Source organism: Siphateles boraxobius, unplaced genomic scaffold (assembly GCF_051911475.1).
Source record: "Siphateles boraxobius isolate OS27281-9 unplaced genomic scaffold, OSU_SipBor_1 46, whole genome shotgun sequence".
NCBI classification, from domain to species: Eukaryota; Metazoa; Chordata; class Actinopteri; order Cypriniformes; family Leuciscidae; genus Siphateles; species Siphateles boraxobius.
Window position 1 is genome coordinate 19,404,098 of NW_027509097.1, and position 144,179 is coordinate 19,548,276.

Below are 144,179 nucleotides of genomic sequence, written 5' to 3' on the forward strand. Positions count from 1 at the left end.
ACAAGTGAATGACCAATTTACTTGTTCGAACGACAAGCACATGAAAAGCCTTAATGTTGAGCCCTGAGTTATATTTTAAATAGCCTAGTATAATGTTTATTTGCCGAACCTGAGTATAATTTTACACATCAGCCCTGTCTATTCTGTAAAGTTAGTGATACGCCGGGTCATGTTTTTTTTGCACATTAATCTGACAATAAATGTGGCACACCCAGTTTTTCTTATGCACACCCATACCCCTTTTCCACCAAGCCAGAGCTGGTGCTAGTTCGGAGCCAGAGCCTAGTTTCAATTCGGTTCTTTGGTTTTCCACACGCAAAGCACCAGCTCCGAACCAGGAAAAGTGGTTCTTAAGTAGCACCAAATAATTGCTGGTCTAGAACAGAGCCAAGTAAGAACCACTTGCGTCAGGGGCTGGGGGCGGGGTTACCGTGACCAACAAGACGAATAGAAACTTGTGACCGCCATTTTTAAATAGCAGCTAGTCGAGCTAATAGCAGCTCGATTATAAATATCCGTCTATGTAAGTTACGGCGAGCTGCACAAACGCGTTGGACTCCGATGTATTTTGTAAACCCATGAGCATCCATAGTATTGCAACGTCCGTTATTGTTGATGGCTTGTTCGAGATGCATCGGAGCGGCGCGGACCGATCGGAGCTGCGGGAGTGTTTGGAGAACATACGACTCCTTGTGCTTTTAGATCGCTATCGCAGCGCTTTGATGTCATGCGGAGATCGATCTGCGAGAAGCCGATGCATCTCGAACAAGCCTGGCGTACTGTTTGGCGCTACCGCACTAGCGTTGCTGGGCAACATGAGACGTATACAGTGACGTAAGATTTGGCTCTGTTGTGGCTCTCTAGCCGGTGGAAAGGCAAATCGGTTCTTATTAAGCTCGTCAGTCGAACCCACTCTGAACCAGCTTTGGCTCTGGCTCTGAACCAGCACCCGGTTCTTGTTGGTGGAAAAGGGGTACCAGAGACGCTTTTCTGACTATACGCTAGTGCTTTGGTGTCATACACTGATCGGTCTGCGCAGCGCAGCTTTAAATAGAACACAACTCAAGTTAGTTGACTGAAGATGTTTAAATATTAATATTCAAATATATGCTTAATTACATTTGCAGGGTTTTTAAATAAAGCCCTCTTTACACCTGGTTCACCCAAAAATTCCATCTTTAACTACTCTCATGTATTTATAAACCCATAAGACTTTTGTTCATCATCTTAACAAATTAAAATATTTTTTATGAATTCGGAGTGCTCTCTGACCGCATAGACAGCAATTTAATTACCAGTTTCAAGGCCCAGAAAGGTAGTAGCTAAAGACATTGTTAAAATAGTCGATGTGACTACAGTGGTTCCACCTTAAATTTATGAAGCGACGAGAATACTTTTTGTGCTCAAAATACAAACAAAAATGACGATTTTATTCAACAATTTCTTCTCGTCTGCGTCAATCTCCATACGCACTTTCGGGTTGTAGCCTACATCAGAACAGAAGTTCTGTATTGGCCGACGCTGTTCACTTGAGCAACATGCATGCGTGTGGTGCTGACACAGGAGCTGACCAGTAATGAGGGGCGTTCTGATGTAAGTCCCCGAAAGCGCTGCACTGTATTTACAACGTAAACTGCATTGGAGACCATAATGTTTACGCATCAAGTCAGTAGCAGGCGTTCTTTTGTGGCTGTTCGAACAAAAGAAATGTGTCAAATGAGTTTTCAACTACCTCTAGAAGTGGTCGAAAGTGGAACAAGCTCAAAACATTTTAGACCCCATTTACACCTGTATGTAGCGCCATCAACTTGTGATAGGATCGACGAAAAACGCTTTTTAATACCAGGTGTAAACAGGGCCTAAGCGTAAACAGTACATTATGATTATTGACACATATGAATTCTTTGGAAATAGTAAATTCCAAAGAGATATATGTAGACAAACTATATAAATATCAATTTAACTTTTCTTTATTTAACCAACTGCATCATTGCACTGAATGCATGTACCCACTTAATCAGAATAAACTTAAGATTTTATGGTTTGTTAAACTAAAGTTATAACAACTTGTTAATAGATCAGGCTTATGTCTGTAAAATATTTTGTAACCTAATGATTTGTAAACCTGATTAATTATGGGACCTTTTACACCAAACTTTTGATAAGAAAATTAACAAAGGCTGCTGATGCACAGTGACATTATACCTATAACATATATTAATGGTATGACCACCTTCTATTGAAATATGTTATCACCCAGTGATAAGTACATAAAACTTCCTGCGAAAATCATCATTACTCAAATGTCATAAAACAGTTTGTGACAAACGACTGAATCATAGTCATAAAAGATTAGTCACATAAGCAAGTCTGTTTGTTTATTTTTTTGCAAGTGTTTTATTAATCCAGAGTACCTAACAAACTTTGCCCCTCTTCTGAGATGTAATGTGATAGCACCAGAGATCGGTCCAGCTAAATCACTATTAAAACTGTAACAGACAACTTCATATTTATTATTTAGCCCAACTTTTATATTAATTTATGGTTATGAGAGCTGAATCAGAGAGGCATTATAATGACTAAATATCACTGTTGACGAAACCGTCTGCCATGTAATGAAAGGCTAAAAACATAATGAAATAGACTATTGTAAATTTTGACCAAAGTTCAAAGCATCAAAAGTGAAGTCTGACTTACTGGAAAATGAAATTTTCCTGTTGCTAAGTCACTGACTCGACTTACCTGAAAGTTCAACCCAATCTTTACAGATGGCAAATAAAGAACAAATAAAGTACAGCCATTAAGTGGGTTACAGGTTACATGAGTGATCTGGTTCAGACTGTAATATATACATTTGATAGCTTCACAGAGGAAATGTACACATTAAAAAGAAGAAAAATAATTATGTCCAATCAGTAAACTAAGTAAATTTCCGTTTCCCCACAACATGAAATCTCCTTGTACAAGCTCATAAAACAAAGCTCTTTGTACTGTACTTTATGTTTGATAACCTTTTTCCACTAAGGAATACAATCATGAAAATATGAATAAAGTTTAAAATTTTCTCTAGGAATACATACTCTGTCCATTTTATACCAATAGTGTCATAACAGATAATTTTACAGTTCAAAAAAGATCTCAAAAAAGAGGTGTGTCAATTCACACACTCCTATCAATATTTATGGTCCCCAGTAAAGCCTTACTCAGAAGAACTGATGTTTACTCATGTTAAATATTCATCACATTTGACAACAACCAATAACTGGACATGGTTTTTCCTTGTCAGATAAATAAAGGGTATATCACTTGTTTTGGTCTGATACGCATACCTTCTTGCGGCAAAAAAAAAATTTGTGCCAAGGGGCCTTTATAAAATACCTGCTATTTTGCTGCCTCCCGGTGGTACAGAACAGATAAAGATTCAGTAAATGTCCTTTTGGCAAAGATGTTTAATAGTCCTACCATAGTTTGTTGCATTGACAGCTACCGACAAATTTTTTTTTGTTCTATGTATATTTTGGTAAACTCAAATATTTGTATTTTTATGAAACTGTATGTGAATTGCCATCGAAATTGAGTTGAGTAAATGGTGTATATGAATTAAGAATAAAAGTTTGGCAAATGGTAACGCAACTACATTTTATACTATAATGCAGTATACATTGCTTTAATGAATCAAATTCAAATTATTTGTTTTAATATTTAGATTTTATTTAAAAAAAAATGAACTCTCTTTAGCACTTTTAACAATTTGTCATCAGCTAATTATTATCCTCATTTCTTACCTGGATGTCATTAAATTTTTGGCCAACAGTGGTATACTAAAAAAAATAAAAAAAATAGCAACATTAATATTCACTGTAGCACAAATATCTTTTTTATTGGCCTTATCCTTACACACATTTTACTCTAGCTGCAAATTCCTAAATATTACACTGATTTTCACATATTCTCACATCATTAATAAGCTGAGAAAACATCCCAGCATGAAAACACTCATTCCCATTTCCTGTCTTAACATCAATTGCCCTTAAGTTACTTTACTAACCTTATCTTGACAAATATGTTAAATTGTTTTTTTTTATAACAAAAAGTTTTTATTGGCTTACCTAATCATTTATAAAGTCATCGGACACGTACAGCCCTGTGACAAATGAGACTGAAGTCGGGACATAATATGCTACAAACATTTGGTGCAATAGTGATCAGAAGAAAGCCATAAAACAACTTCATATCATGCATATCAGAAACAAAAAGAAAACAAAAACATTTTTAGTGTTTTTGTACATTATTGTAAACAAAGTCTCTCTAAAAATCATATCAGAACACATGGCAAGTAACAAAAACAAGGGGGAAACGAGAAATTTCATGAAATTCTAGGGATTATTCTACAATGAAACACTGCTTGGCATCACCGCTTAACAGAAGAAAAAAAAAGTACATTTGTATTCCAAGAGTCAGCTTTAACTGTAAACACAGGTGGCATTAAATGATTATACACTACGGTATTTCCACTACATGAAACATGTCCCTGGTTTCTCATTTTTACAATGATATGAGGTATATTAAGGTCAATCCTATTCTTCAAGCCACTCTTTTTTCCTTATTTTTTTCCATTTCATTCTATAAAAACATGGAACGAGTTTGGAGTGCAGCATTCAGACTTTGTTCTTGAAAGCATCGCACCCATGGCATTTCTCTGGGACAGGTTTACATAAAAGGCAGGGAAACACGGCAAGACCACCGAAAGGCCTCACGTGGGACAGTCTTGCTGCATGGGCCAAAAACCAGGAAGACAAAGCAGCCCACCACTCTTTCAAAAGGACATCAAAAATTGCATTGGGAAGAAAACACCTTTGCTCAACATGAAGTCTTTTCCTTATTCACTGCTCATTTAAAAACAAAAACACCACAGGTTTAGGTCCTTTACTTGCGATTAATTAGGTTCTTCTTGGGTTCTCCTTCCTCCAAATATTTAAAAGGGAAGCTTGCAATTATGTCAGGCATTAAATTCAAAACCACACTATAAGAGGTAGAACTCCAAATAATGCTGCTCAGCCCAAGTCAAATAGTCAAGATACCTGAATACCTTCAGCACAAAAATGCTTTGGAGTAGCCCACAACTATAAAAAAAAAAGTGGCATTCATGTCCAATAACAGTGTTTTCAGTTAAAGGAACAAAATATCACCTATACCCTCCAATGAATATTCAAATATCCCCTTTGTCATAGCAAATCTGCTGTTCCCTCCCCCACTTTAAAGAAAATAAAATAAAATCACAGCTTTCTTCATCAAAAATAATAGTTGTATGTGTCCTGAATCTGAATTCTTGCTTTCAGTGGTTTATAAAAGTGCTTATTTGATTCCTAGAGAGATCAAAGTGATGTCAGCAGACACAAAGTAAAGTTTAAAGAAGGGGATAAGAATCACTGCTCACCCTGAGACATTAGTTATGCAAATTCCATGTAGCTAAAAATAAATATCTACATACTCAATGTTTGTATCTGCCTACTTGACTACCAGTATGTTTTTTGTTTTAAACATGGCCCTTAGGGATGAAAGTGTTTTCACATTGATATTAGAAGTACCGTAAACTTTACAAATGCACAAGAAGTGGAAAGAGTCACCAGTGTCATACCACTGAACACTCAATTTCCCGATTGGCTTTGTCTTTTTCTTCAAGGAATTTCGAAAACAAAAAGCTTCACTGTCATTTAAAAAAGTACACCTGTAAAAAAAAGGGCACTAGCACACCCTGTTTAAAAAAAAAGTTACTGCTTTTTCCTGAGTAATACTTTAGATCATTGTAACAGACAATACATTTTTTGCCATTGAATACTGGGCCACTCCCTGACATCTGTTATTATTGTAAAACATCTTCCATTATTAACTTAATCTTATAACTGGACTATGATTGCTAAGACATACAAGGTTTACTGAAAAAGTCCATCGCTAGCCTCTAATATCGCTGGAAATTTCATTTAATTCTAGTCTTGCATCTCCTACACTAATCAAACAAAAAATTCTAAAACACATTAAAAAACATGAAAAATTGCATTTGAGGTCTTGTAGACCTTCCCTGGTAACGTCTTCTATTGACATTTAATGGCAGTGTAATAATTAAAGTTTTACTCAGCGAGGAGAGGGACGCATTAGAGAGAGTCCTCATCCCACATAACAGGGTCAGGTGAGCTCCTTTAACCTTTACCTATAGCTTTGGCTTGTGGGGGTTTTGGATCCTGAGCTAATTGGCTCGTTGACATCTGCTAAGAGACTAGTATACCCTGAAAATTCAGTCCGCTGTATCCTGTGGTCGACCTCTGTGACGCCCACTCGCGGGTCGCCGCCGTAACCTAGTGGGGTTCGGCAACCAGACTTGAACTGAGAGCCGAAGGCTTGGGCGAAGTTCTCTATCTGGTAGGTGGAACGCATGTCCACTTCCTTAGAAGGATCCAGGGCAGAGAGGTCAGGATAGACAGAGCCATTAGATGAGCCACCACCGGTGCTGTTCCCGTTGTTGCTGCCATTGACCGAAGATCTACCGTCCTTGGTCTGCTGGTCTTTCTGACTACCATTGGTCAGCTCCTGAGTTGCGAGTGTGTACGGTGGCGAGTGCTGCTTCTCCAGCTGGTCGGTGAGCTCTTGAGATGGAGTTAGCTGCTGGTGAGGGACTGGCTCCAGACTGCTGAGATAAGAGGCCTGCTGGGAGGATGGTGAGGCATGGGAGGGTGACGGAGAACCTACCAGCATACCAAAATGGGACTTGCTTAGGGAAGTTGAAGAGGAAGGTGCAAGAGGAGAGGAAACGGGCTGTCCAAATCCACAATCCAGTGGCGAGGTGGTGTAGATGTTCTTTTCTGGGAAGAGTGCGCTAACAGGGCTGCTGGTAGATGATAGGAGGTTAGGGAAGGGTCCGGACGGGCCCAAAATGAAACTGCTGCTATGGCTGGTTCTCTCTAGGGTCTGGAGCAAGAACTTTGAGTACTCGTTCATCACCCCACCCTTGTCTCCAGAGCCAGGAGATCCCTCATCCTGGCCCAGTCCAGAAGTGGTGGAGGCGGACTGCAATTCCACATGGTGTGAATCTTGTAGATCAAATGTCACATCGTGGTGAGTGCCATCAGATTTGTGGCTGTAGTGGTCCAGCAGGCTCTGCAGCACCTCATCTGGGATCCCTGATTTGTCATGCTTGTCAACGCTTACCAAAGGCGAGGTGTCAAGCAACGCTAGTGTTGGTTCTCCAATGCCGCCTTGGATGACCGTCGGCTGCGGAAGGTTGACAGAGCTGAAGTCAGCTGTAGCACTGCTGTTTGCAGCATGCAGGTATCGTCTTTTTTTCAAAAACTGCATTGCATCGTCGTAGTTGCTGCTGGTACCTCCTTGTTTAGGGCCACCGGAGGTTTGGAGGAGGCTGAGACCATCCATACTTCCGGCTCCAGACAGGTCCATAGAGCCTTGCTTCTGCGCCAGCAGCTTTTGCTCATGGTTGACCTCCTCCATAGAGACCTGACTATCCATTCCCTTGTGGCCACCTTTCTTAAAGACAAGCTTGGGTGTGCGTCCATGCTGGTGGTCCATGCTCGTCTCAGCCAGAGCCCCTGAAGAAGATGCCCCTGACCCACTGGGCATGTCCAAAGTGTAGTCATGTGGGCCGAGTCCTCGTGCCATCTGCACTCCTCCTCCCGCAGCTGCTCCTTTCTTCCTTCTCCGCTCTCCTCCGTCATTGCCACTTTTGGACTTGCCCCTCTTGCGTGGTGGGGCGCTGGTGTTTCCCTGAGTGAGTAAGTAGCTGCCTTGTCCCACGTCCTCGTCTCCAAGGTCCAGCATCCCTGGGTCCAGACCTTTCTTAATGGCTTCTACACAGGTTCTCTTGTGCTTCAGTAATCGATCCGTCCTTGAGAAATACTATGGAGCAAGACAGAAAAGGTTCCTGATGCTCATTATTTTGTCCAAAACAATTAACTTATTCAAAAGTACCTAAAAAAATGCAATTCATACATAAAATGACTTGAATACATATCTTCGATGATGAGCATGTTAATTCACACTAGGGCTGGGCGATAAAACGGTATCAGTATTTATCGATGGTACACCATTGTCGGTATTCGATCTTGATCAAGCAACACTGTTACTACACAGCGCTAAGAGATCCAGTAAAGAAAGCATTTGAATTCGCCACTTAAGTAATAACAATCGCTGCGAGATCTAGTAAAAAGCATTAAAATTTCTCCATTATTAACGGATCAAAAAATGCTGACGTGGAAACCTGGTGAAACATTGTGCCATGAATGAACTAGTTATAGCCTTTAAGTCCACAGATCAGCTACATTCACCATGGATTTAATGTAGTAACACTAACTGTAAGCATGGAGGTTTGGGAGGAATAGTAAAATGCTTTCAAGTATGTCTCACATCTTTTTCAAGCACTTCAAAACTCAAATTATTATATTTTAATGTTATTTTTAATGTGATGACCAAACCCTTATTTGTTCATCCTACAAAGAAACTAAAAGTTTCAAGATGAAGGGAAAACTCACACTTATTTAAAAATAATTTCTTTTAATAAAATGTTTTTTTTTTTAAATCAAGGACATTTCTCTGGCATTACTTTCTTTTTGGTGTATCGAAAACGTACCGAACCGTGACACCACTGTGTCTTATCAAACCAAACCGTGAATTTTGTGAACCATTACACCCCTACTTACTACAGATGTTTATATACCTCAAAGTTTGCCTTGATTGTTCTACGTTTACACTTTTACATTGCACACATTTTGTAACATTTTATTTAAGTTCAAGAGTTTCTTTAACACTTTCTTTATCTTTATATAAGACAAAGAAGATATCCGTTTACATTTTATTTTTGACTGCTAATGCTAATATAATTTGTTGTTTGCCTTAATAATGTGGATACATAAAAAAACTGGTTTAAAATTCAAACTTATCTACTTGTCTTTAAAAAAAAGTTATAAATAATGTCAATAATTATCGATACCGAACAATATGAAACAGTATATCGTGATAATTTTTTTAGCTATATCACACAGCCTTAATTCACACTTCAGAAATGAAATTCAAATAAGATTTTTCAGACCTGACTTGCAATTATTGAAAATAAAATAAAATAATGAATTACACAATTCATAAAATATATTATGATAAAATATAATCTTATAATTAATTCTTATAAACAAGGGGGGGGTTTGAACATTGTCTTATAAACAATGTTCAAACCTATAGGTTTGAACATTCACAAGAAATAGCTTACTTCTACATTGAAAAATTAGGTGCCCTAAAATAATTTATTTCCTTTCCTTTATTGTGGACATTTTTATTTGTTATTATGTCAAAAAACATTTTCTGTTAGGACTTACCTGTAGACAGGTATCACATTTATATGGCTTTTCTCCACTGTGTGTTCTTTTGTGTCTCTCCATGTGGTACTTCTGAATAAAGCGCATGTTGCACTGGTCACAGCTGAACGGTTTCTCCCCTGTTGAGAAAAAAAAAATCTCAGCACCATCATAATATTTGTTTTTGACAAGTATAAGACAAAAGTAAACTGACTCACCACTGTGGATTTTCTCATGCCGCTGCAGTAGATATTTCTGTATGAAGCTCATATTACACTGACTGCATCTGAAAGGCCTCTCCCCTGTACAACAAAAAAACAAATTTTGTTCACAAAATGTTCACCAAAATATCCCATGAACGCTGTTTGAGTCTGAATCTGAAAAGGGTAGTGAAATTGGGAGTAAAAGCTGCTCACCTGTGTGAATGAGTACATGTCTGCGCAGATGATAAGAACTGCGGAAGGCTGCATTGCAGTGCTCGCATATGTGCGGTTTAGAGTTGGGAGAGTGGGGCCCAGAATCCCCATCCAGCATGAGTGACTAAAACAGCAAGTAGACAAAAAGAAATTAAAACTTCTCTTAACTTTGTGTGTAATAAAATAAACTAAATTTTTTTCAGCCTTTTGTTATACATTCAATATGCATCTTGATATTTATAAATTTCTTCTGAAATATTTATCTACCACGATTTTAATGATATTTAAATCATAGACACTATTAAAAAAAATCTCCACCTTGGCACTTAGGTTAAATTTGTACATAAAATAACATTAAATATATTGTAAAAACTACCCAAAATCACCACTTTATTTTTGAAAGGTCATGATATAGATGCATTTGTTATGTTTTAAGTAAATGTTGAATAAAAAGTTGATACATCTAAACTTCTTCAGTAGTCAATTACATTTCTGCTTTTGGCATACACTAGTATAGACCTTGAAATAGTGATTCATGCACTAATTTCCTCTCGATTGGACTACTGTAATTCTATTACGTTGGCCTACTTCAAACTTCACTGTCTCGGTTACAGATGGTTCAATATTCAGCAGCCAGATTGTTAACAGGAACTAAGAAAAGGGATCATATCTCCCCTATTCTTGCCTCATTGCACTGGCTACCAATAAAATTTAGAGTTGACTTTAAGATCATTTTTTTTGCATAAAAGGCTCTACATAGATAGGCCCCAGATTATATTTGTGATCTTATTAGACCATACACAGCTGCTAGGTCACTAAGATCTTGTGATCAGTCACTTTTATCTGTCCCTCGCTCTCTGTGTAAATCAAAAGATGATCAAGCTTTCTCTGTAGTCGCCCCAAAGCTCTTGAACAATTTAGGCCTACCTTTAAACATCAGGACCTCTCCATCTCTGGTTGCTTTTAAATCCAGCTTAAAAACCTATTTTTACTCTCTTGCATTCGAGTAATGTTGTGTATGTATTTTAAATTAGTCGGTGTTCTACGTCATGTATGTATGTATTCCGGTCAGATTAACCAGCAAAAGAGATAAAAGAACCTCAACGGGCATAGGCCTGGAGATAGATGGCCAAGAGCTTGTGAGAAAACTGCATGGGACACGGTAAACACAGATCTATCCTTTGCATTGGAAAGATTAACTTGTACAGGTAAAAAGAAGCTGGATAAATTTGGGGACATCATTTACACATATGGAAGTGAGAGGTTTGGTGTGGAAAAAAGCAAGGAAAAAGTACAAACTACTCCTGGAATGTCTAGATGGCAGCAGAAAATTGAAGGGTTAGTTATAGAAAGGAGGCAGCTGAGGAAGCAATGGAAAAGAGCAGAACAAGGTCAGAAGGAGGGACTCAATCTCTTACCATAAAGATATAAAGATATAAGGCCATAAAAGATAATCTTGCAACATTACGCAGAGCTGAGCGCCTACGGAAACGCTACAAAAAGAAGGAGCGTGCGAGGGCAAGTAAAGAAGTTATTCACCAGTGAGAAGAATGGCACTTTAAAAGCATCTAGGGTTGAGCTAGAGAGATATTTGGAGGAAACGCATACAGATGCAAAAAGGCATGAGCCTATGTCAATTCCATCAGACATCCCACCTATCAATCCACCAGAATACCAAATGGAGTCTGTGCACCTAAGTGGTAAGAGATAGAGCAGGTTGTGAGAAAGGCAAGGGCTTCATCATCTCCAGGGCCTAATGGAGTTCCGTATAGAGTGTACAAGAGTGCTTCAGGAGTTCTACGAATTCTGTGGAAATTGATAAAAGTGGCATGGGAAAAGCAGGTTGTACCTAGAGCATGGCGCCGAGCAGGTGGAGTCTTTATACCTAAAGAAAAAGATGCTACAAGCATCAGTCAGTTTCGCCCTATTTCACTATTAAACGTCGAAGGTAAGATTTTCTTCAGCATTATTGCTCAGAGATTGTCAACCTACCTATTAAAGAATGGCTTCATTGACACTTCAGTTCAAAAAGCGGCCATTCCAGGTTTCTCAGTATGCTTAGAACACATCAATGTTATTTGGCAAGGAATTCAATCAGCTAAAAAGGAGAGGAAGGAGCTCCATGTGACATTCCTGGATTTGGCTAATGCATATTGTTCAGCGCCACATGAGCTTCTTTGGGCAGCATTTGATTTTTTCAGGGTACCGATGTCGTAACAAATTTAGTGAAAGCCTATTTTGGAGATTTGCAATTTAGTTTCTCAACTCCAGAATTCAGCACTACATGGCAATGCTTAGAGGTTGGAATAATGGCAGGATGCACAATTTCTCCACTGGCTTTTACCATGGCAATGGAAGTAATCATTAGGGCATCAAAATCGGTAGTAGGTGGAGAGCGCTTGGCTTCTGGGATGTGACTACCACCAATCAGAGCATACATGGATGACATGACAACCATGACTACCACAGTAGCCTGCACTAATCGGTTATTGGGTAAGTTAACCAATAACATTGAATTTGAACAAATGCAATTTAAGCCCTCTAAATCAAGGAGCATCTCGATAATTAAAGGCAAGGTGGTAGATAAAACATTCTTCATTAATCGTGAGGCAATACCAACAGTTTCTGAGAAGCCAGTGAAGAGTCTTGGGAGATGGTACGATGGGGATCTAAAGGACACAGTTCGAGTGGGAGAAGTTAGACGACAAGCAGTGGAAGGGTTGAAGAGCATAAACCGCTGCACTTTACCAGGGGAACTAAAACTCTGGTGCTTTCAGTTTGGTCTACTGCCGAGGTTGCTGTGGCCACTGACTGTGTACGAGGTTTCTTTGACAACAGTGGATAAGCTGGAAGGGTTAATAAGTTCATATATCAGGAAATGGTTGGGAGTTCCACGCTGCCTCAGCAGAGTGGGACTTTATAATAAAGGAATATTGCAGCTGCCAGTCTCTGCTTTAACTGAGGAGTTTAAAGGGAGGATGAGGTGTATAAAGGCCATTTATGAGCAGGAGGAGAGAATGAGGTGTATAAAGGCCATTTCCCAGGCCAAGTAGGGAGAGTGGATGAGATGGGAGAGTGTGGAACAACGCAAGATGGGCTGGCAAGACCTTTGGTCAATGGAAGAGAGTGGGATCAGTTTCCTTATCAGGTCAACATATGATGTTCTCCCATCACCACAGAACCTAAACCTCTGGGTAGGAGAGGATCCCAAAGGAGAGGATCCTTTGCAGGGCTCGAGACCAACGGCGTCCTATCGTCCTGGGGACGATAGAAAATGTGTTTAGGACGAACAGAAATATTCTCCAGGACGCCTACAGGACGAAATACATTTTTGTATGTGTGTTTATTTATTACTAGCCTATTAGTCTAACTTACTTTGAAAATGCCAAAATGAACCGACCAAGTGCTGACTACAACGGAGCGCGTCTTCTCATGCTGTTACTATAGTTACTATCACTGGCGGCTACTCACTCACCCGGAGACTTTTCCGCGGTACATCTATCAAATGGCTTAATGACATCGCAAATATGTTGTGCTGGTTAAACAACAGTAAGGTAAAACAGATTGAGCACCAAGACGGCCCTGCATCTCCTCCATCAAACCCGAGTAGGCCTACAATCCCAGAGTTTGATGCGAGTACAATTTAAATTGATTATTTATTTTTTTTTAGTCATTGGATTGAAACAGTCTGCTAACTGCTTGCTAACGCTACCCAGGCTATGTGTGTATATTAGCTAAAGCATACATTTAGATTTCAATATATTTGTGGTCTTTTTTCTTAGTCTAATTTAGGGTGACCAGACTTTCACATTTTCTGGGGACAGTCCCTGTTATTGGTGCAGTGTTAATTGTCATTATTTTCGTCAACGTTGTTTTTTCACAGACGAAAACGAGACGATAACTAAATAAAAACTAGTTTTGAATGACAAAAACTATGACAAAAATCTATTGACATTTTCGTCATTATCTTCGTCATCAATGTTTTTTCACAGACGAAAACGAGACGTTAACTAAATAAAAACTAGTTTTGAATGACAAAAACTAAGACGAAAATCTATTGACATTTTCGTCAACGAATAAAAACTAGTGTTGTGTTTTTGACTTAAGTATAGTGTCTCGGGATGACGCACACTAGCACACCCACGCAAGGTCTCTCGCTCTCAACCTCGCTGCCGTGCACGCTGTTTAAACATACATATTCACGTGGACTTTCGAAAACCGGGACATTTAGTGTCCCGGGAGAGTGTATACATTTCCCAGGACATGTTGTTAAAAAGAAGAACAATCCCGGAAAAACCGTGATGGTGGCAACACTAGGGTTGACGTGCTGCATGTCTCATAAAACGATAGAAAATGTAAACGTCTGGTAGAATGCGTAGAGGAGATATATCTGAATAAGAGTGACGACGCAAATAAACAGCTCTATTTCGGTAAGGTTTTCTGTGCGCACACACCCGATCCGAAGCGTGCAGCCATGGACATGACACACAGCACGCGAGGACTGAATTGAGCTCTCTTTCATGTCTGAATGGACAAATACAAACAACATTATGTCGAAATGTCTGTTTTGGAGAGTAATCACGTAAACTATGTTGGTTATGTCTTAAACAGTTGTGAATGTAGCTACTGTGTATCAGATGTGCATCAGTGCAATTGGATCCGTCATGGACATGATCCAAAGTCTTAAAATGACAGTGGGTAATAAACCTAATGCGGTCTGTGTACTTAATATTGATCAAGCAATAAAAGAAAAAGGGAAAAGCATTCACTGCTCGTTAATAGCTTTAATAAGGATTCATTATATTTAATTCATACAAATAAATATGTCTGCTGCTTGAAAAAATAAAGAATGATGTATGCAAGTAGTTATAAAGAATGCATATATCATTCATTGAAAAGACGACTATTCTACTTTAGGAAAAGTGGTTTTATTTAATTTTAAGATTTTTCTAAGTCACAGTAGTTAAATCTGTATCTGTATTGCATGTTCAAACTTTAAAATCATTAATATTAACAGGTTAGTAGATGTTTCTTCCGGAAGTATGTGGGTTTGGAAATTTGAGAAATTCTAAATTAATGCATTACAATTGCACTAAACCCATTTTAGTCATCTCAATTGTTTTAGTTTTAGTCTAGGTTTAGCTGACTAAATCTACAGTAGATCAACATTTTTATTTTGGGACGGTTGACATTCACTTTAGGACGGTTCAAATTGTTTTTCAGGACGGTTCCAGGACGGAGGTGAAAAAAAAGTTAGTCTGGAGCCCTGGTCCTTTGTGTTCATCACCGGTCACATTAAGGCACATTTTGACAGGATGTAAGGTGGTTCTTAGCCAAGGTCGGTTTACTTGGCGCCATGACCAAGTACTCCGATGTTTGGCTTTAGCATTGGAAGACAAGAGTAACATGACCAATAAGTTACCACCTGTTCTAGCAAAACATTACACACAGAAGACAATATTCCTCCGCCCAGGCGAGCAACCACCAAGAAAAGGTGTTAAAACCAATTCTCGCTCAGGACAACTGGAAGCTGCTAGGGACTGGAAAATGCTGGCTGATCTTGATCAACGGCTTATTTTTCCACCTGAGATTGCCACCACTAACCTCCGACACAATCCGGTTCCTCAGAGACGTCGGATTCAGTGGCCAAGAGTTGCGTCGCACAGTAAAGAACTTATCTGAAGCAGCAGAAAGGAGCAGCAACTGGCTGTGGTTGAGACGGAAAGAATCTGGCTGGCTGTGTACAGGCCGCCATGCTACGGTTTTGAAAATTTGATGAGTCTGTTGGTTTATTTGTATAGTTTGCATAGTAATTACAGTTAATACGTTCCTGTGTATTTTGCGTGAATGAGGATTGGTGTTTGGACAGATATTGTGTTTTGTGGTAGTATGCCATACGGAACCGTTGCCACTGACCGCTTTAACGTCCGCAGTGGGGCTCTACAGCCTTAGTCAAACGTGTTGGCGCGTATGGTCGGGTTGTGGAGAGGTTGTGAGAGATTGTGGTTAGGTCAAAGGAGCAGCCTCAGCAGCAGGAGGGATGTAAAGGTCAGTAAACTGTGCTGAGTTGAGTGGGGGACGGACGGGGGTGACTCTGGGACGCTAGAGTCACTGCCGAGCCCTCTTGAGGTGTCGTGGGCTAGTCGACGAAACACTGAGAACGGAAGGTGCCCACTTGAAGACCCTAGAGATGTCCCCTACTCTGCTCAATCCAGACTGTTGTCATGAGGGGACCGCACTGTGGTTGCAGCCGTTGTGTGTGCAAATACACTGCAGCTATTAACACCAGACAGAAGGAGATTCACATCACCATTTGGAAAGAAGCGTAAATGGATGGAGAAGCATAGGTTACTGTAAAGCTACGTCTTAGTTGGTGCTTATCTTGGCGAAAGCCGAGTACAAATCAGCATGAAGTTTTAACATCTACTCTCATGTAATGGAAATCATGTATATACACTGAATGATTTTGATGATTATTATCTCCTTTTTTTTCTACTAATCTCTTTATTTTTATTTGATTGATTTATTTTATTGTACTGTAAAGCACTTTGGATTAACTACGGTTGTGTTAAACTTGTGCTCTATAAATAAAACTAGACTCACTGTCATACCAAAACATCTAAAAAGAATATGCATGAATAATCCACAATGTTTCCATTTCAGAATCCTACAAACTATTACAGCTTTACACAAAAAATTTAATTCTTTCATAAAATACTCACCATCATGTCGTTCCAAACCCGTGAGTAGAACTTCCGTTCATCTTCGGAACACAAAGGAAGATCTTTTTATAAAATCTGAGAGCTTTCTGTCCCTCAATAGACAGCTACGCAACTGTCGCTTAAAAAATTAATAAAGAGATCGGAAAACGTCTCCGGTTACTTTCGTAACATCGGTTCCCTGAAAGGCAAGGAACGAGACATTACGGATGTCGTATATGGGAACTCCTCTCATCCTTCACTTCTGCTGAAATCTTATAGGCTAACGCCAGCAGAGCTGGCCAATTAACGCAAAATATGCAAATACTGACACCTCGTAGCAGTAATAAACAAGTGCAGCGTCAATTCCTCTTCAGAATCGAACAAAAACGCTAAAACAATAGCGAACACAGCTGCGAGCGTAATGTCTCGTTCCTTGCCTTTCAGGGAACCGAGGTTACGAAAGTAACCGGAGACGTTCCCTATCAAGGCTACGGAACTTCGACATTACGGATGCCGTATATGGGAACTGTGTAGAATCCCGCCGTGGCAGCCAAACAACCACTGACAACAGACCCAATACGAAGACCGCCCCCCCCCCAGTATACAAACATCTGATAGGCCGAGATTGACCAATAGCGAACCTCTAACCTCTGATAGGCCCAAAGGGACCAATCATAAGCTCACAATACACTGCCAGCATTTGCATATCCCGAGCAGTATAACCGGGGGAAATTTGCACTGTCGAAAAACAGGGCAATAACCACAGTAAGAGAAAGCCAACGCATAGCGGTGACAACAGTACAAACACACAATATAGCACACAGAACAACTCATAAGCAACTCAGAGCAGCTCTATACAATGCTGTGTGTGTAATCAACTCACCGAAAGCACTCGAGACGCTACAGAGGGCAAATCCAACTTGTAAAACCTGGCAAACGTGTTCTGAGAAGACCAGCCAGCCGCAAGACATAAATCCTGAATAGACATACCCTTAGTCCAAGCCCACGAGGAGGCAATCGCTCTAGTCGAATGGGCCTTGACGTTAAGGGGGCATTCTTGCCCCAGACAATCATAAGCCAAAACAATAGCGTCCACAATCCAGTGAGCAAGCCTCTGTTTAGAGACCCCCCGTCCCTTGTTGCACCCACCAAAGCACACAAACAGCTGGTCCGATTGTCGAAAAACGGCCGAGCGAGAAATTTATTCTCTGAGCGCTCTGACCAACCGAATCCTGAGAGGTTGGTGGCTCAGTGGACTAGGCAGGGTGAGAAACAATCTGTACTCTGAACGGGGTGTTGAGCAACTTAGGAACGTAACCCGGCCTCGGTCTGAGAATTACATTACAGTTTCCCGGTCCAAAGCGAATACAAGCTTCACTTACAGAGAAAGCCTGTAAATCCCCAACCCGCTTCGCTGAAGCGAGAGCGAGAAGCAGTGCTGTTTTAATTGATAGCTCTTTAATGGCAATCGGAGCTAAGGGCTCGAAAGGCGGTCGTGACAAAGCCTCTAAGACCAGCATTAAATCCCACGGCGGCACCGAAGGCGGCCGTGCAGGGCATAATCTCCTAGCTCCCTTGAGGAACCGTGTCACCGACGCATGTCTACCGATAGGCTGTCCGTCAATAGGGGGGTGAAACGCAGCAACAGCGGCTACATATACCTTCAGAGTGGATGGTAGGCTCCCTTCATCCATCCTGTACTGAAGGAAGCGTAGAATATCCGACACAGAGCTGTTCGCTGGGTCTATACCGACATCCTGACACCATTTTGAGATTACACCCCACTTCAGAGCATTCAGGCGCCTTGTGGACGGGGCTCGCGCCTCCGCGACGGTATTCAAAACTCGCGAGTGCAGCGCTAGCGACCCTGCAGCGGCCACACATGGAGGCTCCACAGCCCGGGGTTGGTATGCCAGAACGTTCCGCTCGCCTTAGACAGAAGGTTCGTCCTGAGCGTAATCTCCCACGGCTGTCCTGCCAGTAACTCTACCAAATCCGCGAACCAGGGCTGATTCGGCCAGTTCGGGGCTATCAGAGTTACCGCCGCCTTCTCCTCCCTGATTTTACACAACACCATGGGCAAAATTTTTACCGGGGGAAAAGCATAGAGACGGACTCTCGGCCATCGCGCAGTCAGCGCGTCCACCTCCCGGGGGGAACGAGACAGTGAGAAGAACATCTGACAATGCGCGTTCTCGCTCGTCGCAAAGAGGTCGACCTCCGCTCTGCCGAAACGATTCCATATCAGCTGAACCGTCCCGGGGTGAAGCCGCCACTCCGCTTGGGGAATCCCGCTTCTCGAGAGCATATCCGCCCCGCGATTCAGAACGCCGGGGATGTGAGCCGCTCTCAGCGAGAGGAAAAACCGGTCCGCCCATAGCAGAAGGGATTCCGCCTGCCTGAATAGGGCTCTGGAATGTACACCGCCTTGGCGATTTATGTACGAGACTACGGAAGTGTTGTCAGTCCGAATCAACACATGCTGTTGCTCCAGCCGAGACCGGAAGGCTTTTAGAGCTAGAGAGACCGCTTCTAGTTCCAGACGATTTATGTGCCACTCCATCTGCTTCCCTGACCTTTGGCTTTCCCAAGCAGACGGCTCCCCATCCGGTGGACGAAGCGTCCGTCAGGACCTCCACGCGCCGCGTCACTATGCCCATAGGGACGCCTGAGCTGAAGAGATCTAGGTTCCTCCACGGGGCCAGGGCGCGGGCGCATCCGCGGGTGACCATAATGCGCTTGTGGCCAGAATACCACTCGCTCGGGAGGACGCGCGTTTTCAGCCAGTGTTGCAGCGGTCTCATATGCAGCAGCCCCAGATGACACACCGAAGAAGCCGCTGCCATCCGTCCCAGTAGCCTCTGAAACTCTTTCAGTGGGACAAGCCTGCCAGGTCTGAAGAGACCGAGAGAAGAACTCAGAGCCTTCGCTCGCTCGGGGGAGAGGCGCGCTCTCATTCTCACCGAATTCAAGCACACTCCCAGGAATGTTGTAGTCTGGCTCGGTGTGAGGACACTTTTCTGGAAGTTCACCCTCAAACCGAGCATTTCCAAGTGTCGAAGGAGGGCTTCCACATGTCTGACCAGCATTTCTCTCGACTGCGCGAGAACCAGCCAGTCGTCCAGATAGTTCAAGACGCGCATCCCGCTCGATCTGAGGGGTGAAAGTGCCGCATCCACACATTTCGAAAATGTTCGGGGAGCTAGGGCTAGTCCAAACGGGAGCACCGTATATTGGTACACCGAATTCTCGAACGCAAACCTCAGGAATCGCCTGTGACGTTTTACTATCTGGATATGAAAGTAAGCGTCCTTTAAATCCACTGAAGCGAACCAATCCCCGGGGCGAATTTGCGCCAGGATTTGCTTCAGAGTAGACATCCTGAAAGCACGCTTGTGAAGCGTTCTGTTGACGGGTCTCAGATCCAGAATGCGGCGGAGACCCCCTCCCTTCTTCGGCACAAGGAAGTAGCGGCTATAGAATCCGCTCTCCCGCTCCCTCGGGGGAACCGGTTCTATAGCCTTCTTTTCGAGCAAGTTGCACACTTCTTGCCTCAGCACATGATCGTTTTGGGGCAAAGTTAATGACTGAATTACGCCGCGGAAGCGGGGTGGTCTGCGTTTGAACTGAAGTGTGTACCCGTGCCGAATTATATTCAACACCCACGGCGAAATGCCCGGAATAGCTTCCCACGCTGCCTGAAAGCGACTCAGCGTGGGCTGATCTAAACCTGCGGTCATCGCCGCTATGCGAGGGCTGGGAATATTTATTGACCGTGACTCTGCGCTGCTCGAAGGCAGAGCGGGTAACACAGTGTGTGGTGCAAGAGGAGAAAAAAGCTCTGTTTGTGAAGTAGTGATCTGCTTTATTTTTAAACAAGAAACAACATTGACAACATTCACAAAACAACTGCACGTGTCGCTCGCGGAACGCTGAGGGACCAAGTGCATTAGAGCGCGCCGCTTGGACGCGGGGCCGACCTGGCGCTCTCTTCTCCTCTTCCCCGAGCGGTCAGGACGACTGCTTGGGCCTCGCAGGGGACGCGGTGGGCTTTCTGCGCGACTCCTCTGCGTCCTCTTGCTACCCGCTCCCTGCCACTGGCCGCTACGGCCTCTACGAGCATCCGGTCCGGGCGGGGCGCTGTCTGTCTTCTAGCCGCGGCCTGAGGTTGGCGGCCCGAGGCGGAAGACGAGCGGGAGCGAGGCTGCGGCTGTGGAGGCGGCGGCGCCCTCCGAGGAATCACGTGGCTCCAAGCCTTCGCCTTCTTCTGCGTCTCGGAGTAACGCTCGGTGACTTTCTCCACGTCGCTCCGAACAGGCCTGCAGGGGAGATCTGTGCGTTCAGCAGCGTCTTCCTATCGGCCTCCTGAAGGTCCGACAGGGTGAGCCACAGATGTCTGTGGAGGACCACCAGGAACCCCATCGGACGTCCAATCGCCTGGGCCGAACGCTTCGTGGCCAGGAGCGCGAGGTCCGTGGCCGAACGGAGATCTCGGATGGCGTCAGTGTCAATAAAGGCGGCGTCATCCAGAGACGTGAGCTGCTTAGCCTGCAGCACTTGGAGAATGGCCATGGCATGCAACGCAGAAACCGCCTCCCCCGCGGCACCGTAGGCCTTGTTAGCCTGGTGGGCCGTAAATCTGCAGGCTCGGCAGGCTGCGGTCCAAGCCCAGGGCGGGAGCCGACGGGCAGAGGTGCGCGGCGACGGTCTCCTCGACGGGGGGGATGCGGAGGTAGCCGTGGTCGCCCGCCTCGTCCACGGGGGCAAACATGGCCAGGGTGGAAGTGAGAGTGCGCGCCGTTGCGGGGCCACCCACGACTTCACCACGTGCTCATGCACGTCCGGAAAAAACGGTGTTCCTCTTTTTGAAGCGGCCTGACGGCGGCTCGATTGAAGGAACCACGTATCCAGCTTGCTCTTAGAAGGTTCATCGGGAGCCTTCCACGAGAGCTCCAGTTCCTCGACGGCCTTCGAGAGGATACGGAAGAGCTCGTCCTGCAGGTCCGCCGGGGTCTCTTGCTCCGCGGCCGCCCGCGTTGCGGCCTGCTCCGAGATGTTCGTGCGAGAACCAATGAGGTTCATTCTCGTTTGTTATGCAGCACGTTTGAGCTTCGCAAAATGGGTCGCGTGTCATGCAGGTTCAGTAGAGCTTCTTGTATATTCGCTGAACAATGTTTATATATGAATCAAAGCCTAAATTCAATCTGCTCATCAGTCTGTCAGTTGCGAAGCTGTCTATGGAGGGATTAGAAAGCTCTCAGATTTCATCAAAAATATCTTCATTTGTGTTCCGAAGATGAACGAAGGTCTTACGGGTTTGGAACGACATGAGAGTTTTTTGGGTGAACTATCCCTTTAAAGTGTCATAAACACCCCTGTTTTAGCACTGGTCGTTCACACCTCAGAATTGAAAAAGACTCAAGAAATGGGAGTGTAAATTGGGAGTGTATAGGGTGGGAAGAGGGTAGACAACAACCAATAAAATACAATAAAATACCTGCAACACACTCATTATACATACAAATGAATAATAAAATGTGTAGAAGAAAAACAGGCTTATGACAACAAACACACAAATCTTTTCTTTAAAGACTACTAAAAACTATCATGAAAAATGAGGAAGAACATTTAAAAGGTCTAATATTTATCACCTTTACGAGCACTACAATCTCTGAACAAATGACACCAATCAGTTTAACAGAAAGAATAAAGGCTTATGTTTTAGACAATTCATCATTGAATTTTCAGTCTGCATCATTGTCTTATGTGTATCAGAATAATTCATTGTGTCATCCCGTTCATGATTAGACATGTAGCTGTACCAGTGTCCTTATTTTCAGATATACATTTCATCTGAAGAAGACATGATGAAATATGTGTGCATAGAATACACAATGCTGGGTCATATTTGGAGCATTAGAGTATATGAAATATGTCCGTAATAAGTTAAATGCGCTGGTGGGTCTGGAAATTAACTGGGATCCGCGCTGCGAGTGTTTGCGAGTGTTGTTAAACTCATCGCAGCATTCCGTGCATAAACTGCTCTCATACATGCGCAGCATGTGTGGTTACATATTAAATATCGTTACAGCCATATTTTCCATGTGGTAGTCAAACTCCGACTCTGACTGCATCATGGGGAAAATGCAAACAACACTTATTTGTTACTGTACTGAGGAAACATACACTTATGACAAGTGTCTAAATGCAACAAAAGAACAGGAAGAAGTGAACTAACAGCGCTGAGACATTTTTTTGTGACATCTGTATTTTTCTCTGTAACGCGATCTCTTTCAAAATACAGCACAGTGATAGCCAATCACCACTCAGAATTAACGCATATACGCACTTTCATGACTTTGGGTCAACTTTACTTTTTAAACCGGAAGAATGAAATGGCCCCAAAAAATGCCCCTTTTTACAAGATGTAAAATAAGTCTCTGATGTCCCAAGAGTGTGTATGTAGAGGTTTAGCTCAAAATAAACCATAGATAATTTTATATAGCATGTTAAAATGGACAGTTTTTGTGTAAATGAGCTGCTGCTCCCAGCCCTCTTTCAAGAAGAGGCAGAGCTTCAAGAGCTCATGCTCCGGTGGTGTCAGGGCTAGAGTTGTCGGAACTTTGGTACTCGGTACTGAAATTTAAAAAATGTGACAATATCAGCATTTCCCTGTATCATTTTGAGCGCTGTTGAACGGTTTCTTAAACGCCTCTGATTGGCCATTGTGTTGACGCGCCCAACATATACAGGTCCTTCTCAAAAAATTAGCATATTGTGATAAAGTTAATTATTTTCCATAATGTAATGATAAAAATGAAACTTTCATATATTTTAGATTCATTGCACACCAACTGAAATATTTCAGGTCTTTTATTGTTTTAATACTGATGATTTTGGCATACAGCTCATGAAAACCCAAAATTCCTATCTCAAAAAATTAGCATATCATGAAAAGGGTCTCTAAACGAGCTATTAACCTAATCATCTGAATCAACTAATTAATTATAAACACCTGCAAAAGATTCCTGAGGCTTTTAAAAACTCCCAGCCTGTTTCATTACTCAAAACCGCAATCATGGGTAAGACTGGCGACCTGACTGCTGTCCAGAAGGCCATCATTGACACCCTCAAGCAAGAGGGTAAGACAGAAAGAAATTTCTGAACAAATAGGCTGTTCCCAGAGTGCTGTATCAAGGCACCTCAGTGGGAAGTCTGTGGGAAGGAAAAAGTGTGGCAAAAAACGCTGCACAACGAGAAGAGGTGACCGGACCCTGAGGAAGATTGTGGAGAAGGACCGATTCCAGACCTTGGGGGACCTGCGGAAGCAGTGGACTGAGCCTGGAGTAGAAACATCCAGAGCCACCGTGCACAGGCGTGTGCAGGAAATGGGCTACAGGTGCCGCATTCCCCAGGTCAAGCCACTTTTGAACTAGAAACAGCGGCAGAAGCGCCTGACCTGGGCTACAGAGAAGCAGCACTGGACTGTTGCTCAGTTTTGCTTGTCATTCGGAAATCAAGGTGCCAGAGTCTGGAGGAAGACTGGGGAGAAGGAAATGCCAAAATGCCTGAAGTCCAGTGTCAAGTACCCACAGTCAGTGATGGTCTGGGGTGCCATGTCAGCCGCTGGTGTTAGTGCACTGTGTTTTATCAAGGGCAGGGCCAATGCAGCTAGCTATCAGGAGATTTTGGAGCACTTCATGCTTCCATCTGCTGAAAAGCTTTATGGAGATTAAGATTTCATTTTTCAGCACGACCTGGCACCTGCTCACAGTGCCAAAACCACTGGTAAATGGTTTACTGACCATGGTATTACTGTGCTCAATTGGCCTGCCAACTCTCCTGACCTGAACCCCATAGAGAATCTGTGGGATATTGTGAAGAGAAAGTTGAGACGCAAGACCCAACACTCTGGATGAGCTTAAGGCCGCTATCGAAGCATCCTGGGCCTCCATAACACCTCAGCAGTGCCACAGGCTGATTGCCTCCATGCCACGCCGCATTGAAGCAGTCATTTCTGCAAAAGGATTCCCGACCAAGTATTGACTATTGTGTGCATAACTGAACATAATTATTTGAAGGTTGACTTTTTTTGTTTGTATTAAAAACACTTCTTTTATTGGTCGGATGAAATATGCTAATTTTTTGAGACAGGAATTTGGGGTTTTCATGAGCTGTATGCCAAAATCATCAGTATTAAAACAATAAAACACCTGAAATATTTCAGTTGGTGTGCAATGAATCTAAAATATATGAAAGTTTAATTTTTATCATTACATTATGGAAAATAATGAACTTTATCACAATATGCTAATTTTTTGAGAAGGACCTGTATGTCTGTGATTGGCTACAATGATCAACGCTTCAAAAACATGTCTTTTAAAACCTCTTTTACGTTTAAAAGCAGGCGTCTATCAGCGGATCTCTAATAAATCAGCTGATAGATGCCTGCTTTTAAACGCTCCCATGTATATATATGTAGGGCTGCAACTAACGATTATTTTGATAATCGATTAATCGGACGATTATTTTTTCGATTAATCGATTAATCGGATAGAAATTAAATTAGATTTTTTTTTTTATTATAACTAAATAAAACCGTAAATCAGGGTATTTATGTGTAAAAGTGTACTTTAAAAAGTGCAAAAGCCACACATTGAGTTTTACTAATATCAATATTTGCATTGTTTTTAATGATAATTGCTGATGGCAAGTTGACAAACATGATTATTGTTAAAAAAATGATATCCAACATATTATGTTTTAACACAATTTTTGTTAAAACAAATTTACACAGACATGTTGTTCAGATGTGAATATCTGAACTAAAAACAAACTAAAAACATCTAAAATATATAATTCATTTAATTTTTATTTAAAATTAATTATATATAAGGAATATAAGGATAAAGAATATAATATATATTATATATAATATATAAAAGAATAATATAAGGATAAATTGATTAAATAAATATAGAAAGACTGAAAACAATTGTGTGAATGTAGAGCCGCAGTAGATCGCGTTTGAAAAACAATTAAAACTTAGTAGACAAATGCTATAAAAAGAGAACGGAATGGAGGTAACGTTACCCAGCAAGCTAACAGGCTTGAGTAAAGGACAGGAGAAATTATGCATTAGTGCACAAGCATTCGCTGAAAACCACTGAGTACAGTGACTAAAAAACAATATTTTACTGCTGCTGTTATTAACTGCCTTTGTATTTAATGCTTCACTTTGTAAACACCGTTTTAATTTAACCTATTTCTGCGGTAGCGCTATTTTAATCCATCACTTACGTTGCGAGCGAACTGATTGCACAACCTGATGCTCGAGACAAAATACAGACATCCCGGAAGTCTCCCGCATATTGATTGCGACCCTATGATTGCGGCTCCCTGATGCCCGCGAATTAGTTCAAACTCCCGCGCATGCGAGACAGAAGAGACTGCTCCAAACCGTGTAGCGCGTGCGCTCGGCAGAGCGCCTGAGGGAGAGAGACCTTGCGTGTGTGTGCGTACCAGTAAACGCTCCCCGTGACGTAAGCAGACCAACTAATCGATAATGACATTCGTTGACAACGATTTTCATAATCGATTATAATCGATTTTATCGATTAGTTGTTGCAGCCCTATATATATGCAAGCGCTCGAGAAGAGCATCAAAGATGTCATTGTTGATTATTGTAGCCAATCACAGACATATGTTGAGCTCGTCAACACAATGGCCAATCAGTTTAAGAATCCATTCAAAAGTGTCAAAATGCTACTATTGTCACATTTTTTAAAATTTCAGTACCGACTTGGTACCGAAAACGGTTTTTGACAACTCTAGTGAGGACACACTGAAAATGTCCGAAACGGCCAGCAGCGGTGTTCAGTTTGAACCGGAGTCGGACATTAAAGCCTACACTACAGAGTCAGAGAATATGCATGAAGATAGAACAGGTATAGTTTAGTTTAATTACGGTTATAACTTATGTTGTCATCTTGCTTTTATCCACTAGTACAAGCCTGTTGTAGCGGACCTCGTCCGAATGATGGCCAAAACTTTACTGATGATTTTTATGAAGTTTATTGTACATCTCACATAGGGCTGGGATAACCGATTATTTTTAAAACGATTAATCTAGCGATTATTTTTTCGATGCATCGATTAATCTAACGATTCATTTTCCCGGTCCGATTTCGATTCGATGATCTCCCCATTAATTGAGTAATAGCAATTTATACATGTTGATTTACATATCTGAATGAAAAAAACATGAATTCCTTAACATTGCAATACTCTTAAAATTCCAAAATAAAAGACTATACAAGTGCAAAGTAATGCATTCTTAGTCAGAGGTAGCATTCAATAAAACCTTGAAGCCTTGAAAAACACATAGGCCTAGCTTACTGGAAAAAAGTGCAATCTGTTACGACACATTGAAGAGCCACAAAATAGTAGGCCTGTTTATGGTTTAATTTTCTTTGACTGACCAAATTTGAAAGTTGAGACTTTATTAAAGGTTACCTTCTTGGTCCTGTCTGTCATAGGGTGACCACCCGTCCCGCTTTGCGTTGTACCGCACAGCATTTTCACCCCTTGTCCCGCAGGTCACATATTGAGAAAATGTCCCGCATTTTCATCAGTCTGTTGGTTTTTAATTATCATATTAAGAAAACGTGCATGCGTTCTTTTGCCTTTTTAAGAAAGCATTTTATTTATTCTTTTTGCGGCATAGTTTTTCAGCTAGCCTATATTTAACAGCGCTTCGTCAGAAGTGCAAATATAACAGCCGTTTTTAAAATCCTATCCAATGGTTGAAAGCAAAGGAGTAAACATGGTCACTAGTGGGTTGTGACGCTGTCAATCAAAATGTGAAGCGGTGATTCGTTCCATGTGTTCCTTGTCAGAAAACAAATGGATAATTCTGTAAATTAAAATTAAAATGTAACAGAATTTATCAACTTGTTGCCTGCTGTGGTTGTTTTAATTCACATCCTTTTTTAAAAAATATGAACGTTTTTGGTTTAATATAGGCTATTCCTAATATATATGACTCTAAATTCATGTTGGTTTATATTTTATTTGTTCATTATTTATTTTGTTGGATTTTAGTTGGACTTGGTCAGAACTGTTTCAAAAATAGTAATCTGCATGATGCCGGCTGCCTTTGGGCTCAGTGATGTTGAATTTAAATGTCATGTAAATTAAATACATGTTATGTTACATTAGGGCTGGGCGATATGGAGCAAAAAATATATCTCGATATATTTTGCTATATCTCGATATACGATATATATCTCGATATCTTTACAGGAAAAATAACCCAACAAAAACTAATGCAAAAACAAATATGCCAAATACCACAGTCTTTTTTTTTTTTATTGGAGTGCAAAGAGGTAGGCAGTTCATGTAGTCCAAAGTGCTTCTGCGACATTTAAAAAAAAAAATCCCTGTATACAAAAATAATAATTGTATACAAAAATAATTGCCACCTGTCCCTTTTTACCGGGATTGTCATCCTTTTTAATAACATGTGCCGGGAAATGTATCGTTTTCGAAAGGCTGTGTGAATGTTCAAACCATGGTTCAAACCGTGTAGCGTGCGCACGGCAGATAGGGAGAGAGCACCGTGTAGCGCGCGCACGCCAGAGAGGGACAGAGAGCGAGAGACCTTGCGTGTGTTTGCTAGTGTGCGTGTGTGCCTCAAGAAGTGCATGTAAGACAGCATTTAAGAAGATCTTTTTAGACGAGTTCTGTAGCCTCCGGGCTAGTTGCGGGCGCCGCCATGTTGAATGAGACAACACGCGAGGGGAGGGGGAACAAAAGCAAGGAGGCGGGGGCGAGCACAGCGCAGAGAAGACAAAGCGGCGAAATCAGAATTAAATATAAACAATATATCGATATATACGATATGTCAAAATCCATATCGTGTTTAAAAAATATATCGATATATTTTAAATATCGAGATATCGCCCACCCCTATGTTACATTGTGATGTAATGGGGTGTTTTCTGGAAGGGACTAAAGAAAAAAAATAATTTTGATCAGCTGAAAGGCAGAATACAATTTTTTTTTATTAAGTTAGATAAACATTATATAACAGTTTCAGGTTATGTTTTGATGTTGGTAACATGTCCCACATTGTCCCACACAAACTTATAATCGTCCCACATTTGGTTTGTTTGATGGTGGTCACCCTAGTCTGTCAGCGCGTTGTCAGTGTCCTCAATGTATTTTTCACGACATTAGCTATAAGCGCATACATACAGCAGTCTCGCACGCGCTTAGAGCTCGTGTGAATTGCATGTATAAAATGAAGTTAAGGAACAACCTCGATCCATTCAGGAAACGCCACATAGGTTGATGCATTTCACTGCGCTTCGTGACATTTTTTCCTTTTACGCGAAGAAACCGTTCGCCGGAGATGTGTTAAAAGATAGCGGAGTGCATTAATGATTATTAGGCTGCTGGTATAACAATCATCCTGGCGCCAGGTCTGAGTGAGTCATTTACTCTTTAGAATATACTTTATTTTAGTCATTTAACCTGTTAACCGTTTCCAGAGCGTCGGCGCACTGAAGCATTTTTTTTTTTATTTAGTTCAAATTTACTATCAGATTTAATGTTATACCTTGACAAACTATACATCATTAAAAAGATATAATACTCAAGATTCAGTATTTGACCACTATTGTATTCTGAGAAACTTATAGTGACAGTTATGTCTTAATTTGTGTCAGGAGTTATGAAATGGAAAAATGAGTCGATACCTTTAATATGAATTATGAGCGTCAGCTGGTCCATTCATAAAAAACACTCCAAGCTGTCGTCATGACAGCGATTCGCAAAACATCGTCCCTCAGGGCTTTAGCTCAAAAATGTGCAGACTTGGAGAAATATTGATATATTCTCATAGATTCACATCATATTTCTATAGACAGGAATAATATTTGTTGAATTTATACCCAAATGCGTCGATGTAATCATTATGATCGCTTCTTACTGAGATGTGCTGTGTTTTCAATTCATACCAATAGCCTGAGGGCGCTATATGCACAATAACAGTCCATATATGGATCACGAAGAAGACCCATAGTCATGTGACATTCCAGGACGTCACTGATACAGAAAGTAGCTGACAGAGATCGCTGTAACATGCAGATAAAGATGTTTTGAAGACAATAAACATGATTGCAATGATATTTGAGTTACCTGTGTTCTTCAAGCCATGCCAGGTATTTCATAATAATAGATTATATTTATAATGCAATGCTAATCGATATAGATTTCATCATCGTGCAGAACACTATAAATAATAAATTTTCTGTCGGATTTTTTTTTATCTGAAGCCAAATTAGATCACAGAAGATTATTTAAAACACTCGACTTGCGTTATAAAGTAAGTTTGGAGCACAAACATGGTTTCAATCTCATAAATGGTCGTGTATTGATGGTGTGCTAAGCTAACATGCTAGCTAGCCCAGGTGCACCTGCCACCAGCAGTTATTGTTTTATGATTTTTTTCTAAATAGGAATGCTTACTGAAATGTTTCAGTGCATTTGATACCAGTTTCAAATATTTAGTGAGAACTTTGATAAAAGAAATTAGGGTTTGAAACCCTATGAATAGCCTGTGAATAGCCAGTCGTTAGTAGCTATAATGCAGACAAAAGAAATGCATATTTAGAGCCATAACCAGTCTGGAGAGGTGTAAATGTGTGCAGGGAGAGACTGACTCTGAATGGGGCTCGTTTGCACCACAAAATAATAGAGACAATAGACTGATTAGATGACTCAGAAGATGACTAAACATCAGTTTGCATTTTAGAGTCTAATCAAAATAAAGTAATTTGACATGATCTTGAAAAACATTTAACTAAATACAGAGTTTTAGACTTATCATTTTCAGATTTTAAATATAAAATGGTCACACATATGGCTTTAGCTGCAGTGCATTTCTAGATTGCTCCAGGGCCAACTTCAATTTTATTTTTATGAAGATGTTTCATGAAAGTACATTTCTAATAACTTTACAAAACTTTGAAGCTATTTAAACATTTTTTTTTTCATTATGACAATAATTATTTCTACATTTACAATAAACTACTAGGTGTCAGCTTTCAAATGAGATCATACTTGTGCTTTTAGTGCAAAGGGTTCATGAACTGTATCTGTTTAAGTTTGGGTATGCCATTTCTGGGGATTTTTCAAAAGTGGCCTTGAAGGTTAACAGGTTAAGACTGCTCTCTTATAAGGACACTCGACAAAACGGACAGTTTGTCATAATGTGTGTGTTATGGTTCGTTCAAGCCCGAAAGAGAACTCAATACTGACACACATTTTTCTGTGGGGTGTGTGTGTGTGTGTGTACAATTTAGAGGAACGAGTGCGTGCCGCCTTGCACTTCTGATAGTCTGAGGAGCCACGCGTGTTGTTACTACTCTCCGGCGCCGTCATCTTTGTTTTGGGTCTGACGAATCGACGCACATATTTTGCGTCAACTTATTTTTTGCATCAATATAATCGATGACGTCGATGCGTTGTCCCAGCCCTAATCTCACAAAAGATGAAGCATCTTTTGTCACTCCAGAAAATCACTGTAAGGCCGCGTGTCCACCAAAGCGTTTTTAGCAAGCTGAAAACGCCTAGCTATGGGCACTTGAGAGCGTTTTGGCAGCGCAGGATTTTTTTTTTTAGTTGAGACACTTTGCTTGTTACAAGTATCTCATTTCACACATATTTTGTTTCTGTGTTGATTCTATATTAAAATGTCCATACAATGTAACGTGTTTTCTCTGGCTCTTGTTTTAAATTATTTTGTAATTTTATCCCAGGTGCGTGAAAAAACGCTTTGGTGGACACACGGCCTTATATACACGCCCCAAGCCTCGTTACGCTCATGGCGTTTAAGGGGTCATGAAACCCTAAACCAAATTTTCTGAGATTTTAACAGAGGTATGTGTGTTGAAAACCATTGAAGACAATGTTAGGATCTGTTAAATTTAACAGTAGGGTGAAAATGGTTAAATTTTAGTTTCCCCCCGCTATTTTCGTCTTCCGGGTTTAAAATCTTCATCGCAGGCTGTGACGTGGCAGAGCACAGTGTAGTGCGTTGATGACTCATCGGTCTCTCATAATTATTAATGAGACTGAGTTTTTATATCCTATGAGAAGACACTGTCTCTTAATTATTCATGACACCACGTGGATCTTTCCACAGAAATGTCAAACTGTGATATCGCGTAGTAAAGGAGAGAGACAATCATGGGAAGCAAGTGTATATTTTCGTGGTGCAAAAGTCAAAGTAGGATTATATTTATATTTCCCCACGATGCTGCCAGGCCTGGACTCTGGCTCCGGGCGGTTGGTTGGCCATAAACCACGGACACATCTAATACGTGTGCCGCAAACATTTTACCCGAGAGAGCTTCGAGAACTGGAGAATGGTGGACTTCGGCCTTGTCGATGACCAGTGCATTACGTCTTGCGAGTAATGCGGTACCAAGTCCTGAGGACTTTTCTATCCCTTCAGAGGTATGTGTGTGTCTAAAATGTAACCCTGGTCATTTTTCTTGCCTTTTGTTATACAAGCGGTCGTTATGAACATTTTAGATATTTCGATAAAATATCAATTGTATGCTTAATGCGGGAGACTTGTGAATGTGTAGTGTTGACGTGCGGGCCGGGCGACACCGTGTGGTGCCTCTGTGTGTGTGTGTGTGTGTGTGTACGTGCTTGCTTGCAGGCAGGTGAGCCTGCGAAATGATTCGGGGTCAGAGAGAGAAGCGGTAGGATGTGTGTTCTGACGAACGACTGAAAAATTCCAAAAAGTAAAATTCCAATTGTTTTTAATGGGAGCACCGCGTTTTTTAAACGCCATGAGCGTAACGAGGCGCTGAGCGTGTATTTAACGCTCAAGCGCTGAGCGCCCCGCATTTTTTACTGGTCGCCGAGAGTTGAAAACTGTTCAACTTTGGGTAAAACGCTGCGCTCATCACTGTCACTTTTTACACAGCCGTCCAATCACAGTGGAGGCGGGCCGGGAAAAATATCACACCGACCAACTGTCATAACATTCTTTCTGTACAACGACATCAACCAGCAGAGCTAACTGAACAAAATGGATCAAAAAAAATAAATTTGTAGTATGAAACAAATTATCTGCGAAATCAGTTACAAGTAAACTGTGCTGCGGATATTCTGTATCATAGCAACGAATCGTCTCAACTGAAAAAATGCAGCTCTGCCAAAACGCTCTCAAGCGCCCACAGCTAGGCATTTTCAGCAGAGCTTCTAGCGTTTTCAGCTGGCTAAAAACGCTTTGGTGGACACACAGCCTAAGAGCTGAATAAATCACAGTACAAGAAGTGCGCATTAAAGTCTTATCCATAAACTCTCTCTCTCCCTTGTATTATCAACATACAAAGCGAATTACACAGAAACACTTGTTACAACTAACAGTAAACTAATATATACAGACCTTGTGACTTTTCGGGGGGGTTAATAAACTGGTAAACTTTATATCCGTAAAACAACTCTGATGAACTGTCATTACATATTCTCTTCCTTTTGTTACTACCGTGACCAGTATCAATCTGGAGACTATAAGCTTGATCAGGAACCGTTGGTACTGATTGATCCATCCCCGAGAAACAACTTTTTAGCTAAGCCTGTTTTTTGTATTGTCCTTTTGCATTGACCCTCGTTCACAAAGCAGTCTGGAGTGAAATGATTCACCTAGACAAACAAATTTCGGTTTATTTTGTGGCGCATTACCTTCAAAAATAAAACAACCGTTAATCAACTGTGTCCTTAGTGGCTCAAATGATGATAGGAGAGAATGAATACTCTTATGTTCACTCTTACATCCAACCACAGAACACCGGGATTGCTTACGAGACATTTTTGAAGCTACAGCTGCTTGGAGCACGAAGAAAATGGTGGATAGAGTCGCTGACGGGCGGACACTATATATACCTATTAGGTAATACCTAACTCCCTCCTACCTAAACTCATTAATTCAGACTTACGTGCCATCCAGAAACTTGTGCTCTAGAAGTGAACGCCGTCGTGTGGTGCTATCTCAAAGAGGCACAAAATATCTTTCTCTGACCTTTTTCTGGTCTGTTCCCTGCTGTTGGAATGACCTGCCCAACTCATCCAGAGCTGCTGAGTCCGTGGCCATTTTACATTTACATTTATTCATTTAGCTGACGCTTTTATCCAAAGTGACTTACAATTGCTATATATGTCAGAGGTTGCACGCCTCTGGAGCAACTAGGGGTTAAGTGTCTTGCTCAGGGACACATTGGTGTCTCACAGTGGATACGAACCCGGGTCTCTCACACCAAAGGCATGTGTCTTATCCACTGCGCCATCACCACCATCTTTTTCGGCAACACTTTATTAATAATAATAAATAATAAATAAAATAAATAAATAATAATAAAAAAAGCACACGTGCTGTGTTAGATTAAACTTGGAAGGGTCATAGCTAGAGGTCGACCGATAGTGGATTTTACCGATACCAATATTTAGGTGCCGACCATAAATAATTTAAACATTAAAATATTACAAGTTTCGTTAGCTATAACCTAGAAACATACGTAAATTTCATAGGTAACACTTTGCAAGTCGCATTTGTTAACAAGTATGTATTAACTAGCTTTCATGAACTATATGCATTATACAACATGCGTTTTTACTGCACGTATTAATATGAGCAATACAACTGAACCTTTATCATTAATGTTAGTTCATAGTACATTAACTAAGGTAATAACAGATAAAATAAGAATTAAAACTACATTTCAAATGCATTAGTAAATGTTGAAATTAAACTAACAATGAATAATACTTCTACAACTTTTATTAACCTTAGTTAATGCTAAAAATGTAATCTTACTGTAAAGTGTTACCATTTCATATAATTCCAAAGAGTCATTCTTAAAGATGGCCATTAAAATTTAATAAAGACCTATATTACGTATAGGTAATATAGCCTATGTATGGTCTCTCACTTTATTTGCTTCTATTTTAGAACACTTGATGACACTTATCTAATCAAAATAACAACAATGTATTGTAGTGATAAAAAAAGAACTTAAATCGAACGCGTTTCTGATTTGTTTATGTTTCTGTCGGCTAACTTACATGAACATATCAATGTTGAGAAAGCAATCACGTCACTAGTTTTAAATATGCAACTTCGTCGCCTAATGAATGCATAAAAGTGACCAGCTGGATATAAAATAATGCAAATAGATGGTAACAATTGCAACATAAAACATTTGGATCAGGTCTGCGTGTGTTTTTGTCACATTGTTTAATTAAACCACTTGACTGAGGAACTAATGTTAGAGTCCTCTCAGCCTCGACACCGACGGCAAACATACTTCTGTTCTTTCTCTGCTGATGCAGCATCTTGTCAACAAATGAATTACTTTATAATGATATGGCAATATACTTTATTGTTATGTATTCATACTGTTTCGCTGTCGGTGTTTTAAATGCGCGTCTGAAGTGTCAGCACTCTCTGTGCTGCGCGCAGCCTCATGTGCTAACGTAAACAACCAGAGATGGGGGACTCGAGTCACATGACTTGACTCGAGTCAGACTCGAGTCGCAAATTTAAGGACTTGAGACTTGCTTGACTAAATTAAGAAAATGACTCGACTTGACTTTGACTTGAGATCCAATGACTTGAGACTTGACTTGACTTGAACTGTATGACTCGAGAATGACTTGATATACATTTATCATCGCAACATCAATTGATGAACAAAATGAAAGCAACGGAACCATTGACGCCAGTCATCAGATTCTGCGCGATTGCGTGACACTGCACAAGCCCGGAAAAAACATACATCGCGGTGAGCGCGCTAAATACAAAAACTTCTCCCAGCATCGTTTCTTTTTGGATATAAACACTAGAAATTGACTATATTCATACAAGAAGATTTGCTGTACGCATAAAAACTGGCAAGGGATATCGGACACGACCATCATAACCTCGAACAGTCGAACTTCATTCACCACGTCTAAAAGTAAGCTATGGCTTGTTTAACCTGTTTGTTATAATTAATTTGACTATCTTTAAATCCAGAGAGAATGTTGGTCAAAACAGCATGCCTCTTTATACGCAATTATGTTTTCAAATGTAGCTTAATGTTGTCAATATTCAAATGATAATTAATGATGTCATATGTTTTGTATAACATTTGCCACATTTCTTTTTAAATCATGCTTTAAAGCCATAAATGTCGTTCTTTCCAATGACAAAAAACAACAAATAAAACTGTTAATGTGTTGTCGTGTTTTATGTTTCTCTTAAACCAGGGTTAGATGTTATCAGGGGTTACATCTATTAGATGTTATCAAAATGCCAGCAGAATTAATATTGCACCCAAAATTGAAAATGTGGTAAAAAAAATGCCCTAGTATGAGTTATTTTCATAATTATAACATATGATATTAAAAAAAATATTTCCAGAATATTGACGCGATTGCAAATGTGATAATGATTTTATAAAACAGTTCAGTAGGCTAAGAGTGAATATTGTCATGTGACATTTAGACATAGCCTAATATTCCAAATATTTTCTGTTTTTGCTCGATTTCTCAAATGACAATAGTTCCAAACGAGCCACAGAAAGAGTTATGCGTATTTGTGATTCAGTGACCTAGTTGCTAAGTTCCAGAACGAATCTGCAGTTTTGAACATAAGTTAAATGAATGCTTCTATGACTAGTACATTAATACGGTAATTTGGCGGCACCTATTGGCGGTTTTAACTTCATAATTAAAAATATATAACTTGTATTAAAGGGTAAGTTCACCCAAAAATGAAAATTAAGTCATTAATTACTCACCCTCATGCTGTACCAACCCCGTAAGACCTTCGTTCCTCTTCGGAACACAAATGAAGATATTTTTGATTAAATCTGAGAGGTGGATCACTGCTACATAGGCTGCCAGAGGGAATGAAACTTGACGGCCCAGAAAGTCATTAAAGAAAATGTTTAAATATTCCATGTGCCTACAGTGGCTCAACTATAAGTTTATCAAGCGACGAGAATACTTTTTTCCCGAAAAAAAAAACATAATAACGACTTTATTCGACTATTCCTTTTCTTCCTTGTGGGCCTGAGACGAGAGTTCAAGAGATTTCCACGACGCATGCGCGAGAACTGAGAAGAGAACGTTCTTCTTCTAATACTTCTTGTTCAGTTCTCGCGCATGCGTCGTGGAAATCTCTTGAACTCTCGTCTCAGGCCCACAAGGAATGAAAAGGAATAGTCGAATAAAGTCGTTATTATGTTTTTTTTTTCGGGAAAAAAGTAGTCTCGTCGCTTGATAAACTTATAGTTGAGCCACTGTAGGCACATGGAATATTTAAACATGTTCTTTAATGACTTTCTGGGCCGTCAAGTTTCATTCCCTCTGGCAGCCTATGTAGCAGTGATCCACCTCTCAGATTTAATCAAAAATATCTTAATTTGTGTTCCGAAGATGAACGAAGGTCTTACGGGGTTGGTACAGCATGGGGGTGAGTAATTAATGACTTAATTTTCATTTTTGGGTGAACTAACCCTTTAAGGGGATGCCAGTTTGAAGATTGCCTTTGGTCGCATAGGAACTATACTTGAATTGTTTAATAACTTTTAATGGTCTTCTGCAATGTTTGAGGCATTTTTATTTTTTCATGCTTTAATTTTGGCCTAATTTCAGTTACATTTAGATTTTTATTCTATATGTGGAAATGCATATATTAAAAAAAATTTTGCAAATAAAACCATAGTCCACAACTTCTGTAGTTTTAACTTATTTTAATATATAAATTCAGTGAAATCGTCAAAAGTTTGTATGACTTGCCAGTGACTTGTGACCCAAGCTACGACTTGACTTGCTTGACATAAGGCAGTGACTTGACTTTATAAAAAATTTACTTGGACTTGCTGGAGACTCGAAGGTTAAGACTTGAGACTTGCTTGTGACTTGCACATGTGTGACTTACTCCCACCTCTGTAAACAACTCAGCCAGTGATAGTTTGTTATTTGTCCTCTAGAGGCCGCTCTCACTCTGTATAATGTCAGGAGTCTCTTCTCAGTGCTCTCATACTGTGTAATGACTCCGCACACTTCTCAGCCGCTACAGCAATGGACGCAACCCGGAAAAACTATCGGTGTGGATTTTTACCGATAACGATAGTTACACCAATCAACAATCGGTGCCGATGAATCGGCAAAACCGATGAATCGGTCGATCTCTAGTCATAGCACTTGCATATTGTTGTCCTATTGTTAGTTTAACTGCTTCTATTCTTCTTATTTGCAAGTCACTTTGGATAAAAGCGTCTGCTAAATGAATAAATGTAAATGTAAAATAGTTCTGTCAGTCAGCGGCCGTGGGCGGGATGTCACACTGCTCAGAGAATCAAAACAGCATGTCTAATGAAACTGCTAATGGTTAATAATATGATAATAAGTATATATAAAATAATAAGTAATAAGAGTGGGTGTATTTTTATTATTGTAGCGTGATGCCAACACACATTTATGTTCAAGTGGATTTTGCATAATAGGGGACCTTTAATAATGAACGATGACTGCTATTGTTGTTTTCATTGATGTGCATCCTGTTCATATCGGTAAACATCTCAAAATCAGTTTTAGGGTTTTGTGACCCTTTAAATGACACAGTGACTAATGAAAAGGCATACACACCTTTGCAGAGTCCCCTTGTTTCCTTCTGGCTTTACCCTCTGATCCTTCTCCATTTGCTCTTCTTCCTCTTCTAGGCCCAGATTCCTTTGGGTCCTTCCCCAGTCTTCCAGAAAACTGCTAATGAAGCAAAGGAAAACAGCTTAAAATAATAACCACAAAGACAGTATAGTACAGTATGGAGTGTACCATGTATTGATAATTCCTTATTTATCATCTAGACATACGTTGCTAAGGCTTAGGTCATGCAAAAGTATATTCTGGTGGCTGCCAAGCGACATGTCCAGCATATCAGTGCTTTTTCCTCCCGGTGTCCCAGTTCCCGTTGCATACATTGGGAGGCGGTAGTCCAACTCGCTGAGCTTCTCCTGTTTGATACCCATACTGTGGAGAAAGCCACCACCATGGTCCGGAGAGTCACGCTCCTTCTTAAGGATCATCTCCTGGGGAAGATCCGCCATGGATGTTTGTGAAGTCAGGCGTGTGAAGCTGGTCACTGGAGGTAAATGGCTGAACATGATCATGCTGGGGGGGAAGTTGGGGTCCATGCCTCCGTTCCGTAAAAACTCATTGCCTAGCTTGTCCTGGATAATACTCATGCTTGGGTCTTCCAAAGGGCAAAGTTCATTGATGAAATATACTATGAAGACAAGAAAATATGAGATTGATTAGGACATTAACATAGTAGCTTAATGCATTAACTACCGAGTAGTAAATTAGTTATTTATAGAAAAAAAAATCTCTAGTGAATAGTCAAAGTAAGTTTAGTAGTGTATAATATGCTATGCATTTTCTTAATTATTCCTGGTCCATAAATACAATTGATTTCAGTTACTACACTGGCTGGTGATTCAGGGAATTGTGCACATTGTGTGCATTACATACCGTCATGAGATTAGGCTAGGCCAATTGTAATGCAGGTTTTTATGACAAAGCAAAATTAGATATTGTCTCTGCTGCATTGGTTTGCTATACCACCAGAGACATCATATCTTTAAAATCGAGGTTATAATTTCTTTGCAGGTCATTGACAATTTAAGACCTCTTAAAGGTCAGAAAGACTCCAGAGCTTCTGACTGAAGCAGTTGAGATGAAAGCTTAAAAAACAAGCAAATAGCTACAATTTTATTGGATCACTTAAAAAAAACGTTATCTTAGCAAGCGTTTTATATTGTATTTAATTTCTTTGTTGCTAAATTGACAGGGATATTTACAATATGCATGGTCTAAATGTGAAAATGGGGTAGGCTACATTTCCATAATCAGTCTAGTCAAGGCTGTCAAAAACATTCAGTAAGGAATTGATGGAGATTACTCTTAGTGTTGGGATCATTTAAAAAATAATAGCTTTAGTTTTGATTATTAGGTTAAAAAGCACAAGTTCAAGGAAACAAATATAAACAACCCAGTGAAGATCCAAATCAGTCCTTTTGATAATCTGTTAGCTAACCTTAGCATCATTAGATTAGAGATACTTGCTTAAAAAGGACGACTATGAAAGTCTGTTTTCGGAAACACATAGGAAACTGTTTCAGTAAATACTTAAAGCACACTTAATATGAGATGCATCATCTTTTCAGAAAATAAAACACGGTCCAAGCTCCGAGTCTGCGGGTTGCCGCAGCATTGTTCTCTATTGTGATCAGCTAACGTTAATGGACAGCTAACGTTAGTTAATCTTATTGATATGGCCCAGTCTCTTAATACATGTGATATTATACATTAAAGCAAGTTTAGGTGCAACGATGTTTTAATTTCACATCGTTTATAAGTTTACTATCTACTTTCCAAAGCTAAACTGAGTCAAAATGTAATCTTTTATCAAATCCGGCTAATCTAGTCGTTCATCACAATTACCAAACACATCTCGGTCTAAATGACTCCATTAGCAGCTAACGGCTAACTAACGCGAACGAGTGAACCGTGAGAACTTCACATCACAAGATTTTAAACAAACTCGTGTGTGTACATATACTTCTCCACAGGAATACATACGGAAGACAAAGCTTAAAAAACACAACCAAAGTGAAGCGTTTTATTGAATTAAGTGATGAACGGGGCTAGCCAGCAATAGCATGCAGATGAAAGAGCTAAGTTAACGTTACTGCTAACAGCCCATCTCCACACCGCACGCTTTACTACGCTACCATTACAACAAACGAAATCTGATACACCGAGAATCGGGATCTTCCAGGGTAGCCTACCGTTTCTTTGATAATAACTGCAGCGTTGTAATTATGCCGCCTCTCTCGTTCTTGTCCTGTACATGAATGTGATATATAATGACCATTCATCCATTCGTCACCATCACTAATTATAGCCACACACAGTAACACAATCCGCCGAAGATATTCGGCGATAAATGCAATGCAAAGAGCACGCAGAGACTGGTATACATGTAACGTTACGCCTGCAAAGGTAGATCGAATGTTTATGCTAAAAGCGTTTATCGCCACAATATCTTGCAGCAGAAACAATGATGCTCGGCGCTGAAATGCATCTCTCGCTTGAGCGGCTGTGATTTCAGTCGTGCGCGACCCCTCATCTTTACAACCTCGGGCACAAATAAATGGTACAAACGCAATCCCACTTACTTGTTCATGACCACGGCCGACTCGCAGCGTTCAAATTAATCCCGGCGCTCGATTCTTTGAGTTATTTTACAGCCAAAATATTGTTCTCTCACAGCCGTTGGCCTCTTCCATGTTGTGCCGACGCTGGGAATTATGGGTTGAGCGGACGGGTCGTGAGAGGAGACAGACGGATACAGGCAGGACTAGTCAAGTAGGGGGCCACTACGCAAATGAAGATTGTGCCTGAGCATCTGCGACTTTGTCCTGCGTGTGAATTAGTTCTTTACATAATAGCTGGCACATAGCTGGCACAATCCTTAGCCTGCCTATTCCTCAAATCAGGCTATGTAAATGTCTATAATACATACAATACTATCTATCTATGTATCTATCTATCTATCTATCTATCTATCTATCTATCTATCTATCTATCTATCTATCTATCTATCTATCTATCTATCTATCTATAGGCTATATATGATTCAGACTCAATCAACTAATTTTAGTCATTCATTTTGTTGTTGCTTGAACTGGCTTATATGCTAAATCAATGTCATTGTGCCATTTGTTTAGTTAAACATGTGCAAGAGCATCTATTGTTCAGATTTGAATAAGAATATGAGGGACAAAATGTAATTTAATCATGCTGCAGTCTTGTATGAACTAATTGGATTTAGCCTACTGAAAACACAAGAAGTAAATGAAAATAAATAAATAGCTATTCAGAATTATAGATATTTGTTTTGTTAAATATTTTTAATCAATATGTCAAACTTCATTGATGCCCATCATTAAGTGTTTTGATAAACTCTCGATCACTCCACACTGTAGATCCTAATAAGTTGAGACTACTGAAATGATTTGAGTAAAATTGAGTAATGGGAAAATTGAAGTCAATTGATTAGGTTGACCTAATGTGGTCCTCATTGAATTAACTTAAATGTTTAAGTAAATATAGCTTAAAGGCAAATGGACTAAACTCAAACTTACCAGTTTATATTTTGTTGTTTACTTATTATTAAATAAATTATAAATCATTAAACCAAATTTTGTTTTTCACATCAACAGCTTTATAGGGTTACATACATTACATATCTTAACTTCTATAATGTATACTGACTGAACATCGTATATTAACATTTAATCAGTAAAAAATACAATTACAAAACTTGCAGTAAATTAAATAAAATGATAAAAAAATTATTTAGAAATCGGTCATTTAAAAGTGAAATTGACCAGATCAGAACAATTGATCACAATAATTAAAAGCACACTGTAATGAACAACAGACATTTTTGTCATCTACTTTAACTTATCTTTAACTTAACTTATCTTTCACCCTTTGTAAAAGTTGTATGCGAGTCCCTCAGTTGTCCACGGTGTGAATAGATAGATCTCAACATCATACAGTCACATTTGGAATGGGTTCACTTCAAATATTCAAAATATGCTGAAAGACCAAAACATTTACAGGACCTGGATTTTTCTTAAGAACAGTGGGCACCGTAACTGCTCAGGACAAACAAGTGACACATGAACATCCATCACAAAACAAACAAACAAACAAAAAACAGTTGTCGATAATCCAGGTAACGACACAGAATTAAGAATGAAAATTATTATTAAATATCAGGGTCACTTTTAAATGCTTTTTTAAAATTCAGCTATAATTTTGACCAAATGTAAACACATGTTAAGTGAAATAGCTTAATCAGGGCAGTACTTAAAAAACAACAACTCTCTTGTAAGGAACCTAGCTATATGAAATATAAATAATCAATAATAACTTGTTATGATTAATTATTAATATTTGGGTCAGTTAATTGGATTAACTTGACATGGCTAAATCAATATTACAATCAATTAATCAGTTCGTCCAACGAACTCTTTTGATTATTAATTTATTCTAAGAAAAGGGTATCTTCCCTGGCCACAGAAGAATAATTATTTCTTTGCATGTACAGCGTTTTGAGCATGTAGCAAGAATAAACCGTAAAGGGACTTCGTATTGCAAGCGAATCAGAACCAAATACATAACGTGCATACGTTTTATTAACTAAATCATAAACATAAATATACTAAACACACATATATACAGAAATACAGAAATAGGTTAGTGATAGGACTAAATTGGAAACTGGGAAAAGGGACTATGAGAAGAACCATCAGAATTTCATTTTCACATTTCATTGATTTGAATACTTGCATTTGTAGTGGGAACAATTCTTGAAGTTGTTGAAAATTTAAGTCGTTGGTGGTTCCGGCAGTGTCAAGTGGAAGTTGGTTGAGAGTTCTCTTTCTCCAGGAACGCATTGCTGGTTTGTTCAAGGCCTGAGGCCTTGTTGAGGCCACGCCGAGCACCCAGGAGAAGTGAGGAAGTCGGAAGAGTGGGTGATTGGAGTCGTTGTTGGTTGGAGTCTTTGTTCCAAAACTCCTGAGATTGTCCTTGGTTCTTTGTGAGAGAGTCTTCTCTCTCCTGCCTAAGCCCATATCTGGTTGGATTGAGGCCTGCTGGGCCCTGGGGCCCCCATGGAGGGGGACGGGTTTCCCCAGTATCACCAGAACAGTGTTGCGGCTGGATGAAAGAACTAAGAGAGGGAGGTCACATGTGGACGGTCTCTAATAAAGGCTGGAAAATGTCCACCCCCAAGGGTTGAACTCGACCAACAAGAACGATGACATGTCTGAGAGGGAAAATGGCTCTTATGCCTGGCTCACACTCAGAGCCGGCTTCAGACTGCGCTCAGCAGGGGGGCATTTATATTCGATGGGTGGGCACTAGGTATGGGAACTTTTTTTCGGATATCAGATATCCTATATTTATTATTGCTACTGCCTTTTCTGTTAGCTATTACCATGAAGTGATGCAACCCATACAATAAACACATAAACCATTACACATTGTTGCAAGACGTGCAACTCTTAAGAAATTTGATTAAATAAGGGTTAAATAGGCCTATAAAAAAATTGCAAGACCGACTCTGACCACAGCTTTATTATAAACAAAGCTAACGAACATGCACACAGTCTCTCACTGACAGGATAGTAGTTTAACTGCTATCTCACTGGCGGAAGAGAGAAAAAAAGCTACACATCTTTATTCTGCTTTGCAACATAAGCGTTTACAGTAGCCTACTATTAAAAAAGCATCATGTAGTTACCTTTATCAAAACAGTTGATCAGTTTTCATCTGTTTGCTTTGTTTTGAATGCAGCCAGGAATCTCGCGCCAACTGAAAGTCATTTCATTCATGTATTAACGTGCAAGTGATTGAGGGGGGCGGCAGGGGGGTTTCCTCACAGCTCCACACTGTGGTTTTATGTTGGCTTTATTATATTTTCAGCTAAATGAGCAGTTTGTAGACATATATTTTTATTATTTCTCACTGAAATGTGAATTAAATTAAACTGATATTATTTTGTAAATTATATCATAATTCAATTTGGGGGGGCATAAAAGACATTTGGGGGGGCATTGCCCCCTAATGCCCCCCCATACCGCCGGCACTGCTCACACTACAGGAGTTTTAGGCCGATTTATGCCCGATTTCCCCCTCCCGAGAATCGGAGAAAATATCTTGTCGAGGACCTCGATCGGTTCCGATGTTCGGCGCAGATTATCTGGTAATGTGAGGTGTTCACAGATCGAATCTTTCACCTCCCGATGTGCTCTCACACAAATCGGGCTCGCCCCGATCATATCAAACATGTTTGATATTTATCGGAATGAGCAAGATTGTGATTACGTCAGTACTGTCACAATAGCCAATAAGAAACAAGTAGGGCTGTCGTGGTGATGGAATTCCATTGCGGTAATTTTGAGTGACTCATCAGCGTGATATGCCCATAGACTGTAAAAAAAAGGATATGCGGTATTATCTTTATTTACTATTTTTATTTATTTATTTATTTATTTACTGCTAAATAAAAAAGTGTTACACTTTTGTCAGCAGGCACGAAGAATAGTACATGTTCAGTAATGAAACCGAAACAAAAGAAAGTGGAGTAAACAGAAGATACAGTGTCAAAATAAGGGTCCACATAATATAACAGAACATAAACCTGACACTAAGCTTGTTAGATCCTTGTTATATAACAGTTAGTTCCGATCTTTGAATCTCACCTAACGAGAGGCTTTCTGCTGATATTTCACGAGTATCGCCATGGCTCGTCTCTGCGTGTTATAGACAGGCTGTCACTCAGTACAGTTACACAGTTAGGCCACTAGGTGGCGGCAAGAGACTAACTTTGAGTGAGTCATACATTTCCGTTGAATTAACAAAGAAATTTGTATTCATTCTAATATATGTAATAAAACAAGCTGTTAATTATTTTAATATTTAATTTTAACTTTGAGCTCCACTTTATCAGGCTCAGTTGCCCATTCCGGCGCATGGGCAAGGCAACGCTGAAGCTGACACGTCACCTCATAGAGATGACGCCATTCATTGGAAATATCTTTAAATGTTAAAAGGATGATTTTTAAAAAAAGATTTCGATTTCCTTGGTCACGGCAACCTTTTCACGAATATGACTTGATCTGAAGGACAGATATTTAGTTTACATCCACTTTTCCGCTTCCGATCTGTTGCGTGAGATCACGTGATCATGGTGGAATCATATCTGGCACGATAATCTTATTGACACTTTGTAGTGTGTGATGCGCCACGATTTTCAAATCTTCGAGTGTGAGTATGTTTAAGATTTGAGGTAAGAAAATCTGCAAAGATTCTCCTTAAGTGTGTGGTGCAACCAGATTTCAAAATCGGTTAGGATTTTAAAACTCCTGTAGTGTGAGCCAGGCATTAGTTGATTTACGAGTCTTTGTCCGAAGCGTGGTTATACCTTCATTAATGCTCAGATAGCTAAAACACATCCACACTGCATTCTAGAAGGTGATGTAGATCAAAGTGTGAGTCATTAAATGAGGATTAATTAGGTAGGAGGCATGATACAGGTGAGGTTTACATTGATCGTTAGTTGGTGGTATATCAGGGTACATACCATACATAATAGTCACACAGTCCCATAATAGTCACAAAATCACAGTTTTATGCATGTTCATTTATAGATCATTTAGTCTATGATTAATGCAGCAAAGTCTGTTTTAAAGAGGGTTTCTGTGTTCCCATTGTATCTCTCTCTTGTGCATGTGGCCACATTCCTTGGAGGTCGTAAAATCTCCATATCATGCCCTGTAACATGACACTGTTTCTGCCCTTGTGTTCGTTCATTTGGGATGTTAGTTTTGGGGTTTCATGAAACGTTGTATATAATGAATAATTAGTGTGTGTCTGAGTGGTCCATAGCCTACAGATCCCCCCTTTCGATCGTTGTTGTCCCCCCTCAATGACAACCACGAGCGAAGTTGGAAGTGCAGAGAGAGATCAGACACACACTTGTCATGGAAGGCTGAAAGGCCATGGTGGCCTCTGGTGGCTCGTGTCTTCTGGAGCGGTGGTCGTTCCACTGCTGGTGATGTGTAAAGTAGCCAAGTCCAGGTCTCTGCAGCAGGTGTTGAGGCAGCAGGTGTTGAGGCAGCAGGTGTTGAGGCATTCTGAAGTTCATTAGTTTTGGGGCAGGTGTTTCCTTGTGGTTGCAGGAAGTGGTTAGGGCTCTATGTAGCATAGAGAGGTTTTCAAGCTGACCTGGTGCTGGTGGCAGGAGGTCAGAAGGTGGTTGTTAGCCTCTCAGTCACGAGAAGTCTGAAGAATTGAAGTGTTGTTCTGTCCTTATGGTGGTGCCGACGCAAGCTTGCCTAAGCTGGGGTGGGCAAGGAGTCGGAAGCTTATACTTTACAGGACTCCTCGGGTGAGTCCTGTGCAGGGAGCTATTTTGCGTGTGTCAGCAGCTCCTGTAACTCTGAGGCAGGTGTGTCCAGCTGTCCTTGTGGAGCCTCAGATTGACACCTGTGTGAAGGGTGTGGAAGAGGATGTTGTTGTTGACAGCCGTTGGTCCTCCTGTGGTATTTGCAGGTTGAGGGTGCTGTCCTCCATAGCTTCTCGAAGGGGCTTGGCTGGTACCTGGGTTGTTGCCATGGTGACAGTTCTGTGCTGGTCCTGGGCATGCTCAGTCCAGCTGCATTGAATCTGGTTCGAACCTCGGTTTTGGGCACAGGTCCGCTCCTTGTGGGACGCTGTGATCTGTTATGTGAGGTTGTTTACCTTCTGTTTCATACCCATAAGGTGGGGTAACTCCTGTCTGGTAAAGGTCAGGTTAACTTGTGGTGAGAGACTAATGCATGACCCTAAAGAGTTCAGAGCTAAGGTTTAAAGGGTTAGCTAGGTATGTAGCGTAAAGCTAGGTGTTTTGTGTGTAGCTAGCTTGAGAAGTGTGTCTTGCATCCTTATTATCTTAGTTGTGGATGTTAGGAGGCTAAGACTTGTGTGGTTCCAAGAGTATTTCCTGGAAAGGGAATAGCCGAGATGAAATAAATGACTTAAGATGGTTCTTATGACTAAATAATTTATCTGGACTTAACTGGTGGTTCCAACGGCTTGACGAAGTGAAGGATAGGAGGAAAAAGGACAGCTTTCCTATTCAGATTATGCTTATTATCAATCCTTAGAACTATAGTTATGCCCTAGTAATCGTTGAGATTGCTTGTGCTGCGGGGAAACTTGTTGAAAATAAACAAAATCACAAATAAAGGTGTCTCTGGTTCCTTTCTAGGCCCTATGGGAAATGGAACCACATTAGAAACAAAAGGGGAAATTTAAGTAACAAATATAGATGAAAGAATAGACAAGTGAATAGCTGACTGCTATTATTATCAAAATAAAATAAAATAAAATAAAAAGGACTTAAATAAGTGATCAAAACAGCAGGAATGATCTGGAATTGGGAGTAATCAATAGCACTAGTGACTAACCTTTAGATTTGCTTGGACCAACACCCCATAGTGGTTCACAGCTGCTGCGTGTTTCAGACCACACTGTGTGTGTCCTTCCAAAGGTTTAGTCAACATGCCGATGAAAATTCTCATTACTATAACAATTCTTCTCTAGCAACACAGTTACATGTAAGTAATTTTAGGTTTAATTAGCAGGGTAACTGCAAATTTAGCCGACAGCGCTCAGCAAGGACTATGCCTAAACTAGTGAAGGTGAAATTCAGCTGAGAAGAACTGAAAGTAAGGAAAGAGAAAGTAAAAAAAAAAAAATTGAAACCTTAAATGGTGTTAAAGGAAAAGTATTTTAGAATACTTTGCACTGTATACACAAAAGCTGTAATTAAAGGGTCACTCCACCCATTTGCATTAAGAGGTCCATTGTTAGACAACCAGTCATACTATTGAATGGTCGTGCAACATTCTTTCATTTTCCCCTGAGACGAGAGAAATCTACTATTTACCTTTTTCACTTCCTCCTACAATGACGCAAAAATCGTCATTTGACGTCATTGTAGGAGGAAGTGTAAAAAGGGGGGATTTCTGTATAGACTACAAACACAAATTCCCACCCTTTCAAACCCGCCCATAGGGGGTTGTGCCTAATGCGCTAACAGAGCTATCACAGATCAGTGGGTGGGACTTCACTTGCAGATACTGAAAGCAATATCAGCCATCTTGTTTATAAGCTAAGCTAACAAGCGCTGTGGATATAGGAAGTTAAGACAATGACGGAAGAAACTAAACATGATATGGAATAGAGGATTTTGAAATTCCGCTGCTCGAATTCGCTGTTCGTGGCTATCTTTACGAGCCGCAATATAGTGAAGAGCAGCTGAGGCTGATGGAGGATCAGGAGGCGGCTGCCTGTCGCGGACGAGGAGCCCGGACTGGGTCGAGCTGAGGCGGGCTGCTGGTGCGTGTGCTCTCGCTGTGCGCTACGGACACAGATAGAGTCCGTCTGCTGCAGAGAATTTCAACGATCGCAATTTCTCCTGGACGAAATCTCTGAATCAGACGACCACACGGACGTTTGTGTTGTGATGTGAACCATCCTAGTTTCGCCTGACTGAACATCCAGGTATCATGCAATAATTCACCATATAGAAAGAAATACAAACGAGTAATTCACTAATGAGTTTGCCAATGTAACGGGGTTCGTTGTTGTGGGAAGAAGGAGGCTGGAACCGGCAAACATTTGAACGTTTTAATAGTAAAATAAACAAATACAAAACAAAAGTATAAGCCAGCTGGCCACACACAACAGAAACAAAACATAAAATCAGGCCTGTTCCTTTAGTGCTTCCGCTCCTCCGTGAGAGATATGAGACCGCTGCACAGGTGTCATTCATTATCACTCGCGTCGTCCTCTCACGTCCCTCGCCCTCGTCCTGCTCGCCACAGCGAACTAACTAGACGTTTTTTGTGAAATGAATTTCAAACTCATTTGGCAGCTAGCCTTCTTGTAGACGGAAGAGTTATTTCTCTGATGTTTGCGCTGTTCTGGATTAGTGGGAGTGGCTTGCGGAGCTGTGGCTTGCGGAGCTGCATTGTGGGAGTTGTTGTCTTACATACAAATGCGCCCCAAAGTTATTTTCTGTCTTTTCTCGGTCAAGAGGGCACCAAATTCAAAATTTCTTTTACATTTTGACTACATATATAACCCACTTTCAATAAAGATTAATGTTGAAATGGGTGGAGTGACCCTTTAAAGGCTTCAAGTAAATTATGCTAACCGCTAACTGTAGAAGTTATTATGTAGCTTAGCCTAAGCTGGATGGATGCTAGGTTAGCTTAGCTTAGCCTAAGCTGGATGGACACTAGGTTAAGTTAGCTTAGCCACCTAGGCTGGTTTGTTTACAAAATGATGTCACGAGTTAGCACTTCCTGTGACAAGTCGTTGTCATGGGAACCAGTGCATGTTAAAACAATTCAACAGTCCATAAAGAATGTCTGTACATTTTAAATGAGTTACGCGTGTTTAAACGGGTTAAAAGGGGGCGCCTCTACTTTAAGCCTTTCAAGAACTTGATGTTACATTCAGTAAAATGCAAATTTGGTTTGGCATTTGCAAATTTCACGGAACTCTTCTCTTTACGCAACTTATTCTATTTGTTTAAAGATTAAGGAAATAGATTTGCTGTAAGTCAAAGCTTGTCTAAGCCTATATAGTTACGTCCATCTCATGCATAAATACTGACCTTTCAGCGAGTGCACAGTTTGGATCGCTAGGTAGCTCTCCAAAATTTAGGTGAATTACATCAATCTAACAATAATTTGTAAGGTCTTTACTTTGTAGAAAGGGGAGCATCACCCAAGTCTACGTGTATATAACACTGTACTGAGATTCCTTCATCAGAAACAGATTAAGCACTTTTAGGACAACCGTAATTACGAGGGGGCTCTAGGTCATGCTAGTTTTCCCAGCTCAGGTGGTTTGCTTTCTATCTGGCATTAGGGTGACGAATGCCCTATTTGGAGTTTGTATTTCCTGTAACAAGTCATTGTCATGGAAACTAATGTGCAGCAGTGTATATTTCAACCAGCGGGTGTAGGGATGGGAATCGAGAACCGGTTCTTCTTCAGAACCGGTGCCCAGTGAACCGATTCCGTGGAACCGTTAGCATGCTTGCTTAACAATTCCTCTTATCGGTTCCGAATGTGTCATGACGTCACACACGCGCTACGTTGTTTTGGTTATATTTCACGCGAAAAGACGACAATACGGTCACTTGCAACACTTGTAAAATTTCAATTTCGTCAAAGGGAACTACCTCCATTATGCAGAAACATTTGGCCACACAGCATGCAATTCATTTGACGCGAGTGTGAGTAATTAAAAATGCTCCAACTACTTTAAAAGCCTACATCTGGGCACATTTCGGCTTTTATGAACAACCTGGTAAGCACGACCTGGAGAAGAGACAGTGAATGTGCGCTCATGTCACGCACAAATAGAATATGCAGGAGGTAATATCACTAACTTGAAATACGACGTTAGCTGTGTTCACTCGAGCTGTTATAACGCCTGCAGAGTCTGACTGCTTTAGAGTAAGCATGAGCTCCAATATCACCCGGATCTGCAGCCAAAAACAAATCATCCACCTGCCCTAATGTTATCTGATTTAGGTATCCGCACCCGATGGTCAAATTACAAGTATTCTGTGTTGTTAAGCGTGATTATAAATGGATGATCGTCTTCAACAACGGACTCGTTGACGGATGCGCGCGTCTCAGGGTAACATTATACACTGATAAATGAGCGCTGCTTTTAAATGAACATTTCTTTAAAACAAAATTGATTTGACAGAATTTCTTTTTCTTAATGGCATAAACAGACTTTAGTCCCATGAATCGAGATATCGAATTGAACTGAATCGATGACATGATAATCGTAACCGAACCGAACCATGAGACCAGTGTAGGTTCAAACCACTAATACTCTGTGCTGTGTCTTCTGGTCAGATATTAAAGCGAGTTAATACAAACAAACACATTTGTTCTTATTCCCTCACCCAATGAGAATCGATAAGAGAATCGATAAGGAATCGAATCGATAAGCAATATCGATAATGGAATCGGAATCGTTAAATTCTTTTTTTTATGATTATTTATTTATTTAAAGGTTGAACATGGTCCACAAGTGCGGCCACATATAACTATGTACAAGACCAGGGTTTGCTTAAAAAAACACAAAAAAAAACAAAAAAGAAGAAACATATATACATGTATATGAATAAGTTAGGGGGTGGCTGAACAACAGCTCCAGGATTACCACTGCTCCTCCTTGATAACGCTGAGAAGTAATCAGTACGGATGACCTATTGAGTTATTGTGTGAGATAGCTTTGTAACAAATTCAGTCCAGGCCTTAAGCGTTTTTGGTTTGGCTTTGTTAATTCTCGCTGTAGTAAGTTCTAATAGTGCAATGTATTTAATTTCTATGAGCCAAAATTTACCTGCTGGAATTGTGGGCTCATGCCACATCTTGAAGATAATTTTTTTGGCTGCAGTTAGAGCAGTGTGAAGAATCCTACGCTGGCTAACAGACAAATCAAGATCTGCATCATCATTCAACAAACAGAGACTGGGGTGCTTAAGGATTACCTTGTCACATAGTTCTGTTACAACTTGAAATACCTCATCCCAAAAGTTACCAATATGTTGGCATTTATAAAACATGTGCATATAAGTACCCACAGTATTTGAATTACAGAGTGAGCAGAAGGGGGTAGGCAAGCGCTTCATTTTGTGCAAGATATTGGGAGTAGCGTAAGCCCTATGAAGCAGTTTATAGTGTATTAACTAATGGGCAAGATTTTTTGACATTGTTGGAATAGTGTCCCATATCCAGTCCCAATTTAATTTGCAAGGAGCTAATTCCTTTTCCCATGTCATGGTGATGGGGAGCTTCCCGCAGCTGTGCTTGAGCAGTCTGTTGTAAATGAATGACACTGCTCCTCGTGTCTGTGAAAAGTTCACACAGTCCATCAGAGGGTGAGAGTCCAAGTTACAGTTCCATGGTACTCCATAAGCGCGCATTGCGCTTCTCAGCCTTAAATACAGAAAGTAGGAATGTCCAGGAAGATTATAACACTCTTTCAGATCTTGAAAAGACCTTAACCCCTGATTATTGAATAATATCACCAAGAGTATGTACACCTTGATCCGACCATGGCTTAAAAACAAAAGGTCTGTTGTCGGATTGCAAATTATGATTATACCAAATCGGCGATTCAGATGAGAACTTAGATGAACTTCCCATGAATTTGCACACCTCCTGCCAAATTTTAAGAGAATTGTACACAATTGTATTCCCAAACTTTGGGTCTTTCTTTGATATACCAGTGAATAAAATATCCTGGAGTCGATGTGGAAGCACCGCTGATGCTTCCACGTCTCGCCAGGCGATCCACGACTCAACCTGTAACCAAATCTTGAGCGAGCGCAGCTGACATGCCCAAAAGTACAATTGTAAGTTCGGAAGTGGCAAGCCTCCATTGTCAGATCTTCTCTGCAATGTTGAAAGTTTAATTCTTGGTCGTTTCTTATTCCAAATGAATTTTGTAATCAAGGAATTCATCTCTTTAAAAAAGTATATATGGGGAGATAAAGGAATCATGGAGAACAGAAATAAAAGTCGAGGGAGGATATTCATTTTAATGATTGCAATTCTGCCTTGCAGTGAGACTAAAATAACGTCCCATCGACAGGGGCATTAATACAGATTTTCCCCAATTAATTTTGTAACCACTTATGACGCTAAAGTCATTAAATATTTTAAGACACTGAGGTAGAGAAGAGGAAACATTAGACATGTAGAGAAGAATATCATCCGCGAAAAGAGAGATAGAATGCTTGGAGTCGCCAACAATAATCGGGGAAATAATATGGTCCTACCGAATTGCCTGCGCTAAGGGCTCTAATGAAATTGCAAATAACAAGGGCGATAAAGGGCAACCCTGTCTAGTGCCTCTATTCAACGGGATTGCATCCGAACAGCACAACCCCGTGGAAACCCGTGCGGAAGAGTTAACATAGAGAGTCTGAATCATATGAATAAAACGAGGGCCAAATCCAAAACGGGTTAAGGCAGACCATAAATATGTCCACTCGACCTTTCAAAGGCTTTCTCCGCGTCTAGCGAGAGGATAGCACGTTGTTCATTAACCGGGTCGGGCGAGTCGATGATGTTCAAAAGGCGTCGCAAGTTATCTGTGGCAAAACGATCCTTAAGAAATTCTGTCTGGTCGTGAGCTATTAGGAAGCTGGCGACTGATCCCAACCGATGGGCTAGAACCTTAGCATATAACTTGACATCCGTACCAATTAGTGAAATCGGCCTGTAGTTAGAACAGCATAAGGGTTCTTTCCCTTTTTTCAGAAGAAGAGAAATAAGAGCGGTGTTCTGATCTCTATGGAAACAACCCGTATCAATAGAAAATTAATGGAGTCAAGGAGGAGTGGTCCAATCAAATCCCATATCGCCAGATACAGCTCCGGGGGTAAACCATCCAGACCGGGGGCCTTACCCTTATTCATAACTTCTAAAGCCTCCTTCAATTCTTTTAATTCTATTGGAGAATCAAGAAAAGCACATTGCTGCTCGCTTAATTGGGGTAGATCTAAATTTAACAGAAAATCAATGACAGGTTGTTCATTCACTCCCACCTCAGATTTGTATAGATGCTCATAAAATTCCTTGAATATCCTATTTACATCTCCCGGAGCCGTGTGAAGAACATCTGCATTGTCCTTAATGGCAGTTATTGAGGCCAAGGCCTCATTGCGTTTCAACCTTAACGCCATTAATTTGCCTGGCCGTTTTCCATTGAAATAGTAATTTTGTTTGGTACGGTGAATCAAAAATTCTACCCTTTTTAGTAAGATCGCCTTGTAGTCAGTTTTAAGATTCCCCAGGATTCTGCTTTTCTGTTCCGTAAAAGTTTTTTTAAGATCCTTCTCTACACATTTAATCTGAGCCTCCAAACGGGTTAATTGTTTTACTCTGGATTTATTTACATAGGAGGCAAAAGAAATACAGTTTCCTCTCAAAAAACACTTGGTTGTTTCCCATAGGATCTGTGGATTAGTAGCTGAGCTCGAATTTTCTTTGAGAAACAGAGATAGTTTAGAACGTAACTGTTTTACAAAATCTTCATTTTGCAAAAGAGTTGTATTCATACGCCACCTTTTGGATCCTAGGGGAATTATCGGAGGAGATAGATTACAAATCACAGCGGAGTGATCTGAAATCAGTATGGGTAAAATATCAATATGGTTTACACCTTGAGTAAGAGATTTAGAAATCAGAATGTAATCTAGCCTCGAAAATGATTTGTGACGTGCAGAATAGAAAGTATAATCTCTACAGCTCTAATTCTTCACTCTCCAGATATCACATAAGTCGTTATCAGCAATGAGCTCGTTTAAACGACTTCGAAGCCTGATCGCCATGAACAGAGACAAGGGATCTAGCGATTAAGGGGTTACAAACTGCATTAGCATCTATTCCTACGACCAGGTTGTAGTCAACAAAATTAAGTAGGGATTTGGTAAGAGATGGAAAAAATCTATATCATAATTATTAGGGGAGTATACTGAGAAGAGAACCATTTTCAAATAATTCCATGAACCTGACACATATGTCAACCGCCCGTTTTCATCCCCTCCCGTTTTCTCTATTAGAAACGGGAATTTTCTGTTCTGAAGGATAATAACTCCTCTTGATGCACTATTATACGATGAAAAAGCTATCACTTTAAAATGTCTATTCTGAAAGCGGGTAACATCAGGAGCCTTGAGATGGGATTCTTGTACAACAAAAACGGCAAACCCTGGTAGTTCTAACATTGTAATGGTTAAATACAATAAAAAAACAAAAAACAAATTACTATCGGCAGCTTGCAGAGAGGAAGAACACCCTCTCTTATCTGCCTGGAAAGCAAATTTAGTCAAGGCCATGCACTCGGACTATGAGTGGCAACAGTTAACGTTACTCAAGCATCAGCATCTCTCACCTGAGTGTCCATCACAGCGAAAATTAAACCTATATCCCTACTCAAAGTGCCATAATAGAAAACAAGGAAGGCCGAATTTACTCATCAGGCATCCCTGTAGGCGCGGTGGTGTCCATTTCCGTAGTGGCGCTCAGAGACGCGATAAAACCCTCCAGGTCTCCGGGGGTTTTGAAGAACAATTGCTCCTGGCCGTTACGCACTTTGAACGATGCAGGGTAAAGCAGGAATGATTCGATGCCTAATTGCTGGAGGTGTTTCCTCCCTTCGGCCATAGCTTTCCTTTTTTTGGACGTTCCCTGGCTAAAATCAGGAAAGAACCTTAAAATACTCCCTTCATAACTCAGAGGTGGTGCGCTTCTGGCTCCCTGTAGGATCGCCTGTCGGTCATTGTAACGAAGGAGTTTGAAAATCAAAGTGCGCGCTCTATTCCTGGAGGGATCCTCGTTCGCGTAGAGGCGGTGCGCCCGTTCAATCTCGATCGTCTTCCCTTGTAGAGCTGGAATCCACTTGGGAATATGGGTCTGCAAGAACTGAATTGCATTCCCTCCTTCAGCTCCTTCCCGCAGGACCACCAACCTTAGGTTATTTTGTCTGGATTTATCTTCATAAAGAAATAGTTTCTCCTGGAGCTCCTCTAGGCAAGACTTGTTAGCAATCGAGTCCCTTTTAACATCCCGCACCGTAGCCTGGATTTTGTCACATCTATTGCCGAACGATTTGACATCCTTTTCCAGCGAGTCCAATCGTGCTGTAATCGTCGATATTTCCTCGCGAACGATCGTCGACATGCTTAGTTTTATGGCGCTCAGTTGCTTATCAAGCATTTCGGCAATGGCGTCGTGAAGATGCTCGTCGTCTTTATACCTTTTCTTCGCCGGGGAGTGATTTAAATCTCGTTTAGATGCCATCTAGAGTGCCACTTAAACAAGGAATTTACATAAAATTCGGCCAAAAACTTAGTAGGGATGGATAAATCTGAAAAAAAAGTCAACTGAGGTAGAGCGTCGATATTAAGCAGCCATCACCGTCCGCTGCGCATGCGCATCTCCGGAATCGTTAAATTCTTATCAATTCCCATCCCTAAGCGGGTGGCACAATGTCTGTATGTTTCAAAAGCAGTGCATAGTCTGTTGGCAAGTGAGGCTTACACCTGCATTCAAGATTTTCTTTAAATCAGTAAAATTCTAATTTTACTAATGCAAACTCTTGCTTCCTTTTGAGCACACATTTTCATCTACTTTAAAAGTTTTATGTCCTATGCTAACTAGGAACTTTGTAGCAGAGTCGTGCATTGTGGTCATGCCGTGTGTCTTCTGGGTTTTGAAGTTCAGAGTCAAAAGGTTCTTGAAGCTGGTGTCTTCCTACGTCACAGGTTCGTTGCACGCTCCGAGGTAGCTTGCTTGATGTCTGTGGTAGTAGCACAGGGACTTTCAGGGTTACCCTGGTTGGTGTCTGGGACCGCGCCCAGTCTGCATTCAGACTCTGAGTCTGAGAATCCTGTTATGATGGCTTGTTCCAGCTGCTGGAAGTTAGACTGGATGTTTTCTGGCTGCCGAGCCAGAAAGCGTCGCAACTCTGGGCTGGATGTGATCCAGATCAGATAAAGTCTATCTTGATGATTCACACTCATCAAAGACTGCAGGTGAAAGTCAATGTCTCGCAGGTAAGCATGGACGTCGTGGTCTCCTGCAAGCTCTGGTGTAAATGCAGGGATATATCTGGCCATTCGGTTGAGGTCTTTGAGTGTCACTACACGCGTCGTTTCAAGATTCGTCTGAATCAATCCTTTTCCTTCCACGGCTCCAGAAGCTTTAAGGAGATTGTCTGATGACATGTTAAGCAGAGGGCCCCCCTCCCCCTCCCCCTCCCCCCTCCCCCTCCCCCCTCCCCCTCCCCCTCCCCCCATTTGTGCAGGGCTGGGGAAGTCTACGCTGCTGATGTGAAGTTCAGCAGGGTACATCTTTCTTGTGGGGTCCATTTGCAGTTGGTTGGACGGTTGCAGTTCTCTTTGGACCATATGGAGTTCTTCCATAATGTTACAGCATCGCTTAGTCAGTGTTCGGACTTCAGCTGCACATGGATGGCTTTAGCGTCTCTCTCTTTGAGTTCAACCAGTTCCTCTCTCGTCTGTTGGCAGGTGCTCAGCAGCTGTCAGAGCCGCTTGAAAACTGGTGATCTCTTTCAGTTGCTGAACGCTGTCAGGGTCTTTGCATCTGTCCTGTGCCTTCTCCCGTTGAGCAGGGTTCGTTCTCTGTGGAGTCCTGTGGCTGGCAGCGTTAGTTCATTAACCTCCTGTTTGAGGCCTGCAGGAGCATGGCCAAGGAGAAGGTGATGCAGCTCTTTGTGGCTCAGGCTGGGTGTCAGACGTCTGCTTTCGGTGTTGCCTAACTGTTCCTTATACACTCTTTTTTTACTCCCTCTTACAACTGTATGTGTGTGATAGAGTACATGCTAACATCAGTGAGACATCATCCTGTGGAAACTGCCACTATTGGTTCAAAGGGTCTCATTGCCGCAGTCCTTCAGATGAATGGTTGGGGTTGCGAACGGAGGATCCTGTGTTTAAAATAATAAAAAATAAAAAATTAAGACACATTTTCTCTAAATACATTGTACAGTTCTCATTTTTTAAGCACAGGTTAGAGTGATGCAACATGACATAAAATAATAAAAATTTAACAATACAAAGCAATTTTGTTAGTTGGTGTAGCAATGTTCAGGGAAGGAGGAGGCGGGAACCCGCAAACTTTTAACAAACTTTATTAAAATAAAACAAACAAAAACCAAAAGAAACCGCCAGCAGCCCCTTTGCGGACGACTGCTGGCTACCCAAAATAAACATAAAAGGATCTGCCAGCAGCCCCTCGCGGACGACTGCTGGCTACCCAAAATAAAACTAAACACAAACAAAACACAGGCCTGTTCCTCTCTCGATCATCCATGTTGTTGCTCCTCCTTTATGCTTCCGCTCCTCCGTGAGAGATGCGAGACCGGGGTGCCTCACCGGTGTTACTCCTTAACACCCGCACCACCGGCCTCGCGCCGTTCTCTCACGTCCCTTGGCCTCGTCCTGTTCGCCACAGTTGGACAGCAACAAGAATGGAAATAATCAAAGGAAGTCAAAGTAACTTTGTAAAAAAGTAAATTTCAGTAACTAAATAAAATACAAGATAACTTGGGAAACTGCATGGTATTCAAACAAAAACTCTTTCTGTGTGTGTTACCTGATTGATGACTCTGTTATTTGAAGAGCAGCAGTATTCATGAAGAATGGCAGCATTTACCACCTGGCCTTAAAACAATCATATACACAGTAAATTACATCATAATAAAACTAAATACATGGTAGATTTTTACACTTACTACAACATTGAAACAAACACACAGAGTCAAATTTACACTGCACTTTAACAAATATGATATATTTTTAAGTACGTTGCTAAAAAACACCCTTTCTGCCTCACATTAATCAAAAGTAAGCTGCAGTTCTTCCTCCAGTGCTGTTTTTGAAGCCTCTGAGGACAGTTGAGAAGAAAGTGTCTGATGATTTGTCAAAGGAAAATACATTAACAACTCAAGCACACTAGCTAGGCTAAAGTTAATTAATAACGTGAATATTTAACTAATGAATAACTTCTTAGAAATGTATGTAGCAGTTGCTAAGTAACGTCCCAGTTAGCAGTTACCAAACTAGCTAATATAGCTAGACTAATTTTACAACATAAACGCACTCAAGTTAAAGGTTGTATCAGCGATTTCAGGCCCAAACAAAAATTATCACATTCATCTAATCTTTCCTAACGATCCACTAGCTGCCCGCCCCATAAGCAGGCTGTCAAAAAAACGCGTCTCTGTAGGCAGCCTGAAGAAGTCCTCAAGAAGAGGAGGATTAGGGCGAGGGAATACCCTCATTTTTCGTCAAAGAAACGAATAATAATCAGGAAGGCTTTTGAACGGTGGAGAGAATTCAAAGATTTGAAAATTTTTAAATCGGGCGCTGATGTTGCACTGTTTCTTCTGGACAGGTGAGTAGCTTCTAGTGCTGACTTTTTTGTATGTGAAATGTGTGTGAAAATATAATTCTTTAAACACAGATTCCTACAGATTGTAGGGATTTAGTGTGTGAGATTGGCATGCTAGTGAACGAGTTGATTCTGACGAATTGGAATTCGTTGAGGGAGGGGCGAGCTAACTTGGTTTGTTTGGGATCTCGATTCAAACACAAACAGAAGTGACTTCACCCACAATCGCTGATACAACCTTTAAATCAAGAACACTCTTATGTTTTGGTAAATACTCTATTTAAAAACGTTTTATGAATTTGCACTTACCTTCATCTAATATAAATGTCTGAAAACACAGGACGCTGTCATCGCACACAGTAACGTACTTACTAGCATACTAGCATAACCTCGGTTCCATGAGAGTAGCGAACGAGTATTAAGTAGCTAAAATGCAGTGGGGAAACTCCTTTCCTTGAGAAATATTGAAGCCTATATTTTAAAATGCAGTGCAGCTGCACAGCGAACACAGCGGAACGTCCAGCTCGCCCATTGGCTGTGCTGCGGCAACTGCACATCCTATGGCGAAGCGCCTCTGACGTACAAACCAATCAGGTGACTTCGTGCCAGAGCACGTCAGAGCCCGCCAGAACGGGAATGGCTTATGGCTATAAGAAGCCCCTATTTTCGCCTATAGAACAGGTTAAATCGACTGCAGCGACAAACACTGACAGATTGCAATAGTGCGGCAGGCTATGCAATACTCGTTCCCTACTCTCAGGGAACCGAGGTTACGCTAGTAACCGAGTAAGTTCCCTTTTGAGAATGGTCACTTTGTATTGCGTAGCTAATACGCAGTGGGGACGCAATGTAACACGCCGCACTATTAGCAACTGGCTCTAATCCAACTGGAGCCTAGGGAAGCATCCCGAGGCTCACAGAAACAAGCCATAATAAACCCTCACAAGAACAGGGACCGGACCCAAGTCGGGTCTCATGATAAGAGGGGCTGGAGCGGCTGAACCAGGCTCGTTCTTGTAACACAGTCCTAGGACAACTTGTGCTTATGAGAGGACTTGAGCCTGCAGGCAAGGTACCTCCATGCTATAGAACTTAACAAATGTGGTCCGCGAGGACCAGCCGGCCGCCGCACATATGTCTTGAATTGGCACACCACTGGACCAGGCCCACGAAGAGACCATGCCTCTTGTAGAGTGGGCTCTAGCGCCAGAGAGTATGCCAGAGAGATGGTGTCCACTATCTATCTGGACAGTCTCTGCTTTGTGATCGGTAATCCTTTGGTGTTACCGCCGAAGCATACAAAGAGCTGTTCTGACTGCCTAAACGGTGCAGAACGCTCCAGGTAGATTTTTAGAGCTTTGATAGGACAGAGCAAATTAGTCTCCCCATCGTTCTCCGAGGGTGGAAGTGCTGACAATGTAATAACCTGCGCTCTGAACAGAGTTGAGAGCACCTTGGGTACGTAACCATGCCTTAAGTTAAGTGTGACCCTGGAGTCACCAACCACAAATTCCAAGCAGGAAGGGCTTACAGATAGCATCTGCTAATCTCCCACTCACTTGACTGATGCCAGGGCCCCCAGCAGAGCAGTTTTCAGCGAAAGTGGTTTAAGATCAGCCGACTCCAGTGGCTCAAACGGGGGACCCTCCAGGGCCCCAAGGACTGTGGAGAGGTCCCAAGCCGGTATAGAAGAGGGCCTGGGGGGATTCATCCTCCTGGCTCCTTTGATGAAATGAACGATGAGGTCGTTTCTCCCCAGTGACTGGCCAGCCACAGGAGCATGGTCAGCTGCTATGGCTGCCACATACACTTTGAGCATGGATGGGGAGCGACCCGCATCCAGAAGCTCTTGTAGGAAGGAGAGTACCACTGACACCTCTGATGACTGGGGCTCGAGGCTCGACGAGGGGCACTTCAGAGCATAGAGGCACCTGGTAGACGGTGCTCTAGCCTCAGTTATGGTATTCAAGACCTTTTCTGTGAGGTCCCAGTATACCGTTGAGGGGCCACACATGGAGGGCCCATAAGTCAGGGCGAGGGTGCCAAATCGTCCTGTTTGCCTGTGTGAGGAGATCCCTCCCTGGCACCAGCCAGGGAACAATATTCATCATCTGTGCCAGCTCCGGAAACCATGCCTGGGTTTTCCATAGGGGGGCTACTAAGAGGACTGGGCATCCGCTTTCCTTGATCCGCCTGATGACCCGAGGGATCATAGAGACTGGTGGCAACGCATTTAGAGGGCATCTGGGCCAGAAATGGGCCAGTGCGTCACTGTTCTTTGAAAAGAACCTTGTGCAATGAGTGTTGGTTTTCGAGGTGAAGAGGTCGACCTCTGCCTTGCCGAATACACTCCATATCAGACAAATCGTCTGTGGGTTGAGAGACCACTTGCCTGGGGGAGTGTTGTCTCGAGATAGCATATCCGCACCCAAATTTTGGACGCCTGGGACATGAGCAGCTCTTAGAGAGCGCAGGTTGGCTTGTGCCCAAAGGCGGAGTATTCTGGTCATGACATACAGGTTGTTCGATCTGAGGCCGCACTGGCGATTTATGTAGGACACTAATGACATATTGTCCATGCGGACCAAGACATGGTGTCCTCTGAGGTCCGGCAGAAACGCGTTCAGGGTTAACCAAACTGCTCTCATTTCCAAGCAGTTGATATGTAAGCCCTTCTCCAGGCTCAACCAGAAGCCGGAGACAGGCTTGCACTCGCACAGCGCCCACCAACCTTGGTTGGAGGCGTCTGTGAAAATTAACTTCCTCCTGGAGGCCACCCCCATTGTCACGCCCGACTGGTACCAGTTTTGGGCTTTCCAGGGGACCAGAGCTCTTATGCAGCGCTGGTTCACCGTAACGTGCAGGCGTCCTGACCGCCACGCATGGGCTGGCACACAGCGCTTTAGCCAGGGCTGAAGGGGGCGCATATGCAGAAATCCTAGCTGGAGTACTGACGATGCCACGGCCATTAACCCGAGAAGCCTCTGAAACTTCCTGAGGGGTGCGCGCACCTACCCTGAAGGAGGCTATAAGCTGTTGGATATAGAGAACGCGCTCTGGTGTGAGCCGAGCTCTCATCAGTGTTGAGTCGATAACTGTGTCCAGAAAGGTTACGTTATGGCTGGGTAACAGTTCGCTCTTGGGAAAATTGATCCTGAGTCCCAGGCATTCCAAATGGCTGAGGAGCATGTATCTGTGTGTCAATAATTCGGTCTTCGACTGAGCCATAATGACCCAGTCGTCGAGATAGTTCAGCACGTGTCCCCCCTGTTGCCTCAGGGGAGAAAGCGCTGCGTCCATGCACTTTGTAAATGTACGAGGTGCCAGGGACAGACCGAACGGTAGGGCCGTGTATTGATAAACATCCCCCTCGAAGGCGAATCTCAAGAATGGCCTGTGACTGGGCGTTATCTGAATATGAAAGTAAGGTCTTTCAGATCCACCGTAAAAAAACAATCCCCCGGGCAAACCTGATAGCCATAAGCCATGCCCATTCTTGCTCTCTTCTGGCAAACATGTTATTTAAAATAGTTTAATGAATTCACGCTTAACATATAGGTTACGTTTTCTCAGCCTCAGCTGCGGGGGAAGAACAGGCTCAAATTTCGAGAGACAGTAGTCGATTAAAAAAAGATTCGATTTACTGGCGTCAGGAATTGAAAGCTCCAAATGCGAGGCCGGAAATGTCCATACGTGATGGACGGGCCAGCTCTGGTGATACACCATAAGTTTCACTGAAATGTCCAATGTCAGATTTAACCCCTAACTTACTGTTTTTATGCAGTGTCAGTGCCTGCATGACTGCCTGCATCAGCAAATTCTGTCACGGTTCATGAATCCACTGTATCTCTCTGGTCCACGTGCTGTTGTGTGTGTGTGTATGTCTGTGGGCGTGGTCTCTGATCACCTCTGATTACAGCACCAGCTGTCACCACTTGTTTGTCCCTTTATATGTGCAGTAACTGGTGTCTCATGTTGTCAGATCGTTGTGGTTCCCCCGGTGTGTGTTCCTGTTCTGTGCAGTCTCATTGGATTGTGGATTTGCTTCGTGTTCTTCGTCGTTTGATCTCTGTTCTGGATTCCCGCACTTCCGCACTGCTTCACTGCGCAGGTCACTGAGGATTACAACTGGATCACTGAGCAGTATCACTGGGTTGTATACCAAAGTCCCTGTGCCACTTACCATCTGAGTTTGTGTTCGTCTGACTTGCTACTGTATTCATCTGTCTTAATAAAGCGTTTAACTTGCATTTGCATCCAGCTTTCATTATTGTCACAAATTCACGATGAACAAAAAAATTACTTTTAGAATTTCAGGCACGACCAATCATATTAAACAGAGACGTAGCGAATCATTTAAATAACTTGAAATTTTGAGGTCATAACACTTAAAATCTCAATTCGAAAGATTTTTGCTGCCAAATGAACACATTAAACACAGCTGTTTAATTTTTGATGCCAAAACTAGCTTTTTTAAGTAATGTTAAGTTATGATAACTTGATTTCTTTATTAAAGACAACATCAGGGTTTTTATTGGTTACTTTCTCTTTTAAAATTATTGATTGGTTAATTGGAAATCAACATATATATATAATATATTCAAATATTCTCAATAAGTTCGCTCTTGGGAAAATTGATCCTGAGTCCCAGGCATTCCAAATGGCTGAGGAGCATGTATCTGTGTGTCAATAATTCGGTCTTCGACTGAGCCATAATGACCCAGTCGTCGAGATAGTTCAGCACGTGTCCCCCCTGTTGCCTCAGGGGAGAAAGCGCTGCGTCCATGCACTTTGTAAATGTACGAGGTGCCAGGGACAGACCGAACGGTAGGGCCGTGTATTGATAAACATCCCCCTCGAAGGCGAATCTCAAGAATGGCCTGTGACTGGGCGTTATCTGAATATGAAAGTAAGGTCTTTCAGATCCACCGTAAAAAAACAATCCCCCGGGCAAACCTGCGCAAATATTTGTTTGGTAGTTATCATTCTGAATGGCCGTCTCATGAGGGCTTTGTTCAGATGTCTCAGGTCTAAAATGGGGCGGGTGCCGCCGTCCTTTTTTGTTACAAGGAAGTAGCGACTGTAAAACCCTGATCGGCTCAGCATGGGGGGGACTAATTATAATCGCCCCTTTTGCTAGCAGATTTTGCACTTCGGTGCGAAGCACGTGAGCCACGTCACTTTTTACCAAAGTCTCGATGACCGCCTGTTTTGTACACATATTCTCTTTGGGGCTGGCTTGACAGCTTTGGCCTGGCTGGACATATAGAGTGACAACTGGGGGAGGGCCGCCTAGAGAAGGGGGGACCGGTTAAAACAGTGTTTGTTTGTAGGGGTTGCTGTGCAACGGGCCTATTGACTACAATAGGAAAATCTCTAGCCGCCTGAGCTAAACAGGGAGCTGGGAGATTTAGATGAGCTCTTTTTGGCTTGAGGCAGAGCTGGAGCGCTTGGGCAAGAAGTGTCTCAAGAAGACTTCTGTGCTTCGGTAAATCGTTCAGGAAACCCTTTCACAGCCAGCCCGAAGAGACCGGTGCTGGAGATAGGTGAATCAAGGAAAGCCGTCCTGTCCGCCTCTTTAATGTCTGTGAGGTTCAGCCAGAGATGGCGCTCGAGCACAACAATGTTAGCCATGCCTCTGACGATCGCTTGAGCGGTAGCCTTAGTAGCGCGCAGTGCTAGGTCTGTGGTGCTGCGCAGGTCGCGAAATGCATCAGGGTTCGAACCAGACTTGTCCAAGGTTTGGAGAAGTTTGGCCTGAAAGACCTTTAACACCACCATGGTGTGCAGAGCTGATTCAGCCTGACTGGAAGCTGAGAAAGTGCGTCCAGCAAGAGCTGAAGTGTTTCGGCAGGGCTTCGAGGGGTGTCTAGATCTCCAACCAGCTTTCCGACTGCTTTCTCGAGAGGAGGCAGCTTCTCATAACCTTTTTCCGCTGCGCTGTCAACAGAGGAGAGCGTAGCGGAAGTAGAAGAGCTCGTGCGTGCCCAGTAGGGGGTGGGTCATGACTTTGTGAGTTCATCGTGAACCACAGAGAAGGTTTGTTGAGAACCTCTCAGAGAAGGGCGCTGGCTTGTGACGAGGGGCCTGCTGGCGCCCTGGCAGAAACCATCCATCCAGCCGACTCCTAGGAGGCTCTTCGGGCGAAGCCCACTCGAGCCCGAGGTCTGAAACGGCCGCGGTGAGGATGCGCAGCATCTTGGCGTCTGAATTAGTCCTGGTAGCAGCAGCACTAGAACCTGACTGTGAGAGGACGGGGACAGCCAAGCCTGACCACTCTTCTTCAGACGCAGCAATGGAGAGGCTGACGTCGTGCTCTTCGTCCGATCCGCCGAAGGAGACAAGACCCGCCGCTTGAAGGGAGGGGCGCTGGTCTGCCTGAGTGAACAGGACCGGCGAAGGAGACTGTGAGGCACGTGTGCCCGTCCGCCTCGTGCAGAAGGAATTCGTACAAGGTGCATTAAGAGCGAGGCATTTGTAACAACTTTCACAAATTTGCTCTTTTAGAACTGAGTGTCGCAGCAGCGATAACACATTAGCAATGAAAGAATATAGCGTGTTCACCGGATGGCCACAGGAGAGCTGGGACAGAGGAGAAGGCATTCTCCGCTGTATGCAAGGCTCGCTCTAGCTGTATGGGTTGTTTCCAAGGCGAAGGCTTCAGAGGAGGCAGAGACGTGAAGGTAGCTGAAGGAGATAAAATCTGTTCTATAAGAGAAAATAGGGGCTTCTTATAGCCATAAGCCATGCCCATTCTTGCTCTCTTCTGGCAAACATGTTATTTAAAATAGTTTAATGAATTCACGCTTAACATATAGGTTACGTTTTCTCAGCCTCAGCTGCGGGGGAAGAACAGGCTCAAATTTCGAGAGACAGTAGTCGATTAAAAAAAGATTCGATTTACTGGCGTCAGGAATTGAAAGCTCCAAATGCGAGGCCGGAAATGTCCATACGTGATGGACGGGCCAGCTCTGGTGATACACCATAAGTTTCACTGAAATGTCCAATGTCAGATTTAACCCCTAACTTACTGTTTTCATGCAGTGTCAGTGCCTGCATGACTGCCTGCATCAGCAAATTCTGTCACGGTTCATGAATCCACTGTATCTCTCTGGTCCACGTGCTGTTGTGTGTGTGTGTATGTCTGTGGGCGTGGTCTCTGATCACCTCTGATTACAGCACCAGCTGTCACCACTTGTTTGTCCCTTTATATGTGCAGTAACTGGTGTCTCATGTTGTCAGATCGTTGTGGTTCCCCCGGTGTGTGTTCCTGTTCTGTGCAGTCTCATTGGATTGTGGATTTGCTTCGTGTTCTTCGTCGTTTGATCTCTGTTCTGGATTCCCGCACTTCCGCACTGCTTCACTGCGCAGGTCACTGAGGATTACAACTGGATCACTGAGCAGTATCACTGGGTTGTATACCAAAGTCCCTGTGCCACTTACCATCTGAGTTTGTGTTCGTCTGACTTGCTACTGTATTCATCTGTCTTAATAAAGCGTTTAACTTGCATTTGCATCCAGCTTTCATTATTGTCACAAATTCACGATGAACAAAAAAATTACTTTTAGAATTTCAGGCACGACCAATCATATTAAACAGAGACGTAGCGAATCATTTAAATAACTTGAAATTTTGAGGTCATAACACTTAAAATCTCAATTCGAAAGATTTTTGCTGCCAAATGAACACATTAAACACAGCTGTTTAATTTTTGATGCCAAAACTAGCTTTTTTAAGTAATGTTAAGTTATGATAACTTGATTTCTTTATTAAAGACAACATCAGGGTTTTTATTGGTTACTTTCTCTTTTAAAATTATTGATTGGTTAATTGGAAATCAACATATATATATAATATATTCAAATATTCTCAATAACAAATCATTTTACTGTTGTAAAAAACATTTTGGAGAGATAATACATGTAAAAATCCTTAATCAAAACATAAATTGTACAAAACCCCAAACATAAATGACCATTATAATTTTAGATTTATTAAAAATAAATTTATTTTAATTTAATAAGTTACTATATATATATATTTTTTTTTTTGGAGGTAGGCTAGCTAATGGTACATTTGCTGTAAATTAAGATTTATATATTTATATATATATATTATATATATATATATATAAATCTTAATTTATGCAAATGCACCATTAGCTAGCCTACCTCCAAAAATTAAAAAAGCCTATCTGTTTTTCCCCTTTAAATTATTTTATTCTTTTGGATAGACTAAAATTGAAAGTTTTGAGAAAAATAATTAATTCAGATAAGAACATGAAAGTGTTTGTATATTGTGTTTTGCAGTAATAAGCATAATAAGACATATTTTCAGAAATACAAACATTTTAACTTCTATATAGCTTTTCACAATTTTTCATGAATATTTTAATGTCTATTTTGACTTCGCTTACCTCGGGTATTTGATCATTGTTAATTTTGGGTTTAAATTTGATTTTTCACCTATATTAGATGACCTTGAGCGGATGTTATGATCAAAATGTTCTCAGCAGATGGCACTATAATGCTAGTATTCCACTGCAGACAAACGCGCGCTAGAGTCTCGCTCTCGAGAGATATACGACCCTTTTCTCCTCACTATACTACTGCTGCTCAGTGATTTGAACACACACACTGACACACACACACACACACAAACGAACGAGCGCATTTGCCCAACCTCTGCCTCCCTCTCTCAGCTTATAGGCAGAAGAAGCGCGCGTCAGTTCAGATTTAGTGCCGCGGTTTATCTACACTATACATATTATCCACACTGAGAGAAGTTGCGGGAAAGACACGGGAGCACTTGCTCTGTTTTTGAGCTACTTTTTGCGCGGCCATACATCTTTTTAATTTGAGGATATTAGTTAAATAATCTGAACTGAAAGCCTGCAAGTTAAGTTGTCGATCTATGGAGCGATGAACGTGTGGAAACGTAAGACACCCTTCTAGCGTGTTTATTCTAACTATTGTGGATCGAGCATCATGTCGGCGATCAGACGAAAATTCGGCGAAGATTATCAAGTGGTGAACACCAAACGGGCCATGTCATTTTCTGCCCCGGCCAAAAGAAAGCGCCAGCGGTTCGTGGAGAAAAACGGGCGCTGCAACGTCCAGCACGGTAATCTTGGCGGGGAGACCAGCAGGTACATCTCCGACCTCTTCACCACACTCGTGGACCTCAAGTGGCGCTGGAACCTGCTAATTTTCCTCTTAACCTACACGGTCGCGTGGCTCATCATGGCATCTATGTGGTGGATCATAGCTTACATCCGTGGGGACCTCGGTCACGGCCACGACGACGCCTACACGCCGTGCGTCGCCAACGTTTACAACTTTCCCTCCGCTTTTCTGTTCTTCATCGAGACTGAGGCGACTATAGGTTACGGGTACAGATATATTACAGAGAAGTGCCCGGAGGGCATCATACTTTTCCTGTTCCAGTCGCTGCTGGGCTCGATCGTGGACGCGTTTCTCATCGGCTGTATGTTCATTAAGATGTCTCAGCCTAAGAAACGCGCAGAGACGCTCATGTTCAGCCAGGACGCGGTTATCTCACAACGGGACGGGAAGCTCTGCCTCATGTTTAGGGTCGGGAATCTCAGGAATAGCCACATGGTGTCGGCGCAGATCAGGTGCAAGCTCATCAAGGTAGCGCTTTCTGTGTCAAATACCTACCTGAAGTATCAATAGAGCCCATGTGGATGGTGTGATGTGTGTGTTTGTGCACAGGTTTTAAGAGTTGAGTAAAGTTGGCGATAAATTCACAGATTCGAAATTCCCGGGTCAATAACTCGTGAGCTAAAAGTTGTTACTACACAAATAACCCCTCTTTTTAATCGTAGTAACGTAGACAAGCAGCTACAACCTCATTTTCCTCGAAACGAGCTTTCCTTCGCAATGGATAAAATACATTGATCTCTATGCGCAGGCGGCTGAGAGACTGATTCGAAGGGACCGTCTGCAAAGTGCAAACCCCGAAAAGCGTTACTACGAAAACAGTCAATAACTTCACTATCACACACTATAGTGTTACCAAATTAAGTTTACACACCACTGTTGTCCTGATGGTTATACTACAACACTTATTTTAGTATAAAAGTCTTTTTGCATACTTTTTATGATTTTTATCTATGGAAAATATTCAATAACTTCACTGTAATTCACTGTATTGTTGCCAAATCCAGTTCACACATCAGTGCTGTCCTGATGGTTAAACTACAACACTTGTTTTGGGAAAAACTATTTTAATTTTATATACAATTGTAAATTTATAATTTTAATGATTTTTATTATGAAACATATTCAATAACTTCACTGTAATTCACTGTATTGTTGCCAAATTCAGTTCACACATCACTGCTGTCCTGATGGTTATACTACAACACTTATTTTGGGAAAAAATATTTTAATTTTATATACAATTGTAAATTTATAATTTTTATGTTTTTTTAATGAAAAATATTCAATAACTTCACTGTAATTCACTGTATTGTTGCCAAATTCAGTTCACACATCACTGCTGTCCTGATAGTTATACTACAACACTTATTTTGGGGAAAATATATTTTTGATTGTATATACAATTGTAAATGTATCACTTTGATGATTTTTTTTTTTAAATATTCAATAACTTCACTGTAATTCACTGTATTGTTGCCAAATTCAGTTTACACATCACTGCTGTCCTGTTGGTTATAAAAAAACACTTATTTTGGGGGAAAAATATTTTTAATTGTATATACAATTGTAAATGTATCATTTTGATGATTTTTAAAAAAATGTTCAATAACTTCACTGTAATTCACTGTATTGTTGCCAAATTCAGTTCACACATCACTGCTGCCCTGTTGGTTATACTACAACACTTGTTTTGGGAAAAATATATTTTTAATTGTATATACAATAGTAAATGTATAATTTTTATGATTCTTATGAAAAATATTCAATAACTTCACTGTAATTCAATGTATTGTTGCCAAATTCAGTTCACACATCACTGCTGTCCTGTCGGTTATACTACAACACTTATTTTGGGGAAAATATATTTTTAATTGTATATACAATTGTAAATGTATAATTCTTATGATTTTTATTATAAAAAATATTCAATAACTTCACTGTTATTCACTGTATTGTTGCCAAATTCAGTTCACACATCACTGCTGTCCTGATGGTTATACTACAACACTTATTTTGGGGAAAAATATTTTAATTTTATATACAATTGTAAATTTATAATTTTTATGTTTTTTTTAATGAAAAATATTCAATAACTTCACTGTAATTCACTGTATTGTTGCCAAATTCAGTTCACACATCACTGCTGTCCTGATGGTTATACTACAACACTTATTTTGGGAAAAAATATTTTAATTTTATATACAATTGTAAATTTATAATTTTTATGTTTTTTTAATGAAAAATATTCAATAACTTCACAGTAATTCACTGTATTGTTGCCAAATTCAGTTCACACATCACTGCTGTCCTGATAGTTATACTACAACACTTATTTTGGGGAAAATATATTTTTGATTGTATATACAATTGTAAATGCATCACTTTGATGATTTTTTTTTTAAATATTCAATAACTTCACTGTTATTCACTGTATTGTTGCCAAATTCAGTTTACACATCACTGCTGTCCTGTTGGTTATAAAAAAAACACTTATTTTGGGGGAAAAATATTTTTAATTGTATATACAATTGTAAATGTATCATTTTGATGTTTTTTAAAAAAAATTTCAATAACTTCACTGTAATTCACTGTATTGTTGCCAAATTCAGTTCACACATCACTGCTGCCCTGTTGGTTATACTACAACACTTGTTTTGGGAAAAATATATTTTTAATTGTATATACAATAGTAAATGTATAATTTTTATGATTCTTATGAAAAATATTCAATAACTTCACTGTAATTCAATGTATTGTTGCCAAATTCAGTTCACACATCACTGCTGTCCTGTCGGTTATACTACAACACTTATTTTGGGGAAAATATATTTTTAATTGTATATACAATTGTAAATGTATAATTCTTATGATTTTTATTATAAAAAATATTCAATAACTTCACTGTAATTCACTGTATTGTTGCCAAATTCAGTTCACACATCACTGCTGTCCTGATGGTTATACTACAACACTTATTTTGGGGAAAAATATTTTAATTTTATATACAATTGTAAATTTATAATTTTGATGTTTTTTTTTAATGAAAAATATTCCATAATTTCACTGTAATTGACTGTATTGTTGCCAAATTCAGTTCACACATCACTGCTGTCCTGATGGTTAAACTACAACACTTGTTTTGGGAAAGAAATATTTTTAATTGTATATACAATAGTAAATGTATCATTTTTATGATTGTTATGAAAAATATTCAATAACTTCACTGTAATTCAATGTATTGTTGCCAAATTCAGTTCACACATCACTGCTGTCCTGTTGGTTATACTACAACACTTTTTTTGGGAAAAATATTTTTAATTGTATACAAAATAGTAAATGTATCATTTTTATGATTGTTATGAAAAATATTCAATAACTTCACTGTAATTCAATGTATTGTTGCCAAATTCAGTTGACACATCACTGCTGTCCTGACGGTTATACTACAACACTTATTTTGGGGAAAATATATTTTTAATTGTATATACAATTGTAAATGTATAATTCTTATGATTTTTATTATAAAAAATATTCAATAACTTCACTGTAATTCACTGTATTGTTGCCAAATTCAGTTCACACATCACTGATGTCCTGATGGTTATACTACAACACTTATTTTAGGAAAAATATATTTTTAATTGTATATACAATTGTAAATGTATAATTCTTATGATTTTTATTATAAAAAATATTCAATAACTTCACTCTAATTCACTGTATTGTTGCCAAATTCAGTTCACACATCACTGCTGTCCTGATGGTTATACTACAACACTTATTTTGGGAAAAAATATTTAAATTTTATATACAATTGTAAATTTATAATTTTGATGTTTTTTTTAATGAAAAATATTCAATAACTCTACTGTAAATCACTGTATTGTTGCCAAATTCAGTTCACACATCACTGCTGTCCTGTTGGTTATACAACAACACTTATTTTGGGGAAAATATATTTTTTATTGTATATACAATTGTAAATGTATCACTTTGGTGATTTTTTTTTTAAAATATTCAATAACTTCACTGTAATTCACTGTATTGTTGTCAAATTCAGTTCACACATCACTGCTGTCCTGATGGTTATACTACAACACTTATTTTGGGGAAAAATATTTTAATTTTATATACAATTGTAAATTTATAATTTTGATGTTTTTTTAATGAAAAATATTCAATAACTTCACTGTAATTCACTGTATTGTTGCCAAATTCAGTTCACACATCACTGCTGTCCTGATGGTTATACTACAACACTTATTTTGGGGAAAATATATTTTTGATTGTATATACAATTGTAAATGTATCACTTTGATGATTTTTTTTTTAAATATTCAATAACTTCACTGTAATTCACTGTATTGTTGCCAAATTCAGTTTACACATCACTGCTGTCCTGTTGGTTATAAAAAAACACTTATTTTGGGGGGAAAATATTTTTAATTGTATATACAATTGTAAATGTATCATTTTGATGATTTTTAAAAAAATATTCAATAACTTCACTGTAATTCACTGTATTGTTGCCAAATTCAGTTCACACATCACTGCTGCCCTGTTGGTTATACTACAACACTTATTTTGGGAAAAATATATTTTTAATTGTATATACAATAGTAAATGTATAATTTTTATGATTCTTATGAAAAATATTCAATAACTTCATTGTAATTCAATGTATTGTTGCCAAATTCAGTTCACACATCACTGCTGTCCTGATGGTTAAACTACAACACTTATTTTGGGATAAATATTTAAATTTTATATTCAATTGTAAATTTATAATTTTAATGATTTTTATTATGAAAAATATTCAATAACTTCACTGTAATTCACTGTATTGTTGCCAAATTCAGTTCACACATCACTGCTGTCCTGTTGGTTATACTACAACACTTGTTTTGGGGAAAAAATATTTTTAATTGTATATACAATAGTAAATGTATAATTTTTATGATTGTTATGAAAAATATTCAATAACTTCACTGTAAATCACTGTATTGTTGCCAAATTCAGTTCACACATCACTGCAGCCCTGTTGGTTATAATACAACACTTATTTTGGGATAAATATTTTAATTTTATATTCAATTGTAAATTTATAATTTTAATGATTTTATTATGAAAAATATTCTATAACTTCACTGTAATTCACTGTATTGTTGCCAAATTCAGTTCACACATCACTCCTGTCCTGTCGGTTATACTACAACACTTATTCTGGGAAAAATATATTTTTAATTGTATATAAAATTGTAAATGTATAATTCTTAAGATTTTTATTATGAAAAATATTCAATAACGTCACTGTAATTCACTGTATTGTTGTCAAATTCAGTTCACACATCACTGCTGTCCTGTCGGTTATAGTACAACACTTATTTTGGGGAAAATATATTTTTAATTGTATATACAATTGTAAATGTATCATTTTGATGATTTTTATTATGACAAATATTCAATAACTTCACTGTAATTCGCTGTATTGTTGCCAAATTCAGTTCACACATCACTACTGTCCTGTCGGTTATACTACAAAACTTATTTTGGGACAAAATATATTTTTAATTGTATATACAATTGTAAATGTATAATTTTAATGATTTTTATAATGAAAAATATTCAATAACTTCACTGTAATTCACTCTATTGTTGCCAAATTCAGTTTACACATCCTTGCTGCCCTGTTGGTTATACTAAAACACTTATTTTGGAAAAAATAATAATTTTAATTGTATATACAATAGTAAATGTATAATTTTTATGATTCTTATGAAAAATATTCAATAACTTCACTGTAATTCACTATATTGTTGCCAAATTCAGTTTACACATCCTTGCTGCCCTGTCGGTTATACTACAACACTTATTTTGTAAAAAAAAAAAAAAAAAGAATTGTATATACAATTATAAATGTGTAATTCTTATGAAAAATATTCAATAACTTCACTGTAATTCACTGTATTGTTGCCAAATTCAGTTTACACATCACTGCTGTCCTGTTGGTTAAACTACAACACTTCATTTGGGAAAAAAATATTTTTAATTGTATATACAGTTGTAAATTTATCATTTTGATGATTTTTATTACAAAAAATATTTAATAACTTCACTGTATTGTTGCCAAATTCAGTTCACACATCACTGCTGTCCTGATGGTTATACTACAACACTTATTTTGGAAAAATGCGTTTCCTTATGATTTAGATTTTTAAAAATGTATACAAAAAATAAGCTTTTTTATCATGCATTTCTAAAAAAAAAAATTGTTTCTTGCAAACGCAATGATTTGATCTTTGTCTCCGACAAAGATCAAGTTACTGTCCATCAGTGATGTATTTGAATAAGGCATTATTGCAGTGCATAACAGTTTTTGAATATTTTTCATAATTATAAATCATAAAAAATATGCAAAAATATTTTTCCAAAATAAGTGTTGTAGTATAACCGACAGGACAGCAGTGATGTGTGAACTGAATTTGGCAACAATACAGTGAATTACAGTGAAGTTATTGAATATTTTTCATTAAAAAATCATTAAAATTAAAATTTTCAATTTTATACAATTAAAAATATTTTTTTCCCAAAATAAGTGTTGTAGCATAACCATCAGGACAGCAGTGATGTGTGAACTGAATTTGGCAGCAATACAGTGAATTACAGTGAAGTTATTGAATATTTTTCATAAGAATCATAAAAATTATACATTTACTATTGTATATACAATTAAATTTTTTCCTCCCAAAATAAGTGTTGTAGTATAACCAACAGGGCAGCAAGGATGTGTAAACTGAATTTGGCAACAATACAGTGAATTACAGTGAAGTTATTGAATATTTTTCATAAGAATCATAAAAATGATACATTTACTATTGTATATACAATTAAAAATATTTTTTCCCCAAAATAAGTGTTGTAGTATAACCAACTATACTAGTTGGCAGTGATGTGTGAACGGAATTTGGCAACAATACATTGAATTACAGTGAAGGTATTGAATATATTTCAAAACAATCATAAAAATGATACATTTACTATTGTATATACCACTAAAAAATTTTTTTCCCCAAAATAAGTGTTGTAGTATAACCAACAGGACAGCAGTGATGTGTGAACTGAATTTGGCAACAATACAGTCATTTACAGTGAAGTTATTGAATATTTTTCATAAGAATCATAAAAATTATACATGTACTATTGTATATACAATTTAAAAAAAAAAATCCAAAATAAGTGTTCTAGTATAACCGACAGGACAGCAGTGATGTGTGAACTGAATTTGACAACAATTCAGTGAATTACAGTGAAGTTATTGAATATTTTTTATAATAAAAATCATAAGAATTATACATTTACAATTTTATACAATTAAAAATATTTTTCCCCAAAGTAAGTATTGTAGTTTAACCATCAGGACAGCAGTGATGTGTGAACTGAATTTGGCAACAATACAGTGAATTACAGTGAACTTATGGAATATTTTTCATTAAAAAAACATAAAAATTATAAATTTACAATTGTATATAAAATTTAAATATCTTCCCCCAAAATAAGTGTTGTAGTATAACCGACAGGACAGCAGTGATGTGTGAACTGAATTTGGCAACAATACAGTGAATTACAGTGAAATTACGGAATATTTTTCATTAAAAAAAACATCAAAATTATAAATTTACAATTGTATATAAAATTAAAATATTTTTCCACAAAATAAGTGTTGTAGTATAACCGACATGACAGCAGTGATGTGTGAACTGAATTTGGCAACAATACAGTGAATTACAGTGAAGTTATTGAATATTTTTCATAAGAATCATAAAAATTATACATTTACTATTGTATAAACAATTAAAAAAAATTTTTTTCTAAAATAAGTGTTGTAGTATAACCAACAGGGCAGCAAGGATGTGTAAACGGAATTTGGCAACAATACAGTGAATTACAGTGAAGTTATTGAATATTTTTCAAAAACAAATCATCAAAATGAGACATTTACAATTGTATATACAATTAAAAATATTTTTCCCCAAAATAAGTGTTGTAGTATAACCGACAGGACAGCAGTGATGTGTGAACTGAATTTGGCAACAATACAGTGAATTACAGTGAAGTTATTGAATATTTTTCATAACAATCATAAAAATTATACATTTACTATTGTATATACAATTAAAATTATTGTTTTTTTCCAAAATAAGTGTTGTAGTATAACCAACAGGGCAGCAAGGATGTGTGAACTGAATTTGGCAACAATACAGTGATTTACAGTGAAGTTATTGAATATTTTTCATAAGAATCATAAAAATTATACATTTACTATTGTATATACAATTTAAAATTGTTTTTTTCCAAAATAAGTGTTCTAGTATAACCGACAGGACAGCAGTGATGTGTGAACTGAATTTGACAACAATTCAGTGAATTACAGTGAAGTTATTGAATATTTTTTATAATAAAAATCATAAAAATTATACATTTACTATTGTATATACAATTAATTTTTTTTCCCCCCAAAATAAGTGTTGTAGTATAACCAACAGGGCAGCAAGGATGTGTAAACTGAATTTGGCAACAATACAGTGAATTACAGTGAAGTTATTGAATATTTTTCATAAGAATCATAAAAATGATACATTTACTATTGTATATACAATTAAAAATATTTTTTCCCCAAAATAAGTGTTGTAGTATAACCAACTATACTAGTTGGCAGTGATGTGTGAACGGAATTTGGCAACAATACATTGAATTACAGTGAAGGTTTTGAATATATTTCAAAACAATCATAAAAATGACACATTTACTATTGTATATACCACTAAAAAATTTTTTCCCCAAAATAAGTGTTGTAGTATAACCAACAGGACAGCAGTGATGTGTGAACTGAATTTGGCAACAATACAGTCATTTACAGTGACGTTATTGAATATTTTTCATAAGAATCATAAAAATTATACATTTACTATTGTATATACAATTTAAAAAAAAAAATCCAAAATAAGTGTTCTAGTATAACCGACAGGACAGCAGTGATGTGTGAACTGAATTTGACAACAATTCAGTGAATTACAGTGAAGTTATTGAATATTTTTTATAATAAAAATCATAAGAATTATACATTAACAATTTTACACAATTAAAAATATTTTTCCCCAAAGTAAGTATTGTAGTTTAACCATCAGGACAGCAGTGATGTGTGAACTGAATTTGGCAACAATACAGTGAATTACAGTGAAATTATGGAATATTTTTCATTAAAAAAACATAAAAATTATAAATTTACAATTGTATATAAAATTTAAATATCTTCCCCCAAAATAAGTGTTGTAGTATAACCGACAGGACAGCAGTGATGTGTGAACTGAATTTGGCAACAATACAGTGAATTACAGTGAAATTATGGAATATTTTTCATTAAAAAAAACATCAAAATTATAAATTTACAATTGTATATAAAATTAAAATATTTTTCCACAAAATAAGTGTTGTAGTATAACCGACATGACAGCAGTGATGTGTGAACTGAATTTGGCAACAATACAGTGAATTACAGTGAAGTTATTGAATATTTTTCATAAGAATCATAAAAATTATACATTTACTATTGTATAAACAATTAAACATTTTTTTTTCCAAAATAAGTGTTGTAGTATAACCAACAGGGCAGCAAGGATGTGTAAACTGAATTTGGCAACAATACAGTGAATTACAGTGAAGTTATTGAATATTTTTCAAAAACAAATCATCGAAATGATACATTTACAATTGTATATACAATTAAAAATATTTTTCCCCAAAATAAGTGTTGTAGTATAACCGACAGGACAGCAGTGATGTGTGAACTGAATTTGGCAACAATACAGTGAATTACAGTGAAGTTATTGAATATTTTTCATAACAATCATAAAAATTATACATTTACTATTGTATATACAATTAAAATTATTGTTTTTTTCCAAAATAAGTGTTGTAGTATAACCAACAGGGCAGCAAGGATGTGTGAACTGAATTTGGCAACAATACAGTGATTTACAGTGAAGTTATTGAATATTTTTCATAAGAATCATAAAAATTATACATTTACTATTGTATATACAATTTAAAATTGTTTTTTTCCAAAATAAGTGTTCTAGTATAACCGACAGGACAGCAGTGATGTGTGAACTGAATTTGACAACAATTGAGTGAATTACAGTGAAGTTATTGAATATTTTTTATAATAAAAATCATAAGAATTATACATTTACAATTTTATACAATTAAAAATATTTTTCCCCAAAGTAAGTATTGTAGTTTAACCATCAGGACAGCAGTGATGTGTGAACTGAATTTGGCAACAATACAGTGAATTACAGTGAAATTATGGAATATTTTTAATTAAAAAAACCCATCAAAATTATAAATTTACAATTGTATATAAAATTTAAATATCTTTCCCCAAAATAAGTGTTGTAGTATAACCGACAGGACAGCAGTGATGTGTGAACTGAATTTGGCAACAATACAGTGAATTACAGTGAAATTATGGAATATTTTTCATTAAAAAAACATCAAAATTATAAATTTACAATTGTATATAAAATTAAAATATTTTTCCACAAAATAAGTGTTGTAGTTTAACTGACAGGACAGCAGTGATGTGTGAACTGAATTTGGCAACAATACAGTGAATTACAGTGAAGTTATTGAATATTTTTCATAAGAATCATAAAAATTATACATTTACTATTGTATAAACAATTAAAATTATTATTTTTTTCCAAAATAAGTGTTGTAGTATAACCAACAGGGCAGCAAGGATGTGTAAACTGAATTTGGCAACAATACAGTGAATTACAGTGAAGTTATTGAATATTTTTCAAAAACAAATCATCAAAATGATACATTTACTATTGTATATACAATTAAAATTATTGTTTTTTTCCAAAATAAGTGTTGTAGTATAACCAACAGGGCAGCAAGGATGTGTGAACTGAATTTGGCAACAATACAGTGATTTACAGTGAAGTTATTGAATATTTTTCATAAGAATCATAAAAATTATACATTTACTATTGTATATACAATTTAAAATTGTTTTTTTCCAAAATAAGTGTTCTAGTATAACCGACAGGACAGCAATGATGTGTGAACTGAATTTGGCAACAATACAGTGAATTACAGTGAAGTTATTGAATATTTTTTATAATAAAAATCATAAGAATTATACATTTACAATTTTATACAATTAAAAATATTTTTCCCCAAAGTAAGTATTGTAGTTTAACCATCAGGACAGCAGTGATGTGTGAACTGAATTTGGCAACAATACAGTGAATTACAGTGAAATTATGGAATATTTTTCATTAAAAAAACATCAAAATTATAAATTTACAATTGTACATAAAATTTAAATATTTTCACCCAAAATAAGTGTTGTAGTATAACCGACAGGACAGCAGTGATGTGTGAACTGAATTTGACAATAATACAGTGAATTACAGTGAAGTTATTGAATATTTTTCATAATAAAAATCATTAAAATTATAAATTTACAATTGAATATAAAATTAAATTTTTTTCCCCAAAATAAGTGTTGTAGTATAACCGACAGGACAGCAGTGATGTGTGAACTGAATTTGGCAACAATACAGTGAATTACAAGGGAGTTATTGAATATTTTTCATAAGAATCATAAAAATTATACATTTACTATTGTATATACAATTAAAAATAGTTTTTTCCCCAAAACAAGTGTTGTAGTATAACCAACAGGACAGCAGTGATGTGTGAACTGAATTTGGCAACAATACAGTGAATTACAGTGAAGTTATTGAATATTTTTCACACAAAAAATCATCAAAATTATACATTTACTATTGTATATACAATTAAAAATATTTTTTGTCCCAAAACAAGTGTTGTAATATAACCAACAGGACAGCAGTGATGTGTGAACGGAATTTGGCAACAATACAGTGAATTACAGTGAAGTTATTGAATATTTTTCCAAAAAAATCATCAAAATGATACATTTACAATTGTATATACAATTAAAAATATTTTTTCCCCAAAATAAGTGTAGTAGTATAACCAACAGGACAGCAGTGATGTGTGAACTGAATTTATCAACAATACATTGAATTACAGTGAAGTTATTGAATATTTTCCATAACAATCATAAAAATGATACACGTACTATTGTATATACAATTAAAAATAGTTTTTTTCCCAAAACAAGTGTTGTAGTAGTATAACCAACAGGACAGCAGTGATGTGTGAACGGAATTTGGCAACAATACAGTGAATTACAGTGAAGTTATTGAATATTTTTCACAAAAAAAATCATCAAAATGATTCATTTACTATTGTATATACAATTAAAAATAGTTTTTTTCCCAAAACAAGTGTTTTAGTATAACCAACAGGACAGCAGTGATGTGTGAACGGAATTCGGCAACAATACAGTGAATTACAGTGAAGTTATTGAATATTTTCCAAAAAAAATCATCAAAATGATACATTTACAATTGTATATACAATTAAAAATATTTTTTCCCCAAATTAAGTGTTGTAGTATAACCAACAGGACAGCAGTGATGTGTGAACTGAATTTGTCAACAATACATTGAAATACAGTGAAGTTATTGAATATTTTTCATAACAATCATAAAAATGATACACTTACTATTGTATATACAATTAAAAATAGTTTTTTCCCCCAAAACAAGTGTTGTAGTATAACCAACAGGACAGCAGTGATGTGTGAACGGAATTTGGCAACAATACAGTGAATTACAGTGAAGTCATTGAATATTTTTCACAAAAAAAATCATCAAAATGATACATTTACTATTGTATATACAATTAAAAATAGTTTTTTCCCCAAAACAAGTGTTGTAGTATAACCAACAGGACAGCAGTGATGTGTGAACGGAATTTGGCAACAATACAGTGAATTACAGTGAAGTTATTGAATATTTTTCCAAAAAAAATCATCAAAATGATACATTTACAATTGTATATACAATTAAAAATATTTTTTCCCCAAAATGAGTGTTGTTGTAGTATAACCAACAGGACAGCAGTGATGTGTGAACGGAATTTGGCAACAATACAGTGAATTACAGTGAAGTTATTGAATATTTTTCCAAAAAAAATCATCAAAATGATACATTTACAATTGTATATACAATTAAAATTATTTTTTCCCCAAAATAAGTGTTGTAGTATAACCAACAGGACAGCAGTGATGTGTGAACGGAATTTGGCAACAATACAGTGAATTACAGTGAAGTTATTGAATATTTTTCCAAAAAAAATCATCAAAATGATACATTTACAATTGTAAATACAATTAAAAATATTTTTTCCCCAAAATAAGTGTTGTAGTATAACCAACAGGACAGCAGTGATGTGTGAACTGAATTTGGCAACAATACAGTGAATTACAGTGAAGTTATTGAATATTTTTCAAAAAAATCATCAAAATGATACATTTACTATTGTATATACAATTAAAAATTGTTTTTTTCCCAAAACAAGTGTTGTAGTATAACCAACAGGACAGCAGTGATGTGTGAACTGAATTTGGCAACAATACATTGAATTACAGTGAAGTTATTGAATATTTTTCATAAGAATCATACAAATTATACATTTACTATTGTATATACAATTAAAAATATATTTTTCCCAAAACAAGTGTTGTAGTATAACCGACAGGACAGCAGTGATGTGTGAACGGAATTTGGCAACAATACAGTGAATTACAGTGAAGTTATTGAATATTTTTCAAAAATAATTCATCAAAATGATACATTTACTATTGTATATACAATTAAAAATTGTTTTTTTCCCAAAACAAGTGTTGTAGTATAACCAACAGGACAGCAGTGATGTGTGAACTGAATTTGGCAACAATACATTGAATTACAGTGAAGTTATTGAATATTTTTCATAAGAATCATAAAAATTATACATTTACTATTGTATATACAATTAAAAATAAATTTTTCCCAAAACAAGTGTTGTAGTATAACCGACAGGACAGCAGTGATGGGTGAACGGAATTTGGCAACAATACAGTAAAAGACAGTGAAGTTATTGAATATTTTTCCAAAAAAAAAATAATCAAAATGATACATTTACAATTGTATATACAATAAAAAAAAATTTTTTCAAAATAAGTGTTGTAGTATAACCTACAGAACAGCAGTGATGTGTGAACTGAATTTGACAACAATACAGTGAATTTCAGTGAAGTTATTGAATATTTTTATAATAAAAATCATAAGAATTATACATTTACAATTTTATACAATTAAAAATATTTTTCCCCAAAATAAGTGTTGTAGTATAACCGACAGGACAGCAGTGATGTGTGAACTGAATTTGGCAACAATACAGTGAATTACAGGGGAGTTATTGAATATTTTTCATAAGAATCATAAATTTTATACATTTACTATTGTATTTACAATTAAAAATAGTTTTTTTTCCCAAAACAAGTGTTGGAGTATAACCAACAGGACAGCAGTGATGTGTGAACGGAATTTGGCAACAGCAAAGTGAATTACAGTGAAGTTATTGAATATTTTTCACAAAAAAAATCATCAAAATGATACATTTACTATTGTATATACAATTAAAAATTGTTTTTTTCCCAAAACAAGTGTTGTAGTATAACCAACAGGACAGCAGTGATGTGTGAACGGAATTTGGCAACAATACAGTGAATTACAGTGAAGTTATTTAATATTTTTCATAATCATAAAAATTATACACTTACTATTGTATATACAATTAAAAATAGTTTTTTTCCCAAAACAAGTGTTGTAGTAGTATAACCAACAGGACAGCAGTGATTTGTGAACGGAATTTGGCAACAATACAGTGAATTACAGTGAAGTTATTGAATATTTTTCACACAAAAAAATCATCAAAATGATACATTTACTATTGTATATACAATTAAAAATAGTTTTTTTCCCAAAACAAGTGTTGTAGTATAACCAACAGGACAGCAGTGATGTGTGAACGGAATTTGGCAACAATACAGTGAATTACAGTGAAGTTATTGAAAATTTTCCACAAAAAATCATCAAAATGATACATTTACAATTGTATATACAATTAAAAATATTTTTTCCCCAAAATAAGTGTTGTAGTATAACCAACAGGACAGCAGTGATGTGTGAACTGAATTTGTCAACAATACATTGAATTACAGTGAAGTTATTGAAAATGTTTCATAACAATCATAAAAATGATACACTTACTATTGTATATACAATTAAAAATAGTTTTTTTCCCCAAAACAAGTGTTGTAGTATAACCAACAGGACAGCAGTGATGTGTGAACGGAATTTGGCAACAATACAGTGAATTACAGTGAAGTCATTGAATATTTTTCACAAAAAGAAATCATCAAAATGATACATTTACTATTGTATATACAATTAAAAATAGTTTTTTCCCCAAAACAAGTGTTGTAGTATAACCAACAGGACAGCAGTGATGTGTGAACGGAATTTGGCAACAATACAGTGAATTACAGTGAAGTTATTGAATATTTTTCACAAAAAAAAATCATCAAAATGATACATTTACTATTGTATATACAATTAAAAATAGTTTTTTCCCAAAACAAGTGTTGTAGTATAACCAACAGGACAGCAGTGATGTGTGAACTGAATTTGGCAACAATACAGTGAATTACAGTGAAGTTATTGAATATTTAAAAAAAAAAAATCATCAAAATGATACATTTATTATTGTATATACAATTAAAAATTGTTTTTTTCCAAAAACAAGTGTTGTAGTATAACCAACAGGACAGCAGTGATGTGTGAACTGAATTTGGCAACAATACATTGAATTACAGTGGGGTTATTGAATATTTTTCATAAAAATCATACAAATTATACATTTACTATTGTATATTGTTAGAAGAAACGGAGGATCCAAGTGCAAAGGCAAGTTCTTGCAATAGTCTTTAATGAAGAAATAACATAGGCAGTCTGTCGAGCAATGTCACAGAACTGGAATGAACTCAAATAGAATAGTATAAAGATGGTCAGCAAAACACAGAAGATTCCTGTCTTAGTAGTAGAGAGCAGAGCTGGATCTTCACGTGGCAGTAACACAGTCCTTGTAGTGGCCTCAAAGACGGAGAGAGAAGACCTCCAGCAGCAGGATGACAGGCAGAGAAAGCACACAAGACGAGCACAACTCCTCTAGACTAGACAAGACAATGAAAGGTAATTCTTCATCGAGACAACATATCACACAGGCAAGACTCACGTACACACGAAATAATCCGACAAAGAACAAGGGGGACAAACGCTAGAAGTAGAGAGAAGGTAATGAGAACAAAGTGAGAACAGGTGTAACAGAGAAGCAGCGCGAGCGCTAATTACAATAATGAACAGGTGGGAAAAGACAGGCAGGGCCAAAGCGAGAGAGAAGGAGAGAGAGAGAGAGAGAGAGAGAGAGAACAAACCCAGCTCATGACATAGCGCCTCCAGGCACTCCCGAGGAAGGAGACTGACGAGAACGGTAGAAATCGTCGATGAGCGAGCGGTCCAGGACGTCCCGGGCCGGGATCCACCGCCTCTCCTCAGGACCGTACCCCTCCCAATCTACCAAAAACTGGTGGCCCCGCCCCCGAGGACGAACATCAAGCAGCCTTCGTACCCTGTAAATGGAAGACCCCTCTTCAAGGGGAGGAGATACATGAAATACGGGATGTACCCGACGCAACTTGCGAGACAATCTGAGCTTAACAGCTACCGGGCTGAGAACTTTAACAATACAAAAAGGCCCAATGAAACGGGGCATGAGTTTGCGGGAGCTAACCTTAACTGGCAAGTTCTGAGTGGAAAGCCACACTTTCTGACCACAAACGTATCTGGGAGCCCTAACCCGGTGTCGATTAGCGGCCCGTCGTGTACGCGCTCTGGTACGACACAAAGCAGATCTCACCCTCCTCCAGGTGCGTCTACACCTCTGAATGAACGCTTGCACTGAAGGCACAGAGGACTCGGTCTCCTAGGAAGTGAATAACGGGGGCTGGTAACCGAGGCAAGCGTGGAATGGGGATAATCCCGTGGCGGACGACGGTAGCGAATTGTGAGCGTACTCAGCCCAGGAAAGTTGGTCTCACCAGGAAGCAGGACACTGAGAAGTCAGACTACGCAACATGCGACCAAGAATCTGGTTGGTACGCTCAGCTTGCCCATTGGTCTGGGGATGGAACCCTGACGACAGACTGGGGGATGCCCCAATCAGTCGACAGAACTCCCCCCAGAACTGGGAGGCAAACTGAGGCCCCCTATCCAAAACGACGTCTGACGGAAGCCCATGGATCTTAAAAACGTGATCGACCATCGCTTGTGCAGTTTCTCTAGCGGACGGTAACTTGGGAAGCGGAATAAAATGAGCCGCCTTAGAAAATCGATCTACCACTGTCAAAATTACCGTGTTCCCCGCTGACGGCGGAAGACCCGTTACAAAGTCTAGAGCGATGTCCGACCACGGACGAGAAGGAATAGGAAGTGGTCTAAGGAAACCCGCGGGCGGAGAGTTACTCGACTTAGTCTGGGCGCAGACAGGACATGAAGCAACAAAACGACGAATGTCGCGCTCTCTAGTAGGCCACCAAAATCTTTGGCGAATGATGGCCAGCGTGCCCCTTACCCCGGGATGGACGGCTAATTTGGAGGAATGACCCCACCGTAGAACGGCAGAGCGAGCGGCTTCGGGAACAAACAAAGCTCCCTCAGGAGCTCGAGGTGATCTCGTGATGTGCGAAAGAGCTCTCTTCACAGTCTGCTCGACTCCCCAGACGGCAGCCCCGACCACACAATGGTGTGGTAGGATACCCTCCTTGGAGGAAGCCCCCTCAGACGAGCCGAACTGACGTGAGAGAGCATCAGGCTTACCATTCTTTGAGCCAGGTCGGTAGGAGATGGAGAACTTGAACCGACCAAAGAATAGCGCCCAGCGAGCTTGTCGAGCGTTCAACCTCTTAGCGGAACGAATGTACTCTAAATTACGATGATCGGTCCAAACAATGAAGGGAACACTGGCCCCCTCCAACCAGTGGCGCCACTCCCCCAGAGCTAAACGGATCGCCAAAAGTTCCCTGTTACCGACATCATAATTGCGCTCCGCGGGAGTGAGGCGATGCGAAAAAAAGGCACATGGATGAACCTTGTCATCCCGCGAGGAGCGTTGGGAAAGTATAGCCCCCACCCCTACGTCAGAAGCATCGACCTCGACGATGAACTGTCTTGTGGGATCTGGAGTAATTAAAATGGGAGCGGAGGTGAACAACCTTTTGAGGTGATCGAATGCGTTCTGGGCCACCTCGGACCAGGTAAAATGAGACCTGGTCGAGGTGAGTGCTGTCAGCGGGGCGGCAACCTGGCTAAAATTTCGGATAAACCGACGGTAGAAATTAGCAAACCCCAAAAAACGTTGGAGTGCAATGCGAGAGTCCGGAACGGGCCATTCTATGACCGCACGAACCTTGTCGGGGTCCATGCTGATGCCCTCTGCCGATACAACAGAACAGAGGAAAGTTACCGATCGAGAGTGGAACATGCACTTCTCTGCTTTAACAAAAAGGCGATTCTCAAGCAAACGTTGCAGTACGCGACGCACATGTTGACGGTGCACCTGGAGAGAGGGTGAAAAAATTTAAATATCGTCCAGATAAACAAACACAAATACGTTAATCATGTCCCGCAGGACATCATTAACCAAGGCTTGAAACACGGCGGGAGCGTTGACCAGACCGAACGGTAAAACACAGTATTCAAAGTGCCCAACCGGCGTATTGAACGCAGTCTTCCACTCGTCTCCCTCCTTTATACGCACAAGATGGTACGCGTTGCGCAGATCCAACGTCGTGAAGATCTTTGCGCCCTGCAAGATCTCGAAGGCTGACGACATAAGGGGCAACGGATACCGATTCTTGACCGTTATGTCGTTCAGCCCCCGATAATCTATGCAGGGACGCAAAGAGCCATCCTTCTTCTTAACGAAGAGCCCCGCCCCGGCGGGAGAGGAGGACGGGACAATGATCCCAGCGTTGAGAGACTCAGTGAGATACTTCTCAAGGGCCTCACGTTCGGGCGCAGAGAGGGAATATAGCCTTCCGCGAGGTGGCATAGTGCCCGGAAGGAGATCGATACTGCAATCGTACGGTCGATGAGGAGGCAGAGATGTGGCCCGGGAACGGCTGAACACCGCTCGCAGATCGAGGTATTCCTCCGGAACTCCAGACAAATCACCAGGCTCATCCTGAAACACAGAGACAGAAGAGACAGCAGGAACAGCAGACACCAAACAATTAACATGACAAGCAAGACTCCAAGAAAGAACAGTGCCCTTGTCCCAGTTAATCTGCGGGTTATGTTGGGTAAGCCACGGATGGCCTAAAACAATCGGGGTAAAAGGGGACTGAAAAATATAAAACGAAATTGTCTCTTGATGATTCCCTGAGACTGTAAGACTCACCGGGATGGTGACACGGAGAACAGTAGAAAGCACCCTGCCGTCCAGGGCAAAGACAGTAGTAGTGTCCTTTAAGTCCACTAGAGGGATGTAATTCTCGCGAGCCCATTTCTCGTCGATGAAATTCCCCTCCGCTCCAGAGTCGATGAGCGCCGAGCAAGAGACGGAAGAACCGGCCCAACGAAGAACAGCAGGAAAGGTGGTACGAGTCTTGGGCGGTGAGGAGAGGACAGTTGCGCTCGCCAGTACTCCCCGGTCTACTGGCGAGCTCTGGCTTTTAACTGACACGAAGAGGCAAAGTGGCCAGCCGAACTACAATACAGACAGAGGCGATTCTGAATACGTCGCTGCCGCTCAGTAGGATAGAGGCGAATGCCACCCAGCTGCATGGGTTCGGGCTCAGGTCTGAGAGCAGATGAATCAAAGGCTGGAGGCGGGGCCTCTCGCTGCCTGGAAAAGGAACCTCGGACGCGCCGCCGCTGCTCAAAGCACTTGTCCAGGCGAATAGCTAGCTCCACTAACGGATCAAGCTGAGCCTCTGATTCACGAGCATAAATCTCCTCCCTTAGTTCGATGTTAAGTCCCTCCAGGAAGCGAGCAACTAACGCAGGTTCGTTCCACTCACAGGTGGTGGCCAGAGTCCGGAACTCGATGGCGAAATCTGCAACAGATCTCTCCCCCTGGTGCAGCACAGCAAGAAGGCGCCAGGCTTCGCGTCCGTACACAGAACGATCGAAGATCTTGATCATCTCCTCCTTGAACAAATCGTAGCAACCACAGCAGGAAGCCTGTGCCTCCCAAGCGGCCGTTCCCCAATCGCGTGCACGCCCAGTCAGCAAAGAGACCACATAGGCGATCCGAGCGCGATCCTCCGCATAAGTCTGAGGCTGGATAGAAAAAAACACCTCGCATTGTGTTAAAAATGCTCTACATTCAGTGGGCTCACCCACGTAGCAAGGAGGATTATTTATTCTCGGTTCAGGGGAATGAAGACGATTCTGTGATGACGACGACTCATGACGAAGATGGAGAAGTTGGGTAGATAAATCAGACACTTGAGCCGCTAAACTCTCCACAACGTGTCTGGAGCCAGACAACTCCTCCTCATGGCCCCCTGCAACTCGACCGCCGAACGGAAAGGGTCTTCCTTCGCTGGATCCATTCTTGTCGGATTATTCTGTTAGAAGAAACGGAGGATCCAAGTGCAAAGGCAAGTTCTTGCAATAGTCTTTAATGAAGAAATAACATAGGCAGTCTGTCGAGCAATGTCACAGAACTGGAATGAACTCAAATAGAATAGTATAAAGATGGTCAGCAAAACACAGAAGATTCCTGTCTTAGTAGTAGAGAGCAGAGCTGGATCTTCACGTGGCAGTAACACAGTCCTTGTAGTGGCCTCAAAGACGCAGAGAGAAGACCTCCAGCAGCAGGATGACAGGCAGAGAAAGCACACAAGACGAGCACAACTCCTCTAGACTAGACAAGACAATGAAAGGTAATTCTTCATCGAGACAACATATCACACAGGCAAGACTCACGTACACACGAAATAATCCGACAAAGAACAAGGGGGACAAACGCTAGAAGTAGAGAGAAGGTAATGAGAACAAAGTGAGAACAGGTGTAACAGAGAAGCAGCGCGAGCGCTAATTACAATAATGAACAGGTGGGAAAAGACAGGCAGGGCCAAAGCGAGAGAGAAGGAGAGAGAGAGAGAGAGAGAGAGAGAGAACAAACCCAGCTCATGACATATATACAATTAAAAATATATTTTTCCCAAAAAAAGTGTTGTAGTATAACCGACAGGACAGCAGTGATGGGTGAACGGAATTTGGCAACAATACAGTGAAGTTATTGAATATTTTTCCAAAAAAAATCATCAAAATGATACATTTACAATTGTATATACAATTAAATATTTTTTTTTCAAAATAAGTGTTGTAGTATAACCGACAGGACAGCAGTGATGTGTGAACTGAATTTGACAACACTACAGTGAATTTCAGTGAAGTTATTGAATATTTTTTATAATAAAAATCATAAGAATTATACATTTACAATTTTATACAATTAAAAATATTTTTCCCCAAAATAAGTGTTGTAGTTTAACCATCAGGACAGCAGTGATGTGTGAACTGAATTTGGCAACAATACAGTGAATTACAGTGAAATTATGGAATATTTTTCATTAAAAAAAACATCAACATTATAAATTTACAATTGTATATAAAATTAAAATATTTTTCCACAAAATAAGTGTTGTAGCATAACCATCAGGACAGCAGTGATGTGTGAACTGAATTTGGCAACAATACAGTGAATTACAGTGAAGTTATTGAATATTTTTCATAATAAAAATCATTAAAATTATAAATGTACAATTGTATACAATTAAAAATATTTTTTCCCCAAAAGAAGTGTTGTAGTATAACCATCAGGACAGCAGTGATGTGTGAACTGAATTTGGCAACAATACAGGGAATTACAGTGAAGTTATTGAATATTTTTCATAATAAAAATCATTAAAATTATAAATGTACAATTGTATACAATTAAAAATATTTTTTCCCCAAAAGAAGTGTTGTAGTATAACCATCAGGACAGCAGTGATGTGTGAACTGAATTTGGCAACAATACAGTGAATTACAGTGAAATTATTGAATATTTTTCATTAAAAAAACCCATCAAAATTATAAATTTACAATTGTATATAAAATTTTTAAAAAAATTCCCAAAATAAGTGTTGTAGTTTAACCATCAGGACAGCAGTGATGTGTGAACTGGATTTGGCAACAATACAGTGAATTATAGTGAAGTTATTGAATATTTTTCATAATAAAAATCATTAAAATTATAAATGTACAATTGTATACAATTAAAAATATTTTTTCCCCAAAAGAAGTGTTGTAGTATAACCATCAGGACAGCAGTGATGTGTGAACTGAATTTGGCAACAATACAGTGAATTACAGTGAAATTATTGAATATTTTTTCATTAAAAAAAACCATCAAAATTATACATTTACAATTGTATATAAAATTAAAATATTTTTTCCCAAAATAAGTGTTGTAGTTTAACCATCAGGACTGCAGTGATGTGTGAACTGAATTTGGCAACAATACAGTGAATTACAGTGAAGTTATTGAATATTTTCCATAGATAAAAATCATAAAAAGTATGCAAAAAGACTTTTATACTAAAATAAGTGTTGTAGTATAACCATCAGGACAACAGTGGTGTGTAAACTTAATTTGGTTACACTATAGTTTGTGATAGTGAAGTTATTGACTGTTTTCGTAGTAACGCTTTTCGGGGTTTGCATTTTGCAGACGGTCCCTTCGGATCTGTCTCTCAGCCGCCTGCGCATAGAGATCAATGTATTTTATCCATTGCGAAGGAAAGCTCGTTTCGAGGAAAATGAGGTTGTAGCTGCTTGTCTACGTTACTACGATTAAAAAGAGGGGTTATTTGTGTAGTAACAACGTTTAGCTCACGAGTTATTGACCCGGGAATTTCGAATCTGTGAATTTATCGCCAACTTTACTCAACTGGTTTAGAGCACAAAGCCGCATAACGCAACAATGCTGTAGAGAAAATATTCGGCAAAAACTTTAGTTACTGGCGTTCTTGTGAATGTATTGTTAATTGGTCCTCTCTGGGAAGAGCAATAGGCTATTGGATGTTTTGAAGCTTCTCGTAACATATGGGGACTGGAGGGAAGCTCACATCGATTTTAAGGAAAGCTCGTTGGTCATTGCTTGTTTGCACCCCTAATGTAAGGCAATCCGATCTCAACAGTCTCTGATTTGCATAGAAATCGTCTCAGGTTACGTATGTAACCCTGGTTCCCTGATAGGGAACGAGACGCTGCGTTTGAGACGCGGTGGGAACGCTCTGCGTGATTACGTCGTGAAGCACGTGTAAAATCAGTCCAATGGAAGCCCGCTACGACATAGGTGACGTCATAGACCAGGAAACTATAAAGCAACCCTGAAATCAGACCGCGAAAGCTTCTGAAAAACCTGAAGCAAGTCGATCAGGGCATGCAGGAAGTATGGCAGGCAAACGCAGCGTCTCGTTCCCTATCAGGGAACCAGGGTTACATACGTAACCTGAGACGTTCCCTTTCAAGGGAACTCGAGCTGCGTTTGAGACGCGGTGGGAACCCTATACCCACTACGCCATAATGACAAATGCCCGTTCTGTGTGAGGTCCTGCGCACACTAAGAAGCAAGCAACCTCGCCCCAGGAGTGGAGAGGTCAAGGTCATAAAACCTGACAAATGTATGCGGAGAGGACCATCCTGCCGCATTACATACGTCAAGAAGGGAAACTCCCGAAATTAAGGCCATAGAGGCCGCCATACTCCGAGTAGAATGGGCCCGCACAGCCATAGGTGAAGGCTGTCCGGCCGCTTCATAAGCCAATGAAATAGCCTCGACTATCCATTTACTCATAACCTGCTTAGATGCAGGGCATCCTCTCTTGAGTGACCCAAAACAAACAAATAGTTGCTCAGATTTACGCCACAGGGCAGCTCTGTGAACGTAGGCGTCTAAAGCCCGGACTGGACATAACAGGTTAAGCTGTTCCTGGTCAGGGGTATTAAAGGGTGGAGGATAAAAGGCCTGCAGCACTATTGGGCATCCAACATTCAGTGGGACCTTAGGAATATAACCTGGCCTGGGGTAGAGAAATGCCTTCACCATACCAGGTGCAAATTCCAGACATGAAGGAGCAACCGACAAAGCATGTTAATCACCAATTCTCTTGATAGATGAGATAGCAAGGAGAAATAAAGTCTTTAGAGTGAGGAACTTTTCAGAAACCTCCTCGATGGGCTCAAAGGGAGCTAAAGCCAGACCCTCGAGTACAATGGCCAAGTCCCAAGCCGGTGCTCTAGAGTGCAGTGCAGGTCTCAACCTCAATGTACCACGGAGAAAGCGAGTAATTAGAGGGTTTCTCCCAATAGAAGTACCCCCCAGAGGGGTGTGGTAGGCAGATATAGCCGCCACGTAAACCTTTAGGGTGGAAGGAGATAACCTGGCCGAGAAACGGTCTTGCAGAAAATCAAGAACTGAACCAACAGGGCAGTTAACAGGATCTAACTGACGTTCAACACACCACGTGGTGAAAAGTTTCCATTTTAGCGCATACAGCCTTCTCGTGGAAGGAGCTCTGGATTGAAGAATGGTTTCTACAACATCGGTCGAAAGACCGGTCTCCCTGAGCCTGGCCCCCTCAGAGGCCAGGCCCACAGTTTCCACAACTCCGGCCGAGGGTGAAATATCGTGCCCCCGGCCTGAGACAGGAGGTCCACCCTGATTGGGATCTCCAAGGGGGAGCCGTCCAGAAGAGACACCAAGTCCGAGAACCAAACTCAGGTCGGCCAATAAGGGGCTACTAGTAGCAGACGAGCCCCTTCTCGGCGAAAACTCTCCAGAACCCCCGGAAGCAAAGATATCGGGGGAAAGGCGTACAGGTGCAGCCTCGGCCACACCTGCACCATAGCATCCAGACCGAGAGGAGCTGGGTGCGTTAGAGAGAACCACATGGGACAATGGGTTGAATCTGATGATGCGAAAAGGTCTACCTGAGCACGACCGAACTTTTCCCACAGGAACTCCACCACTTCTGGGTGAAGTCTCCACTCCCCGGGCCTCAGCCCCTGTCTCGACAGAATATCTGCTCCCACATTCTGACGCCCCGGAATATATACCGCCTTGAGCGACAGTAACTTCCCCTGGGCCCATAGGAGGATCTGATGGGCCAATTTGCAAACGTGACGTGACCTCAGACCCCCCTGATGGTTGATATAGGAGACCACCGAAGTGTTGTCTGTGCGGACCAACACGTGATGGCCTCTCAGGTCTGGCAGGAAATATTTGAGTGCTCGAAATACCGCCATCAACTCTAAACGATTTATGTGCCAGGAACATTGATGGTCCTGCCACAGACCTTGCGCCGAGCGGCCACTCATGACCGCCCCCCATCCCGTGAGGGAAGCATCCGTCGAAAGCGTGACGCGTCGACAAGGAGCCCCCAACACTGGGCCCTGGGCGAGGAACCAAGGTTTCTTCCACAAGGCCAAGGCACGAAGGCATAGCCGCGTGACCTTGATCTTGCGGAACGGATTTCCCCTCGGAGAAAACCCCTTGGTCCTGAGCCACCACTGCAGGGGTCTCATGTACAGAAGGCCAAAAGTAATAACGTTGGACGCAGCTGCCATGAGACCCAACAGTCTCTGAAACTGTTTCACAGTGAGTGACTGGCCTAGTTTCACATTCTTTGCGGCTGTGAGAATCGCAGAAATACGAGCAGGAGACAGGCGTGCCTGCATTGTGGTCGAATCCCAAATTACACCTAGAAAAGTGGTCCTCTGAGCAGGGAGGAGCACACTCTTTTTGGTGTTTAGCCGCAACCCCAAACTCTTTATGTGGGACAGAACAGCATCTCGATGCTGAACCGCCACCTGCTCGGACTGAGCTAAAATCAACCAATCGTCGATGTAATTTAATACGCGGATGCCCTGGAGTCTCAACGGAGCCAGAGCTGCATCCACGCATTTTGTAAAAGTGCGGGGAGATAAACCTAGGCCAAATGGAAGAACCCGATATTGGTATGCTTCGCCCCCGAAAGCGAACCTCAGGAACCTCCTGTGATGAGGATGGATAGATACATGGAAGTACGCGTCCTTCAAGTCTATTGTGACAAACCAGTCCTCGGACTGAACTTGTGATACAATCTGTTTGAGTGTAAGCATTCTGAACTTGAGTTTCTGAACCCTGCTGTTTAACTGGCGCAGGTCTAGAATAGGACGCAGCCCTCCATCCTTCTTTGGAACAATGAAGTAACGGCTGTAAAACCCTGACTCTCTGCTGGGAGAAGAAACCCTTTCTATAGCTCCCTTTCGAAGAAGTGTCAGTACTTCTTGCTCCATTACCAGAGCCTGCTGTGAGTCCACCACCGTGGGGAGGACTCCTTGAAATCTGGGCGGACGAGAACCGAACTGAATTCTGTAACCCTTTTCTATTATGTGCAGGACCCATAGAGAAATATTTGGCAGAAGTTTACACGCTGCCAGAAATTCCGATAAGGGAACCAGTCTCTCGAGACTGGCCTCTGGATTTGATTGAACAATCGTTTCGGCGCCCTGAAGCGGCGAACCGGCAGGGAACAACCGAACTGACCGTTCTACAACCCTCCTCAGAGGATTGCACGGGGACGCTGACACCTCGGTGCCCTGAAGCGGCGAACCGGCAGGGAACAACCGAAGTGGCAGCGCTGCGGCTCTCCTCGGAGAGTCGCCCCCCGGAGGGTGCCAAGGAGGGACGGTTCCTCGGAACCGTTCCTCCCTGGAGGGGACCACCCTCAGAAGCCTGATAGCCTTGGCGTCAGGACTTCTTCTTAGCCCAAGCTCTCCTAGAGATAACAGTCCTCAGATCTTGTCTACCCCTAACAGGTCTGGGCTGCGAGCGCCACTCAGGAACCGTAGATTGAGGAGGTGCCCGAGCGGCGACGCTCTGTTTTTGTTGAACTCTGTGAGCGGAGCTCGTAGATGGATGAGGCTGCTCAGACTTTATACTACGAGCAGCCTCGGGGACAATAGACCGGCGAGGAAGAAACCACTGAAACGCAGCCGCTTGTTTCTTATTTTCTTGAAACCTATTGACGACACAATTTATAGCATCGCCGAACAGACTTGTAGGTGACAGCGGTGCGTCCAGAAGAACAGATCTATCTTTATCTTTTATTTCTGATAAATTTAACCATAAATGGCGTTCCGTGGCCACCAAGGCTGCCATAGAGCGGCCAACAGACTTGGCCGTCTCCTTGGTGGCTCGGAGAGATAAATCTGTCGTGCGACGCAATTCTCGAATTGCGTCAGAACTAACTTCCTCACTATCGTCTATGTCCTTCAGCAGGTCAGCCTGGTACGCTTGGAGAATCGACATAGTGTACAAACATGCTGCGGCCTGACCTGCTGCCGAATACGCTTTACCCACCAACAAAGATGTATTTTTTAATGGTTTGGTGGGTAACGTCGGGGCTTTCAGAGAAGAAGACGACTCAGGGGAGAGATAGCTCGCTAGTGTGTTTTCAGCACGAGGCATAGTCAAATAACCATATTGATCAATCCCTTGAACTTTACTATAATTCTTAGTTTGTGGGTTATGCACTCTGAAAGACGCCGGTTTAATCCACGATCTCGAAACCTCAGCGTGGAGATCGGGAAAAAACGGGAGTTCCCGACGAGGAGGTCGTGATCTAGATGGTAAATAACGTTCATCTAAAAGACTCTTTCTAGATTCAACATCGAAATCATCGGCTGGCCACTCAATATTTAATTTAGTAACAGCACGAGATAAAACCTCCATAAGCTCCTCATCAGCAGGGGTATGAGCTGGCGAACACTCAATATCCCCCATACTACCGACATCCAGATCCTCAGAACTGGATAGCCGTAATATTGGTGCCTCAGCCTGGGAAGGAGAAGCCGCAGAGCGGGCTCCTTCCTGGGCAAAGACACCGAATCCAGTAGGTAAGGGCTGAGAAAGGGCGGGGCCCGTCTCAAACCCCGCTACTAGATCCATCTGCGAACCCCAAGATGAAATTCGACGCTGTGCCTCGGCAGCAGCGGGACCCGCACCTCGGGGAGCGCGAACCGAACCGTCCTCCTCAAAGAACGCTCGGCGAGAGCGGAGAGTTTTCATAGACAAACTCAAGCAATGCTCACAGTCAGCCCCCTCGAGGACTGACTGGGCATGCTCCACTCCCAAACAAGCAATACACATAGGATGTGTGTCCCCACCCGTGATATAACGAGGGCAGGGCACAACACAAGGTTTATAACTTTGCTTGCTCGCCATAGTGATATATATATATATATATAAGGGGCTTGACAGACAACAATAAATAGACAAGGACAGATATACAGAGAGTGCTTGCTGAAGGTGCAGAAGCTATCGCGGTCTGATTTCAGGGTTGCTTTATAGTTTCCTGGTCTATGACGTCACCTATGTCGTAGCGGGCTTCCATTGGACTGATTTTACACGTGCTTCACGACGTAATCACGCAGAGCGTTCCCACCGCGTCTCAAACGCAGCTCGAGTTCCCTTGAAAGGGAACGTGTTTGCTCTCTGAGCAAAAAGCTGTCGCGTGCATAAATTAAACGGACACATTCCCTTTCTGATTATATGGATTCCCATGGGAAGACTTGCGGTAAGAGTGCTTCTTGGAGACAAAGCACATTTCCTTCTGGTCTATATGTAAACTGTCAGTAAGCTATCAGATCCTGGGTTTTAACGAGCAGATTGCTATACACTAGGCCTACCTTTGAAATGCAGCGCAAAATGTCACGGTAACACTTAAGGTCCAAGGTCACATAGCGTGAACACTGAAAGGGCAGATATTTAACTTTTCTCAAACAGTCATTGAAATTTGCAATTAAAGTTCTCCCTCAAGTCAAAGAGGTTCATTTGAGGTGCATGCAACACACAAAAACATCTCTTGCACTCATCTGTCTAAATTGGCAACTGCATGCTTTGATGTGTTTGTTTCTACGGATATTTGAAGGAATATCCTGTGAACTTCTGTACGCAAAGACGATGGTGAAATCAAACTGCGCCAGAGTTACATGGTTAGAATGGCGGGGCTTTATAGCATCTCACTCAGGCAGAGGGATTTGACTGGAGTGATTAAATATCACCAGGGTCTTCATGCTGGGGACGAGCTGTGAGGAAGGAAATATTAGTCTCATATAGCTCTTTTTCCCTGAACTTCAGTTCCCTTTCGTAGTCACTCCGAGTTACGTCGGATGACGACGAATGGGGGTTTCGCCTAGAAAGCCAATCATCTTCGTGTATTATAAAACGAGCCAATGGCGATGAAATGCCATGGGTCTGCGGAATTTGCATAGCGTAACTCCGCCCCACCTCGTGGGTATAAAAGGAGGACGCTCGGCAACATGCAGATATGTTTTCGCTTCGGAGCCAAGAGCTTCTCTTCACTCCACAAGCCAATCCTGACTTCATCTTCTGTGACGAGCGAACTCTCCGGTGTTGGTGTGACGGCGGTACCCAGCGAGTTCACATTGCCTGCGATCTGAGCAGTGATCTGCCAGTCTGTGTGTTTCTCCCTGGTCGCCTCAGCATCGCTGAGTTTTTTCTCTAAAAGAGCTGCACGTGGCACGTCTTTTTAAAGATGTCTCGCCCGTGTTCTTCTGGGTGCGGTCGTTTCCTGTCTTCCTTTGATGGGCACAATCGCTGCTTTGCGTGTTTGGGCTTAGAGCACGCTAAAGCAGCGCTTGTGGATGACTTATGTTCCTTCTGTGGGAACATGGCCATCGCAACACTGAGGTCTAGACTCAATGATCTCATTCGGGAGAGAGTCCCCTCATCCACACCCCGATCTACATCCTCCACGAGAGGCTGTACTTCGGCTGGTGGACAGGGTGATCTGAGGGTTACGGTGTGGGACAATCCGACGATGCGTCCTCGGACCACGCCCCCCTCTACAGTGTTGCAACCCGCGAGTGCCGCGGTGATTCTACCGGGTTCATCCTTCGATGCCCCGCGTGTTTCATTCGGCGCTCCAGAGGAAGACTCGATGTCGATCGCGGCATCACAAGGCGGGCAAGAGTCATCGGGAAGTGACGATGCGGCTGCGTTGCCTCCTTCTGGAGCTCCAGCGTTGCCCGTATCAGATCCCGAGATGACGGCCATGCTCTCCCGGGCCGCCGCGAGCATCGGGCTTGAGTGGAACCCTCCGCCCTGCCCTGAGCGCTCGCGGTTGGATGATTGGTTTTTGGGTGCGGCTGCTGCCTCACGGCCACAGCCAACCCCAATGCCATTCTTCCCGGAGGTGCATGAGGAGTTGACGAAATCATGGAAGGCTCCCTTGACCTCCCGTGTACGTTCGTCAGCTTTCTCCGCTTTTCCTCCCCTCGATGGGGCAGCCGCCCATGGGTACACTGGGATTCCCCCGGTTGAACGCTCTGTTGCCATGCAACTATGTCCTCAGAGTGCTTCATCTCGTGGTAATCCTAAGCACCCGTCCAAGGCCTGTAGATTCTCGTCCACCTTAGTGGCGAGGTCTCACAGAGCTGCAGGACAGGCGGCTGCCGCTCTGCATGCGATGAGCACCTTGCAGGTCTACCAGGCCCAGCTGCTCAGAGATATGCACGAGGCGGGGACTGACCCAGGGCTCTTCAATGAGCTGCGTGCCGCCACTGACCTCGCTCTCCGAGCGACGAAAGTGGCCTCACGCTCCCTGGGTCAGGTGATGGCCACCTCTGTGGTCCAGGAGCGTCACCTATGGCTGAACCTGGCTGATATGCGGGACGCCGAGCGTACCCGTCTGCTCGACGCCCCCATATCCCAGGCCGGCCTCTTCGGCGGAGCGGTTGAGGACTTTGCCCAGCAGTTCTCAACCGCACAGAAGCAGTCTGAGGCGATTAAACATATTCTGCCCCGACGGCCTGCTGCTGCCTCCACCCAGCCGTCGGTACAGACACCTCAGACTGCTCGCCGCCGAGGGCGCCCTCCTGTGGCTCCCTCCCCTCCCGCACGGCCCCAGCAGCAGCCTTCACCCGGGCCGCGTCGTGGAGGAGGCCGCAGGAAGGCGCCACAGCCCTCTCCAGCCCCGCGCCCCGCTAAACGCCAGGCTAAGCGGCGCTCCTGAGACGGGCTGCTCAGTGATGGTGTCGGTTTTTTCCCAGGAGGTGGTTGCAGGCCCCCTCCTTCCCCCGGCGGAGGGCCGGGGGAGAATCTTTTGTTCTCCCGCTGCCCACCCACGGGTGGGCAGTACCCTATTATGGTCAAAGAAAGAATCAATACACCCATCACTGAGCACACAGAGCCGGTTGACAGTGCGCGACGCCCCCGGGCCTCGCCGCTCTCATCCCCCTCTGTCACAGAGTTCTCGGACCGCAGTGTGTGCCGCCTCCGGGCCTCGCCACTCCCGTCCCCCTCTGTCCCGGAGGGTGCGGGCGACAGTGTGTGCCGTCTCCGGACCTCACCACTCTCGTCCCCCTCTATCGCCAGACCCCTGGCAGAGCAGACCCCCGTGGAACGCTGGTCCTTCCCTGGTCTCCTCTGTCAGGACGCGGAGCATGACCGCGCCCCCGCTCCGGGCCGCTTTGCCACCCTCGCCTGGGCTGGTCACTCCGCTTCGCTGCCCCTCCGGGGGGACGCCTGTGGTTCGTATGACCCCGCTGGTTCAGTATCTGACAGCTTGGTTGGAGCTTCCCAGCCTTTCTCGCTGGGTCGCCAGAACTATCAGGCTCGGCTATGCGATTCAGTTCGCACGGTCTCCTCCCCGCTTCAGGGGAGTTCGCTTCACTATGGTCGGTGGCAATGCCCCTATCATGAGAGCGGAGGTTGCTACCCTGCTGGCGAAGGGTGCAATCGAGACTGTCCCTCCAGCCGAGATGAGGTCAGGGTTTTACAGCCCGTACTTCATTGTCCCCAAGAAATCCGGTGGGTTACGGCCGATCCTGGATCTGCGCGTCTTGAACCGCTCCCTTCACAGGCTGCCGTTCAAGATGCTCACGGCCAAACGCATTTTCGAATGTGTGCGGCCACGGGATTGGTTTGCAGCCATAGACCTGAAGGACGCCTACTTTCATGTCTCCATCTTACCTCGACACAGACCGTTCCTACGGTTTGCTTTCGAGGGGCAGGCATACCAGTACGCGGTTCTCCCCTTCGGGCTAGCCCTGTCTCCTCGCGTCTTCACGAAGATCGTCGAGGCTGCCCTTGTTCCCCTTCGGGAACACGGGGTTCGCATCCTGAACTATCTCGACGACTGGCTGATCCTAGCTCACTCTCGAGACCAGGTTTGCGAACACAGGGATCTTGTGCTTCGGCACCTAGCCCGTCTGGGCCTTCGGGTCAACTGGGAGAAGAGCAAACTCTGCCCCGTGCAGAGGATCTCTTTTCTCGGTATGGAGATCGACTCGGTCGCCATGTCCGCGCAGCTTACGAGCGAGCGCGCACACTCGCTGCTGACTTGCCTTCGACAGTTCGATGGCAAGAGTGCGGTCCCACTGAAATTGTTTCAGAGGCTCCTGGGGCATATGGCATCCGCAGCCGCAGCAACGCCGCTCGGATTGCTTCATATGAGACCGCTTCAGCTGTGGCTTCGCGATCGAGTCCCGAGGTGGGCATGGCATCACGGCACGTTCCGAGTCCCAGTGACTCCGACCTGCCGTCAGTCCTTCACTCCGTGGAGGAACCTCAGCTTTCTACGGGCCGGAGTTCCCCTAGAACGAGTTTCCAGGCATGTTGTTGTCTCCACAGATGCCTCTTCCACGGGTTGGGGCGCCATGTGCAACGGACATGCTGCCGCGGGCTCCTGGACAGGACCCCAGTGCCTTTTGCACGTCAATTGCCTCGAGTTGCTGGCAGTACGCCTTGCCCTGCACCGTTTCCTCACGTTGCTCAGGGGTCAACACGTACTAGTCCGTTCAGACAATACCGCGACTGTAGCGTACATCAACCGTCAGGGTGGTCTACGCTCCCGCCGTATGTCGCAACTCGCACGCCACCTCCTCTTATGGAGTCAGAAGCACCTGAGGTCCCTTCGTGCTATCTACATTCCGGGAGATCGGAACTTTGCAGCCGACGAGCTGTCACGGTTTCGGCCCATCTCCGGCGAATGGAGACTCCATCCCCAGTCGGTTCAGCTGATTTGGGACCAGTTCGGGGACGCACAGATAGATCTGTTTGCCTCTCACGACTCGACCCATTGCGCCCTGTTCTATTCCCTGACCGAGGGCTCTCTCGGCACGGCGCACAGCTGGCCGCGGGGCCTACGCAAGTATGCGTTTCCCCCAGTGAGCCTTCTCGCACAGACCTTGTGCAAGATCAAGGAGGACGAGGAGCAGCTCATTCTGGTTGCGCCGTATTGGCCCACCCGGACCTGGTTCTCCGAACTGGTGCTCCTCGCGACAGCACCTCCTTGGCCAATTCCTCTGAGGAAGGATCTCCTTTCTCAGAGACGGGGCACCCTTTGGCACCCTCGACCCGATCTCTGGAGGCTCCACGTGTGGCTCCTGGACGGGACGAGGCAGGTTTGAGTACCCTGCCACCAGCGGTGGCGGCTACCATCACTTCCGCTAGAGCATCGTCCACGAGGCATGTCTATGCGTTGAAGTGGAACCTCTTCGTCAACTGGTGCTCTTCTCGTCGAGAAGACCCCAGGAGGTGCTCGATCTCTGTCGTGCTTTCCTTCCTGCAAGAGGGGTTGGAGCGAAGGCTGTCTCCCTCCACCCTGAAGGTGTATGTGGCCGCTATCGCCGCATATCACGAAGCAGTTCAAGGTAAGTCTCTGGGGAAGCACGACCTGATCGTCAGGTTCCTGAGAGGAGCGAGGAGACTAAATCCTCCTCGTCCTCCTCTCGTTCCCTCTTGGGACCTCTCAGTGGTCTTAAATGCCCTGCAGAGGGCTCCCTTTGAGCCTCTGCAATCAGTGGAGCTTAAGTTCCTGTCTATGAAGACAGCGCTCCTGGTTGCATTGGCCTCCATCAAGAGGGTAGGGGACCTGCACGCATTCTCCGTTGACGAAGCGTGCCTGGAATTCGGGCCCGGTCACTCTCACGTGATCCTGAGACCCCGGCCTGGATATGTGCCCAAGGTTCCCACCACTCCCTTCCGGGACCAGGTGGTGAACCTGCAAGCGCTGCCCCGGGAGGAGGCAGACCCAGCCTTGGCACTGCTCTGTCCAGTACGCGCTCTCCGCGCTTACGTAGACAGAACGCAGTGTTTCAGGACCTCAGACCAGCTCTTTGTCTGTTATGGTGGGAGACTGAAGGGAAAGGCTCTCTCAAAGCAGAGGTTGTCTCACTGGATAGTGGACGCCATTGCTTTGGCTTACCAACAGCAAGGCCGACCGTGCCCCCTTGGTGTGACAGCCCACTCCACCCGGAGTGTGGCTTCCTCTTGGGCTCTAGCGCATGGCGCCTCGCTGGCAGACATTTGTAGAGCTGCAGGCTGGGCGACACCCAACACATTCGCCAGATTCTATAATCTCCGAGTGGAGCCTGTGTCCTCTCGTGTACTCGCTTCAGTCAGCTAGTACTGGACCCGCTCAGGTGTCTTCGCTTGCTCGCCTTTCCACTCCACGGACTGGATACGTGCGATTATTCCTCAGGTGAGCCTTCCTCTCTGAAGCCCTGAGTTCCTCCAGCACTGTTGATGCTGGCGCCAGTGTCTATTGCCTGGGCGTCGGCTAGGTGCCTCCGTGTGCATGGTTCCTCCCTGAGTAACCCCCACATGTGTATTTCCACTGTAAGCCTCCTTGAGCATGTGTCTTTCCCTTGGCAAGCCATCTTGCCCTCCTGGAGTTGAAAGTTGCCACCCCTCGGGCTGGTCACTCCAGTGTTCCTCCATATGTAGCCCTCCGGCCATATGTGTATCTTAAGTCCTCCCTTCGGGTAGGCATGCTGCGGCATATCTCCTCTGAGATATGCTTCCCAGTGTACCTTGGTATTCCTGTGTTAAGTAGGACTCCTTCGTCTGTGCCAGTATCACGACAGGGGGATCAGACTTTTCGCAGGGCACTGGAAGACAGCTGTGAAGGTGGCGTGATTTCACGGGGACCCCCATTCGTCGTCATCCGACGTAACTCGGAGTGACTACGAAAGGGAACGTCTCGGTTACATGTGTAACCCTCGTTCCCTGAGTAGGGAACGGAGACGTTACGTCTCCCTGCCACTTCCGCTGTACCGCTGGGTAGACGCCTGAGTTCAGTCTCGGCTCCTCAGCGAAGACATATCTGCATGTTGCCGAGCGTCCTCCTTTTATACCCACGAGGTGGGGCGGAGTTACGCTATGCAAATTCCGCAGACCCATGGCATTTCATCGCCATTGGCTCGTTTTATAATACACGAAGATGATTGGCTTTCTAGGCGAAACCCCCATTCGTCGTCATCCGACGTAACGTCTCCGTTCCCTACTCAGGGAACGAGGGTTACACATGTAACCGAGACGTTTCTCCTGTACTCCAGGGAGCTGTCTTGCCTCCCTTGGCAGCCTCGCTTTGAAAAAAGGCATGTTAAAAGTATCTTGTTGTAGCCTTACCGTAGCCTAATTTTGTTTTCTGTTTGAACTCTTTCTGTTTCTGCAAAATTTGACAGTAGACTTCAGTAGCTTTAGTCTTGGCTATGAGTTTGTGTGGTATTCTTCTAAAGTTAAACCTTTTCATCTTTTTTGGACAGAATATCTGTCACAATAATGAGATTTTTTTTTGTTTGAATGTTTAAAATAGAATGTGCAAGCAAAAAAAAAAAACATAAGATCTTAAAAATGACAATGATGACATTCTGATGTGTGTTTTTAGTTTGCACACATATGTGGGATGTGCAATCCACACTATTAAGCAACAGTCAGGGACTGTCAGCAGATATTTATAATTGATCTCCGCTACCTTTATCACACCAGCAGATGAAACACCGTGTTCCTCCTTGGTTTTGTACTGTTAAACAGTTCCCTTAAAATAAGAATGTGTGTGTGTGTGTGTGTGTGTGTGTGTGTGTGTGTGTGTGTGTGTGTGTGTGGGTGTGTGTGGGTGTGTGTGTGTGTGTGTGTGGCCTGGTTAAACCCTACATTATGGGGATAAAATGTAATGTCAAATGTCATCAAAATGAACACATTTTTTGTCCCCATGAGGAAAACAGCATGTAAATGAAAAAAAGTGATTTTTCTGTAATGGGTAGGCTTAGTGTAAGGGGATAAAATATACAGTTTGTACAGTATAAAAATCATTATGTCTATGGAAAGCCCCCATAAAACATGGAAAAGTGTGTGTGTGTGTGTGTGTGTGTGTGTGTGTGTGTGTGTGTGTGTGTGTGTGTGTGTGTGTGTGTGTGTGTGTGTGTGTGTGTGTGTGTGTGTGTGTGTGTGTGTGTGCGTGTGTGAGAGTGGCACTGCATCTATAATTGTGAAAGCTCTCACTCTTTTCCTGGGATTGGAGCTCTCAGTCTGTTCACTATCTGTGTCCTTCGGCACAGGCAGCCAACCCCGTTGACTTCACTGCCAATCTCTAATGTTAATATGGAAAAAGAAGGCTATGTGTAAAGGTAGAAGGTACATTAACAAACCGTGGTTGTTGACTGAAGATGCCATTTAAAAGGTTTTGTTATGCATGTATCTGTCCATATTAGAAATAAAGACCAGTGGTCCATTTAGTGTAATTTTGCACAGCTTTGTCTGCGAGTGGGTAGTTGACATGTCACCCTACAGGACACAGCAGTCAGTGTTATATTATACTTAAACTAAAAATCTTTTCAACAGCACTGCAATATTATGGATTCAATTTTAAGATCTCATATTAACTGTATCTACATGGAATATTTGTAGTCTTAAGATATTGATACAACATTTAATTTAAATAATTGTATTTAAGCTTAAAGACATTTGCCGGCCAGATGGTCTCCTAGCCAGGTGAATATTGCCCACAACCCCTCTGCCTGGCAAGGCTAAGAGACCAGCTAATATCAGCAAACCATCCTAGGCTGATTTAACAGTTGTTTTTAACACAGGAATTAGTAATTCAGGTACCTGGATTGCAGATATTATACAGTCCCAGTAAAGTTCACCAGATCACTGTAGTTGACTACATCCTGCACAACCTAGCAAAGAGAATCAACCTGCAATGTTTGGGCAATTGCATCATGCAAACTGTGTTCAGCATTGATTTTTGGAGAATTTGTTTCCTGATTTGTATAAGTCCTTCAATGAATCCAGGGCTACAAAAACACAGGAAGCATGTGCAAATAAACATCACTATTAACGGGCACAATAAATTTTTAGCTCACCCCTGAGCACCACAGGCTGGGACCTTTATCTGAAAAACCCTGAGTGAATGCCAATGAATGTGAAAAAGGTGAATGCCAAGATTAAATGTAATATTACAAATGCTAATAGAGTATATGAAAGAGAAATTGTGAATGTGTCAATGTCCTAACCGCTTATCTCACCCTGTGTTTGCTTTAGTCTCGTCAAACCCCTGAGGGAGAGTTTCTACCATTGGATCAGCGGGAATTGGATGTAGGATTTGGAACGGGTGCTGACCAACTCTTTCTTGTCTCACCCCTAACAATATGTCATGAGATCAATTCCAGTAGCCCATTTTTCGACTTGTCTCAGCGTTCCCTAATGAACGAGCAGTTTGAGATTGTTGTCATCCTAGAAGGCATTGTGGAAACTACAGGTTAGTATCATACATGATCAGTATCATACATTCTCCGAAAAAAAGTGTTCTGAGAAAGAAATACAATCTTCCTTTCAGCTTGACCCTTTTAAAATGCCATGTTTACTCTGAGTAACAAGCCTATTTTTCTTCAGTTTGCAAGTAGATGTTGCATATAAGATAGGAATAAAATTATACAATACAATACAATAGAAAGGCTTTTTCTTGGTCACACTACATCCTGGTGGCACGGCATGGTACACCTTTTTTTTGCACAAATTTAATTTTAAATTTAATTTAAAATTTAATTTAAGCTTTTGTTGTTTCCCCCTGTGGCTCAGTGGCGAAACCCAAAGCCTTCGCACGGTAGACCCGTGTTCGATCCCTGCTCTTGCAGCAGATAAAATTTAGTCTCGCCGTGGCCAGACTTACACCCAAACTTTTCGCTCGTTCAGTTCCAAGAAAATGCGACTGTTCCAGTGTATTTTGCAGTAAACAAGCCGGTACCATGGCACGCTTGCCTGCACACAAATGCCGTTTCCACGGCGACCCAGAAAAATCATATAGGCAGTGTATTTTCTGGTATTCCGGCCACAGCCGATGGTGTTATGAGTGTAATAAAAATGCCCACAGCCAACTGTTCATTTCTACACACAAACACAGCCCGCCACAGTGCAGGGCACGCACAAATGAGATCGACTCATGTCAATTGTGCATTAAATGTAGTGAATGTGCCCACAACCAAGTGCACACAAACACTACACACTGCATGTGCCACGTTTTCTGTAAAAGAAACCAACACACATACAGTCAGCTAAACCCCACGGTGTTTAAGTCTCGCCGTGGCCAGACTCCACCAAAACTTCTCGCTCGTTCAGTTCCAAACAATGTGACTGTTCCAGTGTATTTTGCATACAAACTTCCCGGGGTATCAGAATCCGTAGTATAACACTACAGCACATATATAAGAAACACGCTGTATGTCTCCAGCTCTTAATGTTCAGTCAAACGACCACTCTTCCCGTTTCATAAATAACTCAGTCCATTCAGTCAAAACTCTTTGCACTTCGTGCATAAACTCTGCTGGTATTAGGCACAAACCTTCTGTAATAACCCGCTAGCCCCAGGAACTGTCTAACCTCCTTTTTGGTCTTAGGTCTCGGACAGGGCGCAACCGCTGCCGTCTTATCAATTTGGGGACGCACCTGTCCGTGACCCAAGTGGAAGCCCAGATACCTTACTTCCACACGCCCAATCGCACACTTCTTCGGGTTGGCCGTGAGCCCAGCCCTTCTCAGCTTCTTCAGGACAGCACGCAAATGCTGCATATGACGCTGCCAATCGTTACTATAGATGATAATATCATCCAAGTAGGCATCGGCATATGCAGCATGCGGCCGGAGAATTTTGTCCATCAGACACTGAAAAGTCGCAGGAGCCCCGAACAAGCAGAAAGGAAGGGTGACAAATTGGTGTAATCCGAACGGTGTTGTGAAAGCTGACTTTTCTTTGGACATAGGAGACAAGGGGATCTGCCAATAACCCTTTGTTAAGTCCAGTGTCGAATAAAAATGAGCAGTACCCAGCCGAAAAAGCAATTCGTCAACCCTCGGCATTGGATAAGCATCAAACTTAGACACCGCGTTCACCTTTCTATAGTCCACACAGAAACGGACCGAGCCGTCGGTTATAGGAACTAAAACTATCGGGCTCGCCCAGTCACTGCTGGACTCTTCTATTACCCCCATATCCAGCATAGCCTCTTATTCGTTCTGAACTACCTTTTTTTGTGTTCAGGTAAACGATACGGGCGGTAGCGCACCACCACACCCGGTTCCGTCTCAATGTGGTGCTGAATGAAGTCTGTTCGACCAGGCAGGGGAGAGAACACATCAGCAAATTCAGCTTGTACATTTTTAATGTCAGTGAGCTGGGAGGGTGAGAGGTGATCTCCACCAAGAGACAGTGCGAGAGATTGTGGTTTTGTGTTCGCTTCTGGCCCGAGATCCTCCTCTCCGCTCACTACCGTCGCCAGCATCACTGACTCTGCCTCAACCCATTTTTTGAGGAGGTTGAGGTGATAAATCTGATGTGCTCCGCCCCTATCTGTTCGAACTACTTCATAATTGAGATCGCTAACCCGCTGTGTGACCTCAAAAGGTCCTTGCCACTTTGCGAGTAATTTAGAGCTGGAAGTAGGGAGTAATACAAGCATTTTATCTCCCGGTGCAAATTGACGAAGTCTAGTCCTCCTGTTGTACAGCTGGCTCTGTCTGTCCTGGGCCTGTAATAAATTCTCCACTGATAGCCGCCCCAAAGTGTGGAGTTTTATTCTCAGATCCAAGACATACTGAATTTCGTTCTTACTAGCGGACGGTCCGTCCTCCCAAGTCTCTCTAAGAACGTCTAACACCCCGTGGGGCTGACGCCCATAGAGAAGCTCGAAGGGGGAAAACCCCGTGGAGGCTTGGGGGACCTCGTGTACAGCGAACAAGAGGGGTTCTAGCCACTTATCCCAATTTTTGGCGTCTTCGTGAACGAACTTCCGAATCATGGACTTCAAAGTGCGATTAAACCGTTCCACTAACCCGTCTGTATGTGGGTGGTAGACGCTAGTGCGAATCGATTTAACGCCCAATAATTCATAAAGTTCGCGAATAGTTTGTGACATAAACGCCGTGCCCTGATCGGTGAGAATCTCTTTAGGGATTCCCACCTGGGAGATTAACGAGAAGGGCGCGCTTGCAACACTTTTGGCAGAAATGTTACGGAGCGGGACTGCTTCAGGGTACCACGTTGCGTAATCCACCAGGACTATCACAAAGCGGTGCCCATGTGCTGACCGTTCTAATGGCCCGATGAGGTCCATACCAATTCGTTCGAAGGGGACCTGCATTAATGGAAGGGGGCACAATGGTGCTTTTGGATTGGCCGGTGGGTTCACCAACTGACATTCACGACAAGACGCGCACCACCTGCGCATGTTCTCTTGAATGCCCAGCCAAAAGAATAGGGCCATGAGCCGGTTTAGTGTCGCTGTTTGACCTAAATGCCCGGCCATTAGATTACAGTGAGCCTCCTGAAAAAGCATTTCCCGGCGGCTTTTAGGAACTAACAACTGTGTTGTATCTTCTTTTGACTGGGTGTCTTGGGTCAGCCGATACAATTTATCTTTCAAAATAGCAAAGTAGGGATAAGAGAGCGGTTGGTCTGGGTGGAGTACCTGGCCGTCGATAGACCGGACCTGATCAAATGCACGTTTTAACGTCTCGTCCTGGGACTGCTCCAGGGGAATCGCTCGGTGAGGATAGTTCTCTCCAGAGCACTCCGTTCCCCTGCAGCAGAAGCCAGAGGTCCGGCTCAGCATCTCCCACCTGAACAACCGCTGTCTTTCCCTTGTTTTTCTTTTTCCAAGAGGCATCCGCACATAAAGACCCCAATAATTTCCCAAAAGCAGGCCAATTCGTCCCCAGAATTAGCGGATGCCGGAGGTGCGGGTTAACTGCTACCTCTACGCTATGCTTTTGTCCCCTAAATTGAATTACCACAGGCATTATAGGATAACTCACCACCACACCGTGCACACACCGCACCTTAACCATGCGGCTGTTATCCAATGCCCCAGGTTGAATCAGGCTTTGATGAATGGAGGTTCGGTTGCAGCCTGAATCCACCAAAGCCTGATAAGTACTCCCCTTGATACTCACTGGTATCTGGTACAGGCCAGCTTGATCGGGGGCAGCCTGTGGCGCGTCGGGGATCCGGATCAGTGTCCCCACCTCCATCACCTGACACCTGTCTATAAAGCGTCCTGGGTCCCCGCAGCGCCAACAGGCCGGCCCAGGCCTCTCCGCCGCCCCAGTGGCGGGAAGCGGGTCAAGGGATTGGCGTGGAGAGCGCAAGGTTGCAGGAACCGGGGCGGAGTGGGCGACCGATGCCGGCCCCCTGGGTGGGGCACTGGATGCCGGGACAGGCTCCGCCGGAGACCCCGTTCTCCACCTTGGCGCCGGCCGGGGCATCAGCCCCCCACGAGACCTGGGAAGGGGGACAGGTTTGGGGAGAGAAGGGGACGAGAGAGAGAGAGAGAGAGAGAGAGAGAGACAGATGGGAGGGGTTCGCCGACCCCTGGGCACGCCACCATGTGATCCTCCGCCAGGTGGATGGCCTGGTCCAGCGACTTTGGGCGGTGGCACTGGACCCACTGCGCGGTCTTCTTGGGCAGATTGGCGATGAACTGTTCCAATACCACCTTGCTGATAACATCCTCTATGTCGCCTCCGTCGGCCATCAGCCATCTGCAGCAGGAGTCCCGGAGCTGCTGCGCCATGACGAAGGGCTGGCCGGACTCGTCCAGGCTCAGGGACCTGAACCGCTGGCGATGTTGTTCCGGGGTCCGGCCGACCCGCTGAAGAATGGCGCGCCTCAGGTCTTCATAGACCAGGAGATTCTGGACTGGCAGTTGGTGGGCGGCTAACTGCGACTCTCCTGACAGTAGAGGGATGAGCTGCATGGGCCAGTCCGCTCAGGGCCATCCCTGGGCCTCGGCCGACCTCTCAAAAAGGAATGCCTCCGGATCATCCTGGGGCCCCATTTTATTGAGAGGCAGGGGCGGGGCCGAGGCCGTAGCTGGATCGGGGACGGCCCGAATCTCCCGGTCGAGCCAGCTCGCGGAACAGCTCGCGGTCTTCTTGCTGGCCTTGAAGAAGCAGCTGGAACCACTGATCTTGCTCCTCCTTTACGGCCAGCAGGGCGTGGTGTTGTTCCCTGTGAAGACCCGCGAGCGTCTTCTTCTTCCCGGGTTTTGGCACCAGTGTAGTCAAGCTTAGTGTGTGTGGGTGAAGGAAGAAGAAGACAGGGTCGGCGGAATTGGGATTTGCACTTTATTCAAAAAAAAAAAAGAAAAAAAAAGGTGCACTCGTGCGCCTTCACCGTTGTATAACACTACAGCACATATATAAGAAACACTCTGCCCGCTGTACCAGCTCACGCTGTATGTCTCCAGCTCTCAAGGTTCATTCAAACGACCACTCTTCCCGTTTCATAATTAACTCAGTCCATTCAGTCAAAACTCTTTCCACTTCGTGCATAAACTCTGCTGGTATCTGCTGCGGGTCGCGTGCGAATCCCAAGCCCTTCTCTCTCGCCGCTCTCTCATTCCTGGCAGCTTATATGCGGTCTCCACGCAAATCACTGCAATCAGACACAGGTGTTCATCATCTGCACTTGACCTACTTACTCACCGCACAGCTCGCTGACTCGTCTCCCGCTACAGACTTCGCGAGACCACGCCCCCCTCGCCACAGTAAGATATTACACAGTACGAGAGATACTCTCGTAAGAGAACGTACTCGGTTACTAACGTAACCTCGGTTCTCTCTAGAGAGGGAACGAGTACTGTGTATCTTGCCGTGCATACAACAGCGCTGGTTCGCTTCAGTGATGAAAACCAGTTTGTATCAGCCTGTCGAGCGTATTTATAGGCCAAGGCCACGCCTATTCTGGCGGGACGTGACGAAATGGGCGCGAAGCGCCCCCATTGGGTGTCACATCACGCAGGGCCTCTCTCGATAGGCTGCTGTTGTTGCCGCAGGGCAGTCAATAGGCGCGCGAGCCGTCTTGCCTATGTCTGCATGCTGCCGCACAGCGTTTTACATTAATTCAAAATTAAGGATAATTTTTGGCTTCAATATCTCGTGGAAAAGAGGTTTTCCCCATAGCTTAAGATATTGCGCAGTACTCGTTCCCTCTCTAGAGAGAACCGAGGTTACGCTAGTAACCGAGTACGTTTTTCAAATTCAGGTTTTCTCCGATTTTGACCTAAAAAACAACACAGACATGAGCACAGCACATGCACACATAAAAACCCCATGTCAGAATAGCAGTAAAAGAGTTTACATGCAGATTAAAATTGGGGTAAAGGGTAAAAGTCTAAATTGTACATTTAAAATACCATAATGTCAAGCCATTCATTTTTAGCATTCTGTCATTAGCAAAGTCTTTCATTTCTTTCCATTGCCTCCAGGCATCATACCTCTATTTACTTCTTTTTTCTTTCTTTATTTGAATGAGGTCCATTTTATGCAAAAACAAACAAACCTGAATCAAGCCTTTCGGGGTTCATGACCAATGGCTTGTTGTATATTCATCTATTCAGTTTCTGTCTCTCAATTGTAATAAGAATCTTTGGCTTCCCTTTCAGGCATGACGTGCCAGGCACGAACATCTTACACAGAGGATGAGGTGCTGTGGGGTCACCGCTTCCTACCCGTCATGTCGCTGGAGGAGGGATTCTTCAGGGTGGACTACTCTCAGTTCCATAACACATTTGAGGTTACCACTCCTCCATATAGTGTGAAGGAGCAGGAGGAGAAATCCTCCTTGCCCTCCCCCGGTCCTGTTCTCTCCCCTACGTTGCTCGATAGTCGCAGAGAGCGTCGTAGTCGCAGAGAGCGCATCTTCTCCTTTGACGGGGCTCCTCTCACTAAAGAACCTGGGTCCAAATTACCAAGCAAGCTCCAATGTTTGACTTCCAAGAATGGAAAAGAGGTGCTCAAAACTGGAAGTGCACTGCCGACAGAAAAGGCCTGCAGCACGGGTGACCTGCCCCTCAGGGTGCAGCAGCTTGGATCCCTGGTGGGTCAGGGGGAGGCAGAAAATCACCTCCAGCTCAAACCTCTTAAGATGGGTTCAGAGGCCCACACCCGGTCGATAGTTGACCTGGAGCATCACAGACTTTTTCCAATCACTGCTCCGGTCCCAGGCCCGAGCCTCAACCTGTTGCCTGCCTCCAGTGGCCGACCAGAGGACAACCTCCCCCTAAATTACACAGAATGAATGCAGACCACTGAATGGGTCTTTATTTTTCACACAGAGATGAACAGTGAGTCTTAAGGTAGGGACACACCAAACCGACGCCAAAGAACTAGCACTGATGCGTCCCCAAACGAAACAACCAATCAGAGTTCTCTCTCTCTCACTGACAGCCTGACGCCGATTCTACATGTTGAATCGACCCCCAAAAAAAAACAGGTGACGTCTTAACTACAGCCAACGGTGCAGAACACACAGAAAAAACGAAGTCGGCCGAAGCTTAAAAACGGCCTGACGTTGCCCAATGACCAACCTTCGGCTTTGAGGTAGAGATAGAGATCATTCTCGAAATCATTAATTATTGAATAATATTTATTTAAAAAAGGTCTACAGTATACTGTGATTCCTCTTCTCCATGCTTATGGAAAAGCTGCATCCATTTGGTCAACAATCAAACTCATTGCTTTGCCCTCAATAATATGAGTATTGTAGATATTCTGAATTCAATTTGAATAAAAAAAAAGCTTCAGCTACTTTTAAATAAAGCACCTTTATAGTATGAACGCAAACTATCACATGTATTTATTTATAATTTATTTATCAAGAATTTATTTAGAGCAATGTTTATTGATACAGTATGTACAGACTTTAAATGTTTAAGGCTTTTTGTCATTTCTGTCAGCAATATATCTATATATCTTGCATATATATATATATATATATATACACTCACCCAAAGGATTATTAGGAACACCTGTTCAATTTCTCATTAATGCAATTATCTAATCAACCAATCACATGGCAGTTGCTTCAATGCATTTAGGGGTGTGGTCCTGGTTAAGACAATCTCCTGAACTCCAAACTGAATGTCAGAATGGGAAAGATAGGTTATTTAAGCAATTTTGAGCATGGCATGATTGTTGGTGCCAGACGGGCCGGTATGAGTATTTCACAGTTACTGGGATTTTCAAGCACAACCATTTCAAGGGTTTACAAAGAATGGTGTGAAAAGGGAAAAACATCCAGTATGCGGCAGTCCTGTGGGTGAAAATGCCTTGTTGATGCTAGAGGTCAGAGGAGAATGGGCCGACTGACTCAAGCTGATAGAAGAGCAACTTTGACTGAAATAACCACTCGTTACAACCCAGGTATGCAGCAAAGCATTTGTGAAGCCACAACACGCACAACCTTGAGGCGGATGGGCTACAACAGCAGAAGACCCCACCGGGTACCACTCATCTCCACTACAAATAGGAAAAAGAGGCTACAATTTGCAAGAGCTCACCAAAATTGGACAGTTGAAGACTGGAAAAATGTTGCCTGGTCTGATGAGTCTCGATTTCTGTTGAGACATTCAGATGGTAGAGTCAGAATTTGGCGTAAACAGAATGAGAACATGGATCCATCATGCCTTGTTACCACTGTGCAGGCTGGTGGTCGTGGTGCAATGGTGTGGGGGATGTTTTCTTAGCACACTTTAGGCCCCTTAGTGCCAATTGGGCATCGTTTAAATGCCACGGCCTACCTGAGCATTGTTTCTCACCATGTCCATCCCTTATTGGCCACCATGTACCCATCCTCTGATGGCTACTTCCAGCAGGATAATGCACCATGTCACAAAGCTCAAATCATTTCAAAATGGTTTCTTGAACATGACAATGAGTTCACTGTACTAAAATAGCCCCCACAGTCACCAGATGTCAACCCAATAGAGCAGTGGCGTCATGCCCATTCAAAGTGAGGGGGCACGTGCCCCCTCAGATTTTTCCTCCATGATAATTTTTTTGTCATAACTTTATTCCTATTATGCTCCATAATTACCAGAGCCAATAACGACTCAAATGTATTCTTCTGGATGTGTAATAAATCGGTCAGCATCAGCCCGCCCCTTTTTCCTAATATGGTGTCTGTGTATATCAAATCTAGAGCGCTACGTGCATAGAATCTTTGCTGTGTATGTTCAAGCAACTCACACTCGCTAGTCTTGCACGTTGAGCTGGCAATGTTTTACAGATGGTCTTGAAGTGGTAAGTGGGCAAAGCAACAAATCGGCATTGAATTAGTTATCGGATGATATTAAAAGGTAGTGGGATTATTTGTGATTGACCTGGAAATTTTAACTTGATCAAAAAGTTATGGATTTGATATTAGCTGCGAATTCAGAGCATTTACTTAAGTTGTGTCAGTGTAACGCTATCGATAGCTAGCCTAGTCTAACTGTAAACTAGTTGGCTAACGTTACTGCCTGCCATACAAAGCCAATAAGCCATAGTAGGTTAAATGTACAAGTTACTAGCTTATCTGTTAGCTCATAAATTACTCTTTACAAGTTCCTTATATAATAATGAGCAGTGTAACTACAGTATTTCAATGATTTTACTAAAGTAATGTTACATATTACATTTGATTTGATTACTTTTTTACATTTCTGTCAAATATTAACCCATTTTCAAATAAACGGGCTAGTGTTGACCTTATTCAGCACTGAAATGTGTCAAACTTCTTTCAAAGTCCTTCATCACATATTAATATTAAAATAACTTAATTTTAGAGCACCACAAGGTCAGACCTCAGCACCTTTATGTACCTTTAATGTGAGATCGTTCTTAGGTCACATCAAATACCAATTTAAAATCATAACATAAAAACTGCAATGGTACTGTTTTTAAAATCATGTGTAGTAGGCCTAAGTGTACAGTAAGTGTGTGTGTGAACATGCTTTAATGAAGTAGACTTCAAAAGCTTTTGAATTTGAGCGCACAGTTCTTTCATCAACCTGTCTTTTACATAAACTTACAAAAAAGATACTTTAACTTAGTCCTTAGATAGAGGAGGGTTGCTGCTAGCTCCGTTAAGGTATTTCTGTCCCTCCCAAACTGCATTGAAATGGTATGTTTAGCAGCCAGAATTTAAACATTTTCAGGGGGAGAAACGCCCTGACCCCTCCTAACATGATCCATATCACCCGTCAGAAAACAATTGCAACGTCTCAGATCGTGCCCCGCCAGAATTTTGGCTTGCATGACGCCCCTGCAATAGAGCATCTTTGGGATGTGGTGGAACGGGAGCTTCGTCCCCTGGATGTGCATCCCACAAATCTCCATCAACTGCAAGATGCTATCCTATCAATATGGGCCAACATTTCTAAAGAATGCTTTCAGCACCTTGTTGAATCAATGCCATGTAGAATTAAGGCAGTTCTGAAGGCGAAAGGGGGTCAAACACAGTATTAGTATGGTGTTCCTAATAATCCTTTAGGTAAGTGTATATATATATATATATATATACACACTTTTAAAAGCATATTTATTGCCACCAATGTTGAAAGAAAATCTTGGTATGTGAATTATTTACATCCATCAATACTGAGGTTAAGAAAGAAAGAACTGAAATAACATATTTGTTCTTTTTTAAAAGAACATTTTTAAATATTTCTCAAATTGTTTCATTGAGAGATGGTGCAAATATAGTATGACAATTATTGTGACTTTTAATAAATTATTAATGATTCATTTCTACAACAGAGTACAATAAGCATTATTTCTGTATTTCTGACCGGGATCTACAAGTTTGTTAGTTATAGTGTCCAGACAGGCAAACCAAGGCATGAAACATTTAGCATGTTATTGAACCTTTCATTCATGCTATTTGCATTAGGTCCCATCTGTGTTTAGGGCCAGAGACCTGTGCATCATCTACATCTAACAATAATTATCATCTCCTAGGAAACCTTGTGATCTTTACCTCAGGCAGTGGGAGGAAGTCAAAGTAATTCAATTTGCCTCCAAGAAAGAATAACTGTGTACACGGACCATGCCATAAACCTCCCATTTCTCTTTATTAAATGAACAGAGGTCCTCTCAGTGTCCTCATAAATCAGTATATATACTGTATCTGCCGGGAATGGAGATTGAAATCAATCTAATTTAAATTATGAAATTTCCATATTTTCAAAGAAAATGCCTTCTTAATTCAACAAGTTTATTTCATAAACTCAATAACCGAGAGGTCTGGAGTAAATTCTCCAATCACCTGTCCAGGGTCGTGCAGCAGATGACCAGACAAAGTGCTTTTCCATCATGAAGGACTGTATCTGACCATCGCTCTGATGGAAATGTTATTTTCCTCTATTTGACTGGGTGCCAAGAGACTCTGCAGTCAGGATTGAGACGAAAATATTGAACGCTGGGCACCATCACGTCACTCTGGACAAATGTTACATCTGAATAATCTCTTCTCTAGAGATAAAGCCGCAGAGAAGCATAGAAATGTGATCAGAAAGGAACAGGGAAAACGGGAATCATGATCACAGAAGTCTGATATCCTGAGTCAGAGGAATAGCTTCAACTCAGCAGCTGGTATTGATGGAAAGAGTAAATTTCTTTACAGTATATGAATGCCTTTCAGAGTAAAATAGTGCATATGAATCAAGGGACTTTTATGCTCTAGTTTCTTGATGTCATCATGCACACCCCCCATGTGGCTCCAAACCTCGTTCTTTTTTATCTGTGGAATATAAAAGAAGATATTTTGGGCTCTCATTTTTGTTTGGTTCCCAACGTTCTTCAAAATATTTAAATTTCCTTAGAAGAAAGTCAGTCATACATACATACATTTTTGGTTCAACTATCCCTTTATGCATGCAGGAATGTAATATTCTGAATATACTACATCTGATGATCTGCTATTTTTTATGACCAGTATGTTCTTTGACCTATGATGTACTAAGAACAACCACAAACAAAATTGACTTCACTTGGTTGAGAAAAAAAGTACAATTTAACTCTCATGACTTTCTTAGTATCTGTAACACACTTTCAGATAGCCAACTGAATCACCATAAATGCTGAGTATTCAGACATCCTTCTCATTTGATGTATTGATTTTTGCATCCTGCGTATCTGGGAAATATGAATATTCAAACAGCTCTGCTCTTAACTCATACTTGGATGTTATGAGGATATTTCATTGAGGATATTTCTCAATGAACCTGGTCCTGAACAGCCCAGTTCTCATTTCTAATGCAGAAACAGTGCTTTTCATTGCAGCATTATGTCCACAGTCATGCTCACCATGCGCTCTATAACACAATTCCAGATGCTCATTAATACATAATGAGCTTAGTAAATTCTCTGTAAAACCAAACCACACACACAAAAGAACAGTGCATTACCAGCTCAGCATGTGAATAAGCATTGATGAGAATATGCCGTACAGAGAGTGAAAGAAACTGTGAGTGGAGTATACTAGTATCGTCTACGGTTACGTATGTAACCCTCGTTCCCTGAGTAGGGAACGGAGACGTTACGTCGGATGACGACGAATGGGGTTTCGCTTAGAAAGCCTATCAACTTCGAGTATTACAAAACGAGCCAATGGCAAAGAAATGCCATGGGTCTGCGGAATTTGCATGGCGTAACTCCGCCCCACCTCGTGGGTATAAAAGGAGGAAGCCGGCAGCAAGCAGATATGTTTCTTCGCTGAGGAGCCAAGACTGAGCTCAGGCGATCCCCGCGGTACAGCGGAAAGTGGCAGGCAGACGTAACGTCTCCGTTCCCTACTCAGGGAACGAGGGTTACATACGTAACCGTAGACGTTCCCTTTCGTTGTCACTCTGAGTTACGTCGGATGACGACGAATGGGGTTACCAGTCTAATCACGCCACCTTCTCAGCTGTCTTCCAGTGCCCTGCGTAAATCGAGATCCCTGTCAGCCTGGACAAAGGACTCCATATAACACAGGAATACCAAGGTACACTGGGAAGCATATCCCAAGCTTAGGGGAAGTATGCAATTAATGCCAGCCCGGAGGGGGGGGACTTAGAGAATACACATATGACCCGAAGGAAGCATATGGAAAACACTGGGGTGTCCAGCCGCAGGTGGAATATTTCAACCCCAGGGGTGGCAAGGTGGCTTGCCAAGGGAAAGACACACGCTCAGAGAGGCTTACAGTGGAAATACACATGTGGGGGTCGCTCAGAGGAGGGACCATGCACACGGGAGGCACCTAGCCGACGCACAGGCAATAGACACTGGCGCCGACGTCAGGAGTGCTGGAGGAGCTCAGGGCTTTCGGAGAAGCTCACCTGAGGAAAATATCGCACGTATCCAGTCCGTGGAGTGGAATGGCGAGCAAGCGAAGACACCTGAGCGGGTCCGGTACTAGCTGGTTGAAGCGAGGAAACACGAGAGGACACAGGCTCCACTCGGAGATTATAGAATCTGGCGAATGTGTTAGGTGTCGCCCAGCCTGCAGCTCTGCAGATGTCTGTTAGCGAGGCACCATGCGCTAGATCCCAAGAGGACGCCACACTCCGGGTGGAGTGGGCAGTCACACCAAGGGGGCACGGTCGACCTTGCTGCTGGTAAGCCAAAGCAATGGTGTCCACTATCCAGTGAGACAACCTTTGCTTGGAGAGAGCCTTTCCCTTCAGCTTCCCACCATAACAGACAAAGAGCTGGTCTGAGGTCCTGAAACACTGCGCTCTGTCTACATAGGCGCGGAGAGCGCGTACTGGACAGAGCAGTGCCAAGGCTGGGTCTGCCTCCTCCGAGGGCAGCGCTTGCAGGTTCACCACCTGGTCCCGAAAGGGAGTGGTAGGAACCTTGGACACATATCCAGGCCGAGGTCTCAGGATCACGTGAGAGGAAGCCGGCCCAAATTCCAGGCACGCTTCGTCAACGGAGAATGCGTGCAGGTCCCCAACCCTCTTGATGGAGGCCAGTGCAACCAGGAGCGCTGTCTTCATAGACAGGAACTTAAGCTCGACTGATTGCAGGGGCTCAAAGGGAGCACTCTTCAGGGCAGTTAGAACCACTGAGAGGTCCCAAGAGGGAACGAGAGGAGGACGAGGAGGATTTAGTCTCCTCGCTCCTCTCAGGAACCTGATGATCAGGTCGTGCTTCCCCACCGACTTACCTTCGATGAGGTCATGATGTGCGGCAATGGCGGCAACATAGACCTTCAGGGTGGAGGGAGACAGCCTTCGCTCCAGCCCCTGTTGAAGGAAGGAAAGCAAAACACTGATCGAGCATCTCCGGGGGTCTTCTCGGTGAGAAGAGCACCAGTTGACGAAGAGGTTCCACTTCAACGCATAGACGTGTCTCGTGGACGACGCTCTAGCGGAAGTGATGGTAGCCACCACCGCTGGTGGTAGGGTACTCAAACCTGCCTCGTCCCATCCAGGAGCCATACGTGGAGGTTCCAAAGATCGGGACGAGGGTGCCATAGGGTGCCCCGTCCCTGAGAAAGAAGGTTCTTCCTCAGAGGGATCGGCCAGGGAGGTGCTGTCGCGAGGAGTACTAGTTCGGGGAACCAGGTCCGGTTGGGCCAGTAAGGGGCAACCAGAATGACCTGCTCCTCGTCCTCCCTGACCTTGCGCAAAGTGTGCGCAAGAAGGCTCACTGGGGGAAACGCATACTTGCGGCCCTGCGGCCAGCTGTGCGCCAGAGCATCCGTGCCGAGCGTGCCCTCGGTCAGGGAATAGAACTGGGCGCAATGGGTCGAGTCGTGAGAGGCAAACAGATCTATCTGCGCGTCCCCGAACTGGTCCCAAATCAGCTGAACCGACTGGGGATGGAGTCGCCATTCTCCAGGGAGGGGCTGAAGCCGTGAGAGCTCGTCGGCTGCACAGTTCAGCGCTCCGGGAATGAAGATGGCTCGAAGCGACCTCAGATGCTTCTGACTCCATAGGAGGAGGTGGCGAGCGAGTTGTGACATACGGCGGGAGCGTAGACCACCTTGATGGTTGATGTACGCTACAGTGGCGGTATTGTCTGAGCGGACTAGTACGTGTTGACCCCTGAGCAACGCCCGGAAGCGGTGCAGGGCAAGGCGTACTGCCAACAACTCGAGGCAATTGACATGCCACAGCCGCTGGGGTCCTGTCCAGGAGCCCACAGCCGCTGGGGTCCTGTCCAGGAGCCCGCAGCCGCATGTCCATTGCACATGGCGCCCCAGCCCGTGGTGGAGGCATCTGTTGAGACAACAACATGCCAGGAAGCTCGTGCCAGGGGGACACCGGCCCTGAGAAAATCGAGGTTCGTCCACGGGGTGAAGAACTGACGGCAGGTCGGAGTAACTGGTACTCGGAACGTGCCGTGTTGCCATGCCCACCTTGGGACTCGGTCGCGAAGCCAAAGCTGAAGCGGTCTCATATGAAGCAATCCGAGCGGCGTGACCGCGGCTGCAGATGCCATATGCCCCAGGAGCCTCTGAAAAAGTTTCAGTGGAACCGCACTCTTGCCCTCGAATTGTCTTAGGCAAGTGAAAAAGTTTCAGTGGAACCGCACTCTTGCCCTCGAATTGTCTTAGGCAAGTCAGCAGTGACTGCGCGCGCTCGCTCGTAAGCTGCGCGGACATGGCGACCGAGTCGATGTCCATACCGAGAAAAGAGATCCTCTGCACTGGGCAAAGTTTGCTCTTCTCCCAGTTGACCCGAAGGCCCAGACGGGCTAGGTGCCGAAGCACTAGGTCCCTGTGTTCGCAAACCTGATCTCGAGAGTGAGCTAGGATCAGCCAGTCGTCGATATAACTCAGGATGCGAACCCCTTGCTCTCGAAGGGGAACAAGGGCCGCCTCGACGACCTTCGTGAAGATGCGAGGAGACAGGGCTAGCCCGAAAGGGAGAACCGCGTACTGGTATGCCTGCCCCTCGAAAGCAAACCGGAGGAACGGTCTGTGTCGAGGAAGAATGGAGACATGAAAGTAGGCGTCCTTCAGGTCGATCGCTGCAAACCAATCCTGGGGCCGTATGCATTCGAAAACGCGTTTGGCGGTGAGCATCTTGAACGGCATCCGGTGAAGGGAGCGGTTCAGCACGCGCAAGTCCAGGATTTGCCGTAACCCACCGGTTTTCTTGGGGACAATGAAGTAGGGGCTGTAGAAGCCGGACCTCATCTCGGCTGGAGGGACAGTCTCGATTGCACCCTTCGCCAGCAGGGTGGCAATCTCTGCTCTCATGATAGGGGCATTGTCACCGACCAAAGTGGAGCGGACTCCCCTGAAGCGGGGAGGAGACCGTGCGAACTGAATCGCATAGCCGAGCCTGACGGTACGCGCGATCCAGTGGGACAGACGGGGAAGCTCTAGCCAGGCTCCCAGGAACTGAACCAACGGGATCATGCGAGCCACAGGCGTCCCCCCGGAGGGGCAGTGAAGCGGAGTAACTGGCCCAGATGTGGACGGCATAGCGGCCCGGAGAGGGGGCACAGTTAGCAACCGCGCCCTGGCAGAGGGGGCCAGGGGAGGACCAGGCTGGTCGTCCCGCGGGGGCCTGCTCTGCCAGGGGTCTGGCGACAGAGGGGGACAGGGGCGAAGCGGTCCGTGGACGGCACGCCGTGTCAACCGCCTCTGGGACAGAGGGGGGGCGAGGAGAGCACGGCTTGTGGGCGGCGCTCTGTGTCGCCCGAGAACTCTGTGAGCTCAGGGAAGAGGGGATTGTTTCTGACTTTAACCACATTAGGGTGCTGCCCACCCGTGGGTGAGCAGCGGGGAGTGGAGAACAAAAGATTCTCCCCCGGCCCTCCACCGGGGGAAGGAGTGGTCCTGCTACCACCTCCTGTGAAACAATCATCATCCCTGAGCAGCCCGTCTCAGGAGCGCCGCTTGGCCCGGCGTTTAGCGGGGGGCGGGGCAGGAGAGGGCTGTGGCGCCTTCTTACGGCTTCCTCCGCGACCGGCCCTGGGTGGAGGCTGCTGCGTGGTCCGGGCGGGAGGGGCGGGAGCCGCAGGAGGGCGCCCTCGGCGGGAAACAGGTCGAGGCGTCTGCCCGGCCGGCAAGGTGGAGGCAGCAGCGGGCCGGCGGGGCAGAATGTGTCTGATGGCCTCGGTCTGTTTCTGGGCAGTTGAAAACTGTTGGGCAAAGTCTTCAACTGCACCGCCGAAGAGGCCGGCCTGGGACAAGGGGGCGTTAAGCAGACGGGTCCGCTCAGCGTCCCGCATGTCAGCCAGGTTCAGCCACAGATGTCGCTCCTGGACCACAGCTGTGGACATCACCAAACCCAGGGAGCGCGCGGTAACCTTCGTCGCCCGGAGAGCAAGGTCGGTTGCGGCGCGCAGCTCATCAAAGAGCCCTGGGTTTGTCCTACCCTCGTGCATGTCTCTGAGCATCTGGGCCTGGTAGACCTGCAGAGTGGCCATAGCATGCAGTGAAGCAGCCGCCTGTCCCGCCGCTCTGTAAGACTTCGCCACCAGGGTCGACGAAAATCTACAGGCTTTGGATGTGTGCTTAGGCTCGCCCCGAGAAGAAGCACTCTGAGGACATAGTTGCATGGCAACAGAGCGTTCAACCGGGGGAAGCCCAGTGTACCCACGGGCAGCTGCCTCATCGAGGGGAGGAAAGGCGGATGAGACCAGCGAGCGGTCCCGAGAAGACAGGGGGGTCTTCCAGGACTTCGAGATCTCATCATGCACATCCGGGAAGAAAGGTATTGGGGTTTGCCGAGGTCGAGGGTCGGCGGCCTTACCCAAAAACCAATCGTCCAGCCGCGAGCGCTCAGGACAGGGTGGAGGCCTCCACTCAAGTCCGATGCTCGCGGCTGCCCGGGAAAGCATGGCCGTCATCTCCGGATCAGACTCGAGCACAGCCGTATGCACACCGGAAGGTGGCAGCTGTGACGAGCCCTCACTTCCAGAAGAGTCAAACCCGCCTAGTGATGCTGCAACAGACATGGCATCTTCCTCTGTAGCTTCAACTGAAGCACGCGGGCCACCAGAGGGTAGACCCGCGGGAATCAGCAGTTCACTAGCGGGCACCGTCATTGAAGAGGGGGGCTGGGGTCGCGGACACATAGTCGGCGCCTTGTTCCAGACCGTAACCCTCAGATCACCCTGGCCACCAGCCGCAGGACGGGGGGTGGATGAGGGGACTCTCACTCTTGCGAGTTCACGGAGTCTCGACCGTAATGACGCGATGGTCATGTTCCCACAGAGAGAACATGAGTCATCCACGAGCGCTGCTCTAGCATGATCAATGCCCAAACATACTATGCAACGCTCGTGCCCATCAGAGTCCGATACCAATCTGCCGCAACCAGAAGTACTCGGGCGAGACATCTTTAAAAAGACGTGCCACGTGTAGGCTCTTTTAGTGAGAGAAAACTCAAGTGTTGAAGCACCCGGGGAGAAACGCACCGACTGGCAGACCACTGCAACAGATCAGCAGGAAGCACGCTCTCGCCGTAGATCGCCGTCACACCAACACTCGAGGTACTCGTTTGTAAAGCTGACAATTCAGAGATGGCTTGTGGAGAGAAGAATACACTTGGCTCCGAAGCGAAAACATATCTGCTTGCTGCCGGCTTCCTCCTTTTATACCCACGAGGTGGGGCGGAGTTAAGCCATGCAAATTCCGCAGACCCATGGCATTTCTTTGCCATTGGCTCGTTTTGTAATACTCGAAGTTGATAGGCTTTCTAAGCGAAACCCCATTCGTCGTCATCCGACGTAACTCGGAGTGACAACGAAAGGGAACCATGTTTACCTGCACACTCTTTACACCCCTCAAAGCCTAACAGAGGCTCAGTGGAAGCTGTCATAAATCACTTTTTTCTTATTTCAATGGCAACTGCTTGAAGTACAATCCTTTTGTTTTTATCTTTCACTAGGCCTATTTGTCAGTAATTTGTGTAAACTGTGTTTGAAATTAATTCTCTGATGGCCCTTCAAGGTGGTTCAAAAACATTCTGTGAAGCATCTGCAAGTCTATTTTACATCGAGCTCCCTTCGGAAAAGGCAAAAAAATAACCCTGAGCTGTCGCTGGCATATTTACGCTGCAGGCTTGGCCTTTGGAGTTCTGGAGAAAGTGCACGGTCAGCTATGGCCCTGAATCTAAATCAATGAAAACTGCTATGCTTTGGGTTACAACTTGAACTTTTGAGAATTTGCAACTCTATGAAGAAATCCAGCAAGACTGAAAACACTCCATAGCTTTCCATATGGTCAGGAGACAGCCCTTTGTTAATATGCTGATTTAATAAAAGACTTTAATTAAGTTTTGTGCATTTACATGAGGAAGAAGTTAGTCATAAGATTCTGCTGAACTTTAATGACAGGCCCCCCACACTGTGGAAAAAAAACCTAATTAAAGAGAAAACAATCATTAAAACATGTTTCTTCTCACATGTGCTTCATAAACTAATTTTGAGATTGACAAAGGGAAGCCCATTGTTGTTTCATGAAAACTCATCTGTCTGACAAATTTTAGCTAATTAAAGGGCAGCTAGTAGTTCACTCCAGTAAAGGTTTATCAGGTGTCATGTGAAAGTCAATTTCAGCATTTACACAACCTTCAATGACTATTGAACATTTCCACCATAATTGCACAGTAAAACAAGTAGACCTACATTAATTTAATGCACACTAATAACCAATAATGTGGTATTTTGTCACAATATAATGTCTATTAATTATAGGCTTTTCAGGAATATTCAAACTGATGAAACGAAACAATGAAAAAATGATGAAACAATGAAAAAAATATGAGACAGCAAAAATATAGGGTAGGATGGGGGAAGATGTCCCCCTTAAGAACAATATGTATTTAGTTTTAAATTGTAACATATTTAGATAGAAGTTTAGCATGTGCAGGAGGATGATGCATCAGACAATGTGTTATCATAGGAAATAAATAGAAACATTTGCTAATTTAGTTGTTGTAGAACAAAATGTAAAATATTAAAAGAGGGGTAAGTTAGACCCTACTTAGGGTAAGAAGCCGCTCCTGGCTTTTACAGAATGACTTTTGATATAATTCTTATTCAATTCAAATTTACATTAATAAAAGTTTAGTTATTATAGGAAATAAATTGAGGCGTTTGCTAATTAAATGTCAAATATTAAAAGAGGGGTAAGATGACCCCTACAAACCAGAATACCAGTAAAAGAGATAAATTTTAAAGGTAAAATTATTCTATGACTTATTTACAAGCATATGAATATTTTCTTATTTAATAGCCTTTCAAATTGTTATTGAAGATATGTCATAATAGTAACATTATGAATGCAAATTATGATGAGAATGATTCTCACTCAACTAGGTATTGTAGTAGAAATTTTAATAGTCATTGATCCCAAACAGGTATCATAAGAGAAAGAACCTATTCAATATGTAAACATATATGTGTACGTGCTTGTGTGACACGTTTCAGGAACATATGGGACAGGACGTCTGACCTTAGGGACAGTCAGTTTTGGCCAGTTTATTTCAGTACCAGTTTGTGTCTTTAAAGGAACACTTCGACTTTTTGGGACTTTAGCTTATTCAATGTATCCCCCAGAGTTAGATGAGTCCATACATACCTTTTTCATCTCCGTGCGTGCTGTAAGTCTGTTTGACGCACCCACTGCTAGCCTAGCTTAGCACAAAGACTGGATGTAAATGGATACAGCTAGCATACTAATCCCAATAAGTGACAAAATAACGCCAACATTTTCCTATTTACATGTTGTGATTTGTATAGTCACAGTGTGTACAAATAACAAGGTAATATGAGACACAGCCACTTTTTAAACGTTTAAATACTGGGAACTATTTTCTCAGAAGGCGAAGCACTTACTTGGGCGGAGTGATAACCGCAGCACCTGAGACGCGTCGTGCTGAGGAGTAGAGAGTTCGCTCAGAGTTTGAGTAATAGAGTCAGCAATTAGCCAATAAATGCAAAGTTTACAATCATGGGTGTTCGCTGTATTGTGAAGAGCTGTGACAATAAACAGGGGAGACCAGGTAATACCATGATGTTTCATAGAATTCCAATCAAAAACGCTGATCTGATGAATCAATGGCTACTTGCTCTGGATATCGATCCAAACACACCTGTAGACATCATCAAGGACTATTTCGTTTGCTCAGAACATTTCACTGAGGACGACTATTTTGAAAAAATGCAGTTTGCCACACGGACCATGAAACGTGTGCTGAAGGATACGGCCATCCCATCGATAGTAATACATTCAGGACAAAGTGGATCACCTGCGGCCGCGGTAAGTGTTCTGTTATGTTTTTAGATGACTAGCCTACTGTTACAGTGCCATTAGCTAGATGTAATGTAACCTTAGTGACACTATTACATGAATAGGGTGCTCACTACTATTACAGTTGTTACCGGGCTCCATGTATCCCCTAAAATGTTAGTATTGTGTTGTCACGTCACAAACGCGCTCTTTTGCCCCAGTAACAAATAAGCAGCGCTAAAGGTAACTTTCAGGACTGTAGCCTTCTACTTGCTAATGAATTGGAGGGGTGGGGATGGGCAGTGTTCATTTTTGAGAAACAGTGACCTTGTTTGTGAAATAGTAGGCTACTGTCTGTAGGTTCATTGTGCAAAAACAATTTGCCTTGTGCTATTACTTTCCCCTTATTCTAGCCTGTTGTAATACAATTGTCTAACATTATTGTATTATATGCTGTTGAATATGTTTGGTTCAGCTGTAATAAATTGCAATTCAAATATATCCATTCCTGTAATAATAATTCTTTATAAATGTTCTGTGATATTGATTAATCAGGATGAGCCAAGTGACCTGCAGCTGGATCTGCTGGAATTTGAGGATGCTTCCAGCCTGTTTGCAGGTGTACCACATTCCACCCCCCGAAAAACCTGTACTGCACCTACTGCAGAGTTCAAAGCCCCACTACCTTTGCAGCTCACAAGTCCTGCTCAGACAGCTACAGGGACAAAGCCATTGATTGCCTTGGCACCCAGCTGGACACGTCAATTGGTAGGATAATTAATATCACTCAATGGTTTTATTTGTTCTATATGATAAATGCAAAAAAAATAAAAAAAATAAAAAAAATTAGATGTCCTTTTATAGGACACTGCTTCATCATCCATTATGATGGCTACCTGCAGGCCAAAAAAAGGCTAATCTTTGATGTAAGTAGCTGTTACGATATAGGTCAGCCAATAGAGGGCACCAGTGAGCTATCTTGGGATGGGGGCGAGACAAAAGGGGGTCATTGCTAAAGTTACGGAACCGACCCCGTGGATAAGCAACATGGTGGTTATAGAAAAGAATGACAAGCTGCGCATATGCATCGATCCTACCCCATTGAACAAAGCTTTGCTCAGATCACACTTCCAGATTCCCACAATTGAAGAAATCCTTCCAGAAATAACCAATGCAAAAATTTTCACAGTTCTCGATGCTAAGGATGGCTATTGGCAAATCAAGCTGGATGAAGCCAGCAGCTACCTCACCACATTTTGGACGCCTGAAGGAAGATACAGGTGGCTTCGGATGCCATTCAGAATAAAACCGGCAGCTGAAGAGTACCAAAGGAGACAGCATGAAGCATTGCAGGGTCTTAGAGGAGTCAGTGTGATTGCAGATGACATTCTTGTCTATGGGTGTGGCAACACTACAAAAGAGGCAATGGCAGATCATGACAAGAACATCTCAGCCCTACTACAGAGAGCTAGGGAAGTCAATTTGAAGCTGAACAGAAAGAAACTTCGGCTGAAGCTCCCTAGTGTAACGTACATGGGTCACCTCCTCACAAATGAAGGCTTACGCCCGGACCCGCAGAAAATAACTGCAATCCAGAACATGCAAACACCGACCGATGTAAAATCCCTCCAAAGGCTTTTGAGGTTTGTAAACTACTTGTCAAAGTTCCTGCCACGTCTGTCAGACATATGTGAACCTCTCAGAAGGCTGACAGACAAGGACGTTGACTGGGCGTGGCTACAAAAGCATGACGCTGCTTTGGAGAAGATCAAAGATTTAGTCACTCACTACCATGTACTGAAATACTATGACATCAAAGAGGAGGTCACACTGCAATGTGATGCCAGCGAGAAAGGCTTAGGGGCAGCCCTCCTACAGAAAGGACAACCTGTTGCATTTGCGTCCAGCACACTGACCCCAACAGAGCAACAATATGCTCAGATTGAAAAAGAATGCCTTGCCATTGTCTTTGCGTGTGATAAATTTGACCAGTATCTACATGGAAGAGAGCACATCACTGTACATAGTGATCACAGACCACTTGAAGCAATCTTCAAAAAACCCTTGCTGACAGCACCCAAGCGGTTACAGAGGATGCTATTGAGGCTACAGAGATATCAGATACACCTGCAGTACAAACCAGGCAAGGATTTGCACGTCGCCGACTTCCTCTCTAGAGCGCCTCAGACGAGCATGACACACTCACAAATGCAGACACCAGCCTCAGTATACACAATGGGTCTTACATCACAGGACTTTGAACAAGTTAGCCATTCCAGCGGTATCAATATCTCCACGAAGACATTGGAAACCATCAAAACACACTCTGCCAAAGACACGCTATTCCAAAAACTACATGCCTGCATTAAAACCGGTTGGCCCAACCACAAATGTGCTGTCAATGGCTTACTGCGACCATTCTGGACTTTCAAAGAGGAATTAGCCAGTGACAGTGGCCTGATATTCAAAGGACAGAGGATTCTTATTCCTGAAGCTCTGCGGCCTGCCTTTTTAGAAAAAATCCACACTGGACACTCTGGAATTGAGGCTAGCCTGAGAAAGGCTCGTGAGGCAGTCTTCTGGCCTGGCATCACAGATGAAGTCAAAAACTTTGTCAGCAGTTGTGCCACATGCAACACTATCCATGTGAAACAGCAAAAAGAAACATTGATTCCACACAAAATACCTCACCTTCCATGGTCCAAAATAGGAATGGATCTATTTACTGCAAACGACTCCATGTTGCTAATTATGGTGGATTACTATTCTGACTACTGGGAGATAGACAGCATGCCAGATTACACATCATCCACAGTCATTGAGTGCTGCAAAAGACAGTTCAGCAGACATGGCATTCCCCTTGAGGTTTTCACAGACAACGGACCGCCTTTCAGTGGCATGGATTTTCAAAAATTTGCAGAGGAATGGGACTTTAACCATGTCACATCATCACCATATCACAGCCAAAGCAATGGTAAAGCAGAGTCAGCTGTAAAAATAGCAAAAACACTGATAAAAAAGTCCACCTTGGAAGGGGGAGACCTCTGGAAAGCAGTGCTGGCATGGAGAAACACCCCAACAGAAGGCCTTGATAGCTCTCCAACTCAAAGGCTCATGTCACGGAGAACACGCACCACACTGCCTACTGGAGAGGCCCTTCTGCAGCCTAAAGTGGTGCAAGAAGTTGTTACAAGAAAAACAGCCAAGGGAGCAGCAATGAAGCAACGCTATGACACTACAGCACGCAACATGCCAAGCATAATTCAAGGGCAGACAGTACGGGTCCTTCTTCACCCCAATAACCCAGCCAGTACATGGGCGCTTGGCATCTGCATCGATCAGCTCAGTGACCGTTCCTACGTACTGCTAGTGAAAGGCAAGAAATACCGTCGCAACAGAAAAGACATTCGTCCCGTGCCTGAACAGCTCAAAATCACCTTACCAACAGACCAACTCACCATAAATGATGAATACTGGGGGACAGGAGAGTCTTCAGAGAGCACCGCACAGCAAATAACAAACAAAGAAGATACCGTACCACCCACAGTCCCAATTCTAAGACAAACAAGAACCAGATCCAACATAAAAATGCCTGCTAGATACTCTAAAAACTATGTTATGTAAAAAAAAAAAAAAAAAAAAAGTCATGCTTACTGAAATATTCATTAAGCTATTCACAGAATAACAGTTAGTTTTGTTAAACCTGTTAATCTGTATAAGGGGTTTTCTGATTAAGTTGGGTTATGTGTTCTGTTGTTCAATTTCAAGAACTTTCCTTTGTTATGTGAAGGGAGATGTTACGATATAGGTCAGCCAATAGAGGGCACCAGTGAGCTATCTTGGGATGGGGGCGAGACAAGGCGAAGGAGTGTATAAAAAACATCAGAAATGCACAAGGATAGCTATGTGAAGTGAGCTGAATAAAAGCTAGTGTTTGACCCATCACAAGTCTCATTTATGAACATGAAACAGTAGCAAGCCAGGTTATCTATCCATGATAATGTTATCAAAACATTTATATACATTTTGATCATTCAGCTGACACTTATCTTGATCACCATGAAATGCAAAATAGAACAGTCAGATATTTGAATATTGAAAATGTATTTTCAAATTATGACAAACATGTTACGCAAAAACATGTATGTATGTAGAGGTGACATGAGAAAACAAACTTTTTCATGTAGGTTTGTCATCAACAGGAACCACAACAAATTGATTATTCAGAAATGGATATCAGTTCAGCAACATCAGCCTTGGACGTCAGCATGGCCTCAGAACCTGCCGCTGATCTTGCTGACTCCAGTTTTGTCCCTGACACAAGCCCCTCCACCTCTACCACAGGAAGCACAGAAAGCATTCCTGGGCAATATAAAGGATGGAAAGAGAGGAAGTGGCTGGTTAGTTAGTCCAAACTCATGGAACTCTTCCAAAAATGCACTGTTTGTGGTGCTGCAATGTGTGATGTGAACCAAAATGTGAAAACATCTGGCAGCAGGATCAGAGTCCTATGGAAATGTAATAGTGGACACACTGGAGAATGGGAATCATGCCCAAGTGTCCGTGGAATGGCGGAGAACAACCTGCTAGCAGCAGCAGCAACAGCAACACTCTTCAGTGGTGCTACTTATACAGACATTGCTGATTGGGCAGGGCTTTTGAACCTTCAACTTCCCCATCAAACCACCTACTACAGCATACAGTCCAGCTACCTGATTCCAGTTATTGCAGAACAATACAAGAAGCTGGAGGACACTATAAGAGCAAGACTCATCTGCCAGACTCTGGATGGTGAGGGAGTTCAGATCTGCGGAGATGGGAGAAGTGATAGCCCAGGTCATTCATGCAAATACACAGCATATTCCATCATGGATGACTCCACCAATCAGATTTTAACATTTGAGCTGATTCAGGTAAAAATTATCTATAATAAATATAATAATAAATCCAAACCTTCAGTCATGTTCTGAAAAGTCTTATCAGAAATGTAATGTCCCAATCTCTACAGTAGGCAGTAAACACGTATTTGTTCCTTCTAGATGACCCAGGCCATAAGTTCTGTTGCCATGGAGCCAATGGGTTTCAAGAAAGGACTGGAAAAGCTCCTAGAAGAAGGGATCGATGTAAAGGTTGTCACAACCGACAGACATCCCTCTATCAGGAAAATAATGAGGGAGGATTTTCCAAATATAGAACACCAGTTTGATCCATGGCATACTGGAAAAGGTTAGTCTATTGTTGTCAGTATAAGATATTGTGCAAAACTCCTGATACTTCTGCTGTGCTGTCTGGTTTCTCTGTGTATCACAATTACCAGAATAAGCATTTTCTGAAGTTCACTGTTGTTATAATGTTCTTCCATATTTTAATTCAGGAAAAAAAAAATTGGTTTTGGCATCCAATCGCAAGAACTGCATGGACCTTGCTCCTTGGATAAAGAGTGTGTACACAATCATACATTACACACACACACACACACACACACACACACACACACACACACACACACACACACACACACACACACACACACACACACACACACACACACACACACACACACATTGTGTCTAATTTATTAATTCTAATTTCTAAATTATTCTAAAAGTCTAATTTATTTCTCATGTGCATATTGTAAGCGGGTATAATGCACAGTGGAATGTCACTGCTGGCTTGCACACATCACCTTAGGACATCAATTTTATTTATTAGGGTCCGTTTATGTTAAAATGAGTTTTTCATCCTGTATGTTATGACAATGCTAATAAGATATCTGCCTGTGCTCTATTGTTCCTGTCAGGAATTGCTGAGACGATGGAAGTCAATTCTCCATCATATCTGTGGGGTCCATCGCTGGGAAGAAGATGACATGGAACATAAATGCTACCACACTGAGCTGCCAGCCGACGAGCAAAGGAGGAAGAAGTGGTTGGCCGAAGACTCCCCTGCCTACAAGGCCCTTAACGAAGTGGTCATGAATGCACGCCTACTGAAAGACCTGGAACAAATGGCACTGTTCAAACACACAGGTATGTTTATCAAACACTTCACAGCTAGTGAATTGGCTCCTTACATTTTATTTTCTGTGGGAACTATTTCTGTGAAACTGTTTTACAATGTTTTAGGTGGTAATATTACACCACAGTAGTGATGAACATTACATAAAGCCAATCTTCAACAGATCATGCACACATCTTGTAATCTATGTTCCATGTATTGTTTATACAGTATTTTCTAATTTGTACTGTCTTTATTTCTGTTCACCAGGACAACTTGAGGTATTCCATAATGCCCTTCTCAAATACTGTCCCAAAAGACTGCACTTTGAATATGCATCAATGCAAGCGCGAAACAAAACGTGAACAATCAAAAACAGCTTCTGGTAAGTACAAACAACATTATATTGAACATTATATCCTCCTGATACTTCAGAGTTTTCAGTCATACACATGTCAGTAATGATCAGTATGTAATTTATTGCCTAAATATATAAATTACCATGTTTATCTTTTGCAACATAACACTTTTGCTGGTATAACTGGCATGAAATAATATGGACTGCAGATCAGAATAATAACAGACCAAACTCCTCAGTCATACTGGTTTTCATTTCAGCCATCCAAAGACACAATGTGATTTTCCAAAAACAATTGGAACAATGGATTGCCAGACCTGTCTACCAGGTAACAACACAGACTTTCAGGAACGACTTGATGGATGGAGTCATTCAGAGAAGGCTGGATCCATCAGTGAAATACCAAGACCCCTTATCCAATTTCAAAGTTCCCTGTTTGGCTGCGCTAACATTGCCAGAGTTACAAAACTCTTGAAGGAGTATGTGATTGCCGGACACGCATCAAGGTTCACATGTCCAGACTCATAATGGTATGATGTGGTTATAAATAAATACATTTTCACCCACCCCACCCACCTAGCATTCCATAGGCCTGCTTATCACTCTGTCTCCACTGCCACCCAAAGTGCCTTTTTTGATATTATTATTGTATATTGTTTTTGTTATTGTTATACAGCTAGTGTAAAATAAATAATATTTCTCAGTTTGTGATTTCTCTTGTTCTCTTATTTGTCCTGTGCTAATCTGCCTTGTGTAGGCCTACAAGTTGTACAGTAAAAGATGTTCAATCTCACACTGACTACACACCATATGTTGTCAAAAATGAAAAGACATAAGTGTAGATGTTGCAATAATGCATTTGAAGTATAAAATATTACAATAAATAAAAAGCAAATCAAGGTTTCACATATTTTCCGGATGAAATAAAGCTCTGCTGTCTTTTAAGAGGTCAAATGATGGAACCTGTGTGGGCAGAGAAGCTGTAAGGCAGTGTAGTTTCACAGACCAGTGTCAAATTATCAGACAGGCTGAGTAGAATATGCAAAGTGAATACAGAATAATGTAGTCCGGGACAATACTACTTCTACTCTGATATTCGTGGTTTGCTCTTTTATGTTATGTTGTTACATATCTTTAATCACAGATATAGTCTATGCAACATATACAGTAATACCAACACAACAAAAAATTCAACTTTTAATCTTGTAATAGATTTGAATATAACTAGTTGAATTTTGTCGACAGTTGTGTATGATAAAGACGTAGTATAGGCTAATTACTTTATATGATTGTGGCAACCCAAAACATCTCTGGTAAGAGACGGCTAAGATATTTTCTTATGGCCTAAAATATTTTCCTTTTGGTATAAGAGTGAGTAAAGTAGCAAACAGCAATAAGGCTGTCTGTGTGAAATAGAGGGAACTGTAAGTGAGAGACTTGACGGAAGACGGAAGTGAAAAAACAAAAAGGTTGGTGTGTGAGAAATGTGTGTGGGGATTGTAAGCAAACAATCATGTACTGGTTAGATAATGAAGGAACTGGCATGTAGAGAAAGGAAGGAGAGGATACAGAAGGAACTGGCATGTAGGGAAAGATTGAGAAGAAATATAGTAGAAAACTATATGTGATGAAAATAAAATGTCTGACAGAATTTATGAAAGTCAAATTAACTGTTTAAATGGTATGAAAAATGAGTTTCAGATAAAATAATAAGGCATTGAGTATGATTAACAGGGATATGAAGATAAGGAATGTTCCCTTTCGTTGTCACTCCGAGTTACGTCAGATGACGACGAATGGGGTTTCGCTTAGAAAGCCTATCAACTTCGAGTATTACAAAACGAGCCAATGGCAAAGAAATGCCATGGGTCTGCGGAATTTGCATGGCGTAACTCCGCCCCACCTCGTGGGTATAAAAGGAGGAAGCCGGCAGCAAGCAGATATGTTTTCGCTTCGGAGCCAAGTGTATTCTTCTCTCCACAAGCCATCTCTGAATTGTCAGCTTTACAAACGAGTACCTCGAGTGTTGGTGTGACGGCGATCTACGGCGAGAGCGTGCTTCCTGCTGATCTGTTGCAGTGGTCTGCCAGTCGGTGCGTTTCTCCCCGGGTGCTTCAACACTTGAGTTTTCTCTCACTAAAAGAGCTTACACGTGGCACGTCTTTTTAAAGATGTCTCGCCCGTGTACTTCTGGTTGCGGCAGATTGGTATCGGACTCTGATGGGCACGAGCGTTGCATAGTATGTTTGGGCATTGATCATGCTAGAGCAGCGCTCGTGGATGACTCATGTTCTCTCTGTGGGAACATGACCATCGCGTCATTACGGTCGAGACTCCGTGAACTCGCAAGAGTGAGAGTCCCCTCATCCACCCCCCGTCCTGCGGCTGGTGGCCAGGGTGATCTGAGGGTTACGGTCTGGAACAAGGCGCCGACTATGTGTCCGCGACCCCAGCCCCCCTCTTCAATGACGGTGCCCGCTAGTGAACTGCTGATTCCCGCGGGTCTACCCTCTGGTGGCCCGCGTGCTTCAGTTGAAGCTACAGAGGAAGATGCCATGTCTGTTGCAGCATCACTTGGCGGGTTTGACTCTTCTGGAAGTGAGGGCTCGTCACAGCTGCCACCTTCCGGTGTGCATACGGCTGTGCTCGAGTCTGATCCGGAGATGACGGCCATACTTTCCCGGGCAGCCGCGAGCATCGGACTTGAGTGGAGGCGTCCACCCTGTCCTGAGCGCTCGCGGCTGGACGATTGGTTTTTGGGTAAGGCCGCCGACCCTCGTCCTCGGCAAACCCCAATACCTTTCTTCCCGGATGTGCATGATGAGATCTCGAAGTCCTGGAAGACCCCCCTGTCTTCTCGGGACCGCTCGCTGGTCTCATCCGCCTTTCCTCCCCTCGATGAGGCAGCTGCCCGTGGGTACACTGGGCTTCCCCCGGTTGAACGCTCTGTTGCCATGCAACTATGTCCTCAGAGTGCTTCTTCTCGGGGCGAGCCTAAGCACCCATCCAAAGCCTGTAGATTTTCGTCGACCCTGGTGGCGAAGTCTTACAGAGCGGCGGGACAGGCGGCTGCTTCACTGCATGCTATGGCCACTCTGCAGGTCTACCAGGCCCAGATGCTCAGAGACATGCACGAGGGTAGGACAAACCCAGGGCTCTTTGATGAGCTGCGCGCCGCGACCGACCTTGCTCTTTGGGCGACGAAGGTTACCGCGCGCTCCCTGGGTTTGGTGATGTCCACAGCTGTGGTCCAGGAGCGACATCTGTGGCTGAACCTGGCTGACATGCGGGACGCTGAGCGGACCCGTCTGCTTAACGCCCCCTTGTCCCAGGCCGGCCTCTTCGGCGGTGCAGTTGAAGACTTTGCCCAACAGTTTTCAACTGCCCAGAAACAGACCGAGGCCATCAAACACATTCTGCCCCGCCGGCCCGCTGCTGCCTCCACCTTGCCGGCCGGGCAGACGCCTCGACCTGTTTCCCGCCGAGGGCGCCCTCCTGCGGCTCCCGCCCCTCCCGCCCGGACCACGCAGCAGCCTCCACCCAGGGCCGGTCGCGGAGGAAGCCGTAAGAAGGTGCCACAGCCCTCTCCTGCCCCGCCCCCCGCTAAACGCCGGGCCAAGCGGCGCTCCTGATACGGGCTGCTCAGGGATGATGATTGTTTCTCAGGAGGTGGTAGCAGGACCACTCCTTCCCCCGGTGGAGGGCCGGGGGAGAATCTTTTGTTCTCCACTCCCCGCTGCTCACCCACGGGTGGGCAGCACCCTAATGTGGTTAAACACAGAAACAATCCCCTCTTCCCTGAGCTCACAGAGTTCTCGGGCGACACAGAGCGCCGCCCACAAGCCGTGCTCTCCTCGCCCCTCTCTGTCCCAGAGGCGGTTGACACGGCGTGCCGTCCACGGACCGCTTCGCCCCTGTCCCCCTCTGTCGCCAGACCCCTGGCAGAGCAGGCCCCCGCGGGACGACCAGCCTGGTCCTCCCCTGGCCCCCTCTGCCAGGGTGCGGTTGCTAACTGTGCCCCCTCTCCGGGCCGCTATGCCGTCCACTTCTGGGCCAGTTACTCCGCCTCGCTGCCCCTCCGGGGGGACGCCTGTGGCTCGCATGATCCCGTTGGTTCAGTTCCTGGGAGCCTGGCTAGAGCTTCCCCGTCTGTCCCACTGGATCGCGCGTACCGTCAGGCTCGGCTATGCGATTCAGTTCGCACGGTCTCCTCCCCGCTTCAGGGGAGTCCGCTCCACTTTGGTCGGTGGCAATGCCCCTATCATGAGAGCAGAGATTGCCACCCTGCTGGCGAAGGGTGCAATCGAGACTGTCCCTCCAGCCGAGATGAGGTCCGGCTTCTACAGCCCCTACTTCATTGTCCCCAAGAAAACCGGTGGGTTACGGCCAATCCTGGACTTGCGCGTGCTGAACCGCTCCCTTCACCGGATGCCGTTCAAGATGCTCACCGCCAAACGCGTTTTCGAATGCATACGGCCCCAGGATTGGTTTGCAGCGATCGACCTGAAGGACGCCTACTTTCATGTCTCCATTCTTCCTCGACACAGACCGTTCCTCCGGTTTGCTTTCGAGGGGCAGGCATACCAGTACGCGGTTCTCCCTTTCGGGCTAGCCCTGTCTCCTCGCATCTTCACGAAGGTCGTCGAGGCGGCCCTTGTTCCCCTTCGAGAGCAAGGGGTTCGCATCCTGAGTTATACCGACGACTGGCTGATCCTAGCTCACTCTCGAGATCAGGTTTGTGAACACAGGGACCTAGTGCTCCGGCACCTAGCCCGTCTGGGCCTTCGGGTCAACTGGGAGAAGAGCAAACTTTGCCCCGTGCAGAGGATCTCTTTTCTCGGTATGGACATCGACTCGGTCGCCATGTCCGCGCAGCTTATGAGCGAGCGCGCGCAGTCACTGCTGACTTGCCTAAGACAATTCGAGGGCAAGAGTGCGGTTCCACTGAAACTTTTTCAGAGGCTCCTGGGGCATATGGCATCTGCAGCCGCGGTCACGCCGCTCGGATTGCTTCATATGAGACCGCTTCAGCTTTGGCTTCGCGACCGAGTCCCGAGGTGGGCATGGCAACACGGCACGTTCCGAGTACCAGTTACTCCGACCTGCCGTCAGTTCTTCACCCCGTGGACGAACCTCGATTTTCTCAGGGCCGGTGTCCCCCTGGCTCGAGCTTCCCGGCATGTTGTTGTCTCAACAGATGCCTCCACCACGGGCTGGGGCGCCATGTGCAATGGACATGCTGCTGCGGGCTCCTGGACAGGACCCCAGCGGCTATGGCATGTCAATTGCCTCGAGTTGTTGGCAGTACGCCTTGCCCTGCACCGCTTCCGAGCGTTGCTCAGGGGTCAACACGTACTAGTCCGCTCAGACAATACCGCCACTGTAGCGTACATCTACCATCAGGGTGGTCTACGCTCCCGCCGTATGTCACAACTCGCTCGCCACCTCCTCCTGTGGAGTCAGAAGCATCTGAGGTCGCTTCGAGCTATCTTCATTCCCGGAGCGCTGAACTGTGCAGCCGACGAGCTCTCACGGCTTCAGCCCCTCCCTGGAGAATGGCGACTCCATCCCCAGTCGGTTCAGCTGATTTGGGACCAGTTCGGGGACGCTCAGATAGATCTGTTTGCCTCTCACGACTCGACCCACTGCGCCCAGTTCTATTCCCTGACCGAGGGCACGCTCGGCACGGATGCTCTGGCGCACAGCTGGCCGCAGGGCCGCAAATATGCGTTTCCCCCAGTGAGCCTTCTTGCGCACACTTTGCGCAAGGTCAGGGAGGACGAGGAGCAGGTCATTCTGGTTGCCCCTTACTGGCCCAACCGGACCTGGTTCCCCGAACTAGTACTCCTCGCGACAGCACCTCCCTGGCCGATCCCTCTGAGGAAGAACCTTCTTTCTCAGGGACGGGGCACCCTATGGCACCCTCGTCCCGATCTTTGGAACCTCCACGTGTGGCTCCTGGATGGGACGAGGCAGGTTTGAGTACCCTACCACCAGCGGTGGTGGCTACCATCACTTCCGCTAGAGCGTCGTCCACGAGACACGTCTATGCGTTGAAGTGGAACCTCTTCGTCAACTGGTGCTCTACTCACCGAGAAGACCCCCGGAGATGCTCGATCAGTGTTTTGCTTTCCTTCCTTCAACAGGGGCTGGAGCGAAGGCTGTCTCCCTCCACCCTGAAGGTCTATGTTGCCGCCATTGCCGCACATCATGACCTCATCGAAGGTAAGTCGGTGGGGAAGCACGACCTGATCATCAGGTTCCTGAGAGGAGCGAGGAGACTGAATCCTCCTCGTCCTCCTCTCGTTCCCTCTTGGGACCTCTCAGTGGTTCTAACTGCCCTGAAGAGTGCTCCCTTTGAGCCCCTGCAATCAGTCGAGCTTAAGTTCCTGTCTATGAAGACAGCGCTCCTGGTTGCACTGGCCTCCATCAAGAGGGTTGGGGACCTGCACGCATTCTCCGTTGACGAAGCGTGCCTGGAATTTGGGCCGGCTTACTCTCACGTGATCCTGAGACCCCGGCCTGGATATGTGCCCAAGGTTCCTACCACTCCCTTCCGGGACCAGGTGGTGAACCTGCAAGCGCTGCCCTCGGAGGAGGCAGACCCAGCCTTGGCACTGCTCTGTCCAGTACGCGCTCTCCGCGCCTATGTAGACAGAACGCAGTGTTTCAGGACCTCAGACCAGCTCTTTGTCTGTTATGGTGGGAAGCTGAAGGGAAAGGCTCTCTCCAAGCAAAGGTTGTCTCACTGGATAGTGGACACCATTGCTTTGGCTTACCAGCAGCAAGGTCGACCGTGCCCCCTTGGGGTGACTGCCCACTCCACCCGGAGTGTGGCGTCCTCTTGGGCTCTAGCGCATGGCGCCTCGCTAACAGACATCTGCAGAGCTGCAGGCTGGGCGACACCTAACACATTCGCCAGATTCTATAATCTCCGAGTGGAGCCTGTGTCCTCTCGTGTACTCGCTTCAACCAGCTAGTACCGGACCCGCTCAGGTGTCTTCGCTTGCTCGCCATTCCACTCCACGGACTGGATACGTGCGATATTTTCCTCAGGTGAGCTTCTCCGAAAGCCCTGAGCTCCTCCAGCACTCCTGACGTCGGCGCCAGTGTCTATTGCCTGTGCGTCGGCTAGGTGCCTCCCGTGTGCATGGTCCCTCCTCTGAGCGACCCCCACATGTGTATTTCCACTGTAAGCCTCTCTGAGCGTGTGTCTTTCCCTTGGCAAGCCACCTTGCCACCCCTGGGGTTGAAATATTCCACCTGCGGCTGGACACCCCAGTGTTTTCCATATGCTTCCTTCGGGTCATATGTGTATTCTCTAAGTTCCCCCCCTTCCGGGCTGGCATTAATTGCATACTTCCCCTAAGCTTGGGATATGCTTCCCAGTGTACCTTGGTATTCCTGTGTTATATGGAGTCCTTTGTCCAGGCTGACAGGGATCTCGATTTACGCAGGGCACTGGAAGACAGCTGAGAAGGTGGCGTGATTAGACTGGTAACCCCATTCGTCGTCATCCGACGTAACTCGGAGTGACAACGAAAGGGAACGTCTACGGTTACGTATGTAACCCTCGTTCCCTGAGTAGGGAACGGAGACGTTACGTCTGCCTGCCACTTTCCGCTGTACCGCGGGGATCGCCTGAGCTCAGTCTTGGCTCCTCAGCGAAGAAACATATCTGCTTGCTGCCGGCTTCCTCCTTTTATACCCACGAGGTGGGGCGGAGTTACGCCATGCAAATTCCGCAGACCCATGGCATTTCTTTGCCATTGGCTCGTTTTGTAATACTCGAAGTTGATAGGCTTTCTAAGCGAAACCCCATTCGTCGTCATCCGACGTAACGTCTCCGTTCCCTACTCAGGGAACGAGGGTTACATACGTAACCGTAGACGTTTCATTAAGCAAAATGGGGAACAATTCTATATTTTAATGGTAAAATAATGATTGAAATTATGTTTAGTTTTAGTTTGACAACCATTGTGTTTTGAACCTAAAGGGTCCAGCTATGCTGGGGGTACAGCAACAGGGCTTGCTTCAGCCCGGCTTCCGGATGTTAGATATGTACTTGTTCTGTAATCAGTGTTGTTGATGATAATACCAAATTAGTAAAATGTAAAGACAGCTATATCCAAAGATTCTGGAAATCAATAATGTATAATGTCGAATATTTTGTTGATATTAAGTTATTAAAGCAAAAGATATTGTCTGTTTTATAAACTAAATTCTGGGTCGGGATAATTTCCCTGGACAAGCGACTAAAGTTAAACAGAAAGTTTAAAGAGAAAGAAAGAGAAAAAACCCTTAGATAATGTTGAGTGTTTTTCAGTGCAGCTTATGAAAATTAATGTTCTGCCAATAGTAATGATAAAGATTATGATTCGGCTATTGGGATTGAATCTGCCAGTGGTGGATTGTCAAAGGAATACAGAGAACTGCTTATCAGTGGCTCTGTTTGCATTCCTGAATGGGACACACTGCTTCAGGGATGTGCAGAAAGTTGGAGCTGACAGAGAGTGTTTTTAAGTGTGGTCAGCAGGACCATTTAGCCCTTAACAGTAAATGCCCACCGAGAAGGTGTTTGAAAATGATAAAGTGACAAATTTCTGGTATTAATGTGGGTTTGAAAGTAGATCAGTGTTTAATATGACGATATTAAAGTTTTCGTCTGAGAAAGAATAAGAGATCAAAACAAGGTCAAAAGATTGAAGTCTTAAAGTGAATCCTTTTGAAGAAAAGATTTATAATACTAATTTTTATAAGTGCATTGATGAATACAGTTTGTTGTAAATCTAATGACTCCAACAAATTTGAGTTGCAAATTGTAAAAGTAACTAAAAGGATGATACAATGATAACTGCAAAAGATGTATGTGTATCAAAAGGTATCATAAGCAGAGCGTGATAGCCTCGTAAAAGTAAGTGTGAATCCCAATTGGAGATTGATAAACTCCAAGGAAAACACTGAAGTCAGATATTAAGCTATGGTAATTGAGAACTTGACAACTAAAATTGAGATGAAATGTGAAACGTTAAGGAGAACTTGAATAATTATTTGTATTTAAGATCAAATAAGCAGAAGCAGTAGTACTGGATTAACAGTTGCTAAATATAAAATGTGTAAAAAGGCATCTGATTAAACAAACAGTGTGTTTTGTTAGTGTTTTGACCATGAAAGAACTAGAAGCTGATGTTTTGCTTTTAAAAGATAAGCTTGTGATTTGCCTTAAACAGTTTGCTTATCTTAATCTGGTGTGTGCTGTGGCTAAAACTGCCAGTGCGACAGGGACTCAATCTGAGTGGAAATTTGTAACGTTTAAATTCCCTGATGTATGGGCAAAAGACACCTATAAAATTATGTTTATTTGAAAACGTATGTAAGTTTTGACAAATGTATTAAGCTGGGCTTGAGTTAAAAGATAGTAGATACAGTTTAATGTTAGAAGTTTATGAGAGGGCAGTGTACTAGTCCTGAATGTCTCAGAGTCTCTCTCTCATTCAATGTCAGCTAAAAGCTGTTATTTGAGCCTGTGTCATAAGTGACAATAAGCTATTAGCTAGTGACAATAGTAAAGCACAGTAGTTCAGTTGAAAACCGTAGACACAGAGATGTTAAAAGAATCATTGACATTCAGAGGGCAATTTGTATTTGTAAATGTTTTAAAAGTAAACCTGAATGACTTTAAAGAAGTCTTTAAAATAATGCAGACCTTAAACGATAGAAGTGACGTTTTTAATTAATGTATTTTAGGACCAGTAACTTCTTTGTCTCATTTTAGTCTCCACCATTCAGGGCCGATGGCTCCGGCTACAGATGTAGATGTACACCGAATAGGCGGTTATGATGACTAAATTCACTGAGTATTATCTAAGCAGTGTTTGGTTGCTGCTTTAAGATGTTAAATGTATTTTAGTGATAAAATGCTGCTGTTATTAACCTGTCTCCCTGTGTTAACACTATAAGGCAGTCCAAATGGCTCTGGTGACTCTTGAATGTGCCTTTCCTAAGCTCCAGAAAACAACTGATATGTTGGAGAAAACTAATTTGGTAATGGGAAGAGTGGTTACCAGTGTGCACGAAGGTGATTTCTCAATGACGGGTAAGATCTTCTTTGGCCAGACAGAAGACAACCTAAGGCAGTGGGTCACCACAGATACTGGGCATCTGTTTATGTGAGATGGGTATGAGAGTCGAGACGATTCTGTGAGGCCAGCAGATTCATTACACCATGAAGGGGAGATGCGCTGTGAGAGGTTACGGTAGTCTGACCCCGAAATGTGAGTTCCTCTATACCACTCACCAGAAACCACATTGATTGTATGGCTTGTTTTTCATTGTGACAAGTGTCTGTAACTGTGCCAGGGGACAACACCCTGATGAGAAGAAAATTAAAGATAAAGAGCTTTCAAAAGCCAGCTGAGACCATGAGGTCATTGTCATTATTTGTTGTGGAGACAGTAACAAAACTTAATTATATGAGGGACATGATGTTGGTTGCCTTATGGGCAAGGAAAATGTATAGAAGAGTTAATTTTGAGCTAATATGTCTATAACATAGTTTTAACTCCTGAAGGTCGTTAGGCATGGTGGTGGCTAAAGATGAAGACAGTTTTTTGTAGATTTGAGAAGAGTCTGAAAATTCCACAGGTCACACTAAAAGGGACAACTGGCCAGACAAGTGGTCACTAACAAAACCTTAAGGTCTCCATTCACAGGTCAAAGCAGGAGATGGTTCACTCCAGTGGGGGTGCATCGTGATCTAAGGAGCAAATCTGGTTATGATCAGAAAATGGTTGGAGAGTGGGACACCTGGGTCCTAGCCTCTCACCTTAGACTACACCGACAGGCCTCAACAATCAAATATGAGGACAAAGTGAGGGGTCAAAGGCTCGTGCTAGTAACAGGCTCCCTCACCGACGAGGGAAAGACCATTGCAACGACTCACAAAGAGTCACCCTGGTGAAGACGGGATGTCCATGGAGAGATGACCAA

General features: G+C 42.9%; 2 protein-coding genes and 1 long non-coding RNA gene across 4 annotated transcripts; 1 reads left to right on the top strand and 2 right to left on the bottom strand.

Moving 5' to 3' along the window:
• Positions 1–2,358: 2,358 nt before the first annotated feature.
• znf281b (zinc finger protein 281b) lies at positions 2,359–41,047 on the bottom strand. Of its 2 annotated transcripts, none has more exons than XM_077201199.1 (7): positions 40,780–41,047; positions 38,413–38,825; positions 38,189–38,305; positions 9,770–9,893; positions 9,572–9,655; positions 9,375–9,493; positions 2,359–7,905 (listed from the first exon to the last, which is right to left on the bottom strand). In XM_077201199.1, exons 2-7 carry the CDS (start codon positions 38,782–38,784, stop codon positions 6,205–6,207), a joined length of 2,517 nt encoding a protein of 838 aa, XP_077057314.1. In that variant the 5' UTR covers positions 38,785–38,825; positions 40,780–41,047; the 3' UTR covers positions 2,359–6,204. The 2 variants fall into 2 exon arrangements, with proteins under 2 accessions (XP_077057314.1, XP_077057315.1); XM_077201200.1 differs by having other exon boundaries at positions 38,189–38,302; positions 40,780–41,010.
• An 891-nt stretch (positions 41,048–41,938) lies between these two features.
• Positions 41,939–59,631, bottom strand: LOC143710302 (uncharacterized). Its single transcript, XR_013194517.1, has 5 exons — positions 59,497–59,631; positions 58,630–58,705; positions 58,390–58,457; positions 57,567–57,721; positions 41,939–42,499 (listed from the first exon to the last, which is right to left on the bottom strand). It is a non-coding gene; the product is annotated as an uncharacterized LOC143710302 (long non-coding RNA).
• Positions 59,632–67,841: 8,210 nt separating this feature from the next.
• kcnj19b (potassium inwardly rectifying channel subfamily J member 19b) lies at positions 67,842–113,445 on the top strand. The gene is made up of 3 exons (XM_077201226.1): positions 67,842–68,841; positions 105,877–106,093; positions 112,272–113,445. The coding sequence occupies exons 1-3, from the start codon at positions 68,176–68,178 to the stop codon at positions 112,904–112,906; spliced, it is 1,518 nt and encodes a 505-aa protein (XP_077057341.1). The 5' UTR covers positions 67,842–68,175; the 3' UTR covers positions 112,907–113,445.
• Positions 113,446–144,179: the final 30,734 nt, after the last annotated feature.

Excerpts from the sequence above, each read along its gene's own strand:
- znf281b (XM_077201199.1), bottom strand. The coding sequence starts at position 38,784 with ATGAGTATTATCCAGGACAAGCTAGGCAATGAGTTTTTACGGAACGGA. Across the intron at positions 38,306-38,412 it reads ATGACCTAAGCCTTAGCAAC|CAGTTTTCTGGAAGACTGGG; the intron begins GTATGTCTAGAT and ends TTGCTTCATTAG. Across the intron at positions 9,494-9,571 it reads GCATGAGAAAATCCACAGTG|GGGAGAAACCGTTCAGCTGT; the intron begins GTGAGTCAGTTT and ends TTTTCTCAACAG.
- kcnj19b (XM_077201226.1), top strand. The coding sequence starts at position 68,176 with ATGTCGGCGATCAGACGAAAATTCGGCGAAGATTATCAAGTGGTGAAC. Across the intron at positions 68,842-105,876 it reads TCAGGTGCAAGCTCATCAAG|TCTCGTCAAACCCCTGAGGG; the intron begins GTAGCGCTTTCT and ends TGTTTGCTTTAG. Across the intron at positions 106,094-112,271 it reads AGGCATTGTGGAAACTACAG|GCATGACGTGCCAGGCACGA; the intron begins GTTAGTATCATA and ends CTTCCCTTTCAG.